The sequence below is a fragment of the Micropterus salmoides genome, unplaced genomic scaffold (genome assembly GCF_014851395.1).
Source record: "Micropterus salmoides isolate LMB-PRFRI ecotype aquatic unplaced genomic scaffold, ASM1485139v1 Ms_hic_scaffold_19, whole genome shotgun sequence".
Taxonomy (NCBI): Eukaryota; Metazoa; Chordata; class Actinopteri; order Centrarchiformes; family Centrarchidae; genus Micropterus; species Micropterus salmoides.
In genome coordinates, this window is record NW_024041039.1 from 24,608,117 (window position 1) to 24,752,295 (window position 144,179).

Below are 144,179 nucleotides of genomic sequence, written 5' to 3' on the forward strand. Positions count from 1 at the left end.
CCCTCAGCCTGGAGGTAGGACTCCGGGTCTTAAAATGCGAAGTTACTCTCAGTGAGACGGACATGGTGACATGGAGAAGTTGACCGTGGGATGGAAAGAAGATCAAATCGGAAGCAGAAAGGATTTCAGTCAGCGTGCTTGTTTTAGTAGTATTTCTCTTATGTCTTAGATTCATTTTGCAGCCCGTCCTGGTGTCTGCCGGGAGTGCTTTGTGCTGCATTTCCTTTAGATTAGTTGTCAGTCAAAGGCTGTCAATGGGACTGTGTTGTCTTTTTCTCTAAAGGAGTTGGAGTTGATGACATCCTTGTCTTTGTGTCACCCAGATAACAAGAAACACATCATTTTGTGTGCTTCTTCCTCCTGCCCCCCCCCAAGAAGATGCCTGCCAGATGACACAGCGATCTGTTGTTGCTAAACAGGGATATATTTATTGTTTGCTTTAGTTCAATAGTAACCCTGAGCCCTGCAGTTTGCACCGTTCACTCCGGTTTAGTTTCTTCATCACCTCTCTCTACTCAACTTACACACCTGAAGCACTGATGATGTTAGATTTGCAATAATAATAACTGATATTGCAGTTACAGATTAAACATCAGCATTCATTTGGAGTCGTGCTTGTGTCCACCTGATGAATGTGAGTCCAATATATTCTCTGTTTTAGCTCTGTTTTTGGTCTCCACCAACTCCTGAGGGAAATATCTGGCTGTTCAGTTGCTACGGGGCGGCTGTGTTTCGGGGGGAGAGAGTGGTCGTCCACTTATCAGAAGGTCGGTGGTTCGATCTCTGGCTCCCCCAGTCCGTATATCAACGTATCCTTGGGCAAGATACTGAACCCCAGATAGCTGAATGTGTATGAATGTGTATTTCTGGTTCTAATGGCAGATGGCTACACAGCCTATGCCTTAGTGTATGTGTGTGAATGTGTAGGTAGCGCTTTGAGTGGTTGGAAAGACTACAGAGGTGCTATTCAAGTACAGATCAATTACCATTTAAATGCTTGATTATGTTCACCAGCTAGTCGCTAACTATTTGGTGCTGAGCAGGTAGTGTTCAGTAGACTTTTAGAGCTTTTTCAGACAGCATTTTTCTCATGATTAGATGTCAGACTTACATCCACACACTATCAGGTGGGTTAGATCAGTTAGCAACCTCACATCTCATCCATTTAGTGAGTCTTTCCAACAGTTTCTCACATTCGTGTGATGGACCCATTGCTTTTTAAGGATATTTTTAGCCTTTATTTGGATTGCACAGAGAGAAAAGTTAGAAATGAGGTATAGAGAGACGAAGACATGTTTCCAAGGGCCCCAGGCTGGAATGGAACTCGGGGCCACAACTATAAAGACTGAGCCTTGCACTTGGGGCGGGCACTCCACCGACAATGCCACCTGCAATCCGTGATGGACCCACTGTTTTCCTCAGTTTCAGTTTGTTGCTTTGTTGCTTCTGCCACCCGGCTCACCCCCCACCCCTCATGGATCATGTGACTCTTGATGTGACAAAACTTTATTCATTAATTGTGCACCTAATTCAGAATGTGGCGGAGTCTTTATTAGTTGAAAGGCAGTGTAAATGTCACAGATTATTACTTTAAGCTTCTTCTACACATACAGTCACTGTACAAAAGCTGCTGCTAAATCCGCAAAATATAAAATGAGAAATGACAAAACTGAGAGATGGAGGGAGGTATGGGGGGAGGGAGGGCGAAAGAGGGAGGGGTTGAAAGGGGAGAAAACGAGGAAGGAGGATATAGAGCGGGATATTCTCCTCCAAAGCCTCTTACCATTAAGCATTTACAGCTTAAGAAAGACGTTGGAAGGTCAATCAAGGAGGTGTGAACCAGGATATTACTGACACACAGGACTGCGGATGTGTGAGCTCACTTCTGTGGCTGTGTAGGACAGCTGTACACCATAGGCAATGGGCTTTTTACACAAATTAAATGAGGAGAATTGTTTCCCCCCGTACAGTCTCGTGTGACTCTCTAGCGGCTTGGGTTCCTGTTTAAATATTCACCTGATGTCTGTTGGCATCATCAGCTATTGAAATTTAAAACCAGAGAGAGAGCCTGAATGCGATAGGAGTGCGGCAGTGGGGGTAATTTTGGTTTTAATCCCACAGGAGTTTGAGTTTGTATCTCACTCTCTTTAATTAACTAACTTTGCCTGGATAAAGCAAACTTCAAGTTTCATTGGCTTTATTACCACTAATTTTATTGAAGGTCTAACATGGAGGGCCAGGCACTGCTGAAAAACACAGAATAAACACTCAAATATGTTCACAAAGGTTCAGTAATGATTCACCATCAGTTCAGTCAATTCAATTTACTTCATTTAAACAGAAATGTCTGATAATTGAAGTCCACATCCACTTGCAAATGCCTGTCAGAACTGTTTCATGTCAAACAATTTTCAGTAATTTAATTGCTAAGTGAATCAATTTCCTGCATTGACGTTAACTGGTAGTGACTTCACCCATACTGCCTGTGGCCCCCGGGTCTCCTTATCACTGTAGGTGCTGGTCTAGGATAGTGCACTTTGTGGTGTTTATGATAAAGGGCGCATGTGTGTCAGGTGCTCCGTAACACATCCTTATTGCTGTGGCCACAGAAGGAGAAGATAAAGGCAGAGTTTTGAATTTGGGTTTGAGAGATATCGACACTTAAGTATTACATAGTTTATTACCTTGACTGGATGTGGTAAAATGTGAGCGTGCTTTCACATCTTACCCGTTTGATTTGAATCAAAATAACTCTTAACTGCTAATTTGGTTACGTTTGTTTGAGCTGATGCGTCAATCAAACTCATGAGAACTGCGATAATTTGGTAGCCATGGGAACACATATGCGTGTCAACAAGTGCTGAGATTAATAAACACATAAGGTACACTAAAGTGCTGCATGGCTTGCTGTTTTTCTCCACATGAATCCATGTAGTGATGATGCAGGATGACAGTGATCACTGAACTGTCCAATGCATGAGTAACCTGTCACACCATATATGTCATGTTTATGCCTCTCTTTTTCAGGTGCATCAGCGTGAACATGAAACAGAGCAGAACTAAAAGGCAACAATGTATATCTTGTTTTCTTTGATCCAGACCCACTGAACCAAATTACGGGTCGGTAAGTTAGCTTAAAATTAAAGCTTTTCGATTGTGCTACTGCAACTGAGTGGCAGTCCTGGATATTGTCATTTGATCCTGTCATTTTAAATGATACTGTTAAAGATGAACACTGGAGACTACTACTACTACTGATTTCCTGTATCTTGAAATAGTAACTTTTTTTCTGCATAAATTGGTCATATAATGTGATCTGATTTTCATCTAAGTCACAATAGACAAACACAGTCTGCTTAAACGAACTTCACACAAACAGTTCCATATCTTTCCATGTTTTTATTGAACACACCATGTAAACAGTCACGGTGCAGGGTGGAAAAAGTATGTGAACCCTTGGATTTAATAACTGATTGACCTTCCTTTGGCAGCAATAACCTCAGTCAAACATTTCCTGTAGTTGCAGATCAGACCTGAACAACGGTCAGGAGGAATTTTGGACCATTCCTCTTTACAAAACTGTTTAGTTCAGCAATATTCTTGAGATGTGTGGTGTGACTTGCTCTCTTGAGGTCATGCCACAGAATCTCAGTCGGGTTGAGGCCAGGACTCTGACTGTGCCACTCCAGAAGGTGTTCTTCTGCTGAAGCCATTCTGTTGTTGATTTACTTCTGTGCTTTGGGTCGTTGTTCTGTTGCATCACCCATCTCCTGTTGAGCTTCATCTGGCAGACAGATGGCCTTACCTTCTCCTGCAAAATGTCTTGATAAACTTTGGAATATTTTTTCCATCAATGATAGCAACCTTTCCAGGCCCTGAGGCATCAAAGCAGCCCCATATCATGATGCCCCCTCCACCATACCTCACAGGTGGGATGAGATTTCGATGTTGGTGTGCTGTGCCTTTTTTCCTCCACACATAGGGTTGTGTGTTCCTTCCAAACAACTCAATTTTGGTGTCATCTATCCACAGAACATTGTGCCAGTAGTGCTGTGGAACATCCAGGCACTCTTTTGCAAACGTCAAATGTGCAGCAGTATTTTTTGGACATCAGTGGCTTCCTTTTGCAGGACAGCCACTCCTAGGGAGAGTAGCAACAGTGCTGAACTTTTTCCATTTATAAACAGTTTGTCTTACAGGGGACTGATGGACATCAAGACTTTTAGAGATTCTTTAACCCTTTCCAGCTTCATACTATTCAACAATTCTTAATCTTAGGTCTTAGAGGTCTTTTGGTCGAGGCATGGTTCACATCAGGCAATGCTTTGCGGGAATAGCCAAAATAAAATTGATGTGTTTTTTTATAGGGCAGCTCTAACCAGCACCTCCAATCTCATCTCATTAATTGGACTCCAGCTTGGCTGACTTTTAACTCCAATTAGCTTTTGGAGAAGTCATTAGCTTAGGGTCTCTCATACTTTTTCCACCCTGCACTGTGACTGCTTACTCAGTGTGTTCAATAAAACATGAAAATGATAATTGTTTGTGTGGTAAAGCAGACTGTGTTTGTCTATTGTTGTCCCTTAGATGGAAATCAGATCACATTTTATGGCCAATTTATGCAGAAATGCAGGTAATTCCAAAGGCTTCACATACTTTTTCCTGCGACTGTATAGCTATATTTATTTGACCACAATACTAGTACGATTACTAGTTACTTTGCAGATTCAGATCAATATTGAATATGAATCAACTAATGAATTATGGATTATTATGGATTAAGCTACCCAGGAGTATTTAAAGTAGTTGAAATGACTTGTTACCAGCCGTAACATTACTGATGATGACACATTAAAGAGGTCATATTGTGCTTTTTGGCTTTTTCCCTTCTTCTTTATTGTGTTATAAATGGGTTTTTTTTTTTTTCACCCCAAAGGGAGTTACCATCTCCCACAGAAAACTCTGCTCATGAACTGCGTGAAAACAGCTCAATTGCAGTCCAGCCTTTACTTCTGTAACCTATCTGCATCACTATGGAACAGGCGTCATAATGCTCGCTTCCCGGCTTACGCGGCATGCCATATGCTTCCCTTATCCCCCCCACCCTCCCTACAAAACATTAGCTACCCTCCAGGCAGTCAATGGACATAAAGTTGTTACTGTGATATAGAGACAGTCCACTGTTAAAATGTTATATAAAAGATAAATTTGTTACAAAACTTACCACACTGAAATTAATAACTTACCACTCCAGACTAGGTTGCGAAGCCTCCTTCACTGAGTGAGTACCTCCTGCTTGTCAGGACCCGACCTGCTCTGCTTCTGATTGGGTAATATTCTTTAACTAGCTTCTGTGCATGTGCAACTCACAACTAAGATCAAATAGAAGTGAGATGCTTCCATTACAGAGCTCCCAGCTGAAACAGAGCATTCAATACACAGGGTGAACAGAGTTGCTGCAGCAATGTGGAGTATGACAGAAATACAGTGTGTTTTGAAAATTGTAAACCCATGTAAACCTATACGGGTACAACCCCTAAATAAAATTATGACCCTGAGCATAATAAAAAAATTCCTAATTATAATCCAGTTACTTACTATACCACCAGTTGTGGATGTAGTGTTTGTTAAATATCATGCTGTTTTCATTTTTTATGAGAATTATACATTCACATACTCACAAAAGCATGTTTCCTTTAAATGCAGCAAGTAGCAGCTCTTGTGTTACAGCGGGTGCCTGTTCAGGAGAGTGTTATATAGAGAGAGTGAAAGCATATAGAGAGCTGGAGTCCTGGCCCCTCTCATATCTAGCTACTGTTCCACTTGCATGGCTGTGTTATTCAACAGGTTTTCTCAAAGCATGTTTTTTTAATTTGTGTTTTAAAGTTAACGTTTTTGTGGTCCATTTTCTACTGCTGTTCTGTTCAACATATCCCATGAGTCTTAGTCATTGGCATTTTGGCAAGGCCTCGTGGGGGCACTTTCCTAGAATCACACTCTCATAAATGTGTTTTCAGTCAGGGAAAAGTGGGAGGTTTGGAAATGAGATTCGCTGCCCTAAATTAACAACCAGACAGCGTGCGTGTGTGTGTTTGTCTAGGTCTTGCATTTTTTAGCTAAACACTGATGTATCAAATCACAAAAATGAATGAAAATGTGAAACTTCACTTATTTTAATTAAAAACTGCCACACATCTGTTTTGATTTGCAGTGGGAAATTGTTTAGTCCCCCCCCCCCCAAAGAAAATGATACAATAATGGGAAGAACAATTGATGACACAAACATTGATGCCAGATGAAAAGTGATTGTGACCTCCCATAATTATTATATGTCCTGGTAAAAAACGACAATCTCAGTAGAAACTGATGCTGGAGACATCATTGCTGTAATTCTGTGTGAAGTGCATCCTCGCTGGAAATAAAGATCAAGTGAAGTACATTTCATTATTATGTACATTATTAAAACACACATTCCACATTTCCCGTTTTCCTTTTATCCCCTTTTTATTTTACACAACATAACAACACAGTACATGTTGTCTTTTTCTGTACAGAAGCTTTCCGGTAGCTTGTGACCAACACAGGCTGTAGTATACCAATGTCAGTGAAAAGCTAACAGGGTTTTTATGTTCTTTTTTTTTTTCTTCCCTTTAAAAAATATCAATTTCATAGGAGGTCCGTTAAAGTCTTCATGTGTTTGTTACTTTTTGTCTCAGTTTGTGTCTGTCTACATGTCAAGAAACGTCTGTACTCGGCAAGTAAGAAAGGCTATGTGTGAAATCTCTCCCTTCCTTTGTTTTGTCCTTTCTGTCCTAATCCCTCGTTCGTGGAGTGTGGTGGAGTCCTAAATCCGGTTATGTCATCTGTCGGAAGGTCTGTTAGTGCAAAAGAAGGCACCGACTGCTATTCTCTTGCCACGGTATGGACACACACACTTGTGAACGTAACAATTGTGTGCTTTCCAGTCCTTGTAATGTGTTTTTTCCTCTTTTTTTTTCCTGTAGTTATTCCCTTTTCGTGGTGTTTTCAGATAAGGTGAGTGTGAATCGGGAAATGACGTGGCGAGTCCGTTGACTTGTTTTCTTTTGTGCTATAAAGTGTAACCAACTCAAGGGCGCTAAGAGACGAGGCGAGATGTCCACTCACCGAATGAAAAACAGGAAACTGTCAAAGTGAAAAAAACTGTAAACTGAATACAAAGAGTTGTGGAGAAAATGTATGAAAATGATTTTAAAAAAAACAGGCTGAAAAAAAAAAAAAGCATGTTCACACCCAGAAACACACAACCGTCAAGTCACGCACGTATAAACAAAAGTTCCAACATGAACACACACACACACACACACACACACACACACACTGACAAACCACATTCTAAACGGCAACAACACAACCAGTTTCATATGTCACAAACACACCTTCACTCATACACCTATAAACAAATTCAAACAAACACACACACACAATCTCACACATACAAAACATAAACAATAATGACTAATCCAAAGTTTATTTTATGGTTGCTGTCTCGTTCTAGTTCAAACTGTGCTTTCTAGGATCCAGTCCAAATCGCACCGCCCTTTGTCCGAGTCTCCATCTCCGTCTTTCGGGAGTAGCCCGCTCATTGATTGGCTCCTTTTGTTTCGCATTATGCGCCCTAATTTGGGCGCTCCTCCTGCTCCCTGAGGGGACAAGTGAGTCTTTGGGCCTCCTTCGCTGAGTGAGTACCTCCTCCTCGCCCTGCTCCTTCCTCCCTCTTCCACAGGGAGAGTCTGGTACTTGGCGGAGGCAGAGGTGGAGGCGCGAGGAGCCCTGCGCAGGATGGGCGTCTCTCTGAATCGCGAGGAGGGGCTCGGGGTGCCACGAGGGCTGGAGAAAGTGGAAGGGGTGAAGGGAGGCGGGGTTTGATTGAGAGCGGTGGAATTGTTGCGGTTGGTGTTGAGGTTCTCCAGAGGGGTGGAGGAGGGGGGGAGAGCAGAGGAGGCAGTGGAGGAGGAGGAGGAAGGATGGTGAAGGGAGGAGGAGGGGAGATTTTCAGGAGCAGCTGAGGTGTTGGAGCAAGCCGAGCCTGGCTTAGTCGGAGCAGGCTTCCTCTTTAGCTTGGTTAGTGAACCGGTGGCGGCAGTGGGCGACGAGACGCCAGCTTGACCTCTCTCTCCCGCTTTCTCCCGTTCCTCGGCTGCAGCTGATGGACTTCTGGACGCCCAAGGCTGGCTGACAACTGATGTAGCCGTGGAGCAGTCAGGCAGGGAAGAGTCGGACGACTGAGTCATCGTATCCTTGCCCCCTCCCCCTCCTCCTCCTCCTCCTCCTCCTGCTGCGCCGCTCCTTTTCTTTGTGCCTGCTGAGAGGTCGTCTAATCCGATTGAGCCGTGTTTAGAGGCACTGGGAGTCACAGTGCATCCCTGTGACTGCTGCCCGTTGGTCTGTGAGTGAACATTGGTCATCGACATTGAAACGCCTTTACCACCCTCACCTTGGTTACACACCTGAGAAAAAAAAGGAGAAAAAGGTATTGCTTCAGGTTTTTCAATATCATGATTTCAATCAAGTCATTATTTATACTGAGCTTACATTCCCTTAAGCTTAAAGTTTCCCAGTAGAACTATGAAAAATGACCAAGAATTATGAGCTGCAAACACAGAATAAATGAATTATACAAAAATAAACATGCACTTCAGTCTTGTCAGTCTAGATACTTATAAACCCTGTAGTGTAAAATGTTTACAGCCTGGGACCTATGTATTGGGTGAGTATTATGATCGGTTAGAATTAGCTTTGTTTCTGTGTACTTGGGTGTTTAATACACTGTCAAGCATTGTACTTATAGACAGTGCTATATATGTTTAAATCAAGCCCATTCCCATGTTGAAATTGAAAGAAAGAGATTAAAAGTAAGGAATGATACAAATTACTCAAGGTAAGTCAAAATGGTATAGGAAGTCAAAACTATTAAATATTAAATTAAAATTGTTACCTATTAAGTCACTACTACAAAGGTAAAAGTCTGAATTACAGGGCACCCATCAATCTAATATAACTTCAACAACCGCACTTGTATTCCAGCCAGGCACTTTAGCACATGTCATACTCTTTCCTATTTTTGATTTACCTTGAGTGTTTTTTAATTTCAAACATCTTCACACACATCTTAACATCAAACCTTTTTTTCTTTTCTTGCTGCAAACAGGCTTCTATAGAAAATTCAGTGAGACATGCCAATGATGTAGAAATACACAGACTCGATGGGAGTGTTGTTGGATGCTGTGATACGCTGTCTCTTAAATGGTCAAGAAGGTCAAGTGAGTGTTTGCCAATCTGTCATGCTTATTCATGCACACAGGCCCCTGCTCACCCAAACAAATCTGCCCATGAAGAAGGAGGGAGCCATGTCAGCACACCAAGACTGCTTTAAGTGCACTGGCTGGGCCATGTTCAGGGAGGCTGCCACTGACAAGCAACATATCAACCTCAGGGAGAATGCTGAGTCTGTGTCCGGATACATATGTAAGTGCACAGACGATGTCTGTGTCACCATGAACATCACTACCTGTGTCATATAAAAACCCCGGCTGACCACTGAGGAGAGCGCCATGTTGATAGTACGAGATGCTGCCTTCAAATCCGGAGACATGGATGGAAGCAAAGAGCGTTAGTGGTCAGAAATCACTTTTTAATGACTCCAGGGACACTAGGCCCATGTGGCAGGGGACAGAAACAATCACGGACTATAAGACAGCTTCAGCACCCTGTGCTGACAACACTGACTTCCTCAACGGGCTCAATAACTATTCTGGACAGTTGGAGACATTCAACGACACCACGGTGAGGAAAGCCGACCCTCATCACCATTACCAGGTACTCAGTTTTGACCCAGCTGATGTCAGAAGGACTCTGAGGAGAGTCAACTCACGGAAGGCTGCAGATCCTGACAATATACCAGGCTGTGTGCGGACCAACTGGCACATGTCCTCACAGACATTTTTTAGCACCTCACTGAGCTAGACTGTCATCCCATCTTGCCGCCATCATACCAGTGCCAAAAAATCTACAATTTTATGTCTCAGTGACTACCGCCCCATAAAACTCACCCCCATCATGATGAAGTGCTTTGAGAGGCTGTCAAGGCCTGAGCACCCCTCTCTGTAACTGGGTTTATTTTAGACCACATCATAAAGTATGCAATCACACTGGTCATTGGCCTCATCCAGGACGACATGGAAATGGCTTACAGGGAGGAGGTGAAACAACTAGTGGATAGGTGCAGCACCAGCCTGTCTGTCCCTGCATGATGACAAAACGAAAGGGGATCATTGGTGACTTCAGGAGAAAGCGCCCTCATCAACCCCCTCTACATTGACGGCACCACTGTGGAGTCTGTCAAGAACACAAGTGAAGAACATTGCTCTGCTGCCCTCCAGCATACGGTGCAAATCTGCAAGGTACTGCAAAAGTGCACACGCATATGAATCCACTGACACACACACACTGGGACTGTGACAATCTAGTGACGGCTTTTAACCTCCGTGCAATTTCATTTATTTAGATGTTCAATTTCATTTAGAACGTGCAATTTCATTCTATTATTATGTTTGTTTCTAGTATATTTGTGAATATCAGAAATCCTCCCACATAATGAAAAGCTCCCTTCTCTAATTCTCTCTCCTTTCTGGCCAGAGTGGATTAAGACAGACAGAGACCCACCTTGTACCGTATCATCAGGATTATGATGAAAACTAGCACTGAGGCCACGATTATCCCTCCAATGATGATGATCATAGTCCCGCCAAGGAACTGAGACTGCATGAAATGACACCTCATGTACTCTGACTCGGTGCTAAACTGCACACAGCCGACCACACGCGTCGCTGTCAGAGAGGTGATGACATCATCGTAGATGGCCAGCACGCAGAGGTCGTACTGGGTCCCTGCTGCCAGGTTGTTGACCAGGAAGTTCTTGCTTGATGGCGGGATCATCCTGTGGCAAAGGAGAGGATCAGGGAGGGAGGGAGAGAAAGGAAATACAAATGTTTAATCTTTGAGAGCATCAGTGGACTGGCGAAACAGTTAGGCTTTTATTATGAAATCATCACAGGAAATGTGTTCATCAAAAAAGTGGCCGTTTTCTGCATTTTTGGACAGGGGTCATTCTGAAATACTGCAGGGAATAATGGAACAGTCAGAGGCAGCCACAGTGAGCTTGTTAGATAAAGAGCTGAGGAGGAGACCCGCTGCATACCTCCAACTTCTCAGCAAGGTAACCAACTCTTTCACCATGCCCTGCTGTTTGTAAACTCACTTGTATTTGCTGTTACCACCAGTAACAGGTGTCACATGCACAAATAACGGTGCAACTGCACAATAGCGCCAAAGCTGGTTAAAGTTGTTCAAATGTTCCCCACCAATCAGGACTATATTCTGGAATTACAGATTTTAACCATCACTCATCAGGGGACTGCCTCCTCGATGCAGGTCTGAGAGCATTATCTAGTTAAGCATCTATTGTTATAGATTTCCCATGTTTTTTTAGGAGTCTGGTCACGTTGACAAAGGCTAATAAAAATGTGTATACTTGCATGTCATGCAAGTATACATATTTTCATATGTATACTGTATATGTTACTATTTTCATTTATATTGTGACGAAAGCATTTAATTGGAATTCTTTCATGGCTTGACTGAAAAAAATCCCTTTTACAGCTAATGTGGTGTCCCTTAGCAGTTATACAGTAGAACAACTTTTATACTCTACCTTCTCATTAATTGTAATTTGTCATCCACAAAGAGTAAACCTGCAATAACCGACTAATGACACACTGATATAGCATGAGCTTTTTCATGTATATATGTAGCAAAATTAGCATTCATTTAGAGTCATGTTTGTGTCCTCTTGTTGCATGTAAGTAATCACCCTCCTTATTCTGTCCACTGCTTGTGTGGCTCTACACAAGGTGACAGATAGCTAAACAGATGTCTTAGACACTGAAAGGGTTAAATGATGAGGAGACGTGGAAGTAAATGTGAGGGCTGTTCTCACAAAGGTATTCTCGCCTCCATCTCTCCCAAAAGGCATTTGTCAAGTGCTGGACTCGTTTCCATTGTTGTCGATACAGATCTGCATTCTCAAAGGATCCTGGAGGAGAACAAGGGGTGCAGACCTTCTGTGTCAGTATCATTGCTGGAGTCAGAAGACAAGGTGAGTCTGGATCATTGAGATGGGTGTGAGGGGTCTTGCATTTATTATGGCGGTAACCTCAGCCATAAGGGTCGAAAGCACTTCATGAGTGAGATGTGAGGGGCTAATGTGACAAAGCATGGAGTCAAGGATCCGTCTTGAAACCCCAATCATTCTTTCCCACACTCCACCCATGTGGGAAGAGTGGGGAGGGTTGAACAGCCATGTGCATCCTTTCTCACTGAGGTACTTTGAAATGTTAGTCTCATCCTGTAGGACAATTTGCAGCTCTTTGCAGGCTCCTTTAAAATTTGTGCCACAGTCAGAACGGATGACTTTTACGGGACCACGCAGCCCAAAGAAGCGCCGTAGAACATGACAAAGCTTGATGTGTCCATTGACTCTATAAGCTCAATATGCACAGCACGTACACTTTTACTGTTTGCTGCACCTCCTCGGGTACAACGAGTAGATATGTTCCAGGGGCCGAACACATCCAGACCCACATTTGTACAAGGGGGGTCAGTGCTGAGACGATCATGTGGGAGATCAGCTATCTTTTGTTCCTCTGTCCTACCATGAAGTCTATTACATGTAACACACTTTCGCAGACTGTTGGAGATGCATTTCTTTGCCCCCACTATCCAGATACCATCTGTGCGGATAGCTCCCTCAGTGAAGACTCTACCTTGATGTTTAACCCTCTCATGGTAGTGCTTAATAAGTAGAGCAGCAAAATGGCTATGGCCAGGAATGATGACAGGGTGTTTCTCCTCTGTTTCAAGTGGAGAATGCCGGAGCCGACCACCTACTCTCAGGAGCTGATTGACATCAAGAATAGGATTGAGCTTCCGCAGGGGACTGCCTTTGGGAATGACTTTCCCTTTCTCCAAACAGGACACCTCTGTTTGGTATACTCCCCTTTGTACACATCTGAGGATTATAGCCTTTGCTTGTGACAGGTTTTCATCCGTGTGATACTTCGAACAATGATTCAAACCATTGCAATCTTGTTTGTTGCCATCTTTCTCAGATCTAATGGATTGGGCGATGTTAATGAGAGAAGCCATAGCGGTTGCCATGTGGAAAACCTTTCAAACCGGTGTGTACCAATACCATCATGGGAGTCCGTGGCTGTAGTAGTGTGGCATCGAACCTCCACATCAGACTGTGGATCTATAAGGTCATAAGAGGTTTCTTTGGTTGTGTCTGTCCCCCCAGACTGTGCCAGGAAATCTGGACCAGTAAGCCAGTTGGTGTCTGAGAGTTGAGCCGTAGGCACTGACCTGGTAGCAACATCTGCAGGGTTCTGGCTGGTGTGCACATAATGCCACTGTTCAGGATGGGTGGATTTTCTTATCCATTCCACCCTGTTGCTGACGTACACGTAAAACCTCCTAGTTTCATTATAGATGTACCCCAGCACAACCTTGCTGTCGGTATAGAACTTCAGGCTGTTGGGGTCGATGTTCAGCTCATTGACAACCAGCTCAGCAATCTCCACTGCCAGGATGGCAGCACCTAACTCAAGCCTGGGAACAGTATGGACTGAGATGGGAGCTAACTTGGCTTTTTCCCATGATGAAACCAACATGGCATTTTCCTTCAACGTCCAACACCTTGAGGTATGCCACAGCTGCTATAGCCTTTACAGAGGCATCTGAAAAGATGTGGACCTCTGTATGTTGAGCAGTGGAGAGGGAGGCTGTGATTTACGCTCGAGGTGTTTCGAACTGTTCTAGATGTTGGAGCGAATCTCTCCAAACAATCCATTCTTCCTCCCTTTCCACTGGGAGTGGGGCATCCCAGTCGCTTGTGACACTGATGAGCTGTCGCAGTAAGAGCTTCCTTTGGATGGTAATAGGAGCAACAAGACCGTGTGGGTCGAAGAGGCTATTGATAGTTGCAAGCACTCCTCTTCGAGTAAATGGCTTCTCAGTGCTGGCGACATGGAATGTGAAAGTGTCATTTGCAAGGTTCCACCGTAATCCAAGGCTGCGTTGCACAGGAGGTGCTTTGGTATCTAGGTCAAGGTCTTTCAAGTCCTTTGCATGATCTGTTGACGGAAATGCCTGCATGGCGACTGGGCAGTTTGATGCTATTTTGTGGAGTCTCAAGTTGGAGACTGCAAGCATACTTTGGGCTGCTTTCAGTAGACTGATGGCTTCAGTTGCAGAAGGCAGTGACTTGAGTCCATCATCAACGTAGAAGTCCCTGTGTATGAACTGCTTTGCATTTCCACCAAATTCGTCCTCCCCCGTGCTCACCATAGCCCATATATAGCAACCGCTGGAGAAGGGCGCTTGCCGAATACATGGACTTTCATTCTATATTCCACAACTTCCTTGGTGGTGTCGTTGTCTTTGAACCACAGGAATCTGAGAAAGTTCCTGTGGTCCTCTCTGACGATGAAACTGTGGAACATTTGTTCGATATCTGCTGTGATTGCTACCTGCTCACACCTAAACCGCATCAGTACTCCTAGCAAGCTGTTATTTAAGTCTGATCCTGTCAACAGCACATCGTTCAATGAGATGCCGAGATGTGAAGCGCCGGAGTTAAACACGACTCGGATTTGGCCAGGCTTGCGTGGGTGATACACGCCAAAACTGGGAAGGTACCAGCATTCGTGTAGTGGTGGGGCCATTTCAGCATGGTCTTGGTCAAAGATTTTCTGCATGAAAGCCAGAAAATGGCTCTTCATTTCAGGCTTTCTTTTGAGACCACGGCAGAGACTGGTGAAGCGTGTCAGAGCTTGTTCTCTGTTGTTGGGAAGACGTGGCCTTGGTGTGCGAAAGGGAAGGGGAGCTACTCAACTATTAGCATCGTCTATGAACATCTCTTTGTCCACCAACTGAATGAATCGTCTGTCCTCAATGGATGGGGCAACCTTGTTATCATCCCGTGTTCTTTCAAAGATGTTACTTCCCAGTGAATGCTCTCTAGCATTCTGAACTAGGTTGCCACAAAAATGAGAGTAGCATACGTTTTGAGAGCTGAGAGGCTTTGTGCCTCTCCCTATTGTGAGCTTCTCTTTCTTCTGACTCCCTTAGGCTTGTGAGCTACACCCAAACACACATCTCCAACTACAACCCAGCCAAGATCAAGTCTTTAGGCATAAGGTGCATTGTTTGGCCCATTATGCTGGTCCCTTACCTTGTGGACTTGTAAGACATCCCGGCCAAGGAGAAGAAGAATCTGTGCATGGGGGTCAAGTTCAGGGATGAGTTGAGCAATAGGCTTAAGATGAGAGTGTTGTTTGGCAGCATCAGGAGTAGGTATTTCTGACCTATCGTCCGGAATATAGTTGCACTCAATGAGCGTGGGAAGAAGAACGCTAAGACTTCCATCTAAGGGCTGAGCGATAAAGCCGATTCCTCTTCTCCCGGACATCTCTGTGACTCCAGCACATGTGCGCAGAGTGAAGGGAGAATCTGTGCCCTTGAGGTTGAATAAGTCGAAGAACTCAGGCCGAGCAAGAGACCTATTACTCTGGTCATCTAGTACAGCATAGACTTTAATTGATCTATCTGGTTGTTCTTTTGGATGCACCCTTATGAGGCAGATTTTATAGCAGGAGCGGGATGTGTTGGCTTCACTACACACTTCAGTACATTTGGAGATTATGTTAGGAGAAACGTCTTCCTTTTCCTCTCCACCATGCTCAGAATCAGGGTTTTTTACTGTTCATTTAGGCGGTCCCGGATGAAGGGCTGTGACATGTCTATTGCTGTCACACTCTTTACTCTGAATGGACATTTTGCAATCTTTAGCCACATGATCTGATGAGGAGCAGCATCTGAAACAAACCCCACTCTCCTTGAGAAATGCCTTGCGTTCTTCCAATGTCTTAGCTCGGAAGCCACTGCATCAATTGAGGGGATGAAGCTATTGATGAGCTATTGGAAGAACTAGCAACAGATCTGGTCACATGTGACTTTACAGAAGGACTTTTGGAGCGTGCCTTCTGTTGATCTTCTGTGTTTGCCTTGTTGTCCATCTTGTGTATGCCATACACCTTTATGAACAAGGTAGATGGAGAAGTACCTGTCTTTGTTTGTTTGGATTACTGTGTTGACCCAGCTGTGATGCTGATTTTTCACTATTCTGTCCACTGCTTGTGTGGCTCTACACAAGGTGACAGATAGCTAAACAGATGTCTTAGACACTGAAAGGGTTAAATGATGAGGAGACGTGGAAGTAAATGTGAGGGCTGTTTACTTGTTTGTCTTCATCAACTTGCTTTCTTACAGTGTTTTCAACAGCTCTGTGAAACTACGAGCAGACACACAAAAAGGCAATTAATGTAACTAAAAACAGTGTAGAAATGTATATGCTGGAATTAAACAGATGGCTGCACTACACCTGGCAAAAAGGTAATGTAATGATCTATACATCTCACCAAATATGATTTTATTTATACAACAACATCTGCATCGATACTCATCTATAAAGTCAAAACACGTAATATGACTCACAATAAAAGCTTCTCCAGGGTTCGATACAGGTGGATGCCGAAGATAAAACAAAGATGAATCACTCACTCACATCAGTTTTCCTAACTAATCCAAAATGGCTGGTCTGAACTATGACCCTACCCATGTGATCACAATTACCCAATACAGCAATGATATTCAGCTGACAGCAGTCTTAAAGGAACCACAAGGAGGTGCTAGTTGCCCTTAACATGTATGTAACATAACATTCCTTTTAGCTCTGTGTTGGTCTGCTGAGGGAAAAATCTGTCTCTTTAGCTGGTAAGTCCTGCACCAGCTAGTCACCACAACTTTTTTGCTGAAAAAAGCTGCCTGCTGCGCCCATATACAAAGCTCCTTCTCTGTGGGTTCGTCACTACAAGCGACATCTTTCACAAACAACAAGCCATGCAATCCATCCAACCTATACTACACATAAATTGTCACTGTACAACATTCCTATCTTACAGTATGCGTGACACATATGCTTTCTGTATCTGCAGAACATAATGTACCCTCTGCTTTGCAAGTCCTATTAACACCATCCTCCAGAGGAAAAGAGACTGCAGTATGTAATTTAAAGTTAATTAGTGCAATGCAGAAATAAATACAAAAATTTAAATAAAATAACCAACAGGGAAGTAAGAATTGAAATGATTAAGAATCAATGCACTCAGCTCCACTGTGCATAGCTCGGTGCTGAATCCTCAAAAACAAAAACCCAAAAGTCATCAGCCAGACAGGAGACCAATTAAATGATTTATTATTGCATGGGCGTTGCATGGGGGCAGATGACCTTCCTCAGCGCGCAAACCAGCAACAGAGTTCCACAGTAGCACAGGTGTACCTCAGAACTAAATCTTGGTTATTCTTCACTGGACACACGTCACTTTGACTAAAGGATGTGCACATTTGTCCTTCAGTTTTCCTTTATGGGCTTGTCAGCTTTCCTGGATTTCCTCATTAATATGCTAATGAAATTCCTCATTAAAACCTAAGAGGGCAGCTAGTTCACAGCTCGCGGTCTCGTGCGCGCTGAGAGGACTGTGGGGCTATTTTGGCCAGGTTAAGCATCTGGTTTAGAGTTCGAGTTAAGTGAAGGTTAGGGGACATGTTAAGGTTTAATGGTTAGTATTAAGAGCTGGGGGATGAATGTAGCCCTAGGTCATTAGTGTGCCCTCAAGGCTGTAAGAGTGTGTGTGTGTGTGTGTGTGTGTGTGTGTGTGTGTGTGGGCATCTATATGACCCCATGAATACTAATATGGCTATATGAGCGCTGGCTGACCATGAGTGTTCTCCCTTTGCTTCTCTTGATGTTTTCATCACTATTGTGGTAAACCTTGGCTCCCCCCAACACACACGCACATATACTGTCAATGCCATTAATTCTGTGTCTGTGGGACACATAAAGTGACAATGAAGTGTGCAGGTTAATGATTGGAGCGAGTGTCAGCGGCACCTACAAGCTCAGATACAAGCAGCTACATTTATATACACATACATACACAGACAGAGATTAATTTCCCTATTATTTCTGTGGCCTTGGGTTTCATTTGTGTCTATGAACGTGTGTGTGTGTGTGTGTGTGTGTGTGTGTGTGTGTGTGCGTCACATTAGCCGGCAATGCCTTAATATCTTTGTGGAAAATAATGTGTTTGTTTTATAACTCTGTGTGGCCTACACATTCTGGGATTCTCTTGCAGGATTAAACTCTGTCATGCTCTCAAACACAGACCCCTGTTTCCTAGCTCATTAATACTGCATGTCTCTGGGATATGCATTGTGTGTATAACAGGAACAACTGTTATAAATATGATTTGGTGGATTTCTTTACCATGAATGCCTGCACCTTTTGATTTAAGACAATCTTGGTATTGTGAGCGATATTCCGGGTTAATATGGAAAACGAGGGGCATTAGATTGCTGTCATCATGCAAAACTATGTGAAATTGTTGTTATCAAAACATGCAGCTGGGTGACAAATTGGCAGTATTGGCTGATAATGCCAAGGAGGTTTGTGTTCTGAGCTTTGTGCCGGTAATCCTGTTGTGGGTGTGTTTTATGACTTTGCACTTTAACAAACTGGCAGACACATCTCTCCCCATTATCTGGAGAGCTGCTCAGACTGACCTCCCTATAATATTATACTGATGTTGCATGATGAAAATATCATAATCTCACGGTTGAGTAGCCACGACAGAACGTATTATTTACTGCTTTTGAAAACAGAGGAGTATCATAATGTTGGTGTCCTATTGAAACCATGTATCTCAAAAAGATCTTGCTTTAAATGAGCTATGAAAAACAGCATTGTTTTCTGTTTTTTATGGATTTTATTGTATTGATCTTAACAATCTTAAGAAGTATGGGAATTGTAAACCCTAAAGGAACTCTTAACCTATGTAAATAATCCTTAAATTTCTAATATTTGCAAAAGGTTATATTAACGTTCATATTTCAAACAAGAATAATATGTATCTTAAGTTCACTTGCCTTAAATCCATCACATCTGCTCAAAATCATTATAGGAATACATGTTAAATTATATGTGTTTAAGTACTTGCTTTTGGTTTTACGCACCCCTACTGAATAATATAACATCTCTTATGGTAATGCCTTAAATATATTTGGCATAATGAAAAACACATTTCATTTCTAGGCTTGTGCTTTTTATGCATACATAATTGAAATTAGTTTTTTTTTAAAGCCACTTCATGATGTCGTACTCCACTGGAGGAATGGGACACCATTCTTCCAAAATATAATCCTTCAGTTAATGTTTTTTTTTTTATGATGGAAAGTGCTATGTTAAGTGTAATGATACAATGAACATGTTTGACAAGTCTTACTTACCTGGATATTGATTAGTATGTTTTGTTTACAGTGAAGGCAGACAGTTGGTGATTAGAAAACAGTAACGACGGCAAGTTCAAAACCAAAAGAAAACACTGTATGTGTTTTGGCTAAAAATCTGTGAATGGACAGTAATTATGTACTTTGCTTGAAGGCTTGTTTGCTGCTTAGCCAGTACCCACATGAATAAATGACATTCTCTCTTTTCTCCACCTCAGAAACATTAGCTTCTAAGAAACCATTAGCTACATGACTCCTCCTGGGCACAGCCCAAATTAGAAGGTTTCTAAACAGAATTCATCCAACCGGACGTACCGGCCAATGAAACTCACATTGCATAGCTACTTTTCATTGTCACTGTGCAAGCTAAGCTGTCACCAGTTATAATTGATAGAAACCAGGTTACAATAGAAATATTCATATTGATTTTGGTGTGTTTGGACTCGGTTCCACTGCATGCTGATTTCACAAAATGTGTATTTCATGCAAATCAGTGGATTCTATTTTTTTTTTTTTTGACTTGCATATGATTATTTCTTGACTGTGTGAGCCGTTAGCATTGTGAACTCATCCAAACTGACTCATTCACTGTGGCTAATTTCTTTGTGTCTGAGCTGGATCTTGCTGCCAGTATTTGAAGCCCTACAGTGGGCAGATGATTGCCTTGGCCGAGACTATTACACTAATCTATCTACTCTGCTCTGCCAAGCCCTCAGCCCAGGGCGCCTGTGTGTGTGTGTGTGTGTGTGTGTGTGTGTGTGTGTGTGTGCTTTTCTCGGTTTCATTTCACTTTCTTTACATGAGAGAAAGATGCCCTTCTATGAGTATGCATTTGGGTACTTACTGTATGTCTTTACAGTATGTGTCTGTGTATGTGTGTGTGTGTGTGTGTATACAGCACATGCATGTTATAGTAATCTTCTTCTCCCACAACAACGTCCTCTTCCCAGTGACTGTCACTCTGTCTGGCTTCCTGCCAACATTCACCACTGATGCAGCCCAACGTGGTGGTAAACGCTTTACTGTGTATGTGTGTGCACGGACGTGAGCGCGCCTGTGTTTGTGTGCGTGTGTTAATCAACTCTAGCTTTTCTCACTCCAGCTGGGACAAAGCCAGGAGGACAATGCGATCTTCATTAGCTGCTCTCATCTTTTTGACTGAAGACAAATGCTTGCCTTCATGCACAGAACAGTGAACTATGATACCAGATTCTTCTATTTCAGGCCATTTCACTTGATTAAATTTTGGACAAAACCTACAGGCCACGAACACGCATTATTCCAGGAGGAGAAAAAACGGCATTCATGGCAGTGATTCAGCACACAAGACCAGGGTTTCCAGGTCGAGCTGGAGTTGTGCGATAAGGGGCCATGGCTTCTAATAACTTAGCTGTAGTTCCCCAGGCAGCAGAGCCCAGTCAGACAGTGTGTGACAACATCTTTCTGTGTTTTTAAATGATATTCACTGCTCTGGGCTAGCTCATTAGTAGTTTCATGCAGCTGCAGGGAAATTTTATTTTTGCATTTCATAAGGAGCATGGAAGTTTTGGAAACATATTTGGTGATCTGACGTAAATTTACATGTACTGTGTGAAACTTCTGAGTTTTCTGAGGCCTACGTAACTAGCATTACATACTGAAATCTTAAGGTAATGTCATATTGAAGATATAATGTACATTCACACGTCCACTGTATGTTTTTGACTAACTTAAAGGAATAGCGAAATGTGTATTGGCTTTCTTGCAGAGAGTTAGATGAGAAGATGCTAAATGTGAATCCACCACCAGCAGCCGCCAGACAACGAGGTGAGACAGCTTGCCTGGCTGTGTGGAAAGGTAACAAAATCCACCTAACACCTCTAAAACTCAATAATTAACACAATATTTCAAGTTTGTTTAATCGGTACAAAAAACAAACTGGAAAAACAACATGTTTTATTGAGGGTTATGTCCTGTGATTTCCTGGAGTCTGGGTTTTTGGTTGTTTTAAGTAATGTCTGACAATTTAATTGCTGGTTTACATATTGAATGTTGTAACTATAGTCTTGTACAACAATATTTATACAAGAGTAAGCAGTATATGATAAGTAAAAATTATTTTAATATTGATACTTGATATTAGGGCATTTTTGGCAGCAAACTTCAATCACAACCTAAATAATCTACAATTCCAAGAGTCAAGTTCCAGAACAACTTCTAAATGGACCAATGGTGAGATAGTTTTGGCAACTGCCAAACCTTTTTCCAAGGTAAAAAAAGAGCTTTGAACCCTAGCTTTTAAGCAAAAAACAACTATTGGTATTACTGAAATCAGCAGAAAAAGCTACTAAATGGACATCACACACCAACCCCACTAATAATACACTGGTTTCAGATGGTAAATGTTCTTGGTAAAAGTTAAAGAAGAAAGTAAAATGGTACAAATATCAGTGGGCACCTGAAGTATTACTGCACTACCAACTCTTATAAGAAGTGATGGAACACAAAAACACAATTCCACAGCAGTGTTGCTGAAACAGGGATGAGACCAAAATGTGGGTCACAGATATCTAAAAGTAGGTTGTCCAATTATTTCAGAAAATGGTATTCAGTGCTTCTGGCTAAGACCTCACATGCTACCACAATGCAAGCTAGCTAAATTAAATAGCCTGAAACATGGAATACTTTGTCAGATAAGGCAACAAAATAGCATGCAAAAGCAGTTATGGGTTTTTAAAAAATCTTTCTTTGCACTGCACTTTTTAAACATGTGTTATCCTCATTTTCTCCCACACTTCTATTTGCTATTATATAATGCAAACACCAAATGGTAATGTGACTTTTTCATGATTCATTTCTTTCCTGTTTAACATAAGTTTTTCATGCTAATTTTCACAACAAATAAGCAAACAATCTCACACAACAACACACCACACTGTAAGCCACAATTCAATCAAATTGGTTTCTAAGCACAAAGAGAAAAGGATTAATGGTAGTTCAACTTCTGTCCCATTACTGTTGACCTCAAAGCTAATGTGGCTTACACAGCAGATGGCACAATGCCATGCTAATAGGTCTGAGTCTCTCAGGCAGACAGAAAACAATGCAGAAGCTAGCTTCTTATCTCTGTTTTACCATGCATAATGCCCCTGATGCCAGAGATAATGGTTAACATACACCCACTCAGCTTGTAGTCAGAGGTGGATCAGGGATTTTGAGCCCAGACTAGGTAGGCTTTGCACCTCCCCATCCATTTTTATTCATTAAAGCCTGTTCAAAGTCAGACTCAGGGAGCACAGTCGCTGAAAATGTCAAAATTAGCCACCTAGCTAGTGCTCTAGCAATGATTCCACAATTTTAATGTAGCAATGAAGTGGAACACTTTACACTGGTGGTAACAACTTATCCAGAACATTAGGATATTTTGCCCACAAACAAACAGTGTAAGAAATTCCCATTTTAATTACAGACATAATATTACAGTTCCAAATTAAACACATTGCCACCTCATTTAAATGTGTGTAAGGGCATTATCTAAAAACTATAATTATCCTCACCCTTTAACAACTCCTCTCTTATCAATGAAACACACCAAAAATCAGTGCTATTTGTTTCAGTTAATCAGTTAATAAGAATATATCAAGGTGAGACAGGGCATAGTTGCCATTTTGAGGGTTTTAATAAATTAAAGAGAGTAAAGTATGAATAAAAGATTTTGTGAAACAAATTTTGAAATGAGTTCAATGAACATCCAGTTCCTCTTAGGGGTAACGTACCTAGTGCTGCAGATCAAACTAAGCTTTAGCAACTGAAATCTGCAGTCAAACCACACTTCATTACACATACAAGTCAATGCTAAAGGTGTGTCTTGAAGTCTGGAACATACAGCAAATTTTAAAAAGATATTTTGGTTTGAAGGCCCACAACTTTACTGTTTTGGTTTCCCTCTCACCCGCTGTCATCAACCTAGTACCCGGGAAGGTAGCTGTTTTCATCAAAAAAGCTCTGATAAAACACACTGTGTGCCATGGACCAGCACCAAACAGCATATAGTGCTGATCTGGTGAACAGAGCAGACCAATTATCAGCTAAAGAGACCAACATTTCTTTCAGGAGATGAAGAGGAAGGAGGCTCCACACTTCTCATTATATTACAAGATCTCATTACTGCTGAGCTCAATGCAAACAGGCGCAGCAGAGTAGATGTCAAAGTGCCATGCAACGAAAGCTGTCCCAGATGTGGGTAAGACATTTCAGCACTATCTGTAGCTGGTTGTACACCTCCTCCATCTGCCCAGCTCAGCTCCATTCCTCCAGTTTAGCTGAGTCATCTACATTTCTCTTTAATGCAGGTTGACTCCTTCCAATCTTTCTCCCTTCATACTGTCCTTTCTTCCCTTATCCCTTCTTACTTGCTTTTAAGGCTGTTGTTTTTAATCTCCCTTACATTATGTTTTTTTTTTCTTTTCTCATCTAATTACTTTTTCATTTTCTGGCCTTCTTTCTATTCCTTCTTTTCTACCTCTCTCCCATCTTTCATCCTATCCATGCCTTTCTCTTACTCCTTCCCTTTCCTGTCATTCCTTCTTGATAATGTTCCTTCTTTTCTCGTTCTTATGATTATTCTTCTATCCCTGTCCAAGTTTAAAACCCCATAGACTACTTACAACAATAACACTGTTACGTTAAGCCAGGTTTATGTTTATGGTGCTATAAAATCAGAATTGGAACATTACGGGGAGATAAAGGCGGATGTTTTTTTACACCTTTACCACAGCTGAGCAAGGTGTTATACCTAGGCCGCAGGGACTATTGGCAAGGATAAACAGAGTGTAAGAGAGTGGGGGAGAGCATGCCTTTTAAAAGCCTGAGTTCCTCCCCCATCCCCTGTTGTGTAGCCTCATAAAAAAGCTCGCCACACAATTTGCTTGATGTGTAGTTTTTTGGAAAATGGCAACCAGCCCCTGTAGCTCGATGGATCTGCTGGAGTGGAAAACAACCGCTGAAAGAACACTGAGAGGAAAAAAAAACAAAAAAAAAACAACAACAGGCAGAGCAGATGAGGACTGAGAAAGAGGCAGAGAGGGATTTGTGTCTGTGTTCTTCAGTAACAGAATGTCAAAGTAGAGTTTGTGCCCTATGAAAGACAATACAACCTTAGATTTGGCAAATATTTTGAGGCCTTTATGTCCGCAGGCCTGTAGTAGCTGAACTATATTCTACCCAAGCCTTAAATGAACCTCTAGGGCTCCTTCTCTAGGGCTTGTGTTTATGGATATATGCACAGGAAAACAGATTTTTATTGATTCATTTAAAATCTCAGTGTGGTTTAGTTCTCATTCCTCATAAGCAGCCTGCTCCCTACGATCCTCATCTATTAGTTGTTCAGAGCTATGAGGAGGAACTCCAAAATGGGATTTTTCCATGCTCATATCTCTTAGCCAGGGCCAGAGCTCACATTATTTCTATTTCTTATTTTTGCTCTTAATGTAATTTTTGTTATTGCATACTAAAAGTATGGAAGCATAGGAGAAATTAAACCTCCAAAATTCTATACTGCTATCCAAAGAAGGTTAAGGTCGAGGGCAACTGGACTTGGTTAAAGATACTAGAAGACGTTTCATCTCTCATCCAAGAGACTTCTTCAGTTCTGAACTGAGGGGAAACCTCCGTGGGGTCATTTGCCCAGATCATGGATACCACTCGTTCGTTAGTGCTCCTGGCTGTTGTAACGACAGTCGTTATGGTTGTTAATAATGTCCTTTTTATTACCTTGGGGGAGTGTAGATTTCAGAATTAAAATTTTTTTATTTTATCCCAAGATTTTAGATGCAAAATGTTAAATTCCAATTCCAATTGTTGCATCTGGTTAACCCTTGTTTCTGGCTCTCCCAGAAGACTCCAACCGCCTCAGCAACCACCTGCCTGTTAGCCTCAGTTCTGCCCGCAGCCTGGACACTTCCCAGCTCACGGATTTCCCTACACCCCAGACCTGGAGAGAGCCCTAGCCCCGAGCTCTCAGACTTCCCTTGCTGATTCTCTTTGAATAAACTGTCTAACTTTGATCTGCATTTGGGTCTTCTCTGCCTGAAACCTGACAGGTTCCTTTTAATGGCTTACTATTGATCCAAAAGTATTGAATACATACCAATATTATGCAAAATGTTTATTATACCTTATTAGAAAACAGTATTTTATCCTTTCTCTGTTCAAGGCACACATATCTTCAACAGCTGTTTTACCATCATCATTGTTAAACCTATTTATCGACTAAACAATACATCTATTCAGCATGTAATTTGTGCAGTCTTTCTTTAATCCCAGAATGGCTTGCATTCATTCAAACTCTTAAAGGCAATCATTGGCTCTACATCTGAATAAGAGCTGTTTTATGGTTGTCGTTGTCCATGCCGGCGGTAAGTTTTACTATCATCGACACAGCTGTGAATTGTTCAATAAAACCAGTGAGGTGAGGCCAAAGAGTGCATGTGTTGCTGCTGTGATGGGCCATGTGTAAAAGGTCAGCACATTATTTCATCGACATAAGCCTACCCCCAACCTGACCCTGAAATAAGGGGTTAACAGCTGATGCTGAGATAAGGGCTGTGCGGATGACTCAATTTAGTTTCAGAAAACTAGACATCCAAGTTTGAAATTTTGCAGCAGATGGATATGCAGCATTAGCAAAAGACAAAACATGTTTCTTTTGGTAACCATGTAATACAAGCCATATATCTACAGCTTTTGCCAAAGCCTGTAGGTCCCTACAATTTAGGTACAATGAATACAAAATTGTAGTGCTCTGGATGAGTGTCTTGAAGATGCAACAGAATTACTAAATTGATCTCAATTTCCCCAGAAAAACCCCGCTGCAATTTCACTTTTCCTTCACCACAGTGGAAGTCTGAAGAGTGAGTTTTTTTACAGGTTCTGTTATTTCCCTTGTTAAGATATTCCCTAATTACATATTTATCAATTAAAATACAGGCTTTCTGTTTTTGACAAGGTTTGTAAAAGTCATTCATTTTGATTCAAAATTAATAGACTATAAAAATAAGAAATATGCAGTTGCATGCTGTTCAGGTCCTCCCAATTTAAAACTTGGATATTTTTCAATAGAGATTTTTTATACAGAGGATAGGACAAATAAGAAGGTATTTATATAGAGTAGGTCAGTTTTACATGGACAAAAAAGCTTACCTAATTTTAGAGGAGGTGGATAATGTATATCTAAGAAAGCATGTTTTTAATGGAGTATGAAGAATTGGTTTGAAAATATCTACTCAAAGCCAACATTAAGGCCATCTCTGCATTGGCCCTGAAGTTAACTCTTGTTTATCTAGAAGCCAAAATCTTCAATTCAAAAATATTTAGCGGAAAACTGATTGTGTGAGCTGTGGGATTTGTGTGATGTGGAAAGTGAGTCATGTTTTATTTTGTACTGTACAAATTATGATGATGTAAGCAAGTTAATGTTCCACGAAATGGCTTGAAAAAACCTGAAATATTCTGTTGTAACGATGAGCAAAGATTTTAATAGCTGATGATTTTTTTATGAGTGATTGATTATTTAATTATTTATTCAGTTTTTTTTTCCAGTGATCCATATTAAATGTGTTATGCATGTTACAGACAATGATGGTCTGAAGACTGGACAGTAAAAGACGCTTCGATTGTTTTGTTCCTCCTTCAATTTTTGGACTTTCTCTGTAGTTTGGAAATGTATGCGCTGTATTCTGGTCCTGGCTTTCACTGGTATGAATTTAAGGTGTGTTGTAAGCCCATTAGGGCCGGGCATATGTATATGCATGGCAACAATTTAATTAATAAATTCATTTATTTTATAACCAAAGTTAATTGTGACAAAGCATTGTATTTATACATAACAGCTGCATTGCTGTTACAATATAACAGCCTGCTGGTAAGTCATTTCTTACAGTGGTTTGAAATCTGACACCAAAGTATGACAGCAGTAAGTTAACTCTGCAGTTTACAGTTCTGCACTATAGCTGCTTGAGATATCTTTAGCTTCACACACTCACAGGAGGAGCTACTTCAAAGCTCCAAATATTGAAGGTCCACATACATCTTAAAAAGGTGATACGGTGTACTTAAAAGAAGCTTAATTAGAATACTCTGGCAGCTGTCTGTCATACACTCAGCAACTACTGAGCTAATACAATCGGATAGATCATTTATGTAGAAAAGACATGACACTATATTTACGAACAGTAAAAAACATAGCCCACACCTTATTTTTTCTTTAAAAATACTGGCATACAGAGAGCATACTAACCAGACTGCAGCCAAGATTTTATATTTAATGTTTCACTAACTCACACAGACTTGTAGACATTGTTCATATTGTAAGTTCTAATGTTAAATGTTATTTACATTTGTTGTTTGTGAGGGAGTTTCCTATTGTGACTGTCTGGGCAGTAGGCCGGCCTCCGGAATAGAAATACAATACTGAAGCAGGAGAACTTAAAACACCGGTACTGTATCAGTAAACATCTGCCTGTCTCAAGTGTCCTTAAGCAAGACACAGAATCCCTGTCAGCTCCAGGAGTGCAGCTGACCCTGACCTCCCGCTGGAAGACGGTGTAGGTGGGACTTCCCAGCAGGATTCAATACAGAATCAAGTTTAACAACTATTACATTACTTCAGATGTTGAGCATATTGTACGTCCAGGAGGTTAACATAACCAGGAGGATATTCCTGTTAAAGTTTAAACTATCGCTCACTGTCCATCTGTTTACCAAGAGCTGGATTCACAGTATGAAGGAAACATGGAGCAACCCTCCCTACAACCAAGAGCATTATGTTGAGCAGGGGGGGAGTAAAGCGCAGAAATGTCAATGTGCGGCAAATCAATAAGCTTTCATTGAACCTGAAAGTAAATGCCCTGTCTGTGCAAATATGTGACAATATATGACAATAACAACAGTGTTCCCTTGTCTGTCATTCCCTTGCCCTCCTACTCTCTCCCCTATGTCGCACCCCTGTGTTTTCCACTCCTCTTTTCTTTTTCACCCGCTCTGTCCCTCTTCATTCTTCTCTGTTTGGGTAATGAAAAAACAGAATCAATGAGTTGCTGCTTTTTGCCAGCAGAGGTGTTGAATTGAAATCAATCCGCTATCTAAAGACAAGAGAGCAGCAAAATAACACAGAGAGAAGCTCAAATGACTTCAGTGTTTATTATTGAGGAAAGATAGAGTGTGAGAGGAAGAGAAAGAAAGGGGAGGATGACAAGACAGGAAGAAAGAAAGGCTCTGAGTGATGTGACAGAGCGAGGAAGGACCAGGGTGGGTGATGAAAGGCTGTCTAATCATTCCTCCCCCGTGCCCGCACAGGAAGCTGTTTGTTTTTGTGGCCGCCGTGCTCTCCAACTTAATACTTTCCAACAAGTGTTTTAAAGTCTCGGGCTAAAAGTATAAACGTAGCCTTTTGTAGGATGACAATCCTACAAATGCACAAAGGCTCTGCTATGCTTTTGTGAATAAAAGAGAGATTGCAGCAGAGAAAAGAGGTGGATAAAGAGGAGAAGAAGCTATCTTGATGTGAAAAGCTATGACGTTATCTTTCAAAGACAGACAGCTATAAATCCCACTGGCGCCATCTCTCTCTCGATGATGCATTCTCTGAATGGGGTTAAGTGCTGATGAATTATGTACAGAGATTAGGAATATTAGGCAAGGCAGATAATACCAGCAGATTCTTCTATGAAGGATCTCTGTTTGTGATTGATTGATATTGGTGTAGTCATGGACAGATAAAGACTGTAAGAGATCAACAATCACAAATTCATGGCTCATAGTAAAAGAAAAAACCTGTCTTCAGAGATAAATTTCATAACAACCTAGAGCTTTGCCATCATCATGACCCAGACTGTCAATCTCAACGCTCCCCTAGCTCCTAATGATGATGAGAGCTGATGAAGTATGTGTGGGGATTAGAGATGATATGAAAGGCAGATAATAGTGGCAGATCTCCCCTCCAATGTGTTTGTTAATTCCCCTCTCGCCCATTTCACCGGAGTAAATATTTAGCTCAAATAGCAATCATTTCCTGCGAGATCGATCTGATCTGTGTAATCCTGAGCAAACGGCAGAAGTCAAGAAGGACCAGCGGAGCTCTCCCCGTGAAGGCCGTACTGGTGAGTCAGCAGGATAGAGTAAGCTGCGGATCGTGAACTTTCTCGCGTCACAGTTTGTCTGGCATCTTTGCTGTCCATCCCTGTTTCATCTCTGTGTTGGTCTAATTAGCCCTGTACTCTAGGTCTGTGCCGCAATGTAATAAACAAAGACAAAAAGTCTCAACATATGCTCTGTTAGCACTCTTGTAGCACCCTTGTAACGCCCTTGTAGCACCTTCGTAGTCACAGGATCCCAACAGGATCATTAAAGTTGCATTTAATCTACTGTAACCTAATCTAATCTAATCTATGCAGCTCAGACGTGGGTAATTCTCTCCCTCTCTCCACATTAGCCATACATAGTTCCATTTCCATTGTGTAAACTGTCTGACTCTGACTGTGGTAAACGTCATACTGCCGTAGTGATTCTGTCAGTCTTACCTGTAGACCAGCGAGTCATCCTGGCTCCCATTGTACTGTATCTGGAACATCCTAATGCCTGGAATATTCCTCTGGAAGTTGAACTTGATCAGTGCCGTTGATGACGTGGCCTCAGCCGTCACCACCCTCTTATCCACCCCGCCCTTCACGTCACCCGTCACGTTGCTCCCGTTGGCTCCCCCCCGGGTCGACGTGGAAATGTCTGACGATCCTGGGTCGGGCTCCTGGATGTTGTTGGTGTTGTTGGAGATGTGGGGGAGTTTTATAATGACCAGGTCTACAGTTTGGTGGGCTTCACCTGCAGGGTTGGAGGAGATGCAGGTGAAGGAGCCGGTGTCTTTCACAGTACTGATGAGGATGTCCAGAGTCCCGTTGGTGTAGACCAACGTTCTGGAGGAGTTGGATACCAGTTTGCCCTCAGGAGAGATCCAGTGGATGGCAGGCTCTGGGTCACCTCTAGCTTTACACCTTTAAGGAGAGAAACCCAGCAGATTGGAACATATTAGGAACAAGACAGAATGGGGTCAACTGTACAGTAGAGGCAGAGCATTGCTCGATGGTCGTTTCTGGATTCTCTCTACCTTCCCTCTGGGATTTAAGTGGGAGGTGAAAGAGTGTGAACATTATCTTCTGTGTCGACAGAGCACGTTCATTTAAGTTAGAATACTTCTTACATTACAGCCAATGAATTACAGAGGAATTTTGCTGTACATAGGCTACATATTGCATAACAAAAAGATTTTTACTGGTGGGGAAAGAAGTAGGTACAAGGGAAGAAGACAAGCGTTTAGAGAATAATGGGATAGCAGTTTGTAGAGAGAATTTACCCTTCTAAGTTTTTTTCCCCCCAGATTATCAGGCGTATCTATTAAGTAATGACAGCATACAGTTATATGTAGTTTTAGACTATTAAGCAGAGATGACAGACGGTTAGGCCTTATGACAACTAAGAAATGGATTTTGCAAAAAGCACGTGAGTCATATAAGATAAACATTGAAGAACTGAAGAAAAAATTACCTTCTATTCATACTCATGGACTTCTTACAATGACCTTTTGTCTAGGTGCATGAATTAATAATAATGGATGCAATAATAAAGGACTATTAAGTCATCAAAGTTATCAGCAAATCAAAAATATGGAGCACAGTGTCATTAGGGTCATTGTTACCCTTTTCATTTTCTGTAACTACAATGAAGTGCCATGAAAAATATTAGAATAGGAGCTAAGGGAAGTGTATTTACTTTATAGGGCACTTTGTTGCATGGTCACACTGTACACATTCTCCAAACATGGGTGACAATGAACTAAAGCAAGTTTTGCTTGTTGTGGAAGAGAAAGGGGACAAATGGAAGCAACACAAAGTCAAGCATTTCAGAGGTATTTTCCAGTGCCCAGTTATGAAACAGAAAAAAGAAAGAAAAGGCTGGGTAAACTGGATCATCAGTCATTACCAGATGATAATGAAATGTATGCATGTACCACTACAGTTTTCATTAAAGTGGATGCTGCAAAAGATGAGAAATGTTAGGTGTGCTGACCTTCTGATAATTTCTACTATCGTATGTATGGAGCTGAGGACAAGACACAACAAAGGAAAGAATAAAAGCATCTCATTGATTTCCTCTGCCCCCTTTGCATTTTCATCATAATTCCATATTTGAGAACATAACATCTTTCATGATTGGAAGCGTGTGACCAATATATATGCAAATGAAGTAATCATCATCTCTCAGACCTGTTGTTGTCTTGATTTAGTTTCTTCCTCCTTAAAAATGTATAGTGATGTCCCTGTCTTGTGCTTCATTGAACAACACAGTATTTCATGTCTTCCTCAGCAGCTTGTAAACATAATGCTACATAACTACAGGAATTAAGGGAGAGAGTGCATATCTGTGTGTTTATGTGTTAGTCAAGTGAGGAAGATTGCAGTGCTTATAGGATAATGAGGGACATTTAATGATGAGGAATTTTTACTGATTGCATGCGTTCGTATGTTTTTCAAAACGGATACCTCAGTGCAACTCTTTGCCCTTCAAGCACTCTCATCTCATGGGAGTATCTGGTGATGAGTGGAGGTTCGCATAGAAACTCCTCTTCAGGGATGGACCAGAAGTATCGGCCGGAGAGGTGTTGGGGTGAAGCGCACGTCTCCAGGTCGTCCTCTCTGTTCAGCCTTCGCAGCCACAGTAACTCACAGTTACAGTGAAGGGGGTTCCCACCGAAAGACAACGCAAAGGAAGTGGAGCTCAGGATCCCTGACGTGGCCAGGACCTGGTAGTGTGAAACAATGATTTAATCTTTAAAAAAAACTGTCTTAGTCATATATTTTTTTTTTTTTCCAGAAAAACCCTACTTCAAACTCCACTTAACATATTCACTGGAAGGTGTCTAATTCAACTTTCCGATTTGCCAGTTGAGTGTGTGGTATCTTGCCGTTTTTCCCATTAACAGATAAAGAGACGTTTAAAGTTTGCATTCCAGAATTGGATGAGTGATTGTATGAATTACCATGGCCAGAAAACATGAAATATGATTCAAAATGTATAAGAAATGAGAAGAAAAGTTTCAATTTTGCTTTAAACTGATTTATAATGATTTCATTGTAACTGAAGTTGCCCCATTTACTACCATTCATATAGTGGCCGAACAGGAAATGTGGTCTTTATCTTTATTATATTATACATCAGTTATTATATCTGAGTTGTCAGTTACACACAAAGGACAGCTACTGTATATTCAGAATATTTGACTGTTCCTTAAGGTGGGATTTAATGTGGTGAGAATAAAATCTCTGAAAATACCTGTGCCCGTTGAAAAAGTGGGTCTGGTGGCAGCTTTTGGAGTTTATTAGAGGTGACGTCCAGCCGGTTGAGTTTCTGTAGCAGGGAAAATGTTCCCTCTGGAATGAAGTCTAGCATGTTGTGGTCTAAACTCAAAGTATGGAGGCTAGTCATTTTCTGCAGAAATAACAGAGAAAAACAGAGTTTTATTATCCTTTTTCCTTTCATAAGGATTTTTTTCTGTTTTAAGCGAGCCAAGGAGAACATAGGGATACAGAGTATAAAACTGTTGAACTGAAAAGCCATGTTGGCTGGCTTGTCGGCTGGTAAAGAGCCCTGGTTAAAAAATAACTGTTGGCACTGAAAATGCTTAGAAATTTAAAAAAATCAATGACAACTGTATATGGGATCGATAAATAGTCCACATAATGGCCCCTGTTCAATGCAAAAGCCATTGACATCTTTTTATCTTAATTTCAAATAAATGGCCAAAAAGATTTTATGACCACACTTTATGACTACTGCGCTTGGGATTGGCTTTTTTAGGGGCCTCTAGCCAAACAGGTTTGAAAGGCTGCTGCAGTTTAAAGAGATCCTGACCTGGATGGCTTCCCATGGAATAGAGTCCAGGTTATTGTAACTGAGGTCCAATTCTTCCAGTGCCAGCAGGTCGTTGAATGCTCCCTGGTGGATCAGCACCAGCTGGTTGTTGTTCAGAATCAGGTGGTGAAGCTTCGACATCCCGCTGAATGTGTCATTGCCTATCCTCGTCAGTCGGTTACTGCAGACAAGACAGAGAGACAGCTTGATGAACCTGCAATCTTATTCTGTACTTTGTAGCTTCAGAAATACCACAAACACATATCAGTCTACAGCTGCATGCCTGTTGAGGTGTAGAGCTCTGAGGTTTTCCAGATCGGCAAAGGCATGAGGTGTGATGAAGGAGATGGTGTTTCTGGATAATGTAAGGTCCACTAGCCGTGTCATGTTTGCAAAATCTTTTCTCTTCACACTGTGGACACAGATAAGAACAGTTTAATTAGACAAGAGACATATCATCTATGACACATCCCCTTGCACTAGCTCTGCTACTGTTTTAAGCAACAGTTTTGAGGAGACAGTGCTCTGATTAAGTGAAGCTGGCAGAGTCAATCTACAGATAAAAATGAATTTCTAAGTATTCCTTCAAAAGGTAATGTTGCATATTTGTTAGTATTTCAGTGATGTTGAAGAAGATATTTTATGGGGAAACATTTTCAATATTTAAAAGCAAAATGAATAAAAAACAGAATTTGCATATGGTATTCCTTTTATCCTGCGCAGCTCCTTCAATATTGGTGAGCGTGAACAAGGCTACAAACCAGAGAACGGAGGCTAAACTGCTATGCTATCAGGAGACAGCCTTGAGCTGCTCCACTGACGATGAACCGGCTATGACTTACTCTGGGTCTCAAAGAATGTGCTTTTTTTGGGACATCTAAATGAGTTTTATTTTGTTCTAGTGCCAGCGGATAATGTGCTCATATCACCATAAAAATCACCCTGGGTAATGCCACTCTGTCCAAAAATTCAGCAACTTATTCATTTCTGCCGGAGAAGCCCTAGGCTTTGTTGCCTGATGACATCATAGATCAGTGTCTCTGTTTTCAGTTTTGAGGAAAAGTTGGTCATTCTCACACATTAAGACTGAACTTCAAGTATTAACAGAGTACTATGCATTGGTTGTTAAAAATGAAATGTCAGTGAAGTAGTAACCCTAAAACCCTAACCATAACACTAATATCACTATTGAATATCATGATGAATTTTCATCTTCCAGCTGAAATTGGAAATTGGAGTAGCCATTGCAGCCTGTTTCGCAGACGCCGGCTAAGTCACAGATCCAGCATATTTCGGTGAATTAAGGGTTGGACATTGTTGTAACAGAGGAAAGTCTAACAAAGATGGTTTTGGTGAGTTTTATCATACTTTTACGATGATCTACAAGGCAAAATTACTGTTTTTCTCAATGGGGTCTGGTGAGCCGTAGCACCCATTTCATTTGGGCTGACATGCTGGTGCTCTATTGCAACATTTAGTGGGAGTGAATGTTGCATACAACCCCTTTAAAGATTGGGATGTACAGTGAACTGTTGAAATATGCTTTTTATATTACACAATAGCCGTGCCATTTATCTGAAGAGCAAACGCAGGGTAGGGATTTGCCAGATGTATTGTGGCAAAAGCTGAGCCTGGTTCTACCATGTCAAAACATTGGTCTCACTGAAATTAATGTGGTTTTAGGCATACTGTCACAAAGTCTGTGGTGGAAGTTGTACTAATACAAACAACATAAACTGTGTCTGCAGTGTTAATATATTATTGATTTGACTGTTACCTTGTGACAAAGTTATCAGCCAGCCGTAGCTCCACTGTATGCCTATCAATGTTCGGTGGTACAAACAGTAGACCTTTCTTGGCACAAAGGGTTGCCAGGTTGGGTGACAAGATCTGACACACGCATCGCTTCGGGCAGATCTGTGCCCGCACTGCCATGGCAACTGCCAGCATCACACACAGCAACAGCCTCTCCATGGTTACCGCCCCACCTGGACAACACACCTGAAAAATGAGACAAAGCCAGAGAGAAATGGAGACGTTAATGACATTGGACTTTTTTTTTTCTCAACAGGAGTTCCCGGCTTTATATTGTTTATATATAAATTGGAAATAAAAAACTAGAAAATGTAAGAAATGGAAAGACACAATGGAAAGATGTCACAGGTGCTCAGTTGTTGTGCACCACTAATACCTTGATAATCATCATCATTTATTAACATGTTTACACAATATTTAATATTCTCCAAGTGTTTCTGCAAAGTCGTCTGTATGCAGTGAAAGGAAAACCCTGTGTGCTTCACACTGTGAGTATAACTTTCTCATGCTATGCTCGACTAATAGACTACTTATCACCCACTGCACTTGCTTCTATATCAACTAAACTGCATGCCACTCTGAATGCAGATAACTATATTGGAAGTTGAGTGTATATATATTAAAGGTTTGACAATAAGTGCAGCATGGAGAAGGATGACTTGCACTCTACAAGCGCCTGTTGTGAATGTGCTTTGTTAGTATGCATCGAGAATGTATTTGTTCACCAATGAATAACTGTCATGTTATTACCATTTGCAACTGGAGTGAATCTGATCCCAATGAAGTTAAAAATTGTAACGACCCAAAGTGCTCTGACTTGAATCATCGCCAACTTTTAGGCATCACTAATCAAACCAGAGTAGATGTTTATTAGAGTCATTTGTTACTCTGCAGTGTTGCTATGTGTGTCCATGTATGCATGCGCACACACACACGGACACATTCAGTCATCATTAGTAGGCAGCAATGCTTGTACTTAATTAGGAAAGGTTTAGAGAGAGAGGCAGAGCAGGGCGAGGTAGGGAGAGAGAAAATGCTCATTAATGACAACCTTGATTGGGGTATGAAGGACATGGGAGAGTCAGGATTAAAGGGATCACAGTGCAAACAGACACACACACACACATTTACAGGCATATACACACTAATACACAAACACAACACAGGCTGGGTGTGGGTGAAACAGTGCACCTTTCTCACGCTCATATGTGAGGTGTATAATATTTTCAAGCAGGACACTAGTCGAAATAAAAATAAATTCTCTTATGAGCCATTAGTGAGAACAACTGCCAAGTCATGAAAAATCCCATTTGCTAGTATTGATCCTCCTCCTGCATGACAGCTGCTTTGCCTTAGTTCATCAGTAAGATGTTATTTTGCAATAAAACAAAGCCTGTTAATGTCTTAGTGTAATTTATAACTGCGGATTTGGCGCCTTGAAAGCCGTAAGTTAGAACTTTTAAGGCGACAATATAAGAAAGTGGTACTCTGCTTGTCATTAGCCTCTGACTGATTTGTTCCAAACAATCAAATCGTTTGCAACAATGATCATACAAGCAGAGAAGCAAACAATCAGTGGGGGAGAAAATGTAGCAGTGCTCGGGGGCACTTGGAGGCAAAATGATGACTGATAGAGGAGAAAACCATATCAGAGAGCTGTAATTCCACCTCACTAGGAAGCACACAGTTGAAGTGTTAAAATCAAAACGCTTTTTTGTTGAAATCTTGCCACCATCTGTGGTGTGAATTCATACTGTGGCGTTTCTGCACCGCACTTCCTTGACACAGACTGTCAGTTTTCCGACTACAGGCGTAAATCTAAATAAAATTAGCTCACAAATTTATAGCTTCGTATAGTATGTATAGTATGACCACAGTTACAAATAAATGCATCCCATAAAAGCTATTTGATTGGAATGTTGTTTTGATTACTTTGTATTTTTGGTGATATATATGTCTGATGGCTATTCAATGAATCATATAAAGAGACCAGAAGCAACCTGAGATACCACCCTGATTAAGACAGACAAAACATTTGGGGTATAAAGCATGGTATGCTGTTTGACATGTTTTATTTTGATACAAATAACTCACACTCAAACATCTCAAAGAGGAGTATGGTGCTTTTGGTGTCGTTAGACATCTGGTATTACTGTGTGATCTGTATCTGCACACATTATCATAATGACATCTGTTCCACGCTCCTTTGCGTTTACACCTGGTATTAATAAGCATCTTTGTTAACTCTATCTCTGCCCACTTTGAGATTGGATCTCAATATACAAATTATTTATGCAGGGCTGGAGGATAGTCACCAAACAAGTGTGCCTCCCAAGTCAAAGAAAGCGTCATTAATTTTTTTTTATCACTTTTTGTGGAAAAGGTAGAGTCGGGCAATGTTTCAACCTGCTGGGTGCATTTATGCTGGGTTAGTCTAATGTACAGTTTACTGTGCATGCTTCTATGTCCGTGCACTGCACCTGTTAGATATAATTTCTGTATGCACTCTCACGGAACTGTTGGTTTGCATGTTGCATAGCTTTTAATAGTACTTGAAGTACATGAACCACATTATGTACGTGAAGATGCATTTCAGTCTGGATTTTCTTTTTTATAAATTTTATTATATGCTTTCAAATTGTATGACTTTAAATGGCTCTGTTAAATAAAAATTGTATTTGTTTTTAGGTTTTTCAGGTTGACTATGTTAAAACTCTCCAGGGGCTACAGATGAAAAATAGTCGTTTGGCGAACTGTAACGCATTTACTTCAATGTTTTATTAATGTGAATTGTCGCTGCCAAATTAAACTTAATAATGGTAAAGAAGAAACTGCATGGTTGTTGATAATGTGTGTGCTTTTAATCGATTTGGGACAAAATGGGAGATCTATGGCACAGAGAAATAAAATATATTAGGCAATTAGGGAACATATAATTAGAATAAATGTATTGTTATTTTAGGTCTTTTCATGGGATTAGTTTACAATGAGAGAAATAAATTATTATTATTATCCTATGAAGTTGGCCTCCGAAACTGCACACCAGAAAACCTGATCTGGGCAAATACAGGTGCTGTCAGGCTTTAATGTTGTGACGGGTGTCAGAAGACTCGTCTTTGCAATGTAGGCCAAGTGTTTGGAGACCAATTTAGTATCAGTTTCAGTAATTGACACTTCTCCTGTTGCTGCCTGAATGGAGTTGGTGTGATAAAACTCTACTGCAGGTTGATATACATATTCATATGCAATCTAATCACTACCCAGGACTAAGAAGCAATTCACCTTTCTCTAGTCTAGTGGTGCGGCCCTCTCTCTATGTATATCTCTTTCATTTCTCAGTGTAATTACTGAGCTGAAACCTGCTGCAATGTCGGAGGTCATACAATCCCTGTTTTTCTTTCCCTCTATTTGAGTGCAGAGAAAGAAGAACAGAACGGCAGCTAAATAGAGCGCCGGATGACTCATACGCACTGGCGCTGCACAGAGAGGTAGAAAGTGAGAGAGAGAGAAAGCTCATGACCCTTGTGCTTTGTGTGAAAGCAGATATCAGCTCATTAATTACACTGAGAAATGACTGTAATGAGAGCGAATGAGTGAGAGAGACGGAGAAATGGAAAGGAAACTAGGGAGAATTATCAGAGAGGGAGAGGAAGACAGAGAGATCAGAGAGCGAGCTAATTAAAATGAGTGCTGAGCTGTGAAAGGAAAAGGGGGAGAGGGACGAATTTCATTTAGCGGGAAGAGACGAGGTAGAATAGACGATGCCGGCGTCACGCTGTCACACGTATAGGTGACACTCAAACCATATACAACATTCACTATATGGGAAAGAACATATGTCACTTGACATGCATGGGAGGAAAAAAAGATCAGAATTTAGCTCAATTTCACACAAATTCTGCTCCATAAACACACACAGACACACAAGACACCAACTCGGTGTAGCTTGAGGTGACATTTAGGACTACTGGGATCAAATGCAATGCTGAATTAACCAAAGGGATTATGCTTAAGGAAGACAAATTAAGCTCTGTTTGTAGTGGTGTGTAAAATACGATTCCCTTTCACACATGTGAGCAGCCTGCTTCATCCACTTCTTTGAAAGCCTTCCACACTGACGCCCCAGGTCCCTGTAGGTCCTCCATAAAGCCAGTTTCACCCCTGGCTTGCTCACTGATGAACAACTGGCTTCCCAGACAGCTCCAATGGATTCTCCCCACGCTCCATATACTGAAACTGAAACTCAGGCTGTATTCAAATCTCACGGGGATAACCGGCGGAACGGCTTGGCAGTTAAAAGCAACGACTTGGAAGTATTCACACATTCAAACACTTTTGAAGCTGCCAAGAACCCATGATTGAAGATTTCTGCAGACTTTTGTTGCTCCTGATCAGCTTTTTTACACTTCCACTTAGCCAGCAATACATTTGAGGTCATAAGTTTTATAGCAAGCCATACGTTGCAGTAGCAAGAAATCCAGTAATTAATTTTTGTTTGTTTGTGTGTGTGTGTTCAAAAGAAAAGAAAAGAAATGAAAAGTCAACCGGAACGGGCAGGACAGGAATCACAGGCCAGTTTTAATATATAAATATGCAGTTCTAATATGAACAAAGGCTATTTTCAGATTTAAAAAAAAAATTGGGAATGGGATGGAATGGGAGTCATTCTTCTGGGATTGGGACAGGACAGGACTTTTCTTACTCTGTCATGGGATTGGGATGGGACAGGAGTGGTGTGAAAATCCACCCTCATGTCATCCTCTAATTCCCATGTTGTTAAATACCAACTTCTGTCAGTGCTTCTCTGGGTCTCATACAGACACACAAGGTACCTATCTACGGCAAGATTAGACACTCAGAGGAACTGCTGTGCCATCCATTCATTCCAGCACGTTCTCTCTTTGTCATGCCCCTCGGCGTCTCATCTAGGTGCACAAAGTAGCCCACCGTTAACACAAGCTTAACGCTTAACCAAAAACGTCCAGTTTGGTTAAGTTTAGGCAACAAAACTACATGGTCGGGTTTAGAAAAATATCATGGTTTAGGATCAAATATGTACGTCGCATGACGAAAGTGACGTGTAAATCACCTACCTAACGTTATGTAACTTTAAATAAGTAAACTGTTCAAACAGGACACAAACCCCAGTCTCTTGGGTAAAAGACCTTAGCTTAACCAGTAACAAACTGCAGCTAAGTTAATCAGATCAGAAGTGACACAGCAACTGCACCATGATACATTAGCAGTAGTTTTTTAAATAAGAACTGGTTAACAAGCAGCAGTCCACCGGTGGGTCAAGTCATAACAAACTCGTTCTGTGCCTCCAGACTTTGTTTGAACCCAGAAACATTCACTTAAACTTCCAGGGAAAAAACAGAGGTTTGTAAAGATACCAACTTTCTCAGGTTGAAGTTTGAGGAAATGTGTAAAAGTGATGTACAAACTATGCTGCATATTTCCATTTGATGGAATAGTACAGCCATAAAAACATATACTCTTGGGTTTGAATATTTCACTAAGAAACATCATATAGCTTCGATCAGTCTTCAAAAACTTCCAAAAAGTTGGGACATGTGGAGACAGAATAATATTCTGTCACAAAGTGTGAAATTAGATGTATTTTCAGCCTTAAAGCTACTGAAGAGGAAAAAATGGGGAAATGGATGTTGAGGCATCAACTAGGTGACAACAGAGGGGAAGTATTCCCTGGTAATATTTATAACTAAGAGCTGAGCTGTAACTTTTCTGTGGATATTTAGGCAAACTGTGTTTTTAAGGCAAAAACTCGTAGCCACTATCTTTACCAAATGACGTGGATGTAGCATTAGAAGTAGGAAACTACTCTGTCGTCCTAAAGTGTCATCCAGCCGCTTGCAGGGCTCTTTGTTGAGGGGTGTCAGGTAGTTTACTATGGTACTTGTGCTGTTAAAATAGATTAGTCATGTCTGAGTTAGGAAAACACTTCATATGTTCAAGTGTTCTCCAAGAGTCTGGCTGGGCCCTTGTTCAGAAGAGCGACATTGTTTACTGCAACATATTACTATTCAAACAGCTCCAACATCCACACGGACCACAACCTCCAACTGTTTAAGTGACATAGAAAATTAGATCATTACAGAGACTATACTGTATTTCATAACAGTCTCTCTCTGGCAGCATTTTTTAGATCGCTATGCAGATATGAGGATGGTGGTGCAAATTCAGAAGCGTATGCAGATTTCTCCTTCATTTGTGAGATTCCTGCTGGCTGCAGCCAATATGGTACTACGAGATTAATATGTGATTAATCTAGTTCAGTCATTTCATTTGACATGGAGCATTTGCTCTGTTGTATTTCAATCACCTATTATAGAAAATGAAATGCAAAGATTAACATAATGGATCAGACTGTGATGTTATAGTATATAGCAGGGGTTGGCAACCTTTTCTGTGATGAGTGTCAGTATACAAAGATGAAGACATCCAGTGTGCAAGCAACACTTGTACATATCATTTATTTTTTATTTAAGCACTGATAATTAGTCAGACTATTAATTGAAGTTTGACCTTGTTAATAATATTAATAGATATTTAATAAATAGGGCTGTCAAGCAATTAAAAATATGATCTAGTTCTTTATTTATTTAAATTTTGTAATTAATTAATGCAATTAATCGAAATAAATCATATATATTAATATCTGCAGTAATAAGCATTTCAAATATTTTAATTCAAATAGATTTTGTCCATCAATGATAATAAACAAACTTATTTAGCTAAACATCTTTATTTCTCATGCTTTCATAACATGTTCATATGCAATAACAATGCCACAACAAATTCTAATTTTTTTCGCCATATTTGCACTTGTCACACAAACGGGATGGAAAGTAAACTCCTTTGATCGGCGCCGTTGAGCCAATCAGATTACAGCAGAAACGAGGATCAGTTCAGGTTGGGAGGGGCCGCTCGTATCCCCCCTCAACACTGAATGTTTTAGTTTGGCCCAGTCTCACAGACACAGACTGCGTTTCACTGCAGCTGACCGGCCAGTCGGCCAGCCCGTTCGCAGATCATAAAGTTACCTACTACAATTAATCCTGCGTTAAAATTTTACGGCGTTATTTTTTCCGATAGCCTATATCTATTATTTTGACAGCCCTAGTAAATATTTCAACATTAATTTATTATGGTGGTTGATCATCTTAACTTCAACTTAATGGAATATTGCAGAAGCATATGTCAATATTGTAGGATTGAGTTTGCTTTCTCACGTGCCACTTAAAATGTGTATGTGTGCCCACGCTGGCACGCGCCAGTTGCCGACCCCTGATATATAGTATTATTGAGTGTATATGTATTATTGCAGATACATGTATGGCTAAATGTGCACGTGCCTCTCATTTTATTTATCAGACACATCTGCACATTGGGAAAACACATGGAAAAAAGTGCATGTACACAAAAGAATCCCCTGATCACATCCCACTGTATTCTTTGACAGATGGGGTTGTAGCTGTCATGGATTGTGCATGTTTTTTGTTTTTGAGTACACCAGCCTATGCAGATCTGCAGCTACATGTCAGCTAGGCTTATGCGATGGAAAGCTCCGGAACAGCTACTAAATGGACCCTGGGGTTCAACTGTTAACTTTGCACCTCTGATTTTAAGGTTGTTTACACACAAACTAACAACAGCTTAGTGAATGTGTTTCCTAACAGATGTTTTTTACATCTACAATATGTGTAATTTCCAAGGTCATAATAAAATCCCAAGAGCCTTTAAATTGGACACTGAGTTTGTTTGTGTGTGTTTCTTTATAAAATGGTAAAGCACAAAGCACCTCCTGTTGATTTCACTCATTATTGCACCTCAGTATTGACAGCAGATGCACTTGAAATACAGAACACATTAAGGAAAGGTTAGAGACAATCAAGATGAAGTTTGCGTGCAATAGGGGAAAACATTTAGTCCCTATGTTTTTCACCCTCGGTGCACTGATTTTAATTCAAAGCATGGAGGAGATATATTGCTGTTGCTGCTGGAAAACCTTTTAGGTCCTATTTTTCATTTTCTCGAGTGAATTAATAGTTTACATGGTCTGCTGTGCCTTCAAGCATGTACCTTGGTTGTTTCTACCAGCATCTAATGCATAACAACAAAGCACCAATGCCCAAGCCACTTAACTAACCCGCTGCCTTCCGGTTCTCTCGGTTCCACTCTCTGGCTATGTTTTTCTGCGTGTCCACTGGAGTAAACCTTATGCTTAAGCTAATGGCTTACCCACTTGGACAACAGGGGTCAGCAGCTGCCTAAATATATTACAATTACTCTTTATTCGATTAGTGCACTTTGAGACTGCTGCACTGAGCAGCACAGGCAAACACACACATATCACACACACAGGCAAGCTCTTGAAACCCTGAACGTGCCTACATCAGCACAAAAGCAACCAACCACCCATCCCCGCCACATAAAGCCCCGGCTCGCATCTACATGCGTGTTTTGCATTCAGAAACACAAGCCTGATACATTCTGCGTGTGCACAAATGTCGCAAAGACGAGCAGAAACTCTTGAAAATTATTCAAATTAAGAGAGTTCTACAACCTCAGTCACACAAACAGACCCCAGAAAAAAAAAAGCAAACAAACAAAAGAACACATCTGCAGTTTACAAAGAGAACAGTGGATTTGCCAATCAACATTTGAAACAATGAGTCCTCTGAGTTTAGACAAAAAGCAGGTTTCTCATTTCTAGCAAGCAACCACTGATCTTGCCGTCTGAAATGACTGTCGCTGGCAGATTTCATCAGTGGCAGCTAGCAAGCTAATAGCTAGCTCCATTAGTTGGATGAAAACACTGACTCTGGCTGACTTTTGAATGTTTCCCACTGACTCGTTTTTAAATAAAAATTGAAAATGGTTAGGAAATACTACACCCAACTTAACTTTTGAAGTTAAGTTAGTAACTCTTGTTAATACTGCAGATAGTATGCTACATAGCTGGGCGTGCTAACGACTGCAGCAGACAAACACATCTTTGGATCCATTCCTTAAACTTGTGCTCTCAGTTTTTGGTTTTTAAAAGGCTAGTATAAAAAGACATGTCCCTCTAAACTCTAAACGCAGAATATCACTACTACCGCTCCATCCACATTGCTTCAACATGTGGAGAAATCCAAAGCTTGACAGATCACATGTGCCTTTAACAGTTGCTAACAGATAATGATAAATCACTGTTCAGAGGAGGGGCTTGACAAACAGTCAACTCCAATCCGTCCACTTTGCTCATATCGACTTGTGAGTCCATGTTTTTAATCGCATCAATTCTAACAGTTCCTTCTTTAACCTCTCCGTCCACTTTATGACTAACGTGTACCTAACGGATGAAATCAAACCAATCAAAGGCAGACAAAGCCAGCTGGATGATGTATAGGAGTACATGAGCTGCTGGGAATATGAGACAATCACTGCCAAGGTCAGTCTGATAGTGGTGGAATTAGAGAACACACAGTCAGACACACACACACACACACGCTTTAAACCATACACACAAATGCGAATGCATGTTTGATGCATGCACGCACAGAATTGTACACCAGATGTATATCGAGATGCACATGCGACACTTGAGTATTGATTTTAGATCTAATACTCACACACACACACACACCAGCAGTGAAAGGAAAAAAGAGAGATGAAGATGTGTAACAGTAGATCTTGGCGGTGAGAGCCTAACAATGGTGCTTTAAGTGCCTGATTCATGGTGGTGCTGTGTAATATCTGGTCTACAACGCTATTTCTGCACCATTACATCCCATTGCTATTCTTCAAAACACGGCAGAGTCCATCCATCACTGGCTTTCAGATGATATCGTGTTCACGAGACATTTTCTATGCCATAACATTGCTATCACTATCCCTCAAAAGGCAGACGAGGGTGAAGAGTATCTTATGTGAAATGGTTTCTCAGCTCATTGTTTTATGAGGGATCAAGGATTGTTAGTGCCATTAAAATCATAACCTCATCGTTCAGAATGTAAAGCAGCCCATACATCACTGGCCGAGGATAAAATCTAGGGCATGAAGTTATTTCAGCTGCATTACACCATGTAAACTATACAAACAAGAGCCTTGCTTGTCTGTTAATTTGCTAATTTCTCATTGTGGACTTTGTGGATCAATACACAGTCAAATTCCTAGTTGCAATCCTCCACCTATGGTCACAGTACTTAAATGCACACAGCTGTAGCACGTTTGATGTACAGCTGGTAAGTAATATGCACGAGAACTTTAAGTTCAGTTCTAGGGCAGTGCGAGAGGATCCTCTTCAATGTCTGTCTTAAGATAAACAGGCTTTGTGTCTGCTGGGCATCTGTCTTTTGGTTTTTGGCACAAAACTGTTGCATAAAAGAAGCATTCGCCGCAGGTTTAGGCTTTGCTACAGTGTAGTATGAGACAACTCAATTCCTTTTGAATTGCAGCACTTTTGATAAAAAGCTGCTTTGGATTTTGGATTCCAGTATTTACTTGAAAAACACACTCTGTGCTCTCAGCAATACACAAACGAGATGCAACTGCGGACGAAAGGGCCCGAAGGTGCTTTCAGACAGAAGATGAAGCCAAACATAAGGGTGGTTTGAATGCACACAAGAGCAGATGGAAAGATGTGAATTATAGCAAAACCAGGTCCACTCCAATGTCATCCATTCAGTTTTTGATATCTGCTTTCCTGTTAAGGGGCTAGAGGGTCACCTCACACTGAAAAGGTTTTAACTTGAGCAACAGAATGTGAGGTTATCCTGCCTTGGCTCAAGCAAAGAGAAGAGGACCTGGAGAAGTAGTAACTGATAGAGCTTCTGCTACATTTTGACATCAGAAAGTCTGTTTTGTGAAAGCAGTCGCCTGTACTGTCAGCGGAACTTGTCCAGTGCTGTTTGTTGCCAAAAACAAAGGCTGCTTAAAAAACAGTCTAGTGGTAAAATTAACCAATAGCTCACAGCTTATTTAACCTTTAATAATCAGTGTTGTTGTTTTTTTTTTGCAGCTGCAGCGTATCACTCTCTCAGTCCAAACAAACCTTGAAGCTTTTTTGAATTGTGCTGACAAACCAGCCTCTCAGCAAGGTCTCAGTATGATTACAGGGCTCTCATACACCAAACAAACCACTCCAGGGTTAAAGTGACTACTGCAAACCCAATAGGTGTGAAAAGGCCTTAGGAGGTGTCAGTTGTACAGTACAGCAATGTCTTCCATAGCGCTGCACTGAACAAGGCAAAGCTTTCTTGTCATTTTCTCCCGCAGTTTGCAGCATCTCAAAATGTGAAACACAATGGCTTTCTTAGGGAGGGACTCACAAGTACTCATTTTCTTTGCTGTGGTACGTTTTCATCCTCCAAGAGGCATAGACGTGTTTGATGTTAATAAAATGAAACCATTTATTTTACCCTGTCTTAAAAACTGCCACTGCGCATGGATATATTCTTCTGCCAGGAGCATAAAGAAGAGGGCGAGATGTGTTTCATTTCTGTACAGCCCCCCGCCCCCCCTCCCATTAATTTACCCTGTTGTTACAGATATACTTTATTCTCCCAGACACTTACACTCGGGAAAGCAGATTTGGTGTTTTTAATATACACGTACATAAAGATAGAAACACATACATGCACATCTTGACTCAAACAATCAGGTCTGAGTCCCTACTGAGACAAATCTACAGAATATAGTCTGCTATCTCATTCACACCCTCACCAAATCTCAATTTAAAATAATAATAATTTTAATTCAGAACCTTGCAGGGTAATTGGTTTCCATTCATTTCAACATGCATTGAGACTTAAGTTGCATAAATCTGCTTTGGATTGGTAATTAATCAAAGTGAATATGGTATGAATTACATAAGGAAATGGTGTACACAATTTAAACTAATGAATATGGTCCTTACATTAACAGTTTGCTGACCTGTAAATGAGTTGAAACAGTGACAGCAGTTTCTTTAGTCTTCCCATTTATTCTGCATTTGCTAAAAAAAATACTGTGTAGGCTACTGAAAATGTATGCGTGTTAAAACGATCTAAATTTTAAGCTGTTTGAGGTCCATGTGGGAACAAAGTGAATGTACAATTACGAACAAAGCAAAACCATGAGGGATGATAGCCTTAATTTGTATGAATATTATATAATCAGAATGTACTGTAGCTCTCAAGCTAAAATATTGAAGATAAGAAAAAGTGAATTGTGAAATTCATGAACATGTGAAAACATTCAAGAAACAAGATGTAAAAAGAAGTTGTCCAAACTGGGATGACCAAAAAACAAAACAAAAGGGAAAAAAAAGAAACTCATTTATTGTCATAATGGGCTCTCTAGGGTAAAAAAAAGTATTAATCATGAATTGGGAAGGGGCAATAAATATTTCATTTAAACAGTCTAAATTAGGTCAGCTTGTTTTATATTAGAATATATGAGAGACAGACTGTGACAGTAATGCACTGAAAACAGTAGTAGGGAAAGTAATATCAGGGACAAGAGAAGACACCGTTTCCATCAAAGTGTCCAAAAAAGTTCAAGCAAACTTTTGAAATGTCATAAAATACAAATAATCTGCGCTGTATCTAATAAAGTGCCTGCACAAGACTACTTTAAAGCACCCACAATAACGCAAAGAGTTTAAGGATTAAGTTAGCCACACATTTGTCACTAGATCAATCAACAGCATTAGCTGCTTTAAATCTAAGACTTGATGATAACTTATAGTAAAACCTGAAACAACCCCAAAACTTCATCATGGGCTGAAGGAAAAAGAGGAGGCAGGTTTTATTCCAGTTCTCCAGCTAACTTAAATCCTGCTTTGGGATACATTTTCCAGGCAATCTACCACAATAAAGCCTGTGTTTGTGCTTTATTTTTGTTGTCATGTACCATCAACCACTTTAACTTGCACCTGCTCTTACGTGATTGGTCAAATTTGGAAAAGTGACAATCAAATGCTCTGAAGAAGGCACCTAATGGATACCCTTGGTTCAGAAAGGTCTAACTTTCACTGAGTGGCACTTTTTCCTTTTCCATAACTGTGACAGCTGAAACCGTCACAATATGAGAGACATCAACATTATTTTTGATTTTATCAAAAGTAGCCTATCTGAAAATAGTGTGAGAAACTGTTGATGGATGAAGATTGTACTTTTTGTACTTTTAGGAGGAGTAACATGTATTGACAGGCTGTTGTCCTGCTGTACTAATGCATGCAGACAACTCACACACTCATTCACTCACTCACAGGTGGCCTTTTACTCTCCGAGTGGCAGTTTGAAGGCACTGCAGTGTCAGACTGAAAGATCATTCCATCGCCTCCACGCTGCCGCCCTGCAGAACTGTGTGGGGAGCTTAACATCTGACATTGTGTGACACCTACAGCGTACGTCGCTTCTGACATGCGTTTGAAACTGGTAATTAATTATCTACTTGTATGTATCGGCACAGTTACGGTAGCCTGGAAATGCCTCTGTAATGCCAACAAGGCACAATTAGATTTGAATGGATGAGGAAAGAGAGCAGGAGAGAGGGAGAGGTGGGAGGATGACAAACAGTTTCCATCATCATCCTGGAGGCAAGAGGAGGCTGCATGCTTACATAAGAACACACACACACAACCCAGCACATAAACACATCTCCACACACACACACAGACCTTGTTTTTTGTTTGTTTACATGCAGATCAGTAAATGGAGTTGGCCTACGGAGCAAAGCATTGTAGGAGGGCATGGCAAACATATTATGGCATTAACTTGTAATGACACATTGTTGGTTTTACGTGTGTGTGTGTGTGTGTTTGTGTGTGGCGTCTGAGAATAGCACGTGAGGGAGAGGACGTGGGAGGGAGGGAGAGACGACAATTAAGCAGAAAACAGCAAAACTCTCTCTGGGAAACCAGAGCGTGGTGAATCTCACTGAAAGGATATTTCTTACAGGAGGAGCAGCTTCTACTTCTCAAAATGTCTCCTAATCCAACTGTTTGCCCCTCGCATGTCAATTCTTGACTTTTTTCTGTGTTGGTGCAGAAGCAGTGAAACAGCTACAGTCTCTATCAATACAATCCACAGCAGCCCATGAAGTTCACAGTGTCACCTTGTATGTGGATTACTTGAGCGTTTTATTTTTGTCTAACTAGATTTCCGCCCGAAAGAAAGATCCGACCAGATGTTAAATTCACACAGACGAGGGCAACAATCTGATTATTTGAGACTGTACCAATTCATGTTTAATTCTAAAATACCTTATTCAATGTAATTTTAAGTGTCATTTTAAGGTAGATTGCAAAGCATAATGATGAGTTACATTTCCCTCAAGCAGTGCAGTGAACACTTGCTATAGTCGCACCAGAGCCTAACTACATTATTTTCAAGATTGGCATCTATGCCTTTCAATCATATTCCTGGTCTGTATGTTGCTGGAAAGCACTGTTATGTCCTTGCTACTGACACTTCTTAAAGATCTCTGTTGGAGACGAAAGATGCAATAATAAATCAATACCCCTATTTTAGCCCATCAGAATATGGCTATTCCTCATTTGCTTTTGCAAAAGGCTTCTATGTTCCTTCTTTGTCAGTTTTGTTTGTTTTTCGTATTACAGTATATGGTTTGGTACTGGGAACCACACAATACATAGTTTGCTAGTTTCTCCAAATATGAATAATATATGAATAATGCACAAATACAGAGTCGGCTTTACATATGCAACATTTAAGTTAGCCTTGGGTGAAGACTGGGGGACGAAGAAGAAAGACCTTCAAAGCGAGCATAGTTTATAACCCTAACTGAAAAACCCTACCTTTTCCAGCAAGATATGTTAGTGTTTTCCCGTGAACAACAAATATAATATAGTACATATCTTAAGATTAGTAACACCATAACCTTTCCATTAGCAGTCATTATAATCCAATCACTGAAGATGACTTTGTGTCTTTACATATTGCCTCGTTTTCCCAAACGTAATAAGGTTCCTGATGAGGGTGCCTTCTTCTCATTTGCACATGATTCAATAATGACCGCCATTATTTCTTAATGTATAGTCATTACTTTGTACTTAAGGGGCAGTTTTTTTCCTTAAATCCCCAAAGGAAGTCAATCAGAACACAGTATTGGCAGCTCAATCGATAGTCAGAGCTCACCATTGACAGCCATCAAGAAGAAGGCTGACTGCAAATAATGGTTACTTCATCCTTTCCATTCAGATCTCTACTCTCTCTAGAATACCTGGCTTCTCTAAACAACCAAAAAAACCTTCCCTAGCTCGAGCGTTTAAATTTTAGCCCACATTTAATACTGAAGGCTGTAATGCCCTGACCTTTACACCTCTTAAAACTAGCTGCTTGTAATGTTGGGGACCTGGGGACCAAGTCTTTATCCCAAGAATTCTGGCTCCTTACTCATTCATTGCTCTGTGTTGGCACCAACAAAAACATTTAGTGACCACAGTGACCCCCAGAATACCATGAATCATCCAGGGCAGAGAGCGGAAAGCAGACTGTTGGCTGCACATTATGCAGTTCAATGTGTCTATCAACTTTAAAGTGCATTCAGTATTTTCATCAGCACCATGGAAAGCCAACATTAAGACACTACTCTAAAGCGCTGCTTTGGAAAATGTGTAAAAATGTGAGAACAACACCCGTAACTTCTAAGATCGATTGTTATCTGGAAACAGGGCCCAGCTCTCTGTGTTTCCCTGGGTAGGACAGCCAACTAAATGTCTACAATATTAATGAAAATGCACAGCCAAAATACAAAGAACAGACCCAGAGTCTGTGCTTCACAAAACCGTGGAGTCCTCCATGAGACCTGCACCTAATGTATCCTCCATCCTGTTATCAACTTATCAAAGTCACTAAATACCTCTTTCCAGCTGGAGGATGTGCTTCAGATGTGGTCAAGGCTGAAACAGACTGCGAAAATACTGGTCCCAAGCCAGCCCACTGAGATGTTTACTTCCTGAAAAAACTCTGTCTTGACCTTGTAATTTTCAACTGGGCTACTCAATAAGAAATGAGATACAGAGAGCGAGAGAGCAGAGGAAGAGACGGACAGACAGAGACAGGTAGGAGTGTGGCGTGCAAGCAGTATGTCGCAGAGTGTGTGTGTGTGTGTGTGTGGTGGGGGATGCAGGGGGTTGGTTAAATAATTTACATTGATCCAAACATGAGCACACGCTTTCATTATTTAACATCACACACAGACAAATGCCAAATTGAACCTATTTGGTACTGAAGAAAGTCAGTGGAAAAGAATCACCATACATTTTTTAAGGAATGGCGACATACACAGCAACACAGAGGAAAGGTCAAGAGAGAAAGAAGGGAGGAAAGATGAATCACAGCAATGGACATGGACAGTAAGAGAGGCTAGGCTATGTGGGGGAAATATTAAACTTGCATAAACCTCTTTCTCAGTGTTTACCTTGCTCCTCGGTGTCCCATCTTGTCATAGCAATAAAAATAGAGCTTCAAAGTGCACAGAGGGGGGTTGCAGTGCTGTTCAGGTCAACTGCTGTTTTCTAGAGTTTTTTTTTCTCCCACCCGTACACGGTCACCAGTGTTTTAAATATAAATTCAATAATTTATTTGGACCTGCAAGTGTACACACTCTTTTCTGTACATAGCCACAGCCAAGGTGCCCTTGAGCAAGACTCTTGGGCTGCCCTGCCTGCCCCGCTGAAGCTGCTCAGTAGCTAAAAGTAGCAGACTGTGGTTGTACAGTCCTAGGCAGCTCCCAGGTGTCAGTGTGTGCTGAACTGTATGAATGTGAAGCAGCATTGCTGCTGGAAAAGATGTATGAATACATGTATTTATAATGTGTCTGATAATAAATCTGCATTTATGTAGTGGTTGCTCAAACTCCAGTGCACTTACGAAAATAGTGCAAATAAGACAAAATCAACAGCAAGAGCAATGGAAAGCAAAGGTAAGAAATATGGTTATTATTCATATCATGCAGGTCATGCAAGTCAGTCAGTCAGTCTGAATGAACACAAACAGCTCTCTTGCCAAACTTGAAAGTGGAGAAAGGATTCAAATCTGCAGCTTCATCAATTATAAGCCAAAGACTCATGCTGCTAAATTGAGCCAGAATGATAGTGTAAACACAGGGAGTTCTGCTTGGAGTTTTTACATATAAATAGGAACATTTGCGTCCTACTAAAAATTATTTCTGCAAAACTGCATCCCCTTGGGCCACGTATGCATTCCGTCAATGGTAATGTCATCTTTCTCTGTCCAGTTTAGTTTGTTAGCATTGGTTTCTGTGTGACATTACATTTGGGTCCATTGACAGATTTCAGAAATTTAACTGAGTGCACTTTGATACCTGAAACTGATGCAGTGAACACGTGTGTTTGTGTGCACATTTGTGTGTGCGTGTGTATGCGTGCATGGTGCCTTTAGTGTGTCAGAGACTTATCAATAGCCACTGGCTAATCACCACAGTATCTAGGTTAAATACAGATCAGTAATGTATGTGAGTTTGTACAGTACACATGCAAACATACACAAATAACCAACACAATAACGAGGCTAAATACAGCTTGTGTCTCTCTGTGTGTATATATATGGTGTGAGCATGTGTGTGGGTGTATTAGCCCTCGCATAAAAATAAAAATACCTGCAGGCCACTGATGGAGGTCGCTTCATAATACCTGGGAGAGTAACTAATCTAAATGTATCCATCAAAAGCCACTTGTCACTTCACAGTCATAGAATCATTCACTGGCTACTGTGATAATCTTGCTAGGCTGTGTGTGTGTGTGTGTGTGTGTGTGTGTGTGTGCGTGTGTGTGTAACCTAAAAAGCTGGGGAATTAGAGTCTCCCTGTGATTTCTCTGAAACATACCGGTTTCATCTATAAATACTCCTGCAAAAACTTGTCACAGATACCATTATAATGTGAATAATCAGCAATTTTATCATCAGTGGACACACTATAATTAAGGGAGTTTTTAAACGCTATTGGCTCTGTGGAGCAAAGCTTTCTTCAAACAGTGTTTGTATACGGTGGATTTCATTTATAAAAGGCTCTCAGGTAAAGTAAATAACACAACAAAGGAAATAATAACAGCTCTCTCACCATGTGCTTCTTTTAAAATAGTCAAATATGTACCACACAGTTATTTGCTGGATAGTCATTTTGTTTGGGTTCAACGAGGCAACCGATTTTTAATGCTGCGAATCTTCCCCTACAACTCAATCTGTCGACCTCAGCTGCTAACTGGATTTACATGCTATATAAATGAGCTAAAACACTCTTTAGTGCTCAGTAAAATGAGTTGTTGTAAAGTTACAAAACAGTTTAACAGTCATGCTATGCAACGAGGCTGACTTTAAATTCTAAATCTTTGAGGCTTCTGCCTGAACAGCCACTTGACTGCCATAACTGAAACTGAACAGACTGCTACAATACTTATTCCATTCAAACAGATACAGAAGGAGACGTGTTCTCTGTCAGTGCCTCTCCATATGTGGAAGGAGTGTCCCCAGACAAACCACCTGTGAGGTTGTAGCATATAGCACATGGGAGGGTTTCTAGCACAGTAATTGCGATGTAACTAAGTTCACTAAGTACATTTGTGGTTGAATCTATTTGTGTTTAATTTTATTAACTTTGAGATTAGTTTTTGTTTGCCCATGTAAAGCACATGTATATTTATTTATTTATTTTGTGAACATAATGCCGTGGAAGATGTCCAGCATGCCCTGCATTTGGTTTACTGATTATTTATCTACTTTTATCTACTCCGAGAAAGATGGCCTACTTATCTATGGCCGTAATTTTGTTTGTCATAACAAATGTAAATGATGTGGATTTTCAAATTCTGATCTGAGAAGGGCACTGATTAGTTGATGAGTTAAACATTCCATATTCTGGCTTCTTGAACCTTTGTCTGGGTGCATGGTTGTGGTCCTGTCTCCCCCTGGAATAGAACAGAGTCAAGATTTTCAATGAGTTGGCTATGTTCACAGAGGTCTTTTGAACTAATGAAGCACTCAGCCTGCACCCTAGATGCACAGAGGCCAGCTGGTGACTCCTCAGAGGATAGGTGACGGAGTTCATGTGCGTCTGTCTCCTAGGCCTCATGGTATCATCAGCCCAAGCTGTTACATTGGATCTACTGGAAATGTGCCTGGTGCAAAGATATTTTAAATGCCTCTGGGATCTAAGACTGAGCTTGAGCAGTTCCCTACGGGATATGGTGGTTGCCTTCAGGCGGTTATGGTTAGCCCCGTGCTTGTGGGACAGCAAAGAGAAAAAAGTGCACTGGAGCCATTGATGCATCTCCAATTGGTGGTGGCAGATCAGTGCACAAAGGACAAGGCACGCCAGGCCCAGGAGTGGTAAGAATACTGCTAGCCTTCTGCTATTTACTTACCTTACTTGCATATCTTGATGGATGGATTGTATTGCTGCACATATTATTACATCAACAGAAAATTATTTAATAAAATAATAATTAAATTATATGAGTGTATTTACTTGATATTTAAGTTTGTGTTGATTCAACAGATGTAATGTGATTATTATATTTTAGATGAAAGAGTTTAATTAACATAAAATTTAGGAGCAAAGTGAAAAATGTTCAGTATGTTAACCAACAATGTATTACCTACACATTTATCCTACAGGTGTGTGTGTGTGTGTGTATATATATTTTTTATATATACCGTTTGTTTGATTTTAGGCTGGCACATATTGGCACTGGCTCTGGATTAATCTGTGCACTGCAGAGGCTCTATCATCAACCTGAATGAGTAACTAGTATATAGTCTATTATTAGAACATTAAATAAAAAGTTTAATGCTCATTTAAAATGATACTGTTAGTAAAATATCAATATATTAATTATATAATGTTACTATATTCATTATAATTTCACATAATAGTAATGTCTATAGCTTACCACTAGTATAATACTATAATACTAATTCCAGTTGGAGCAGTTTCATTTTTGTGGGTTGTTTTGATTAGAGCCTGACCGATATGGTTTTTTGGGGTCTGATGCTCATTTTATAGTGAAAAAGTGTCGATTTATAAGCCGATATTTTGATTTTGAAAATGATTTGGATAGTAGACCCCTTACCTGTAAAAACTACACTTAGAACAGGCCGATACTGAAACCTGTTATGTATGTGGGCTATAATACCTTTCCCTAAATGGATTATGTTAAAACATTGCCTCAGATTACAGTCTTGTGTGCAACTGTTTACATGTTCAACAACTGAACATGTAAACAATTGCACATCAATAAATATTTGCTGCTGGGACATGCAGTTTTTTAAGCCATCTGTAAAACAGAGAGAACGAGAGGTGAATAATTTCTCAACCACCCATCTGGCTCTTAAACATGCTGTTGAATGCATCTAATACTACATGACTGTTTACAAGGAGGACTTGCAACTTTGACATTTCACACTTGAACATTTGAAAAGACGAGCTAGATAAATTTGTTTGGCCAGGCTAGATACTTGTTCGGCTCAGCTTATTTACATGTCCCCTCTGGTTTCATCATTTCTGACGACTGTAATTACAGACATGTGGCTTACAGATATTTTTGGAATACATTAAACATAGTTTAACTGCTCATTAACGTTACCGCTCATCCACTAATAAACATGGTATTAGCTAACTTTGTGCCTAATCTAATTTAGCAATGTGCATGTAAGCTGCTGAAGTGATCAACTAGGGAGAAATGATCGGACCATTTGCTAGAACTGCCACACTTTTTCAGAAATAAATCTACAATCATGTTCGTCAACAGTGTAGCCTCCACCACTCAGCTACTGTAACATTAAACATACTTCTGTGACCCGGGAGGAAGCTGGGAGAGCGAATGAAAAAACGGGCGGGTTAGCAAGTATGGTCCTTAATGTTTTCAGGAGAGGAGAGATTTTTTTATTAGTAGTAGTAATTCAGCTTATTTAGGCATCATTTAATGTAAATAATGTTATATAATGTCATAAAAACATGACATGCATGTTTGCAAGCTCAAAAAGACCCCTGTCTTTTAGCAGATGACAATCACTCCACCACCTAGCACTAACAACCAGTTATGAAAAAGTATAATACAGTAAAGTTGACTTACTTTTGCAAGGCACCCGGTTTCCTAAAGTTTCCCTTGAGCTTCTCAGTGAAAAGTCGCAGCCTATGCAGGTGGACTCACAGATTCCTTAGAACAAACACTATGGCTCATCAGTGACCATAGGCCAATGCTACCGTTGATTTCAACCAGAACCTTAAATATTTGGTCCGACAAATTGTCTAGCAAACAGATCGCCTACACAACGCTGCACGGAGCTGCGCAGTTTCAAAAGAGAAAAGTGCTATTAACTCTAATTGCCGATGACAACTTGACATTGGGCTTCTCAGCACCTACAGCAAAGGTTTTGCTTGTTTACCAGATGAATTGGTCCAACTTTAAAGAGAACGTGAGAAAATGTAGTTGGGATTAATAGGGCAGTCAACACACATAGTAACAGATGTGATGCTTTGCAATATGTAAAGAAGAAGACATTCAGCCAACTGATGAAGATTATATTTTAGAGATGTTAACCTCTCAATTGGCAGTTCAGCTCTGCATCAATTTGTACTGCAAGTTTTAGATATAAGCAGCTCCGCATCAATACACTGTCCTGTATGTTTATCTGCTTTAACATTGAGCACTGCACCACTGTTGATAGTACGCTTCTGTAAACAATATATAAACTATAAAGTACAACATGCCCATTCACCCATTGTCTTTTATTAATCATATTCAGCCCTTCACAGACAAACACACACACACAAACAAGTAATTAAAAAAGCGTAGGCAGCACATTTCCTGTTGAGAGACTGTTGATTCTCCAATGTGTATAGTCATCTACGTCCATATTTGGACAACTGCAGTGCACTCGCTGTCTAAATGTTCCACATACATCAGCAGTTAACAAAGACATAATGGGACAGATGGATGAAGAGAAAAAGACAGAGGGAGAATGAGAACAAATCAGGTATGCAGTGGAGCATAAACCCACCTAATCTCATTTTTACATGTACATCTGTTTGTGTCTTTGATCATTTGTTTATATAAAGATATTTAAAAACCCCTCTCCCCCCAGGATCCACTAAAAGGCACACTGCTGCTTTGTACTGAGTAGCTGTGGGTCAGGTAGTCAGATATGTTTTTTTCAGACATTGTCTGTGTAGTTTGAACCAGTATCTGTGATTGCTAATACACGCTGAATGCGTATGGTCTAGGGATGGGGATCGAGACCCAGTTCTAAAAGGATCCGGTTCCAACATTTCTCAAAACCGGAAAATCAACAAGGCCCGAGCTTATTGATACTACTATCGAGACTAGCGGGTTTGTAACGTTATATCTCGAGTGTCAAATCTGATTTATCTTCAAACGCGATGGACAGGAAAAAGAATGTTTGTAATGATAGCACCGAAACGCAGTATCAAACGGGCACAGGACTGTTTATCATCAGGCTGCAGCCTCTGCTGATTTCTGTCGGCTCCTACACACACACACACACACACAGCGGCCAGCAGAGAGAGACGCCGCACTGTTGCGGTGGAGACTGGGAAGTTAAGTTAGCTCCAAACTACTCGAGTTGATGACAGCTACGCTCGTTACTGTAAGTACGTGCAATAAAACCTTTGCGAGTAAAAAGACAATACTTTATCAATACACCTGTCTGTAAGCTAAGCATGTAGAAAGGGTTAATTTAATCGTCTCTGTCCTCAGTCTGTCATCCTGTATGTTTTTTACAAGCACAGCTAACGTTAGCTTGGCATTAGCCAAATGTTAAAAACAAGCTAAATAGAAAGCTGTCTGGAGCATAAACTGGTCTGTAGTCTTAAAATGTGGCACATTGTTGTAAACTCAGCTGCTGGCTGAGACAAACCAGCCGCTCCTCCTTCGACCAGGTAACGTTACCTGCAGGCAGTGAATAACTGCAGAGGGGAGAAAGAGGAGGAAGAGGAGGAGGAAGATGCTGACTGATGTCTGAGTTCTTATTGTGATGTCAGATTTTGAGTTTATATATAGTGACTTTGCTGTTGTAAACATTAATGTTGCTGCTCTAGAAACAACATTTAGCTGTATTTAAAATATTAAAGTCTAATCCTATAATTACTTTAAAAACAACCAGGCAGCTAATATTCACACTTCAATATACACTTATTTATCACAAGTCATATGTCATCTCAATATATAACAATGTTATCGCACATTGAATATTTTCCTCATACCATGCAGGCTCACCTCATGCCTGTTGAGTCTGGTCCTACCAAATAACCATCACCAAATAATAGTAATGTATCGATGGTCATTAAGCAGTCTCAATAAGGGTATCAATATCAATAAAAATTAACGATCCCCATCCCTAGTCTCATCCTTGTTGGACAAAAGAAAATGCTGTCAGATAATAGCCCGAGACCAACCCAAAGAGCTGTGTCAGATTTGTAATAACAATAACCCTTTAGAATGACTCTCTCACACAGAAAAATGCCATCAGTGCAACAGGAACATGGTCGAGTCTGCGGCTCTGTTCCTCTATCTATAATGATCTATGATAATGAGCTGACTGTAAACACTGACACATAGAACATAAGACAAGTGCACACAGGCAAAATCTATATATGTCCATACTGTTAAACCCTGAGTATGCCGATCAGCACAGTATTGTAGTACAGTATTGCATATTGCATATACCCGGCCAAACAAGGTTAGACTTATGCTGACGCGGACAAGAGAAAAGGATATGAGGATGAGGACAGACTGAGTGGCGTACGTTACAGCAGACAAACACACTATTTGACACGACCCTCCAAACTCATTAAATGCAGAAAATGACTTTTTCTGCATTCCCATGCATACTGCTTTTACATGTGGAGAAGAAGCTTGACAGGTCTCCCGCAGCTACTTATGTTTGCAAAGTTATGATTGGACGGTCACTGTGTGGGGAGTTGTTTAGCGAAATGTCAATTATTTTACTCTTAACATTCTCCATGAACAACCAGACAAAATGAAGTAATTCGCTGTCTGACGGCTCTGTTGTGTGTATGTGTGCAGGGGCACTGTTCTTCTTCTGCTTTTTTTTATGTTTGTAGGAGACTGTGTGTGATCGTGCACTGAGGGACAGCCTCTGGACATGGATATGGATACAGACATGAGTATTATCTACTCAGCTCAGGCCGGCACATTTCAGCAGTGTAGAAAAGCCTCTGGAGTGGCTTTCCAACCATTACGGTGCACTGTGGCTCTAAAATAAATAACACTAGAAATAATAAGCACAACATTATGCAGTATGCAAGGTATAATGCAGCTTTAATTAGAGCAGAATGACCACAAAATGAACCCAGAAAACGGCAGGATTATGCTTTAATCAGCAAAAAAGAACACATCTCCAGCGAAGATATGAAAAATCCAGCACTACACACTCTTTCTGTTAGGAATTCAGGATGTGCTGGAGCATCTATTTTTACCACCGGTAAGACAGCGAGGTGAAGGCATACACAAAGGGGTAGAGACAGAGGGGAAGGTATACAGACTCTCGAGCAAGCCAAGACAGAAAATGCAGAGATACAAAAAGATGACGAAAGAAAGAAAGAGAATGAAACCATGTAATGCTGAACCAAGGTGCTCAATAAGAAATGAGGTAAGAAGAAAGAAGAGAGGGAGGTGCAGAGTGGAAAGAGGCTGAGAGACAATGCAACGAGAGATGAGCTACCTAGCAGGAACAAGGGTGGGGAGGGCTTTGTGCGTACAACAAAGGCCGAAGCTATGAAAAAGCGGCAGACATGTTGGTAGTGACACATTTAGCTTAAGGGAAGGAAGGATAGCATCTGCAAGCTGTCTGGCTGAACACATCAGTTTTTGGAAGGGAGAAGGGGGCATCTGAGGGAAAACAAATGCGGAGAGTTTGCATTAATGAAACAGCTAAATTAAAAAGCACAACAGGGAACCTATCCAACACATGTTAAACCCAATCCTCTTATGGCTCCATATCGACAATACAAATTCACCCAAAGCAATGAGTCTTTTTAGCAAAAAACACTGAATAATGTTGTACATATTACACTAACCCATGCGCTATGCAAACAGTGTGCTTTTGAGTACACTGATGAGTGACTAGTGCCCCGAAACAGAAAGCACAAGGGAAACAGAGGTGCCCCTAATATTTATGATGGTGAGACAGCTTTAAAAACATTTGATGATCCTAATGCCTAATGCTCTGTGAATACAGAATAGTGTGGGGGTCTACACTATTTCATTGTTCAGAATAACTACTAAATAAATCCTGTAGGATAAAGTATCCACAGAAGCATCTCACAAAAGGGGTCCTGTGTGTTCAGTAAATTGTAATACAAATCTGTAAGACTCACAACAGCATGCAAATACATTAGTGTGTACCAGCAGAACACGCAGACTCACTCAAGGTTGCAACCGTGATATGGATGGATATAGTACTCATGTCACCTGCAGCACATTGTCAGACAGAGGAAGACAACAGAGAAGACAAAGTGATGGATATGACGCTGAGAGAAGCAGAGGGGAAACAAAGTTGGAATGACAAGGACAGAATTAGAAAGACAGACAGAGGCGGAGGAGACGGGAAAAGAGGCAGGAGGGAAGAAAGGGGACTGGGGTGAGAAGCTGAACGTTGACAAAAAGTGCTAGAAAGCAGACAGTGAAGAGTTTAAAGGAGACCTATTATACTGCATTTCCAGTCCTATATTGTAGTTCTTTGACTCCTGTAAAAAAGCAGAGCATTCAAAGGGGGATATCTGAGGTTATGGCTCACAGATTTCTTTTAAATACTTTATTATTTGAAGCTTTGGTCATGTTTAACATGAACATCTGACACTTTAACATTATAGCCATTCCAGAAAATATGAAAAAGTATAATAGTTCCCCTTTAACATGTGATTTGTGTACCCCTCACTGAGTGTGTGGGGGAAATTTTGAGTTTTGTTTGCAAAAGACATACAAATACTGTGTGTACATAATGTCTCCTATAGAAACAAAGCCGTAAGGCCACATAGGCCAAAATTAGTGGAATTGTATTAGCAATGGAGTACTGAATTGCAAAATGTAATCACTACTGAAATTCAACTAGACACAATGTATAGAATTTAAATATTTCACTTGTCTGGATGTATGTGGATGGGAATTCCTATCACTCTAAGTGAAACAGTAGTGATCGAATTCACTATTCAACTGAATAAATATTTGCTTTTCTTTGCTTCCATATGTATGTATGCACATATTTGGAAAGGATGTCTTGATAGTTTGTCCCCACACAACATACTGTATTTCACCAGTAACATATACATTCAATATATATTCTCACTGCCCTACAAATGACCTCACTCAGACAGACAGAGAGCTGTTTTTCCTGCCATTCACCACATGGAAATCAGAGGGCAGCAGCCACATGGAGGGGAAAGTATCATTTGTGGAGGGATAAGTGTCATTATAATTAAAAGCAGAGTACTATATTTTTTAGAAGATATAAAAGAAAAAAAACAACAAAGTTGTAGGGTGTCAAAAGGCTAGTCAGTTACAGTGTCAGTTTCTGTACTTCTTCTCATAGTCGCACTTCCATACAACTGTCAAGAATATGTTAAAAAAACCTTTAAAAGAAATGTATTCTTGGTTGGAGACCATTAGCATCCCTGTGATATACAAACAGTTAACAAGATTTGACGACACAACGGATTTTCCATGATAGAGGGACAGTGGTGTGTGCAATGTCCGCTAGTAACGATTTGTTTTTTTTGGAGAATGACACTGGGGCAGTCAAAACACGCACCTGCCAAGAGTAACTGTCTTAATTTCATCTACATCTTGCTATGCCATAATGTAATAATGCTCCCTTTCAACTCTTTCTTAACCTTTTGCCTGAATTTTTGAGCAGCACTGGACATTTCTGTGAACCTTTTATAACTTTGAAATGTCGTCACAAGCATAAAAAAACCCTAGTGAAATCAAATCCCTAACCGCACTGTCCCTGTCCATTTTTGTCATCCATCAGTGGTTTCTAGCCAGGCTGTGGGCTTGCAGTGTACAATAAACAAACATGGCTACCCTCACATCCTGTTTCACACACTCCATTTCCTGCTGCTGCCTACGGTGAGAGAACAACAGAGAGATAGAGAGAAAAGCCAAGAGTTTTCGAGAGGAAGTCAGAAATAATATGACTGTGTGCAACGTGATGAAGCAGTAATAGAGGCAGAAACTCGCTTCCTATACAAAAGATAACAAAGACCCGAGGGTCATTCTTTGTGATTGTACTGCATTTCAGAATCTCATAAATAAGAAGTAATGGCCCTAATACCACAGAAACAACAGGGCAAATTAGCAGCTTTGTTTGAAATATAACATTTACTTTATCCAAGTATTCAGCAGGAAAAGCATGTGTTCCACTTTTACTGTAAATGTAAAAAAATTGCTGGCAATCTACCTGGTAAATCTTGGTCTAATCGTTAGAAACAAATGTGGATAAATTGTCGGGTAGGAGTACTCTCTTGTTACTTCATAAAAAGACACCATGTAACCATGTTTTTTTCTCTTTTATGTTACTAGGGGGAAATGTGCTCTCTTCAGCGTCTGGGGTTGGAAGAAAATGTAAATTCTATACATTTTCCCTGAAAGAACAGCACACTGTTCATGGTTTTCAAGTGCCATTTGCCCTGCAAAGTAAATATCAGCATAGTAGGTTCAAAAGCACATTTAAACTGTTATCTGAATCCTTATATTGTGTTAAACTTTATACAGGTGTGTGGGCAGACATGATACCCAAAAGGTGAAACAGCAGCAGTTCCTGTAAAGGCACGTGTAGATCAGGAAAGAAAAACTGAATTGGCCAATCAGCCCAACCCGAAAGGGATACTTACTACTACTTTTTTTCTTCTGATATTTTGTAGGTACTGTTATGTAAAACTAAACATGTTCACAATGTATTAGTGTGTTAGGATCAGTAAATCTAATTTTGTTTACAAGACACTGAAAAGTCTAAAAGATCGATACTTTTCTGTGTGGCTTTGATAATGTGTTTTCTTGCTGTACACTTCATCCCAAGTGCTTTTAATACTCATGGGAAGAGGACACCCCGTGCACGTAAGATACACACTTGTATAAACCTATCACAGTCACTTTGTAATAACATCCAGTCTGCGCTGAGGCTGCCTGGTGATACTGTACGGTAGGTATTGACACTGATGCTATGTTCTGTGTTTAAGGCCTACTTGCTATTGTGTTAATGTAGTAATGTTTGTCATTGTCATTGTCAATCCACACACTTTGGATATTACCTACTTATATCCAGATTCCCTACACAGAGTAATTCCTGGAGAAAGTGCTATATGTGGTAGAGCTGAAGAGGGTTATGAAATGTTTTAGAGACTATTTATGGCACTAGTTGTTTTAAGATAAATTCTAATCTGGTTTCTGTCAGAAGTACTCCACTGAAACAGCTTTTCTCAGGGTCTCCAATCACATAATGATGTCTTCTGATGCGGGTGAATGCTCTGTTCTGGTGCGGCTAGATCTTAGTGCAGCTTTTGATACTGTAGATCACAGCATTCTGACTGAAATGCTTAGGCAGTGGGTGGGTGTATGTGGGAGCGCCCTGGACTGGTTCTCCTCCTATCTTTCAGAGAGGAGTTTTTCTGTGTCACTGGGTCATTACATGTCTGAAACTGCTGCTTTTTCCTGTGGGTGGGCGATATGGCCTATAAATAATATTGCAATATTTTTAGGCTACATCACGATGCACTATATATATATCTCAATATACACGTTGTTTAAAATAACATAGGGTACATTCTCAAATAGTGCAAACATAATGACCTGAATACTTCTTCTACCTCTACACAAGACTCTGATCTGTTACTGCTTATGTTTTATTGACAATTTTTATGATGTTGTTGCTTGTGTTTTTACATGCCATGTTTTTCTTGTCATGTTTTTTTGTTTTGTTTCAACAAATCTTTCTACACCTCACTATTCTGTAACACCTGCTTGGTCAACCTGATAATGTCATTACACAATCTCACATTTACCTTGCACAAACCTTGAGTCAACTCAACTCAAATTATTTCCTTTATAACGCACATGCCAAATGCCATCTCAGATTCTTCTAAAGTGTTCTTTTGAGCATCATGTCAGGTATCTGTGTCGTGCTGGGAGCGTGACTAACAACCGCACAAAAGAGCAACAGAGTGAAAGAGGGAGTGAGAGGAAGAGTTTTAAGTATGACTAACTAAATACCTTAGGGTGTGTGTCTTATGTATTTGCATTTCCTCTCATGTATGAATTATCCTCCTCGCCTAGCTTTCTTCCCTTTCATCTCTTCTCTCCTCCACCTCCCTTCCACCTCTCACACCTATTATCCCATAGTGCCAGAGGCGAAGCAGGGGGGAGAGGTTAGCTTGGTGACCCAGGCCTGGCTGGGCCTCGGCAGGTCTCGGCTGCCAAACTCCCCCGAGGGATCCAGGCAGTCTTTCAACTCTCTGGGAGTGAGCGCGCGCACACACACAAACACAATGTGGCGAGATTATCACACACGCTCATGCATGGTCACAAGCCACCAGAGGAGGAGGTAACGAGGAGGTTAACGGAGGAAAGCAGGAGATGAGAGAAGAAAGATGGCATGTGATCAAGAAAATGGGAAAAGGGAAGGGAAAGGGGAAAACACAGTATGGGATGAAGATCAGACAGGAAAAAATGATAAGTAGGAAAGAGATGATAAATTTCAAAAAGGAGACAGCGAGCACAAAAAGAGGAGAAGAAAGTAAAAGGAAACGAGAGAAGAAAGAAGAGGACAAACTGGACAAGAAATAAGGGGGTTGGGGGGGTTAAAAGAGCATTAAAGAACAAAGAAGAAAGTGATGGTTATCTGGAAAATCTTAAAAAGAGAAGAAGGGGAAAAAAGAGAACAAATAAAGAAAGAAGGAGAGGACATGTGACTAAATCTGCACCTTATAGGGCCAGGTCTGAAGAGGGTGATGGAAAGGTCAAAGCCATCTGTCCACCCTTTCATCCATCTACTTCCACTTCACATACTCTCTCCACCCCTGATGTCCGTCAATCCATTCTGAACTCCTTGTACTTTCAGTCAGTCATTCCGTCTCATCCCTTTTCATCTGTCCTCCCTTCCATCCCCCAATCCATCCATCCATCCATGCCTCCATTCAGAGTAGGGGACAGAGGGAGACTTGACTTTGACTTTGATCTGTTTTGCTGAGCAGTTGAGGGCTTCACACACACACACACACACACACACACACACACACACACATACACATACACACAGGTTGACCCAGCTCTCAAGAGAGCGTTAGTTCAAGTTGCTCTCAGAAGATGGAGGGCTGCGGGTTGAATTCCCCCATCGGCGTATAGTCCTCTGAGTGAACTCCAAAGCATTGAAATGTGTGGCACTTTGTTCATTAAAAAGATAAAACAAACAGAGGCTGTTGTTTGATCTCACTTCTCTCTCTCTGTCTGTCTCTACGTCGCTCACTCCCTCTCTCCCTCAAGCACTGAGAAACATCTCTCGATGTTTCTAAGCCTCAGTGTGTCGGCATATTCACAGAAAAGGATGACTGACAGGTGCTGAAAAGAGAGATGAACTAGGTGAACCGAAACCCACGCATTCACACATGTGCAGTGTATATTATTCCAGTTTACTTACTGTACTCAATGTGGCCATGTGCATTATCCCTTTTAATTTCAACTACGCCACTCGTTCATTTTATTAAAGCGTGTTATGTCCCATGCCTCAAGATCTAACTAAAGGGTCCATGGTGCAGATTTGCCATTATCTATATGTATCTACAACAGTTCCTCATACCTAAACAACAGGTCGATTGTAAATTGTCCCATGCAATTGTCCCCAAGCGCATTACGTTAATTGCTTGGTTAACATTGTGAAATGGTCGTAGTATGGTTAGGTATTGGAAATAGTCGTTGTTTGGGTTCAAATAAGTACATTACTTAAGTCACATGACGTAAGTAATGTTATGCATGTGACTTAACTCAATATTATTTAACTTAAAACTTTAAATAAATCAACTCGGACTTTGTTTCACATTGGACTGGAGTAAAAGTTCTGATTTTACTTCCAGCCACCTCTTACACGGACTACCGTCACGCGACCACTAGAGGTCGGGACCTAACAATATCCGTAAATATGATTAATGATTAAAGCTTGATTATGCAATCCACAGAAAACAATACAACGTATGTATTTACATTTTAAGCATTTAGCTATAAATATGTGGCTAAATTAAGAGATCACTGTGTTGATGGGCCATGATTCCTGAAGGGACACAGCCATTATGTGAAAAACAAAACAGGATAAGAGTTAAGAGGTATAATTGTTTGGGTGATGAATAATAATGAAAGACAATAACAATCACACACACGCGAGCACACACACACACACACATTTGTCTGACCTATTATCACTAGATAATATGCTGTGGGAATCTCCCACCTCCAGCTATGATTATGTCCCAGCAAACACCCTTTATATCCATTTGTGTGAGATGTTTAGATTTAGATTGTTAGGGTCCAAGCAGATTTCACATTTGCCTGAGGCATTGTTAAAAAATGTATAGCGCCCACACAAACACATACACACCTTGTGCTTCTCATCCTCTGTTTCCCGCTTCAATTAATCCAGTTAGTTTTTGAGAATGTAGTGTCAAGGTTTAAAAGATAGAAAGATTACAGATTCAGCCATAATTAAAGTTTCACATAGATAGGTAGTTAGAAAGACACATTCTCTCTTCATTTGCACACCTTCTACCTTTCCCCCACTCTCTCTCCTTCCCCCACTTTCTCCCTCTTTCCTTTCCTCCTGCCTCTTACTAGCTGAGTTCAGCGGCCAGCCACATCCCAAAGGGATGCATCGAGGTTAGAGCTGTAGATCTAACAGCCTGCTGAAGAGAGGGAACGAGAAACCGGGCTAGGGAAAAGAGAGAGAGGGCACAGGGGAGAGGGAATCAGCAGCACAGTCTCGGGGGATAAAGAGGTTAGAGGTGGAGAAAGCCTATATGAAGATGACAAGCTACCATATCCCTGACGGAAAATATTAGCTGGAGATAAGAGATGATTGCAAAGGAATGGTGGGAGAAAAAAGTAAGCGAGAATGAGACATGTGAAGATTTATTAACTAGGCCTAAGGTGAAGAACAACCATACAACTGGCTAAGACCTCAAGCCTTGCTGATTCTTACTAAAATTGTCAAATTGTATGACAAGTTAGCCTGGTTTCCACTACAGGGCCAAAAGGACTAGTCCAGTTTCCATGGAGAACACACAGAGAACTAAATGACACTATTAGGGTTTCCACTAAAGGGGCAAACAAAGAAAGATGAAGCCAAAATGCTAACGTGGTTTCCACCAGTCTTAACCCGTGGACCAAACTAAGGCAGCCTTGCATGCAGATCACAAATACAAAGCCTCTTGCTTTGACCCAGATCTAGCCTGATTTCCTTTTGACTAGTCAGAGTTTTTGCTACCATGAAAAAGAAGCTAGCCTGCCCTCCAATAACTGCAAAATCTAAATTTGGAAAAGCTTAGTCCCAAGAGGAACAGTATTTTAGTACAAGCGTCCACAGCAGAATTTCTTGACCATGTGCAAAAACTTCCTGTAATACATTAAACAAACAAGACATAACATGTTAACACAGTGAGCTTTAGAGGTTTTGTTACCTTTGAGCAGAGCTGTTCGCCCCTGCTTCCAGTCTTTATGCTACACTAAGCTTACCTGTAGGCTGTACTCTTCATATTTAGCATACAGATATGAGAGGGGTGTAAATATTCTCATTTAACTTTCAGCAAGAAAGCAAATATGTGTATTTCTCAAAATGTCAAACTATTCCTTCAAGCAAACCCATAAGAAACGACCACCCAGAGTACCTTACCTTTAGAGATGTAAAAGCGGACACTCTGCTTCAGGATTCACATGTTACCGCAGCTATAACATCATGGATGAGGGTAAAATCTTCTTTCTGTTTTCACTCACTATAGAACAGGAAAAAAAGAAGAAGAAATGGGTATTCAGTATTGGACTCAGAAAGCAAATATTCAATAAAAAAACATCCGGCTAAGTGAAACACTTATTGTGTCTCACAGAACTAGATAGATAGATAGATAGATAGATAGATAGATAGATAGATCGACAGATCGATAGATAGCTTTATTGTCTGTCCAAAAAAACAGTGACAGAAATTCTCCTTCGATAAGGCTCATTTATAACATATATTTAAACACATACTTCAAACGCACAATTAAAACCTACATAACAACAGCAGCTGTATAATGTCTATATTTAGTTGTTGTTCAGAGTGGTTATTCCAGACAGTATGAAGGATTTCTTGTAAATGTTTTTCCTGGCCAGTGGAACTTTATATCGTCTGCCTGATGGCAGTAACTGGAAAGAGTGATGGAGAGGGTGAGAGGGGTCCCCTGTGATCAGGCTGGCCTTCCTGATCACAGAACGGTTGTACAGTTCAAATAAGGGGGTTTGTGGTGAGCCGATTATCTTGCTGCAGTGGTTCATTATGCAGGAGAGTTTGGTTTTATGTTTGGTAGTACCAGGATGTACCAGGATGAGATGTTGAAGGTGAGAATAGATTCAACCTGTTGTAGTTTTTATTGACTACCTCTTGGCCTACAGCACAGTAAAGGTGTGCAGGGTTCTCCAGAAATGACTGTGTTCAAAACCAGCGTAATTATCAATACACAGCTTGGCTGGTGTTTGACTGAGAACTAAAGTGCTGCAACTGTGCACCATTGAACCAAGTGGAAGTGTGCTAAGTTGAGAGCACATGTCCTACCCCCCCCCCCCCCCCCCCCCCCCCCATCACACACACACACACACACCCACACTCACACACCCAAACCCACACACACACAGGAAATCTGCTATCACATGCTGTTGCTACTGGATATCAATGACCTGAACAGCCCTGGCCATTGATCCAAAGATATCCCTCTTCCTTCCTTCATCCTTCTCCTCTTTTTTATGTCTTCCGTTACAACGAATCCTCCCAAACATCTCTTCTTTATATCCCATTTTGGTTTTTCTGCTCTCCTACCCTGTCCCCCCGCCCCCCTTTTCAGCTTTTCTCCTTCAAAAGATAGAGGACACAGCTGAAACAAAGACTGCTTCTATACCAGCTGAGCCAGCAGGGCGGAGGGATTGCTGGAGGGAGGTAGAGAGGGAAGGCTCAAAACGAGGCAAAGAGGAGAAGAATGAGAGCAAAAAGTGAGGTGAAAGAGAGGGTGAGCAGGTGAAAGGAAGGTGTGGGGATGGCAACAGTGAGAGAAGGTGGGTGGTGGGGGTGACCAGAAGACAGAAACAAAAGCGGAAAAGGAGGGTGAATGCAAACGTGAAAAAGAGAAAGATGGAAGGAGATAAAGATAGATGCAGAAGAGTTAGAGATTGCTCCCACATCTATAGCATGGTGGTGTCTGTTATCAGCAAGATCAAACACACACACACACACACAGAAACGAAGAGTTATCGCACTCAGCCAATAATCCTCCTTCAGCAGCACAACCGTTCCTAAATCTGCCCACTGGATTGCTAATATATGACTGTCTAAACACAATTTATTTACTTCTTATTGTGATCTCAACTGACATGAGTGCGTTACAGTATTGGTATAAAAAGTTACTTAAAGCCTTCCAATTATTGGACCTGTACAGCAGCATACTGCACTTTAAAACATGTGCTAGATAGATGCATACAGTAGATAGATGAATGCATGATACATGAACTGAATGATGAATAAGGTTTGTGATTTATTAATCTCCCCCCTCTTCGTGTGACCTTGGAAAAACAGAAAAGCACCTAACTAAATTATACGGTGGAAAAAGAGAGCCTCTTTGTCAGCAAATCTGCCAGGAGTAGCGAACGTGATTGACTGGTGTTAATATGCGGGACCACACCCTGTCCTGCGTGCAAGGACTCAAGCTTTACATCCACTGGGGACTGGGAAGAGAGACATGATTGTGTTGGATCGGTACATACAGGACAAACTGTATATTCAGCAACCCAACTTTGCTAATTTGTTGGTTTTTTTTTGTTGTTGTTAACATACATTGCAGCCAAATAACACAAATTACTGAATGATTGATTTAATGAATTAAATATTGTCTGTTTACTTCGTCAAACAGTTGTTTATTTATGAACTCCTTAAATGATGTTCTACCCTGAATATGACCTTGAAAGAAGCTCGACTGCAGCTAAAAAGTGGAAAGTGCTCTACCAATTTGCCTGCACAGCAGACACTAGTCCAAGGCTATTATGTAACTCCACACCATACTTTGTTGCGAAAGCTATTTACAGACACAAACAGACGAATAAAAGTCATCTAGCTAATCTCATCTACCTCACCTGTCTATGCTTGAAATGTACTATTCGTATGCCTAAAAGGCTTTAGATCCTTCTAAGATATTCGTCACAAGTCTTGTGTCAGTCACCGTCAAACTCATGTTTCAGTAATCTGACAATTGCAGCAGCTGCATTAAACTTTGATGAAATCCATAACAGCACAAAGCATTAAAGCTGCACCAGACAACAGCTACATTCCCAATGGGAAAAGACAACTGGTGCAGTCTAATGAGCCTGCATCCCCAGGGTCAGTCTACATTTACTCACTTTTGGTGTGGACATCGCAAGAGTGCGTAATCCTAATGAGCCTGGACACCCGCTGTGACATGCCACAGAAACATTACTCAACATGGGTTCCTTATGATGATGAAAGCTTTGACGAATCCCCACATGGAATTTTGCTGTCCATAGAAAAAGGTCTCCAAAAAAGAATTACTTTCAATTATTTAATATCTTATGTAAGTCCAAACAAGGGAAAGCTATAACTGGGCTGCACAGCCTCAGGGCATTTGTTTATTTCTTTATTTTAGAGTTCACAGCATGGGCAGTTTATGGACTCCACAGACATATTAGTTTCCTGCAGTCAAAGTGAGGACAATGTACCAACCAATTATCACAACATGATATCATTCCCTGGGTTAGAAAGAATTACATACATTCCAGTCAGTAAACTGTAAAACCTGTCATACTCAAACACACTGAAATAACGGTTGACCAAGTCCATAGATAGAGCCCAATGCCAGCCAGCCAGCCAGTCAGCCAGCCAGCCAGCCAGCCAGCAAGTTGCTCTTGTGAATTATTGAAACAGGTTAGTGAGCAGGAGAACAGCGTCTGTTTGTGGGTGTGTCTATCTGTGTAGAGCACTGCACTGCAGATTCACAGCTTAAGCTTTCCGGTCTATCCAGGACTGTATAGACGGAATTAATGGCTTTGCCTTCAATTCATTTCTAAGCTTAGAAATAGAAAACAGTCAAGTATATTTTGTTACAAATGTAAAATATTCCAAATAATGGATTAGGTGTGTTTCAAATAGCTGAATACCTGAATACAGAGTTCCATCAGAAAACTTGTGTGATCTATTGATGCACCGTGATATATACCATTACAGTGATATAGAATTACATAGATTGAAGATTTTGGTCCTATTCGACCCCCCTAAGGGAACCTGAAATGAAGTGATTCATTCTGGGCAATGTTAGTAATGGTGAAATTTAATAGTTCTTCAAAACCCTCTCAGAGTCAAGAAGCTTCAGAACAGCTACTCCTTCAACCAAACAGAGGCTAAAATAAATACTGCAGCAGAACAGTAACCAGTGTTCCTAGAAGAGATAAATATAAAGAAGGCAGGCAAAGCGTCTGATCTGTGCTGCTGTGATATTTAACGCACCACTGGAACAGATGCACAAACAAGTTGTGGAATTTTTAGAAGAATGTCGAGAATGTTCTTTTAATACAAGCTGTTGTTTTGGTCTGGATCCACTCAGCTATTACTTAAAACAACAAAAGAGATGTAGCACTAAGGTTTTAATGCAATGTTTGTTTGGAAAAATAAAAAGTATTTATTTTTATATGTTTCATAACAGTCACCAAGCACAACTGCAAACTAACAAATCAAACAATAATTAAGACATCAGGTGCATCTCAAATATGAACACACTATAAAATGAAGATGAGAAGCATTTAACTAATTGTCTGACATGTAGCAAAGAGGTTTGTGCCAAATTAGCCAGAGGTTGATTCTGACCCACGTGAAGTCAAAAATATGTCACATACCATCTGATCTTGGGGTCGTTCTTGCAGAGAAGAGAGGAGAAGAGAAGAGTTGCATAACGCACCAGAGGCCGTATGTCTTAATAGCTATCATCAAATTATGACAATTCCATCTGTTCCACAATATATATGTCCTAGATGTTCCTACACAGACACACACAAGTGCCATAATCACAGTGCAACAGTCATGCACAATGTTCCCACTCAGTCCTACCTTCAGACGAATGATTGCATTATTCCTATTCCTGTTTGCCATCCACCTAATCTAGTCTAATCTAAGAACATTTGAAGTTTATGGGGCAGATTCTGAAGTGTCTCTGTTTCACTACCTTTGGCCTGAACTGTGCTATTTTATTATTATCACTGTAAAGAGGCTAATTCTTGTGTTTGCATTTATGTTTTCCTGTCTTCTTTTTGTCTTTTTTCAGTCTCCAATTTACACCTGTATTCTCTGTCGCCCCCACACACCCTCACATCCCCTCAGTGACAATAAAGATCATACTGACTAGGCTTATCTCATAAATGTACCATGTTGTCTTTGCAGATCAAGTGGGAAAAAATGTGTTTACAATGAACTGGGAGATGAGTAAGTCTAATTAGTGCAGGGCATGTTAGAGTCAAACCCACTCAGTAGTAATAGAGCACAGTATGGATTCTCCCACACATTTACTCACATTAACTCATCCAGTCACTTGGAAGCACCATAGAGCTAGAACTACTGCGCGATTGTCAGACTACAGAAGTGTGTACTGTGGGTTTGGAAACCAGCAGGTTTGCACTGACATGGACTTGGCAACAGCTGCTGTTATCTCTGGCTTTGCAGTGTTTTGTAATTTGACTATTCACATTCCTTAAAATACACCAAAAAATGGCAAGGCCTCATTATTTTCCTTAAAATTTTAATCACACCACACAAACCCTGCGATTACTTCGTTTCAACACATTCACCAGCTGTGGTCATCATTATGTATGCTGAACAAAATTATAAACGCAACACTTTTGTTTTTGCCCCCATACATCATGACCTGAACCCAAAGATCTAAGACTTTCTCTATGTACACAAAAGGCCTATTTCTCTCAAACATTGTTTACTAATCTGTCAAAATCTGTGTTAGTGAGCACTTCTCCTTTGCCGAGATAATCCATCCACCTCACAGGTGTGGCATTTCAAGATGCTGATCAGACAGCTTGGGTATCGCACAGGTGTGCCTTAGGCTGGCCACAATAAAAGGCCACTTGAAAATGTGCAGTGTCTCTGTACTGGGTGGTCCAGAAACCAGTCAGTATCTGGTGTGACCACCATTTGCCTCATGCAGTGCAACACATCTCCTTGATCAGGTTGTTGATTGTGGCCTGTGAAATGTTGGTCCACTCCTCTTCAATGGCTGTGCAAAGATGATGACGACGAGCATGCAGATGAGTTTCCATGAGGCAGTTCCTGACAGTTTGTGCAAAAAGTCTTTGGTGGCTGGTCTCAGACAATCTTTGGGGTGAAGATGCTGGATATGGTGTGATTACATGTGGTCTGCGGCTGTGAGGCCGGTTGGATGTACTGCCAAATTCTCTGAAACGCCTTTGGAGACAGCTTATGGTGGACAGCTCTGGTGGACATTCCTGCAGTCAGCCAATTGCACGCTCCCTCAAAACTTGCGACATCTGTGGCATTGTGCTGTGTGATGGAACTGCAAATTTTCAAGTGGCCTTTTATTGTGGCCAGCCTAAGGCACACCTGTGCAATACCCATGCTGTCTGATCATCATCTGGATATGCCACACCTGTGAGGTGGATGGATTATCTCGGCAAAGGAGAAGTGCTCACTAACACAGATTTTGACAGATTTGTGAACAATGTTTGAGAGAAATGGGCCTTTTGTGTACATAGTCTTAGATCTTTGAGTTCAGCTCATGACGAATGGGGGCAAAAATAAAAGTGCTGCATTTATAATTTTGTTCAGTGTAGTTTAGAATGACCACAAATTCTGATGATAAACTGCCAGATCTTAAAGGCGTGTCTTTCGAATTGCTTATTTTGCTTCAACGTCAGTGAGGACTCAACCTTGCTAGCAGGTTTGTGAGGCTGTAGGCTAATGTTCGTTGTAAGGAAAGCCAAACTGTTAGAGAGCTAAACCAAAGACTTGAACATCGACCACTAATGTCTGCACCAAATTCCATGGCAACCCATCCTATAGTTGTTAAGGTATCTGTACCAAAGTGGTGTACTGAATGACCAACATTGCCATCTCTTGAGAAAACTAAGTATCCAACTTATAATATGAACAAGAGAGAAGCAGCAAATCTTGACACTTGAGCAGCTGTCACATACGGCCGTCAAACAGAAATAGTTTGAGTTTGTATTAACAGCGTAATGCAGAAACTTTAACTAGGCAAACGGGAGTGGATCAAAACAAGGCTTCATACTTACCTTTCAATCTACTGACTACTGACAAGCTACAACTGGCTACCTCTCTAACATCGCAAACAGATGTGGTTAACATTACTGACATGGCAGCTGTCTGGGAGTTGGTCACTGTTTATTAACTTTAGCAACTTGGTGCCACATCACCGTCTGCTCAGCTGTGATAGGTACTATTTATAGTATTGTAGCGACCAACCACATTTCCCATCATGCCTACTGGTGCTGGGACACATCAGCAAACAGTCACAGAAGTACTTTGATAAGTTTGCTGTTTTATGTTCCAAATAGCAAATGTTTTGGTTAATGATGAATTCATGTGTGTGAAATGTGTCTCTTTAGAAAATGGTGGCTTAGGTCGATAACTGTCTTCATCATGCTCGTTTATACATACATATACATTAGTGAGGTGGCTGTAACATTGAGCTTGTTAAATCTTGTCTCCTGTAATGAATGCCACTAAAGGGTGGATGTCACCGTGAGCTACTTCTTGTCTCTTTTTGTGTCACCACAATTACTTATGGGAATTACAGCTCTCTTCTTTTCTTTCCAAGAGCCAGCTCTTTTCGTCTCCCAAGTGGCTCGATGGTGACAACGATGATGATGTTGATGATGGTGATGGCTGTGACAATGCTTCACGTTGTTGCCGACTTTGGCTAACTATGTCAATTTTGTTGTTTATGATAGACATTGTCGGCTATGTATTTATGTTTTTACATATGGCTGTTGTATTGTAGACATGTTTATATATCCATGTTGTATTTAAGATCGTTTCCATGATGATCTGAAATTTAGCAGTTTTTTCCAGCAAGAACTTTAGCACTTTATTTCTTTATTCCACTGTTGTGCATCAAGAAACATTCTGTATTTTAGGTATTTTAGATATTTTAGAGTCTTGTATCTATGTCTTGCTGCAAAACTCATTACCAAATAAAGTAAGTAAAGTAAGTAATTTATGCATATAGAAAATATGCAAGATTCTTCATTTGCAATGCAAATATTCTGTCATCTTGATATGATATGTCAAGAATAATAATCCTACTTGGATGACAAAAACATCCTATTAATGAAAATGAAATATTATGGTAAATAAATAATTACACAACCCAGACAGAGTTGACACATGCTGTATATTTCAATATGTAAAAGTAGTTAGTGTAAGTGTAAGATGTTCATTGTCATGCTTTCTTTTCTGTGACACATCACTTACCAAAATGTCTCATGCGACTGCCCCTTCCGTCAGAGTAAAATCAATCTGATTTAAGCTTGTACACCAAACCTTATTGGCAAAACTGGAAACTGATCCCCACCACAGTAGCCATGCAATGTTTGGCACTTTCATTCGATAAATAACTCTCAACAACTCATTGATAATTGAGTGATAAAGAGTTATCTATCAAGCAACCAATACATTGACGAATCAGTTCTGCACTGATAACGACCTAAGTATAAATGAGATTTTGCTCTCCATGTGTATTGGGCAGAAAAAGAACATGCTGTGTCTCCGGTGAGGTGTGTTATAAAACCTTTAAAGCCTACCAGAAAAATAAGCCCCAGTCAGCCAAGGTGAAAAAGCCGTCCTAAAAGACTCTTTCAATCTCTCACAGTTTTTGAATATTAAAAAACCAGGCAGGATTTTCAATGACACCCATCTCCTACAATATAAATGAGGGGGAAAAGAAACCAACAGGCACAAGGCATCAATTAGAGTCATCTCCCATTATTCACAGCCTCACATCATGCTTTCATTTTATATCACATAGCACAGTGTAAAAATGTAAACACCACTTGACAACATACCGTGTGTGTTGTGGGTGGGGGTCTCGCCAGCTGGACCATCTTTCATCTCTGCATTTGTCATTATTTTCCACCTCATCCCTCTATCTCTGTGACTGCTGCCCTCCTCTCTCTGTTTCTCTCTCTCTCTCTCTCTCTCTCTACCTATCTATCTACCCATCCATCTCTGTCCACCCAGCTCCCTCTACCTTCCCATCATCCCTCAGTACATCTGGCATTATCCACCCCCTTATCTGTGCTGTCATGGTGGACACCCAAACTGTGCTGAAGGAAGCGAGATCAAACCCCTCTTTGTATTGTAAGTGTCAAAATACTACAGGCACTCCCTTATGAACTTTATTTTCATATTTATCCATAAAAGACCCAGATATTGTCAATATATTTTATCATTGTATGGTAAGTCACATTTGCACTTAGAGAACTGTAATAGATGTAAATGTCTTATAAAGTCAGTCAGCAAATGTATTTAACTTGTCATTTAGCTGCAACAGAGAGGAATAAATCAGGGATACAAATAAGATAAGGAGAGAGAGGTGTAAATGGAGGACGCAGGTAAAGAAACAGAGTGTGTGCATGCATGAAAAGAAAAACTGAGCCCATCTCTGCTGTCTGTCTGTCTGTCAAAGTGTCATAACACATATAAGACACAGATCCACAAAGGAAAGCACGGTGAAAGAATTAGATCATCAACTTTTCAGGCTGGCTGTCAAACAAGTAAGTAATATTGAAACTGTATGTATTCATTTTATACAATTTTCAGCAGACAAAATACCTGACAAGTGCAGATACTGCACCCTGCCTGTGGGTAATCTTAAGGGAGTGTGAGGTGGAAAAGCAGTATCCACAAACAAACAGCGCTCTTTTAGCTTCCTTGTCCAGCTGAAGTAGTTTGTTTAAGAAAATACATTTTATTTTGATTATATATACATGGATAGGTCATGGCTATTTGTGGTTTATGTATGTATGTCATCTGTTTTATCTGAATGAATATTTTTCAATTCCAAACGACAGCAAAAAGCACATAATTTTGGCTTTAGCTAAGACTGGCCATGGCAACGCCCCTAGCTAGCCTTAATTTGATAGCACTCTTGCATTAGCTGTTTAATTGACTCTCTCTATGTGAGATAGAGTTCAGTGAATGTAAGAGTCTATGGGTTACAAAGGGCAATACAACGCCAGAATCCAGCTACTACATTCAGCTTGGGCTGGTTTGGTTAATGGATACATGTTGTTTTCACCGAAATGACACATTTCCATCAAATATTAACTTGTGTCCAGTAAATTTAAACAGATGGCAAAATGCAGATTCAGGTCTTAACTCATTCTTAAAAAAATATGTGGGCTAGTAACTGCCTTTGCTATAGGTGATTATGAATGATAACTCTTCAAAACTTTAGCATCACTCCTACTGAGATGCACATTCAGCACCAACACACACGGTAAAGTTGCAAGCAGGGCTTCTAAAATCCCATTGCTAGCGACTTAGCTCAACTTAAGCTCTTTTCACACCAACAGAGGCAGCAATTGACAGCAAAAAAAAGACACACTGCAAAAGGCCACCTAGCTGGTTTTAGAGCCCTTCACAGAAAAAAGCACTGAACACAACAAAACGATGCTACACCTTTTGGTTGTAAACCTGGTATATTCGATTTGAAGTGTGGCTTTCAAAGTCAAAACCCCTCAGAAACACATTTTGATGTATTCACTTTGCTCGGATTGAATGCGTAAATGTTTGTGCACAGAGGAGGATTTGTGACACAAAGGGGCCTGTCAGTAAGGCGCTTTGTACAAAGTCAAGGATGCATGGTTCATACAGCTTGTTTTTCTCATTTCCATTCAATGTTGTAGCACATGATGGAGATTTGTGCCTCATACAGCAGATGACAATGTTCTTCACCAATAAGATGTGTAGCTTTTTCTTCACAAATAATAAATCAGATGCATGTCTCACTGAATTATAATGAAGTGTTGGATTTAGGATTCACAGAGAGGCTCGCCACTTTGCATGAACATGACTTTGGTATCCCCTCAGTACTACAGTTGCTGTTGTGCACCAGAATGGTCCTGGTTTTACTGGTGAGTACTATGGATCTGAGCAGAGTTCAGCCTTTAATATTTGGTGGCAGCATCTTATTAACATAATCCACATCTGTTGCTAAGTAACTGGCAAATCACCATTGGACAAGCTCTCTAGATCCAGATCACCTATATCATCTTCGAGGTCATTACTGCCTGTATACTGCACATTGAACCTTATGTAGTCATTATGTGTAATTCCGGTAATTTTAATCAAGTGAATGATTTATCTAATTTTATTTGAATCACTGTTGATGCTCGGATTTCTCGTTCTTTAATGTCTTTATTAGATAATGGCTAATTGCTAACAAAAAGACAAGAGCAATCTTGTCATGTTGGAGGTAAACATTATCAGTGGGATCCATCTTACGGATTCACCACATTGATGCTAATGCAAGAGAACAATGCAATCTCCTGTGTCAAATCACTCCATGAGAGCATTTTTGTATGTTTCATGTGTTCTGACTATCTGCTGACTGACAGAGATGCACATTACATTCAAATATGCAACAGAATGGCCACAATAATCTGTAGGAGGGAGGCAGATTGCTGATCAATACCAGTGACTCAGCAATTTCTTGGCCAAGTGCTGAGACATCGGCTTCTCAAAACTCATTCTCCAATACATATTCACTGTTTTAGAACAATAACCTCCGACTCAGCAGAATAACAAGACACTCCGAATCCCTGGGTCTCCGCTTTAATTACCCGCCACACCTAAAGTCTTTCCACCGCAGACGCAATCATCTCCGCGCATTGTTTGAACATATGTTGATTTCATAGTACCCATGCGTTTCCATATTCAGAAAGACGGGCTAAGGATGCACATCCAATCAAATGTGCAAACGATGTCTCGCTGTCTTGCTGTCAGTTACAGATCCAGCACGTCAGACGGCAGTGTGGCGCTGACACGAAAGGTGTGAGATTTGTTAATAAACCTATTTCCTCGATCATCAGGCTACAGCTGAAACACTTAGTTCATTAATTAATTGCTGATCGACAGAAAACTAATCTAATCAGCGGGTTACGGGTGAGTTTATTTATTTTATTTTTTTTTACATTTTAACGATTAATTGAAAGACATAATCAGCAGAATAATCAATAATGATGATCATAGGTAGTTGCTACAGTCCCAAACCAGACTATAATTTGGTGCTCTTTTTTCACACAAGACATGAATTTATTTATTTTTAATGCACCAGCACAATGCAAAACGGCAACATTCGCACAGAAGTGGAGCATATTTTCGCATAGCACATCATACCAGGGGCCTGTTTCACAAAAGTGATTTGCGAGCACTGCGTGTAAGCACACAAATAATTGTTGCTTGCAAATTGCAGATAAACTTGGGTGTCCTATGGGGCTCTTGCACGCTCATGCCCAGGTCGCAAGTATGACGTCTGTTCTGATTAGGGAAATGCATCAAAATGAGCCAGAGGAAAAGATCTTGTGTTGCAAATTGCAACTTGCATGTTGCAAATTTGGTGAGACGAGCCCCAGGGCCCCAAATTGCTGATGTGAAAAGGGATTTCATTTATCACTTATTTCAGTTACAAGCTGAGACAAACACAATTCCATGTTGTCGGAGTTTCTACTGATTGCATAAGTCCATTAAACCCAACATAAATTTAAGACTGAAGTGACTTATTAGTGAACTTGAATTGGTAATTTGCTACAAATGGTAGGTTAATCTTGGAGTCAAAGATATCTGCATTAGGTGATTATATTCACATACTCTTCCCCAATAAAACTAAAGCAGTTCAAATTGGACTTAAATTTAGCAAGATCCTTTTCCTACAAAACAACCTGGCCCCTCTCTTGCAGAGAGTGACTTATTGCTGGTCTTTTATTGCTGCAGACTCATTTGAAGCATGGATGAATGAGAGCAGCAACCACAGCCAGCAATTTTCGCCCGGTCACAAGCATAGTTCTTTTACCAGGTAGCCTGAGAATTAACTGGTAAATCAGACAGTGAAGAGGTTATCCTGACAGGAGCATCCCCTTCTTTGAAACAGCAATGCCAGACAGCCAACCTGACAGCTGTTTAGAACTCGCTAAGTCAACACAGGCTTAATCCCTTGCAGTGCAATAAAGTTTTTTCTTTTTTTTTCATTTGAACTTATTTATTTCATCGGGGATTTATGCCTTCTTGATTTCATGAAACAGGTGGTCCAGGCATGCGTAAGTGTAATCCACTCAGAATAAAACTGTTATTTGTTCCAGACTGTTAAGTCCATTGAGCTGCATTTTGGTGATATGTCAGGCTGAATAAATTTTCACAGGCCGGCCAAGCAGATGGTTTGTCCACAAAAAGAGGGAGAGACAAGAATAAGAAGCAGCTGCGTGTTGGTGTTACGTAGAACATTTCTTTAGGCAGTTTACAGATGTTTGCATACAGAAGGGGAGAGATTATGTTTTATATTGGGAGAAGCATTTTCTGGTTGAGAAAAAAAAAAGAGGAATAGCATAAATTATTCCGGACGCAGGTTTGTTTCTTCTGTAATTTAGGGTGAGGTTGCCATTACAGGAGATTGGTTTCCACACACTAGAATTTTTCATATTATGGATTACCTGAATATATACTGTGGCAACTGAAAATTCTTGATTCTGATTGCCTGGCAGGTGTGGATGAAAAGACGCCACCTACCATTAAAAGTCATGTTCATTAAATGTACACAACATCCAATAACATCCATAAATCACTCACCACATATGATGCTGACATTCCTCGTGAAAATCCAGCCGCCTGGACAGTATGGGTGATAGCAAATGAAATCAACAGGGGGCGTCCGCTGTCTGGATGACCAGTTTAGTGTCAGACCTAAATGTGCACTCCAACAGTAAAATGTGTAGGTAACAAATATACTGTATATATTGCTGGATATTAGGATTACATTCCCCTGTTGCTGATCCTCACAAAACTCCTGCACTCTCTTTTTACCAGTCTAGTATGTTTTATATCCATTTCTGCTGGAGTCTGCCATGTAACATCCTGTTCCTTTGCCACATGCCATAAGGTGTGCAAAAGTTGAAAAATTCACCTGTAATAGTCACCTGTCACCTTCTGTCAACACTAATTAGACTAATGAATGTCAAACATTTGACAATTTTTGTGGTGTGATGATACAGCGAAAAACCATTTTAAATCCTGATGTCTGAACTAGGATATAAAGATAATAAAATATTAGTTAGAAACAACATAGCAGGAGCATTTGAGGACATTTCTAAGAGGGGCAAAGAAGGGCTCAGGGCAAAGAAGCTCTCCAATTGGCCCTAATTTTGACATGCTATTTCACACCATCTTTAATATAAAGGTTGTTTAAGTCATTTTCAGCTCTAGGTGATCCCAGCTACTGAACACTGGATTTAGCCAAAATTATATCTGCAATCCTTCAAAAAAACAAACAAACCCACAAATAGTTGGAGAAGAAAGAGGGAGAAGACCACAGAGTCCACCAGAGACACCAATGCCTTTGATCTGCAACCCCATGCAACTGGCCAGCCTACACACACATGGTGTATGCATGTATGTGTGTGTGTGTGTGTGTGTGTGTGTGTGTGTGGGCGCGTGCATGAATGTGTGCATAATTATGTATCTCACTACAAAATGTCAGTGGACTTCAAAGGACATCAGACAAGTACACAGAAACACACTGCATCTCCCATTATTTTGAGAAATAGGCCAGAATATATTCTGCAGCAGTGTGTTTTGGCCTGTGTGTGTGTGTGTGTATCTGGGACAGAAGCTGTGTCTGTATTCCAGCCAAGTTCTTTGCATCTTTGACCAAAGAGCACAAGAAATTTTCAAGGATGGAGAGTGGGTGCAGCAACACTGATAGAGATGAAAAGATCAAGCTCAAAAATCAGTACACACACATACACACACACACGCAAACAGTAATGTAGCTAGTACATGGTCTTAAGTTATACATACTGGTGTCAATGTACAAATTGCATTGCAGCCAATTATTGAATCTTAATCTTTGGGCATCAATATTACACTGGACGAACCAAACAACTTGTTTTCTCCAGCTTCTATAGATTTGTTTGTCTTTGACTGTCAGTAAGGAACACATGCAGTGCTCTACAGCTGAGTAAATACAGTCAGATACTGTAGGTAGACTACAATGATTGATGGTGAACCTCCAAAATCTTGCGTGAACGGGGCAAACTCTCGTGTAAACGGTAATGTAGCCCACAGTAAGTGTTTTCAGTGCAACTGTCCACAGAGTCGCAGCGTTAAGGACGGAGAGATTTTATTCTGTGCTGAGGATAAATCCACGATGTGCGGTGAGATCTGTCCTTATATTGATGACAGATTGATCATAAAGCGGTCATGTTCAAGATCATGTTTGGGTAAAAAACTAATAGTCTATCTAACCGGGATTTTTTACCGAAAGTTTTTAAAGATGTAAATGCATTTACGTGCTTTGATATCGACAGAATGAATGAGGAAATGAAACAGTGTGTTAGACAGCCGCCTCATTCTCCGCAGGAGGGGAGGAGTCAGAGAGAAACTGACGCTTTTCCAGTTTATCCTGTTCACAGCATCAGTTGACGGAGTTACTGATCAAGGGATTATCTGATCTTGCTCTCTGAAACGGAAAACTCAGAGTTTCCCTAATCTCAGGCTTAACATACTCAGAATTTTCACTAATCCCGCTTTCTGAAACGGGGCTCTGGTCTATGTTTATAACTTTAAAAACGCTGATCCAAACTTGTGTGCATGTGGTGGCCGTGTGGACCCCCACATGGTGGTTGTTTGGTTATCTATTCTTATAGGCTATAAAAAGGTCAACCCCAGGGAGAAACACATGTGGCTCAGCTTTCACTCACAGCACATTGTACTGGTATGCAGTCCAAAATCTGTGTTCATTTTTGTTTTGTTGCTTATTTGTTTTTGCAAAAATACAATTTATTCATTCCGTAATATTCTTCCTGATGAGGTTATATTTGCAAAATAATAATTAGAAGACTGAAAAACCCAAAAGAAATCATACTTAATGTACTTTTGATTGCTTATGTGGTCCAACAGCTGAGCAGTCTACTTCTCACATATTGACATTATTTCTGTCTTAGCTCAATTCTGTGATTCACAAGTAGCCGACCAGATCAGTGAGTTATTGGGCGTTAGTTAGAAAATGTTTTTCCACACCCAGAGCACTAGAAAATACTATAAGGCCAAAATCCATTCCAAACATTTGAGATGTGTATCAATACTCACAAGTCTCATTAGCCGTTAAAGTGCTTCTAACTGCTTTTCCACACACATTTGCATCTCGCCTGATAAAGCAGCAGGCACATACATATTAAAATACTCGGAGGGGAATAAATACAACCTCGATACACCCAGACTTGTTAACATTTTGTGTAAGGAGGGCATCAATTTGTTTAGGTTTCCAAACTGAAGCTGGAGTTGTAGGAGCTGTGTGTGGAGGTTCCGCTTTTACGGTGGGATTTCTCATTTGTTTCCAGTCCTATATAGTGTGAAATCATTGGCCTGTTCAGCCTGAGTGGGTGGCATCTGAACTAATTAACATCCACATATGACTCACATGTTTAGTTATGCTTCATAAAGTGAAAGCCTATGGTGGAAAACACAACAATATGGCTAGTTAGTTCTAAGTCACTGCATCCCTGCAAAGACTTTGAGTTGAGCTAAATGAGTTATAACAGAATACAACACAAGCAAGTTAAGTGAAGGCTTTTTGTCCAAAGCCTCTAAGGTTCACTGGGTACTGTACATTTATTTGAATATGGCTCCGGTGGATCTGAACCCACTGAACAGGAAATGTTAGTGCTGCCCTGCCCCTGAGCTACATCCACATACATATAGTATGTTTATTTATGCATTATATATCCAGACACACACTGATAGACCAATTCGCACATGCCTCTACATGTGCAGTTCATCATTTCAATTCATGTATATAATTCATGTAACACATGTGTGGCCAAAAAAGCGCTAACACGCTCACTGTTAAAAACAACTTATGAGGCTCTTTTGAATATGACACAGGATATCGTGAAGAGATTCTTCTTCACAGCTTTTCAAATGCATCTCACGCTCTTCGCAAAGCTGAATGAAAATTGTGAGACACCAGCATTTGAGGCTTCCTACCTATTGTCTTGTCTCTGAGGTGGATGGATAATTCTCCAGCACTAAGCTGCTTTAAATGCTGATTGTGTGCATAAATAACAGCTGATACCAGTCCTCCGATCTGCTATTTGTTCATCTCCCCTATGACCCACCTTTAAGCCCCATCATGCCTTTTATAAAACTCAATACGACGAAGTTCTTTTTAATCCATCTCCTACTATTGCATAAGAATGCAGGCCTACGCTATATGTCCGTTACATAAGATCATGATGGAAACACACACCATCTGGTTACGGTGACGTTAGTGATCCACCGTATGAATACCAGCCGACATTTTTTTTCACATAACTATGTAGCCTATGTATTTGTCCACATTTACATTAGACATTACATTCTGCATATTCTGGCCACTGCTTGTGTGGCTCTACACCAAGTGACAGATAGCTCAACAGATGCCTCAGACACTAAAAGAATTAAATGATGAGTCAGACATAGAAGTAAAGTTCAGGGCTGTTTACTTGTTTGTCTTCATCAACGTGCTTTCTTACAGTGTTTTCCAACAGCTCTGTGAAACTAAGAGCAAACACACAAGAAACGTTAAGGTAATTTAGAACAGTGTAGAAATGTACATGCTGAAATTAAACAGATGGCTGCACTACTCATGGAAAAAAAGATGTAATTGTCTATAAATTTCACTAAATATGAAATAACACAACAAACAATAGTGTGTACAGACTAAAGCACGTCTTAAATCTGACAATGTAGAAAATACACCTCATCACATATTAACTGTATCACTAAAGCACAATATGAACTCAATTGCTAAAGGCCTCAAGTCAGGTCCTGAATTATTATTACTTTGTCTACCTGACGTGTGGGCCCTGTATCAGAATACACACGGTGCCTAAAATAAATATGTGTTTAATCAAATGACCACAAACAGGCGGTCGCCTGGGGCCCACAGCTCATTTTTGCCCTGACTTAACTAGTGGGTTAATATAGTGGCTATGCTTACATTAAAAAAAAACAACAAAATAGGAGCACATGAAGGTAACATCAGTTCTTCTAACTTCAGCCTTAAAGCAAGACTATGTATCTAAAAGGTAGATCAATTCATCATTTTAATGCACAGGGTTGCTCCATTTATGCTACCCACAAAAAGCAAACATTACATACACGAATTATATACACTAGATGGGTGGATAATAGAAAGTCATATATATAAAGCTATTTAACATGGTGCATCTCTGATGTCTGGTGGCAGATACTTGACGGCAGCAGGGTGACTGGGCTGTGGCTGGGTGGGTACTGTCCTTTAGTATGTCATATCAGACCAAGTAATTAAAAGAGGAAAAAGTCTACTGCATTTATTATGCTTATATTTAGACAAGTATGCACACAGTGAATCCTAAAATTACCACTAGGCAACGTCTTCCCTTAAAATATCAGTGCAACAATGATTAGGTCAACTTATCATGCATCAAGTAAGTGTCTACAATCAGGTGGTCAGAACATGATTGAAAGTGAAATGGTGTGAATATCTCTGCATTATATGAATGAAAACACAAAAAGGCATTTAAATTCAGCACTTAGGCCTACATGTTCACTTATTGCTTTAATCAGGATATGTATACATCACTTATAACTCGTGCTTCACTTGTGATTATCAGAGAGGTTACTGGTTAACACAATTTAAAAAAATCTACTACTGAGACCAAAATCATTTACACTTCTAGAGCCCAGCTTTTTTTTTTTAAATTGAAACAATATATCTCTGTGTATCTGTTTTGCTTTAGTTCTTATCCTGAACCAGGCCATACACTATAGAAAACTTATTTAGGATCCCATGACACAGGAAGACATCTTGTTCTGTGCTGCTTTAGGCAGTGCTGGGATTTCTGCTTGTGTCTTTTCAGTCTTTCTCTTGTAAGACTTTACTTTGACTGAGCCGGTTGTATTATATCAGGTTAGGCAGGGCTGGGCTGTCTGCCAGACAGTGATGTAATTACATTGTTAACAGTCATTTTGTCAGGCACTGTGAGCTATACGCAGGTCGTAGCCTTTCCCTCTCTCACTTTCGGGGATGACATTACACTTGCTCCACCTTGCTCTCTTCCTCGCTCTCTCAGTCTCGCTCTGTCATCGAGGCAGACAGTGAAGGCTTGCGAGGGCGACAGTGACTGTGCTTCTGTTTAAAAAGGCATTTGACTTGTAACTTTTACTGCGGTAATCCCTGTCAGCCTCACTGACATTAAATTTGCCTCCACATTTTGTCACTGGTGTCGGTTTGTTTTGTTTCTCTGTGATACAAAACTTCTCTAACCTTTCTCTTCATTGTTTTCTGCACAGTGATAATAAATGTCTTTCCCTGTCGAGCTGATGGTGGCCCATTTGGTAGTACATCTAATTACCTCATTATTCTAACCCTATGAGACCAGCTTTGTTTCTGGCACTAACATGCAAAAGTGAATAAACTCCAGTTCTAACCACAGCCAATATGCAATGAAGACTACTCAGAAATCTCTATGGGTGACTAGAGACACTACTGAGGCAATAATGTAAATGCAGTGTGCTTTCAAGTTAAAATATAGCAAACACACCAAAACACAGAAAAAAATTTGAGCATTTCAGCACGCACACTGTAATAGGTCAGACAAAGGAAGAAGAATGAATGATAAACAGATATTTTTGGATGACAGCAAGTGGGATGATGTGTTTTAAGTTAGTATTTTGTGTGCAGGAGTATGCAGTTTGGAAGAAATCCAACAGCAGCGATCAAAGAGAAACAAAACAGAAACGTTCATTGTAAAATCTGGAGATGCGTGAAGCTCAGGGTAAGTTCATCCAAGAAGACAGTCTTCATGCTTCATTCATTCACAACTCCTGGATATGTGCTAAATTGTCTATAATTTTCATCCACAGTCCCTTTCTTTATCCTTTCATTTTTATCTGGGGTCATTGTGGAGCTGGGGCCTATGCCTGAATATACTAGGCAGTATGTTAGGAACCAAAGCAGCACAGCAAGCTGAAAGCACCAGATTGTCATATCATCACCTTCCAAATTTTATTTAGTTTGCAATTAGCTCTGTTTCAGGCTCCAACAACTCCTGAGGAAATTGGTGCCTCTTTAACCACCTAGCTGGTAATTTGGTCTGCTTGTTGATGGGCAGGTAGGTTACAGCTGGAAACAGCTACCTGCTGTGGCTGCAAATGACACAACTGAGAGCAACACCTTCTACCTCCCAACAACACATACAGATGTTTGGTCAAAACCCCTAGGCGTCGCTTTTTAACAGCCCTTTAGCGTAATTTTAGGAGGTTTAGGGCTCCGCGATCAAGTTAGAATTAATAAATATGCAACGTCCAGTCTGGCTTTCAAAATAATAATACTAGTGGTTAACGTTGTGAATTTGGTTATATTTAAGTGACCAAAACTACTTGGTTAGGTTTAGGGAAACATCATGGTTTGGGTTGAAAAAACCACAATAGTTACATGACTTTTTTTACTCTCTCTCTCTCTCTCTGTTCTTATGCAGAGTTTTATGTGCATTCCGTGCTGCCGACAACTGCATGCACATCACGGTTCCTCGCAGGTCTATTTCAAGTAGCAGGCTATTTAAAAACGATATAATATTCTTTGTGTGGTTCATCAATGGTGATAAATTATCCGAAAGTCCCGCGAGGTGCAAACAACTCGGCACAACACCGGTAAAGCCGTCTATGTCTCTGGTCTCCTTCTCTTCAGCAAGTGTTCCTCTTCTGCCACTTCACACATACACGCTACGCCTACACATGCGCAGTGACGACCCAGGGTTAGGTTTACAATTTTGGATTAATTCACGCACTTTAAAAAATATTTATTGAACTTTTTCTTTTTTTTTTACGTGTTTATTCACAGCATAGAATGTTGAAATGTATATTGTAATAGGTAGTGTATTAATTTATTGAAAACTGATTGGACGTAGAGCACTCCCATGTCACCAAAATGGCATGATCCTTGTTTCACTGTGAAGCTTCGACTGTGAGATTGACAGTCGAATAAGGCTTGAATCTTCAACTATTCAGGGTCAGACCTAGTACAAAGTTAACATTTTCTTTTGCACTGAAACAGCAGAGCAATAAGTAATTGCTACTGGCCCATAAAAGGTTTTGGAAAGTATATAAAACATGTAGTCACATCTAGACACAAGATTGATACAAGATGGTCACTGAGAGGCCAATGATGCTGATTAAAATATTTATTGAAATTCTCTATTTCCTGATGTGTGACATTTTTGGTCATCTCTCCTCTGCTGAACCTCGCGTTCAGAGATGAAAATGTAAAATATGGACGGTATTCTCGGCGGAGTTATCTCGCAGTAACATTTGAAGGTTTAAGCCATTGCTACATCCTTCAGAGCAGAGGGTTTTCTGATCATTAGGATTTTGAAATCCCATTTTGGTGTCCTGTTATCATTGCCTTATCCACTTTACTGTGATTTGTCAAAGTAGCTGCAATAAAGGGAGCCGCCTCTATGTCTTTATAAAGGAGCAGAAATCATGGCCAAGTGACAGAATGATTTCTTTTTAAAATAGGTCATCTTGTCCATGTTTTATTTCTCTAAAGCCCTTTAGGATTCTTGTCACTAAAAAAGAAAATCACCCTTCTCTTATTCCTTTTCTGGTTCAAAATAGTGGTAGACAGATTTTCAATGGCCGATGCCAATATTAAGGAGCAGGTTGGCCGATGGCCAATATAGAATGCCGATATCAAAAGAAAGAAAAGTCTTGTGTAATTCCATTGTTCCATGCAGAGTACAATCTAATATACATGGCTATCTCAGCCACTAACGTGTTAATTAATGAAATAGAAAAATACACTGGTTACATGGGTTATGCTGTAAATTTCACAACGTGGCTGGTGTTTTAGGGAAAGTGGGGTATAGTTTGGTAGAAGTGACGTCCTTCAACTGCATTATTCTCAACTGTATAACAATATATATTTAACACCAGCCAGTAATGGTTTTAGATTAGTTATGCTGTCATTTAGGAGGGAGAAACGCTTAGAAAAGATGATGGTGAGCGAGGAAATGTAGGGCTCAAAACTAACCTTTTCACCACCTTCCTAAAACTCACAAGGGGGAGCGCTAACATCGTTCCACAGCACCACACTGACAAGGCTGCCTGCCGAGTGCAGCCATCAGCCCGATTAATCGGCCATTACACCAGCTCATGGGGCACGTACCACATAACAACTTTTGTAGTAAGGGGTCACCAACAAAGTATTCTAGAGCAAAACTGCCAGCAAGTCACGTTGACACAATCTAATTCACAAACTCTGAAGGGAAGAATGTAATGTGTATTTAACTAGCTAGATAGCTAGCTGCTTATGTTAACCTACAGCATTTCCAGTGGCTTACAGCACACACACACACACACACACACCACATCTTAACCCTGCTCATAGACACACATACACAAACACACACAAACCTCCCAAGCTGCAAACACTCCCCCAAAGCAATGTCACCTTCTGATGTACTCAGAGGTAAAGACAACTGGACCGTAACCTTGAATCACACTGTGTCTTTGTGTGTGTGTATGTGTGCGTCTGTGTAACTATTGTTTTGTTGTTTTGTTTTGTATGTGCGTCTGTGTGTGTAGGTGATTAATCAGAGCTGTATATTTGGTAATGTCAACCCAGAGATGATATATGAGATCTACAAATGCAGAAAAAAATTGAAAACACATGCAGAGGTTACACCAATATACTGTACACACACACACACACACACACACACACACACACACAGTTTGCTTGCACCTGCAGAAAGTTTATGGGAAGGATAAATTCAGTGAACTAGCCGTGCACCATCAAACCCAACACAAAATCACTGTTCAATCTCATTTGTGGTGTGAAAATGTTGCAGCATAATTGCATATTAAAAATAATCATTTCACAATTACTTCAGTAACTATGTGTGAACATACAAATATATGCTTGTACAAATACACACACAGGCATTCGCGCTTTATATGTCATAAATATTCTCCTTTTCTCAGAACCATACAACCAACAGAGCCCAGTCTACCTTTCAGTCAGCCTGCAGATTCATAACTTACCACTGTCTGCACATGAAACAGTGTTTCTGTGCTTTAGCCACAGAGGGCAGCTCTTTGTTGAATAACTGAGCGAACACAAGCAAACACACTGGGTTCCTCAGTCTGGCCCTCTTCTTTTTTCACACAGGCAAAAAGACAATCACTCATAGCTGACAAGCATTCTCCCACATAGAGAAATATTTACACACACACCCACACAATCTTGAAATAGCTCACTGACACACTCGTTCAGAGCAGCTAGTATTAATCTCAGTTTAAGTCTCCACTCTTAAAGAGTTTCTGCATCATAGCTTCCTAGATGGATGGATTGCATTGACATTGACCAAAACAGGTAACTGTGCTGAAGCTAAAAATAATCACTATGGAAATATGAGCAGGAGCAAAATCATAAACTAAACCATCCATCCACCCCAACCATCTCTATACTGCTCTAGCTGTAATTACAATTAACAATAAATGTCAATATGGGTTGTCATAAGCTGCTTGCACAGACAACCTGAGGACGGGCTGTATATGACAAAAAGATGATCAAAACATAATATACCAGTAACTGATAAAAACACGTAATACCAGTCAAAATGGGAGAAACACAATACACTTTTGCTTATCAAGTGTTACCCAGTGTTACTTCCGCAAACACCCAAAATAGCTGGTAAACCATTGTAGCACACCACAATTTTGCTGTTTCCAAATTTCAAATTTAATGAATCGGGTTCTCCTCACCTCAAGACAGGTGACATCCAGCTTTTCCCACTTTCCACCATTATAATGGAGCTTCAGCCACAGAGAATCAGTGTAGCAGAAAGCCCCTGTGCAGCATAGTAATTGCAGCTTGACACACCAGCCACTTTTAGAGTGTACTATAGCAAAATGCATGTCTTGTGTTGTGGAGCATCCTCATATACCTTGTATATATTTATGTTTTTTCTTTTAAGTAACAACAACAGTTCTAAAAACATTGTATCAATGATAATGTGAAAACAATGTGTAATTAGTATAAATGAGTGCATAAGTATAATATTAATTAGTATAGCGTTCATTTAATAGTGTGCTGTATACCCGTTATACCCACCGAACTTACAACATCGCAGCCCCCTCCCTCTGGAATTCCCAACCCATAAACATCCGTGGCTGTACTGACCTGCACACATTCAGATCACTTATCAAAACCAACCACTTTAGATTAACCTTCAAACTTCAATAATATTACATTATACATATCTGTAATTTATGTATTTTGTATTTATGTATTTTATTTTAATGTACTAAATGTGTTGGTTTTACAGTAAAGTGTCCTGAAAAGCGCTATAGAAATAAAATGTATTAATATTATTATTAGTAGTAGTATTATAATGTTAATATATTCATTATGAAATGTTACTATTTTGAATATAATTTCAAATAATAGTATATGTTATTGCTTAACACTAGCATAATATTACTTCCAGTTATAGCAATTTCACTTCTGTGGGTTGTTTTCAAATGCTCCACATGGGTCTGTAATTTTTTAATGCTAAGTAGGTCTACTAACTCGTCATTAATCACAACCATTTATGCATTACAATGAGTCCAAAATTTCCAAAGTTTGCTGCAGCACGTCAAACTTTTAATGTCCCGCCCACGCAGGCTGTGATTGGTCGGTTCACGGAAAGTGACATTTATTGTGCTCATCGGTGTCTTATGAAAAGTTGAACATGTTTGAACAAACGGCACCCGATGCAGCTGAGTGACCAGCTAACCAAACACAAACCAGCTGCAGACGATGCATCTGTCAATGTTGTGACATCTGTTCAACTGAATCTGCAGCTCACATTGACTATAAGGAGCTTTATAGTGAGTTTCAGCCTTCAAGTTTGGCCTGAAGAACACACTGCTATAACCTCCTTGTTAGAGGAAGGCTAGATAAAGTTGAGAAGCTCTATGCTGCAGCAAATGAAGTTTAAAAAAACATGAAAAGCCTCTCTATTCTAAAGAAAGAGTTATGTCCCAAATGCAGTCCAGAAACCATTTTGATCTGATGATAAGAACATTTTTAGACTGCAGATCCACTCCTATTCCCCAGAGCGTGTGTGTGTGTTTATGCAGGTTTGAGTGTTTTTGTGTGACGTGTCTGTTCACATTCTCAAGGAAGACTGCTTTGCTAAGAAGTGCTAAAAGCCTCTAATGCAACAGTGACAGGTTGTTCAGTGCACGTATGCGTGCGTGCACATATGCGTGCGTGCACGCGTGTGTTTGTTCTGTTTCCCTGCAACATGCTGTCACGCTGCCGCACACCAAGCATGCCACATGTCACAACCACTTTCCTCAGGACTAATCGCACGTGGACTTGAACGCACACTTTCACAGTCGCGACTGCCAAACAGTGTTTTGGACTAATCTAATTTTACACACAGTTTGCAATCAGTGAGGAATCTGCTGGACACTGATTGATTTCTGCAAGGTCAGATGGAGAGGTGAAGAGAGGTAGAGAGACACGCTGAAATAAAGGGGGGGGTTGTTCCCATCTCTCCCAGTGTGTCATTACTGGGTGATTATGGTGGTAATGACCCTGTAACTCTAACACCTGGCAACTCTACATACACACCCTGTTATTGCTCTCCTTTCTTTCCATTGTCTTCACATCCTTATCTGTGGGGAGTGGTGACTCAAAATAAGGGCCTGGTGGCAACCCAGGGGTCCTTTAAGAGGGCTCAGGGGGTCTATAAAATCATTTTATGCCAGTTCAACATTTGAATACCTAGCTTTACCAAATAACTTTATGGATCTAATGTGGGTCTATTTTGGTAACAAATACACTTTAAAATCCTCAGTCTGCAGGTTACAGAAGTGTTAATTGGTAGCAAAAATCTACTGTTAAGAAGCCCCAGCGCACAATATGTTCACACTGTGCTCCGATGCTGCTCAATTGGCAGATTAGCATAAAAGTCTGGTTGAACTGGGAAGCCCTCAGCAGTAGAAATCTACGAGGTGAGCGCAACTATGAATGAATGTGAGGCACGACTTTGCTGGAAAAGCAAAGTACTCAGCAAACACCTTTCTTGGACAAATGACAAATAAACTGACAAAAGCTGCAGTCCAGTGAGAAGTAAAGGCCGGGAAAAACATGTCAGACTTCAGTCGAGACACGACCCAGCTTGGCTCTCATAAGCAACTGACATGTGTGAAATCTGGCCTCTACTGATGATTGTATACTGTAGTGATCAGGTTGCAAATGTGCCTTTTGGATCACCAATGGAATGAAACCGACCTCTCTTAGAATAGGCACAATGGCTCAGAAATCTGTACTTCACGATTTACTGTACATCCGATGCCAGCATGTTACGTAGTTTGTCCGACTTTCATGCAGGATACCAGAACTCGCCTCCTGTCACAAAACTGCAAGTATTGACAGTAACTGTGACCTTTGCCTAACCTTAACAAACTTACTTACCACAACAATAATCTGAACCATAGTTCCCATTCACAGATATTGCAGACATTGAGCGTAATCTCCAAAATGATGGATCAAACAATTCCCATAATGCAACTACAAAGTATCTTCCCGCTGGTTAATGCTCACATTCTTCAGACTCTTGGGCTTGTAATCTACAAGACAAGACATTAAACAACTGTTTTCACAGGCTGTGAATTACTTCTCTCGACAATAAATTGATCTTCATGTGTTCGCAGTTCTAATATTTATTTTTTAGTAGGGTGCAAGGATGGAAAAGGACATTAGCTCTATTGAAAACTAAAAAAGTACCAGTCATATTCTAAATCTACGAGCATTTGCATTTGTTTAATACATGCTGAGAAATAGTACATTTTATAGCCAGTGCACCATAAAATGCACTGGATATTTTCCGGTGGTTATAATCACTAAAGGCCTAAGTAAATTAAGTTCCTACCTCTTCACTAATGGCCTAATATAGCTTTGTTTTGTGTCTGTGTGTGTGTGATGTGTTTGTTTGTCTGGATTTGTATATATGCCACCATGTGCTGTTTCCCTCTGTCTCATGTTGAAACATCCCAATTATGCCTCCACCACTTGTGTGTTTCCCCCTGTGTGTGTGTGTGTGTGTGTGTGTGTGTGTGTGTGTGTGTGTGTGTGTGTGTGTGTGTGCGCGTGTATGTGTCTGTGTGTGCTGTTGTTATGTGGGATCCATTATGCCTCTGGTTTGTCAAGGAACACAGAGGCAGGGCCCACTGCCAAGACTGAGACCTATCAAATGCATGAATGTGCATGCGTGTGTGTGTGTGTGTGTGTGCATGCACTCCATGAGAAATGTATCAGACTTAACCATGGGAATTGTGAGAAGGCAATTTGTTGTTTTCTATCAGATTTCCCCCCAAAATCATAATGACATTAACAGACAGGGGCACATTTAATAATTTATTCTAACAAGGGAGGACGCAAATTGCCTTGTGTGTGTTTACATGTTTGTGCACTTGTGTGTGTGTGTGTGTGTGTGTGTGTGTGTGTGTGTGTGTGTGTGTTGAAAGCATGAATGAAAGCAGAGCTACTTCACAGTCAGACCTCAGGCACTGCACTGGCATCACTCACTCTCTTTCTGCCTGTATTTCTGATGCTCTCACTCCCATCTGAATAAAAAGATCTATACTGAAAAGCGTCATGACAGCAATGCCATTACACTCTGATCTGATTCTCTGTTGGTGTTGTTATAAACCAAATGAAGAGGCTTTGCTGGCAAAGTTAACCCACCGCAGTATTCCAGCAGTCACATACACACATACACACACACACACATACACACAGTAGGGGTATTTGGAGAATTGGCTGTAAAGCCGCTCCCAGCTTGCCCACTGTGAACTGAAGTTAGCTGTACAAACAGCATTTAAACGGTCAGGCTAATGTACGTCTGTGTGTGTATGTGTGTGTGCGCGTGTGTATGTGCGTGCGCGTGTGCGTGCTTAAGGTCTTTGTAATTGAGACAAATATAACAATGTAGTTTTGAGTATTGAAGATCCAAGAGTAAAGGAGATGAGAGAGAGAAAATGAGAGAGATTTTCATAGAACACACAGTTGATGGTTGAGGGAAAAGAAAACGAGAGTGAGGAAATGGATTAAGACAGAAATGGGGAGTAACGACAGAGAATGAGGGAGAAGACATGGGGGGTTGGCAAAGACAAATGCAGCAATCAAACAGTGTGTTACTGGCGGCCAAAGTAAAAAAACATTTCTGACAATCAATGTGGTCCACCAACAGAACAAATTGTAACGGTAAAGTAAACTCTCTTGAGGGGTGCTTTCTTGCTGACAGTTTGATGAGAGGATGGAAATCAATCTCTCGCCTACAGTACAACGTAACTAAGGCCAAGAGGTGATTAGCTTAGCTTATCCTATAGCCTGGAAGCTCTAAGGTTTACTCTTTTTAAACAAGATGTTTGGATCTTATGAGGCGTTGCGTACTGTAACTATTTATGCTGCGCTACACTAAATACCTCTAGCCTGGTTCCAGACCACTGAATCGCCTGAATGACCAATCGGTGCTTAGTAAGCAGGGTTAAGGATGTGGAACATATTTTCCCACATAACTAGCTAGCTATCTGGGTACATTTATGAGAAATAGTGACAGACAAATGGCGACAAGGGTGGATGACAGTAAAAAACGGTGCAGCTATACAAGTCCACATACAGAAATATCAACTCTGTAATTCAAAGGAATCGCTAATGTGGCTTCTTTGTCAACTACAAATGATGTCGGCTGGACAGGTGCATCACTCGCGACTGAGTGCTTGGAGCAAAATGTAACAAAAATAGCTTCCCAACACGAGCCAGCTAACATGAACTCAATATCCAGGTGAATGAATGAGTCAAAACAAAGCGGCAATTTCATGTCAGGCTAAATCACCTACTGGTTGCTAGCTACAAACTGAGGGTAGAGACGTGACAGTGGTATCAATCTTTTTATCTAACTCTTGGCAAAAAAAGCAAATGAGCGTGTTTCCCAAAATGTCAAAGTATTCCTTAAGTGCAAATCATATTTTTTGTGCTCAGGTAAATTTAACAAATTTATCTTGCAGTGTTCTGCCAATAGACATTTTGTGTTCCTGTTCCTGTATCTTACTTCTTGCCTCTCATAGTCATTTGTCTTCTCTTCATTTGTTCTCTTTCCTACAGTCCCCACCTCTCTCTCCTCTCCTCCCTCTCCCTATTTGTCCTCTCCTCATCCTCCTCCTGCTCCTCCTCCTCAGTGATGTAGCGTTATGCATACTGTTACAGTTTTAATTCAACCTCTCCTGTGCTGTTCCTCCTCCGAAATCCATCTCTCCATCCGTCCAACCCATCCCATGTGACTACCGTCTCTCCTCTGTCACTCCATCCCTTTTTTATCCTTTCCTGTTCCCTCTCCTCTTCACATTCACATGTCTCTGCTCCTCCTCCCACCCGTGACTTAACAAGCTCTTTCACGCTCTCTTTTTTGTCTCGTTTCCCCTTGTCATTCTCTCTCCTTTTGTCTATACTTTCCTCCTCTCAATTACCTTGTCTGGACAGCATCTGGCAGCCTGGCCCTGTGTGTGTGTGTGTGTGTGTGTGTGTGTGTGTGTGTGTGTAGGTAACCAGGTGCTGTGCTGGGTTCTTGTCCTTCTGAATGGAACAGCTGCAAACAGATAACAAGTAGCTGGCTTCCCCGCAGGTATGGAGACAAATTAGAAACGCAGTCACATTCTTCAGTCAGGACCTTTCCTGTGTCACCCTGCGCTCCAAATGAAACAAATCGCTACATGCTGGGGCACGTAATCACCATCATATCCAATCAGCAACATCAGAAATCAGACATATAAATCACGAAACAACCATATTGTTCAAGATCTTTAAAATGTGGCATACCTGTCAGCCCAGATTGTGACCTGGTTCAATAATAGAGGGACTTGATAACGAAATGCTCTGGCTCCCACTCTAACCTTAGTTACATTAGGCACCACAAGCAGCCCTGCAGTTGTATTAAGATTCAGGATTGATATTGGGGAGATGTGTATTTCGCAATGACAAAACTGATGCTGCAGTCTGAAATTTGTGGTCCATATTCTGAACAGCAGAGATGATGCCCTCTCTGGCAGAGAAAGAGCTTCCGTCATAGTCCTTCTGAAAGGACATGAAGCGGCCATCATTTTTAGATGGCTTTGACCATGGACTGGGATGCTATAGTGCGGACCCTGAGCAGAAGAGCCTTCCTCCAGGAGGAACTTCAAAGCAGCATCCACCAGGGGCACGCTCCAAAATGCTTTCAATCCTTTCAGTACTTTCCCTTCAAATGATACTTCAGCTCCTTTCAGCACTTCTTTCAGTAATTGTCACTCTACATACAAACTACTCCAGTACTTATAAATACTTCAACTGCAAAGTCTCATCAGCGAGCACAAGTACATGTTCTTATAGATGTACCCTCATCTAGCTCTAATGATAAAATATGAGTTCTAACATAAATGTTGTGCTTTTTCCTAATTCTCACACAGTGATTAGGTGTGACAGGCAGATGTGAGTTCACTCCGACTGAGTTGACTGAATTTGTTTACGGATTAACAAAATTAAAAAGCAAATGTGGGTTTGTGTCCTCCTCCTGTGAAATCCCCCAATCCATCAATGACTGCAAAGTCTACTCACAGTTCATATAAACCTTTTTCTGTTACTTGAAGCCACACTTCCTTTTTGATTTGGCCGTTTTGTGCGCCCCCCCCTCCCCCCCCCCCAGCACAAATTACGTTTAATACAGTTTAAACAGCGTAAGTAAATGCAAATTACCTCATTGTAGTACTGTAGGGCCCGCCTTCCCAAGGGACTGGCTGCCAGCTGTGGAGCTGATGGTTGAGGGATGAAATGGAAAAAGAAGATTAGGAAACCTGATAATAAACTTCTTACTGGGTCCTTTAAAGCCTCTCAGGCCCTTTCACTCCTCTCTCACTCTCACTTTACCTCCCTGCCTTTCTCTGTCATTCTCCTGGACTAGTGAATAAATTATGAAATTCATTATGGCTCTGCAATCGCTCAAGTATTTTGTTTCCCTTCCTTTTTCAGGAGTTACTGTCTCTCATTCTTATCACTGCAACTGAACAAAGGGCAAGATTTCTACAGTTTTTCCTTCTGTCTCTTTTTTCTGTCTTCCTCCTGCTAATTCCTGCAAGAGCATCACAGGACTACATGACTAATATTTTACATTATTTTCTAAAACCTGTCATAGCCTGGGTAAAACACCCCATGTTTACTTGAATACAGGTGCACAGTACTTAAACCCTTAACACTGCCACTGTACAATGTATTTGTATAGGTGATTAATCATCATCAGCTACTTTGAATTAGGGATGGGTATCGCTACTTGATACCTTTATGGTTATCGACCGAAACAGCCCAGTATCGAGTAGTCGAACCAGTACTTCAATCAATACTGTTTTTAACCAGATCACAGCAAAAAAATACTATTTTATATGGTTTTGCTTGCAGCCAAACATACAAACAATACACTGAAAGAAAGAAGAGCATGCCTTTTTTTCCCCTACTGTGCCTGCACCGTAAACTGTAAAAAAAACGCCAGAGTCCATGTGTGATTTTAACAGCCGCTTACCTTCGGCTGTGGTCTTAGGCATGTTCGTCACTGTTGCATGTTTATCACCACAAGCTTGGCTTTCCTTTGGTCTCATCTATCATTTAACGCTTCTCTGTAAATTGTAATTGCTATTCACATAACTTGTCACTGTCACGGAGCCTCCGACTGCAGCTGCTTCAGGTGTAGTTGGTTTGATCGGCTGGACGTGCAGCCTCTCTTTTCCTCTGTGAGTCTTCAGTGTAGTTAAGTGACTTGTTTAAACAGACTCCTTTCTCGTTTTATACTTGTGACTGCCATTTTTGGAGGTTTGCGACTCACCAATAAAGGAAAAAGCATTCGCAGAGATTTTTCAATTCAGTTTATTGATCGCAAGTTAACAAAATAATTTTCTGTTGTTTACTTTCAACACACGTTTCAAAGTATTACCTTAAATTTGTTTCCCATGACTTATTTGGTCACAAAACTATTTCACTCCTCCTCTCTCATTCAAATATTAAAAAAATTTGCAAGCTGTAGTCTTTCCCCCGTATGATACTACCTGTGAGGATTAACTAATTAGGATGAGAAGCGATCTGATACAATTTCCCAAAACTTTTATGTAACAGTTGTTTAAAACAAGAAAAAAATAAAACCTTGCTTGTCCTTTACAATAAAAATAATAATAGGCTACCAATCAACTACTGAGGGCTTCAAAAGGTGGCATTTTATGCGAGGTATCGAATGAAATACTCTATTGGTATCAGTATCACTTTAAGGTTACTGGTTTTGGTACTGGTAAAGTTTTCATCGATACCTAATCCTATTTTGAATAGGCATTCAGATCATTTACTTATGTAAAAATAGCAATAACACTGCAGGTCTAACATACAGAATACCACTATTATTCGCAGCACCTGACATTACTAGTTACTAGTTTCCTGTTGGATACAGCATCTGGATTGTCTGCTGTTACTGAAGTACTACAGCGTCAGCAGCAGAATAAGAAAGATGTTCCATGCTTGGATCTGATAAAGCATATCTGGGTGGAAGCAGCACAGGTGCTGCAGCTAAGCTGCTGCAGACTTCAGGTGGATTTTCACAGGTAACGAAAACACCCCTCAAGTCAGAAAAAGACCCTGATATCCAAAGCACCTGGCTTTCTACAGATAAGTAATGCCATGTATTTTGAAGGTGAAGGAGTTGTTTTATTTATTTATTTGAGTCTATTTGATATTTTTTCACCCCGTGGATTTTTAGACATGGTTTAGTAGATGGCAAGCGGTGTTCTTTTATCGAAAATCTCTTGAGGCCCATCTCAATGTCTCTGTCATCGTTACTGCTAATGCAATATAATACACTGCTGTCCTTGTCAATCCATCTGTCTGTCTCTATCTCTGTATCACCCACACACCATCTCCATCTCTCTCCCTCTCTCCCTTTCGCACTCTATGTCTCTCCCTCATTCCCTCTCTGTCCTCTTATCTGATAGAGTGAATAATTCATGTCTATTCTTCAAGGAGGCTCTTTGTTCTCCCCCTAGTGTTTTCTTTTAAAGCACTTGGGATAGCGCGCGTGTATGTGTGGTTAAATGAAGTTGAACTCATTCCTCATTCCTCATTCCTCTACTTTCACGCACAAATGTGCACGCTCACACACACACACACACACACACACACACACATTCAAACAGAGACACAAGGCAACCGCCAGTCACGCCATGTTTCCGAAAACAACCTCTTGTTCCTGCATCCATTTTTTTGTTCTCTGTGTTTCGACATCTCTGTCAGATATGAGAGAAAAACCAAGAGTGTGAATTTTGCATGGTAGTAAGTGTGTGTGTGTGTCTTTTGTTTATGTGTCTTGGTGAATATGCTTAACCTGTGTGGTGTGCTTGCACAAACGGACACGTATCGTGTAGAATACAAAAGTGTAAATTTTACTATTTTAAGATTCCGTCCAGCATGTCAGTGATATATCTGAGTAAATGTGTGTACCTCTGTGCATGTGAGAGACCATCTCAAATTTCCATTTTTATCTGCATCCAATCACCACAACGCTTGAAAACAATTCTGTGCGTGTGCGAGTGTGTATTATTGGAGATGACAGATCATAATAGTTCACCACTTCCTAGACCTTCTGTCCTGAATACTGATACACTCCCTCCCTCTCTCTCTCTCACTTATTGGTATAAGTTATTGCCCTACAATGTGTGTATTGGATGTATAGTATAAATATATATACTTTTTTAGAGCAGCAGATCCGTTTTCTCTGCTGCGCGCACCATAACAGGACTACACTGGCTGCACACATTGAATACAGTCAGAGGAATTGGAGTAACTTAGTATTTAACTTTAATATAATGCACACAACGTGGCTTGCTATTATTCTGTATATTATGCTATATTATTCTGAATTTGTAAAGCGGTGGTCCTATGGGAGTGTGGGGCAGCCTGGAGTTACTATACATCAGGGCCCAGGTTCAGACTTCAAAGTGATATTTTTGAGGGATGATTGCCAAAAGCCAGGTACTTTTTATTTTATTGCCAATTAATGATACATCTGTGTGAGTGATTTACACATTTACCATCATAATCAACATGTTTGTCATTTCCTACTCCACCAAAGGCAAACACAAAGGCAACAGATCCGAAGCCGTGACAGAGAACAGAGTCAGCACATCAAAGACAGAAGACGCCACATTGTATTGGAAATCAAGCAAAATTAAACCACAACAAGAGGAATGAAACATTACAGCAACCGTGAATGTCCCTGTGCTCGTGTTAAATGTATTTCTTAACAGACTAGATCAATTTGGATAATTTATACAGCAGCCAGCAGCCACAGCTCTAACAGACCAGATGAGCTAATAGTAGCTTTAGCAAGCAAACTGTTAAACAAGCAATTAATGGTGTTAACAAAGAAATTAAAGATTCAGCCTAGTTGGTTTAACAGTGTCACAGTGAGTGACTCAATGCCATCGCTAATCCTGCTGCTGCGGCTTCTGAATTGGACTTTGGTGGATAGTTTGCCCTGCAGCTTCTCACTCATTTCAAAGATAGTGTCTTTAAATGTTTTTTGTCCCAAAACAACTTGAGTTTGTTTCTGTTTCCATCTGCCCCTCTGTCTTGCGGGCATCATTTTCCAAGTATGGTGTACATCAAAGATGGCGTCCTTATGACTAAAGGAAACGTAATAACCCAAATACATATGGAGCTGGCATACCAAGGGGCCCACGGCAATCAAGTGTTCTCGCCCGCCACACAAAAGGTTGAGTTAATTTCTGTTCTGCTGATTGGAATCACAGCCACTCCACCCGTCTATGGCCTGGAGGCAAAATGAATATTCATACCAGTTTAGACCCTGGCCATGAATATTTATAATGGTTAACACCAGATATGCAAATAAGTCAGCCAACCCAGATGGCTTCAGATCACGACATAATGATCACACACATACACACTCACGTGCACAGGCACAAACACACTGTGATGTCTTTCTTTCTAAAGGCAAAGACAACATGTCTCACATTTTAGAAAAACAAAGTAGAGACGGGCGAGAGATAAGAAATGGGTGCGAAATTCAGCTGCCAAAAAAACTCAAGTGGGTATATGATAATGACGCCAACAGTATCTGCCACTAAAAAGACAAGTTTGCTCAGCAAACACTCACGTGTTGATATGCCAGGAGAGGAACAAAATCAGGGTAAATGAATAGTTCTAAATGTCTAAATGTAATCCATGCATGTTTAACAAAGTCTGCTGTCAGTGGCTTATTGCAAGATTAAAGCAGGTCCTTGAGGACTGCTGGCAGTGTTACGTTGCCAAAATATTTCCTAGGTTGCTAAAGTACAAGGTTGGCTGACAAAAACAATTAGATTAAAGAAGATTACTGCCATCTAAACGAGGAAGATTAATGATAGTGATGCCTACAGAATACTGAAACGTTGTCTTGGAATTCAAACTGGGTCAGTATTGAAAGAGTTTGAGTTGGAACAATATACTTTGCTACTGTAATTCAAATTCACTTTATTGGCATGAATGTAAGCTGTATATAAAGTACTGTAATACTGAACACAGATCTGTAACAGAACGCTGTGACATTTTAAACCCAAAGATGCACTAACTCACATGCAGGGTAACCTTTCCTTAGATGTCTTTCTCTTCATGCCTGCTTACCTGTTTGGATAAGGCTAAGAGTCTACAGCCATGCTAACAACAGTGTGAGGCTGCACTTAGCACAACAGTGCCTTGAGCTAAATGCTAACAGCATGCTAACGCTGCTATGCAATGGCAATATAACACATATAACATTTACCATGTTAGCATATCAGGATGCTAAAATGAGTGTGTGTGTTAACTTGAACAAACTCTTTAAACTGAATTCAACTTATTATAAAGATGACACCAGACATATTTGGATATATAGGATTTTCCATTTGTTTCTATGTGATCCTTATGATCACACACGCGCGTGCGCAAACACACACACGGTAACAAACCCTGCTTAGATACTGTAAGCACAATCAGATATTTCCTTTGAGCCAAAGCCTTGCTAACAAGCTTATCTTACCACACACTGTGTGCGTGCATGCGTGTGGTCTTGTGCATGTTTGTTAACACGCTACATGTGACACATCTAATACACACACACACACACACACACACACACACGTACTTGTGTTCTGATGCAGGATTAAGGCCAACTAGCCTGTGGTCTGTAAACTCGACATCACCTGAGATCACACACAGGCAATAAAATTCTTTGCTGTGCCACTGTCAGTACACACGTCTCAGTCTAAGTATACTGTTGAATCTTGACAGAGAGCAGTCAGGTAGCTAATCGCGCTGCCTGAAATGACTGAATGCATTTATGATTATGATAAACACCCTTGAAGCAACATTTTTTTCTATAGAGCAGTGAAATCCAATGAAACACCACCTGGAATGCTCAAGAATGTTGACCGTGCTGTGCTTTCCTGACGAAAACAACTGCAGTAGCATCAAATTTGTTTTGCTGCGCAGTCAGAATGAGGTCATGCCAAGTGACAAAGCACAACTGGGTCACAGGCTGTGACTCACTGTATGTTGCAATGTACCTGGACTCAGTAATGCCCACACCTAGCAAAAAGGCCTCAGCACGGAGCTCTCCCTGACTCGGGCAGCTGCGCATTTATTACTGCCGAGCAATTTCTTTAAAACTGTGCCTGCTGATGTGTTGACTCGATGGTGGTTTCTACATAATGTACATGTGATGGCCTAGCCTCTTTTAGACTCCATTTCCTTCAAGGGATGATTTGATTTCCCGTTTTGAATATTACAAGAGCAGGCTACTGCCCATTTCTCTGGAATAACCTCCCTGCTGACATCAGACAATCTGGTTCCGTTTAAATTCAAACTCTGGCTTAACGTCCATTTGTTTGCTTATGCTTTGATCACTCCAGCCTTGACCTGTTGCTATCCTTTCGGTCTCAATGAGTCTATTAAGTGTAGTACTTTTAGCACACCTTTGTCCTTTCGCTGAGAATACTGCAAACCTTGATAGCCAATGCATCTAACCCTGTCTTTGTGTCCCACAAGTACCTGAGCATCTCAGCTCTGTGTCTATCTCTCTCGTCTCTGCCTCTCTCTCCATCTCAATCAATTCAGTGGGGTTTATTGGCTTAGCAAACAGACATGTACATTGTCAAAGCAAGTGTCAAATAAAAATGTACATAAACAGAAGAATTGAGGTATTAAACACACACACACACACACACATAAATATATATATTAAAAATAAAGTCAATTAAACAGCAAAAGTGAGTGTTGTGGGATGTTGTGTGTTTCAACCCGTAGGTCAGTGCAGCAATGCCTTTCCTCCATAAAATAGCTAGTGTAGAGTAACTTGTTAACAAAGCTCACATCTTTAGTACAAAATCCATAGCAGTCCTTGTCAGATGCACCACAATGTAAAAATAAAAAAATAACATTAAAGCAATAAAATGATGCATCATCAACCATATCCTGGTTAAGTATGTCCAAAGACATATGTTCAGGTACTGTAAAATAGATGTCTCATTAAGCCTAGTCCATCTCTTGCAAATTTGCTGACTCATTGTGTAGTGCCGGTAAATGGTTGAGTCATGCTTTCGCTTTAGTTCCCAGAGGGCAGCAGCGGCAATGTTGTACATCTTTTTATCGGCCCACTTGCTGAGTTTGTGTGTGTGTGTGTGTGTGTGTGTGTGTGTGTGTGTGTGCATGAAGAGATGTTTTGTGTGCATGCTGTACTTTGTATCTGCAGTCTGTGGGAGCTCACAGAGAAGCTCTCACAGTATGTTCAAGAGTGTTTGTGTTTTATGAATCCACACTCTACTACTCTCTGCATCCTATCCATTAAACAGAGTGCACCTGCCCCTTTCGGCACAGCGACATACAGTACACTACTGATACTGCTATATCTCATCAGATTGTATGTCAGGATATCAGGCTTAAAGGGGTACTCTGCCAATTTTCAACCTGAACCGTATTGTTGTAGGAAAAGATTTGAAAATCTGTATCTGAGACTTTTGCTTCCTTTCACAAAAGTTTCAATGTCTATATCATGTCTTGGCAGACTGGAGAGTAAGCTAAATATCCAACCGAAAGTCTTTAAGTGTGACCTGACATACTGGAATAGTGTTGTGTGGTGGGGTGCGGGCCACTTTCCCCCCCCCCCCCATTTACATAGCCAGGGCTGAGTACAAACACCAGATTCTTTTTTTCAGCGCACACACAGAGAAGACAGCTAGCGGACAGTGATAGGATGTTCGCTTAATTTGACAAAAATGTGTATTGGATTAGAACTGCTTACTCCAGCTTTAAGTTATGTTTTTATTATACCACGCCTGTGAGATTGTCTCGCCCACCCTGATTATTTCCACCTCGTTATCCACACCCCCTGTAGTGTATTTAGGTTGTTGTTGTTCCCTGCAATCATTAGTGCCAGTTTGTCTTAGTACCATTGTAGTCCAGCATCCCAGCATTTTTTTGATCTTGTGTGTTCCTGAACCTGCCTTTGCTTAGTGTCTGTCAGGTTTTTTGCCTTCCACCTGACTGCTAACTGTGCTTCAGAGTTGTGCATTTGAGTCCTTGTTCCTGTGGTTTCACCAGTCTGAACACACACGTGCGAGCCGCTGCAGTTTTGCAAGGCCGGTGATGTGGTCCAGGCGTTAGTGTGTCTGAGGGTGTTCTTATTATTAAAAAATAATTAACTAGGTCGAGCATCCTCTAAATTTCCTGATTTAACTGGCAACTGCCTCAGACCATGTCCTTCAGCCAAATATATTAAGCCATCAGATTTTGGAGTGGTTGTTGGTGAGTAACAGCTTGCTAAGCTCAGTTTAGTGCCAAGTAGAAAGAATAAAAGAAAATACTGCCAACAGCTAGGATTAGCTGGCTGCTTTTTATAGTATTTGGTGTAATGGCTAGCTAGGTGGGGTGCAGTGATTTGGAAGTGAGCCCTGCTCGTAAAGCAGATGTCTAATACCTAACTAGCCAGAGTAAACAGCCTACTGTAGGTTTGACATGAAAACAAATTTTGGGGATCAACGCAGGGGCTGGTTATGGTTATTAGCTAAATATCAAATATATTTCAGAAATGTTAATACAGTTATGAATATAAAAAATATTAATCATTATTAATGATTTTGGGGCACCACCCTGGAATCAGGGACCAATAATCAAACATGAAAATAGTTTCAAAAAGGTTTGTCCACCTATAAATGGCATTAACGAAACACTATTACATAAAATGACTGGTGAAGGAAAGTGAAGGATGAATCAGCAGACTAGCCGTCAGGGATGGAAATTAACACCCACCAAGCCTCGAATGCGGGTAGATTTTCTGTTTGACGGCTAAATGTTGGAAGGCTACCCTGTTTGCTACGTTCCCCTCCAGTAAAGTCGGTGGCAGTATGTAGAACAGCTCGGTAACAGTGAAGGGAAGTCAACGGCACCGCCAATAAAACAAGAAGAAGAAAAGCAGCCCGATGGGTTCAAGACGGATGATGCGTTGCTAAATAGATTATTTCACTCGCATTTGCCTCTAAAATAGACACGTGTGAACCAGAAAAACTGCAACCTAGAGTTATTTTTGTGCAGGAATGGTTATATTTGTTAGTACTTAGCATTAATAATTTTTTCTTGCACAAGGATTTAAACAACCCACAAATAATGTTGGGCCTATAGTAGTGATACACTTTATATGAAAGTTTAATGAATATTGTAGGGGGGGTTCCCTTATTCTTAAATCCCAATGTTAACAGGTAATGGTAACGCTGGTGACATTTACCAGGTTTAGTAACCAAACCAACAACACATAAACTGCTGACAAAAAGGAGGCTGAAGCAGAACACAAAAACATTGATGAGGAGGATTAAGTTGAATGATTATTAAGCATCTTATAAGTTTATAAAACAATTTACTGTTATGTCTTAAGAATATTTTATAGCAAAAAAATACTACTGCTTCAAATTTCAATCTGGCATCTTGTTTAAGTTTGTATTCAACAGAATACCTCATTATCTCAATTCAAAGTACTGAAACAAATGTATACGTCACACAAAAAGGCAAGTTATTATTTTGGCCGGTAAAAAATATGCTTGGCCACTGGATCTTTTCATCTACCAGTCCCACTGGCAGGTGAGTCAAAATTATCTCTTCTAAGCAAAATACAGCAAACAAAGAAAAAATCATAAAAGAATCGGCAAGAATGCGAGTGTGTGCTGATGTAGGTGTGTGTTGCGTGTAGGTGCGTGTGTGTTGAGACCATGGAGGAGGGGGAAGAGCAAGGAAAATGGCGGACCATGTGGGTAGTCGCCAATCCAAAATGGCGGTGAGGCACGTCCCCAAAATGGCGGCGCGAACAGTTGGCGCGCGTGTGTGTGTGTGGACTTCAGTCTTGATAAAGCATAATTAGTTAATCACATAGTAATAGGAACAAAGCGTGGTGCCGGTACAAAATCAATGTGCGAAGCACAGAAATCACAGCAATAAAACAGGATACAGTAGTCCATAAATCACCCACAGAAAATTCTCCACTACAAATTGCAATTACACATCGTCTTCTGCCCAGACATAAAAAAGCCTTCTACTTGAAACGCTTTTTGTAGTGATTTTAATGTGTCAGTCCATTTAGGATATCTGAATTCTTCTCGCGGCTCGGTTCTGGCGATTCGCAGGGGCCCTGCTCTTGTTGCAGATTCAACGACACAACTGATCCATGCAAACCAGGCAACAAAATTCATACTTAAGTGTGAATTAACAGACAGAGGATTTTTGCTGTTTTTTTCTTTGTTCCTCAAGCTTTTTCTTTCTATGCAGTCCACATGGTAGGCTTTTTCTTTTCCATGTAGGCCTCTCTCTTTGTTCTTCCAAAGTGAGATCAAACACAAAGACACATTAAAACTGTGCTATTGATGATGTGTAACTTTAAAAAAATAAAAATAAAAAAAAAAGGAAAGTTATAACAAAATAAAACCACACAAAAGTGCCAAATTCCTATGGATGTAAACAACTTAAATTTGAATTTAGATATGTAACTTACGTCATTTCAATAATTATAAACGTTGAATAAATCCTAACAGAAAATAACAACTGCCCCAAGTGTTCTTCACAGTGAAAATGCGTCGTGTGTTTACTGTGGACATTTCAGAGAAAGACAAAATTATCAGAAAGTACTAAAAGAAGACTTCTCCATCAGTTTGAGAATGAAAGGAAATGGTGAAAGTAAGGTTTTCATTTTGTAGGACCACCACCACTAAGGAGACAGAAAAATAATCCACCTCTAAAATCATTACTCCACTTAACAGTATAATGATTGGCAGTTGATCAATATGTTTATTAATTAACAGTGATAACATGAAAGCTGAAAACCACAAATCCAAGACCCCTGTCTGTCATGTCTTCAAACCACAGAAAAATGGAGGGCCATGGTGATCAATCTTTCTGTTTTAGCAGACACTGAGTTTAATAACAATTATTCTGTTCTAGGATACATCTTTTTTTAAACACATAATATCCTAGCTGTTAATTTAACAGACAGATAATTAGTGTTAACATATGGTGAGTGTAATGAGACAAAAAGTTTGTCTATGAAGATTCTCAGTCATCCAGTTCATAGTTATCCAACGAAGGTTAAAGTCAAGGGCAACTGGACTTGGTTGAAGATACTGGTATCTTCAACCAAGTCTTCGTTGGACACAAAAAGTGTGTCATTCATATGGAAGGTCGAAGCAGCGTACACTATATGAATTTGAATAATTGACAAAAGAAACCCAACACACCATCAGTGTAACATCCTCAGTTTGGATCAGTGGATTCAAAGACTTTCTGAGGAAATAAGGTCCACTGAATAGCAGCCTATACAGTCCTAAACCAGAAAATGTACCCATAGCTATTGCCTGCTGTGAAGCATTAATCTGTGTGTGAACAGATGGCATGTGCTAACAAGCTAGGCTAAATGTAGCTGCTGTTGGCATGGGCCAAGACTGATCTCTGACTTCTTGATCCCAAGCCTCTTAATTAAATGCACCATTTAATCTATTCAGTTTTCAGCCCGTCTGCTGCTCCAAAAAACAACACCGTTCATCAAGGATGACCTGCTCATGCTGGTGACTACTATTGATGCAATTAGAATGACAAAAGGGCTCCCACTTACAGGCAGTGTTTTCAATAAAAGATAATCATCATCACCAATGATTATGTTGTTGTTGATGATGGCTATCAACAATAAGTAATATCAAACTGTTAGTTCCTTACTAATGAAGATGGCAATAAATCCATAGTTGCTCTACAAGGACCTAAGTAACGTAGTGCTATCCATGGCGGTACTGATGTACCTATAACTGAGGATATACAGGCCAAGGACACATTTTATATTGATGGTTTTCACAACATTGTGTTGAAGATCCTTTATACATCCTGGAGATACAGCAGATGAAGTTTCAGAAGCAGGGCATGGCATTCACTGACTGACAACCATTAACATTTGAAATGTCTACAAGCTGTACCTGCATACTGAGCTGTCCATAGTTCTGAAATATCTAGTTCAAGCAGCGCCTGTATTCTGAGCTGTCCATGGTGCTGATTTACACTTCAACGCAAACAGAGGTTTTATAGAGCTCTCTGTGGTCCTGAAATGTTTACGTCAAGCTGTACCTCCGTAATGTAGCTGTCCATGGCGCTGATTTGCTCTTCATCACAGCGCTACCACACAGTACCATCCATTACTTCTTTAGTGGAATCTGTCGGCATGCTTTCTAAAACATAACCAATGATCTTACACTAAAGGTACAGTTGCACGTAACATATATGGAGAAAATGGCCGAGTGATCCAGTGCAGTCAGATAGTTTTGCAATAAGTGTTGTTTTGGTTGTGCATCATTTGAAATGGAACACTGCCTATGAGGTTGAAGTGCTGAGTGGCAGCTTCAATTTGAGGGTGTTTACATCCACATTAGATCAACAGTCTAGAAATAGTCATTTTTATACATACATAAGTCAGCTTTTTGCCCTTATAGTATTTATTTTCATTTAGCAGAAAACAAAAGTGCTATTTCAATGATATTTAGTCGAAATGGATGTTTTATCTCACTTTGCTGTAACATTTTAGTATCTTCTCTTGATATAGCTGTGGGTGTTATCTTCACTGTATTTCTGCTATTCTAATCTATAGGCTTTTCTCTGCTGCTGCAGCGACACATTTTCCCTAATGGGAGGATTTAAGTTCCCTCATTTACGGCATGTCATGTCTTGCACTACACTGTCAACGGAGTCCTATTTCTAGACTAATGTCAGCATGACAAATCTATACGTATCGTGTATAATGAATAAAGTGAATCTGAGTGATAACTTAAAAGATCCACCATGACATAGCACTCTTTATTCATCAACCTAATTATTCAACAATTACAACCACATCTGGTCTTTATTGTTTTAACCCTTATTAACCCTGACATGTTAAAAAATGCTAACGGCCTGGGGGAGTATACACACACATGGACAGCACATACAAATGCACAAGTAGATTTGGCACACCTTTATTTTACCAGGCAAGTTAATTAAGAACAGTCTTATTTACAGTAACAGCCTGGCAGGAGACAAAGACCTCCTGTGGCGACAGAAGAAGCAGGACTACAACAACCTTAAAACCTTGGAGTGTTGTTTCCCGAGTGTGTAATTTTGTCTCTATATAAAACAATACCTGATCATTTGAAGAGAGCTGGCTTTTAGGGGTCTACCTTGTTTGAAATGAACGAAACTGAAAGGAGACTGGACTTTAGAGTAATTAACCATTTTAAACTCTTCTTTCTGTTCTTTCACATTGCGCTCTCCAGCATTGTCTTTGGCAGTGGATTGAGGTGCTAATATTTCATGCCAAGTACTTTTGCAGGTAAGAGTTTCTTCAGCCCAATTAGAATAAAATGATGTTCAACACAACCTCTCTGTGTGCTACAAAAGCTTGTTATCAAAAGAAGAAACTATCTTAGAAAACATCTTATCACCCTGATCTGTGTTTACAATACATACTGTTTAGTGTAATCCAAGAGTCATAAAATAAGCACCTGGGAAGATAAAAAAAAAATATATACTAAGATTATTTGGGCAAGACACTAAACTGACACCATATCAAGCACATTGGACATGACATGTTATGTCTGGCAAAACATACAAATGCAGCTCGGCAGAAAACACAGACCACACACATTGGCAGCATGCTTTGCTAACAGAGTCTGAGGAACCACGGGCATCTAGAGTTACACAAATTCAGCAAAGTCTGTCAGCTGTTCTGTAGGCAGAGAAAGGTTAGGACACATACGGTTAATGCTAACTGGGTGGCCATGGAGTGCAGGTCATAATCTGGCTGCATTGGCTATAAAAAGGAACTTAACTATCATTTCAAATGGCAATACTACAAAGCATCCTAGTTTGTAAAGCGTCTCCCCGGCACTGATGTTCATGCTCACTCCTGGGATTTTTTTCAGAAGAGCTTCTCTCTTGGATTGTGTAATCTAAAGCAGTGTTTTATGGCATGTGGGCCAGTTTCATAGATTGAACACTATGTCTGATGGTGCAACTCTGTTGCAATATTTATAATTGACAGTGGAATAAGGTCCTGTATAGGCTATAAAGCCTGCATCACAAGAATTTCTCTCAATGTTATCTGTTACCTTGTACTAAGATGGCTCATGTAAAGTCTATTTATGTGCAAATCATTACTAAAACATTCACAATCAGAGAGAGTTTAATAGAGTTTACACAGAGTTTGTAGTGGCTGTTGTTAATGTTCCAGTGTACAGGCCTTGTACACAAACAGAACTGGAATTTATTCTGTATGAAGTTACAGTACGGACGAAACTTTAGAAATGTAAAAGCAATGCTGTCCTGCAACCTACAGCAGAATGTGAAATGGCCTAGGAAATGATGTAACAACCTTCGAAAATCATTCAGCCTGATTGGTGCAGAGATAGCTACTGGTCGTAGCTGCAAGCATACCTTTCTCTATACAGATAATATAATCCTTCATTCATTCATTAATAATTTGGAAGTGGTAGTTGTACAGACACATTTGTTCAATGATTTAAAGCATTGGTCCTCAACTTGGAGGTACGGGTCCACATAAAGGGTCACAAGATAACTCTTGATGAATCTAAGATGGTAAAGCACAAGCATAACATAATTTTGCATGACTTTTCTAATCTCTGTTTTTTTTTTTTGAAATTTGATCTCGTAGACCTCAAACAAATATACAAATAAAACAGTCTTAGAAAGAATAATCATTATAATCTATACAAATCTGCAACCTGTCAAATAGCTAGAGCTTTGTTTTAAGGGGTCACAAGCCAAAAATATTGGGATGCATCGATTTAAAATGCTTTACAATAGAGAGGTTCTTCCCTCCTTTGTTGTTTTTAACACAGAGGTTGGCATGGCTGTATATTTTAGCTCTGTGTATACTTAATTTATGATTGTTAATTAACATAATGTGGAGACAGACAGACAGACTGACTGAGGCAGTGGGATTGTAGGCAATGAGCCAGAAGCCTGTCTGCATTATGCCACGTTCACCCACAGTTATCTGTCCTGAACACAGCTCATTATCGCCCAACATGTCTCACATCTGTCATGTCACCCCACTCCTCATGCTCACACCACAGACACACACACACACGCACGCGTGCGTCCTCCCCGCTGGCTCCTAAAGCAGGATCTAGTGTCAGGCACGTCACGGGTGATTCTGAAGCAGCAGGTGTGTGCAGAGAGGGTGGGTACTGGGGGAGGGGGGGCAGTCATGTGGGAGAGAGAGTCATTTAAGAAAGAAAGAAGGATTTAGAGTGAAGACACTCTGGGAGACACATAACACATAACCTCTTTTACAAATATGAAGTGATGCTGCTGCAATTACACAGCAGATGGGCTGAATTTCCAAAAAAATGCCAAGCAAACATAGAAAAAAACAAAAAACAACATACAAATCTATTCTAATGCAATTAACAACTTTGTAATGGATTTTGAGCAGGAATTTAACAAGAGCTACCAGCCAGCCAAAGACTAATCCTGCCCTGGCAAAGACAGGCTGCTTATTTACAGTAGTTATTGAGTTACTGTGATTTATCAACGATGCCAACAAAGTATAGCAGTATATTACTCTTATGTATGTCTTTATGTTATTTCAGAGGTGAACACATCACAGTAATGTGGCACATGAATGTGAATTTATTAAAATGTATATATTCAGTGTTATTATTAATAATATATACAACACTGTCATTTATTGTCATATTTTTTAAGGTAACTTGTGTAACATCTGTTATGAGCAAGGTTAGAAATGAAGGCTGAGGCAAAGGCATTGTCTAAAGCCAATTTTGAATCCAAATGGGAACCAGTGTATGGAGTCTAAAATATAGGCAATATGGTCTATTTTCTGAGCCTGGCTCCTGTATTTTGTTTTATGAGAAACATTTTGATTCTGGATATGTTACAAAATGAAACAAAACACTGGGATAGCTGTAATCGTGCCATTTTCTTGACCACCAACAGCTAATTCCAAGTAAAAAAAGAATACAGTGACTGTGTAAGGCTTAACATCCTATGTCAGGCCCCTAAAGGTCTTTCTCCTTACTCTTGATTTTATTCAGCTGCAAAAAAACGTTTGGGTTATTCAGCTGTAAGGGAGCGTCAAACTGATAATCATGTGCACAACACAGACTTTTTTCCATTATTAAAGGGCTGAGTGTAAACACATACACAAAAAAGATGAGGGCCCGAGATTTAACCCTGAGGCGCACCGTAGCCGATGTCTGCAGACATGGATGTGGAATTTCCTATTATAACTGAGTAAGTTTGATTTGAGAGATGGGATCTAAACCAGTCAAGGGCATACACAGTGAAGCTGACAGAAGTCACATAGAAAAAGACAAATGAAATCCAGTTGTGAATGGTATGGGGTGAGCAATATAGATAAAGTTCTCTAGCAGGGTGTGTGATTTTATGTCATGAAGTTAAGATCTATATTGATGTAGCACATTTTCTAGAAATTCAATTGAGAAATTGATACAAACAAACAAGCAGTATTTTCTGTAAGGTCTGTCTCAGTATATGAATCCGTTAATGAGTTGGCTGATCAATTATCCTTTTTAATCACTAACAGTAATCCCCATGAATATAGATGACATAATCCAGATTATCTGATACTCGTTTTCATTTTAAGATTTGAGCCCGTCTCCAGTTGCAGCCATCTGAAAGGTTCAGTCTGAGCTGTCAATCACTTGTGTTTCAGCTGATAGCTTGGTGATTAATGAAGAAAGGAAACACGGGTTTGTCTTTGTGTGTCTCCCCCTTCAGACTCTGACAGCATTTTAAAGACGTATTGTTTCAGCTGATAATGAACACACGCTCACACACGCACATAATTTCCGTCACCCGCAGAATCAATCCAGATGTCACAGCGTCAGGCCAGCTTCCTATAAGACCTGCCTCGCCTCTCTGCTGCTAATAGAAAATTTTCCCTAACATCTGTGGTCTCCGTCACTCTCCCTATCTCTCTCTCTCTCTTTCTATGTCTGTCTCTGAGCAGTCGACTAAATTGAATTAGAGCTCCACCACCCACTCCGCAGGATCCTGCAGCCCTCTGTCAGATAGCTAAACAGAGAGGAAGAGAAAGTGAGAGAGGGTTGCAGAGAGATAAACAGAGGGCAAGAAGAAAGATGGGGATACTAAAAAAAACATGCCCGTGTAAAGAATAAAGAACAACCCTTACAGCCGCTTTACTGCACTGTACTTCAGCATGATAAGAGGTAAAAACAAAAAAATTATTTTTTAAAAGGTTGTGGGGTTGAAAGAGAGACCCAAAAATTATGAGAGAGAGGAAAAAATAGGATAAGAGAGATATTGCGTCTCCCTCACCTCAGCCTACATGCCATTATGGAATAAGAAATGCGCTTACATTATCAAGACAACAACACACAAAAACACACACAGACATACCATGGACCAGATATTTATCCTCCAGTTCTGTACACTTTCAGTGCTATTCATTTGGCACTGATGCCACTAAAGCAAATTAAGTCTGAAAACTAAGTAGGAGCCAGAAGTAGCTTTAAAATACAACCTCCTCCTTGCCCATCTTACATTTCCTGGTAAAAACTCAAAAGACAGTCAACAACACAAATGCAGTGCCATTCATCCTGAACCTAATGGCACGGCAAACCGCTCCTTTTAGAAGTAAATAGGAGGCTAAACACAACTAAAATGGACTGCAAATCACCAGTTTCTCTCCCTCGCTCAGTCACCCACACTTGTTTCTAGAGCCAGGGAAGCATTTGCATAATGCCTCCATATCCACGGGCCATTAGCACCAGCATGAGTGGCTCGTGTGCATAAATTTATTGCCTTGATCAATCAATGCGAGCTACTGTACCGGTACCGATGAAACTCCAATCCAGCAAAAGACAGAGCCACGGGAAAGAATTGTGACACATGTCACTAAATTTGAGACACATTCAACTTCACAGACCCTCAATGGAATCAGGTTTGATTACAAAGTTAATTTGAGACCACTTATAGTGATTTACTGCCAATTAAATAAATTCTCATTTGCTGAGGACCACAAAGAACCCTTTGCCTGTGTCAACAGAAGCCACTCATAAAAGCAGATGTCATTGTTTTCAGTGCAAGTGCTCAGGAAAAAAACACGTTAGTTTGGCTGTATGAGCATGATGCAAGTGCATATAGCCATTACTAAATACCTTCTCAAGTCACATACACACTCATGGGAGACGTTTTTATGAATGAAAATGTGCATTATATATATGGCTATACAAACTGTAACAGGCAGTCAAGTTGCTGTGAGGACAGCTAAGAATTCACTTTCACAAACACAAACAGAATACAACAGTACAACAGAAAAGACTATAGTTTGTCCTGAAAGGTGGCATTTTCACAATTTCCACATACCTTGTACTTGTTTGATTCAAATTTCAATATTTAAAATAAATAAGATAATTTGACATTTGAGATAAAGCCTCATAATAATGAACCCTAGACACATGTGTATATGCAAATTACTACATCAAATTTATTTTTCCAACTACACAAAACCATACTGGCTGACTAACAATAGCTGAAATACACTTGAAAGCACCATGTGTTTATTTTATTATAGTATCCAATTGAACTGCAATGTACTGGGCCATATTATTCAAGGGTGTCCAATACTGCATGTCAGGACGCGCGTGCACGCACACGCGCACCTGTCATCATTTTAAACCGACAAGTGCCGTGAAACTTACACACACACACGCATGCACACGACGGTGTGCAATGCGAAAGCTCCATCATCATCTGGCTTTGTGCCAACAAGGTATGGGGCTGGGGTTCACTTACACGCGCGCGCACAACTCACAAACTCAGAGGCGTCTTATATTTATGCTGTTTTTTTTGCTGATTCAAATTTTAGTTCAGAGTAGCAAAGGTTAGGTATATAACCCTGTCACATAGCCTTCACACCAACAGGAGCACACAAACACGCCGTCTCTCTCCGTTGAGGTAGGCACAGGTGCAGTGTGTTGCGCACAAAAAGGGCCGAGGCGCAGTGTTTTGTGCGTGTGTGCCTTAATAACAAGCTTTCCTTATAGGCTGCTAAAATGATCCTGTAGCCTCCATGACCGTTTGCGTGGGTTTACGGTTGTTGATGAGACACCGCGCGCGCGGACAAGTTCTCTTTCTCTCTGGCGGCGCTAACACGCGCTACTGCGTGCGCGCGCACACACACACACAGGCTACAAACACACGCTCACACTGACGTTCATTCACAGCACTCAGCCGGGTGCAGAGCTGCTGAAATTTAGCCTACTGAAACTAGCCTGCACTGGGTCCACCAACCACTAGCCTATCTCAGGCGCGAGGGCGCCCACAAAAACACACAGAGAGCTTCTGTAACTTCTACCGGGCTCAATTTTGACCTTGCAATGTTCTCAATACTGTTTTTTCAATGTGCAGTAGGGCTTTCTGTCTACCCTACACCCGCCCCGCTATCCAAATACACCCTTCCTCACCCCCCCGCCCCACTTCAGCATCCAGACATTGAGTCGGTCTATACAAGGACATCTAGAAATAGGCTAACTATACCTCTGCCCCTTTTTTTACCCCCCCCAGTAACCACCATTCCTCTGCTCCATCAGGCGCAGTCAGAAAGAAAGAATTGAACGAAACAGGGAGACATTACTAGACAGAGAAGAGGAGAAATCTGAGCCGTCCTTTTGCATAAAAAGAAATATAGAAGTTTAAACTTTACCTCTTTCCGGATGTTATAGGGTTCCTCCGTTCACCGAGTGTCAGGGCGCAATCAGCTGCCCAAATCCCATAATTAGAATGGTAATAGTGATAATAGTTGTAACTCCACACAAATAGGTTCCAGATAGGAGAATATGCCCCATACATGTATATATCGAGGTAAGTATGTGTAATATCCTTTGGGTGGCTGTAAAATTCCGTATGGGTTTATAGTTCAATCCTGTCTTCCAGAGGGGTGCGTCCGTTTTGCATTCTCACAGCGCCCGACGACTACATTCTCCTCTTCTCCCTCCTCTCTCTCTCTCTCTCCCCGTCTTTTTCCCCCGGTTTCATCCCTCCATCCGCGGGGTAAGGGAAGAATCCCATCCAAGAGAAACCGAAATGCCCCCCCTCCCCTTCAGCCGCTTCTTTTCTTCTCTTTTTCTACTCTTCTTCCCGGCAGTGCCTCCTCTCCCTCTTCCTTTCCCGCCGGTCGCCGTCCCCGTGCAGGTAAATTGGAAGAATTCCACTGAAAGAAACAATATCCCAGGCAAAAGGGCGGAAAAGTCTAATTATTCCAATAAAACATCCCCCGCGGTTTAGGCGGAGTTTGTTGGTCCTGTTAAAAATCCACAGTAGTACCTTTCCTGGTTTGTTGGAGACCGTTAAACCTTTTCAGTGAGGATTTCTGGATTTTCACTTCATAGTCGCGAGCTCCTAGCTCTCCCTTCTTCACTCTCTTTCTCTCTCTCTCTCTCTCTCTCTCTCTCTCTCTCTCTCTGTCTGTATCTCAGAGTCTCTGCTTACGTCGCTCACCCTCTGTCAATTCGACTCTGCGCGTCTCCTCTGCAGTCTAGAGAAGAATAGAAGAGAATACGAAAAATAATTCAATACAATTCAATAAAAATAAAGGCAAGGTAACGTCCCAGCAAATGTGTTCGGTCACTCACACCGGAATCTGAACGGTAAAGTCCCGCTGATCCTCTGTCCTCCTGCCGGTCGCTTCTCCTGTACAGTTAATCCAAATAGCGCAGCGGCCACTACAATTTTTAAGTTTGATCAAACAGAAGACTACCATTTCCGGGTGCAGTTTTCAAAATAAATCCCGCCTATTGGGCACAATATTACGAATCCTTAAACTGCAAATGAAATGGCCACCTCCATGCATTTTTTTTTTTGTACAAATATCACACTATAGGGTGACGTGTAGTGCCTGTCTGGGTTCACCCAACTGCCTTAGGGCCCCAGATAGGAGTCGCAAAAGCTCCAGGTTCACTGTATGTATGTATGCACAATATGTGCAAGGATATGCACCACTAAATTACTATATCAACTGACACTGAAATGACCAGGTGCTGCATTCTTACCTATATTTAGGACCACATCTCAAACAAGGGTGCTATGTCAAAAAAACTGCTTTGATCCCTTCATTATTCAAAATTTAAATTGTGCCGCCATGCTGTTCCTATACAAATATGTTCAGTTTCAATATTCTAAGGGGACAGTGGGCTATAAACTACATAGACAATGCACGGAAATATCACGTCCTAAAGAAATTTTATACCTGGTCATTCATAGCTTTAGATTAAAAAAAATCTCTGGTCAAACAATGATGCCAAGACATATTTCATGCATCTAGCAACCAAAATGACTCAAAACAAATTGCTTTCCTGATTAATCGAACTATCTACAACAGGGATTTGTTTTTTTTATATAGGTACTCCACTGATTTAAAGACATTTAGCTACAGGCCTATGTCATCAAGAACCAGAGTGAGAGAGAGAAACCCCAGAGACAGACCCTAGTTTGCTTTTTTGAAACAAAACTTATCATTACTGTGGTTCATAAACTCGGAAAATGCCCAGGCTTTTATTTTGTAGAAACAAATCACCTTATTTCCGGACTGCGCCTTAATAACCCTGTCTCCCTTGACGTAAGTGCTGCTGGAAGTTGTGAAAACCCTCTCTTCCCTGTATCGCGCATTGTAGCAGCCTACACCCTGGGGTTCTGTTGGACGGTCCATGGACACATTTTAAACTTATAAAAAACTGGGTTTTATTTTACTTCACCTGTCTTCTCCAGATTGAGAGCCAGATCCTGAGTCTCCCTCCTTTGATGTGGCAGCCGCACATCAAAGTGCCATCCTCTTCTGGCCCATTTGGAACAGTATAGCACCATAACACCTACCCCCGCCCGAGATTACATTTCCTCAACCATCTCTAAACTGGTTTCTGAGAAGGCGTTTCTCTACGTGAAAGAGTGAAGTCCTACAGAATGAGAGTGCCTCTCTCTCTGCTGTTATACAGAATATTGTGAAGGGTTTGAGGGTGGAAGAGGTGAACGAGGAGAGGAGGGGGAGTAGGGAATAAATCCGTACTTTGTGAATGGGCTTCATCATTCAGGCCAAAAAGAGCGGTAACACATTTCAGTTAAGAAGGTTTTGGAAGTGTTTTGGAAATTGATCAACATATCCATGTGCCTCCAACTATTTTTTCTTCATGACAATGACGGGCAATGTTGAAAGAAAAATGATGGTTTGATGATCTAAAACAATATTTTAAAACACAATGTATCCCAATATGTGGATGTTTTATAGTGGACTTTTGAAGTTAAGGTTGCAACTGATATCAGATTTAGGAGTTCACAGGGGTTTATTAAGCTGATGCTTCTGACGGCAACATCTTAGGGACTGTATCAGTTCTCACTGCCATGAAAGACAATATTGGAGATATGGAGTTTCTGCAGGGCACTGATAAGCCTGATGGTGGTCTGTTGAAGCAGAGACTGGAAGGTCCACTGTTTGGGTCACTGGACCAGGAGGAAATTTCTACGGATTCTAATTTCTAAGTGAACAAAATGTTTCCCAGCAAGGGAAATAAAACCCCCGGTGCTTTATGGACAATGGAGGATGTTTCTGGCAAAAAGCACGCATTTTTGAATGACTATCTCTGCGTTAAATATGATGAAATTATTTAAGTGAAATACATACGTGATTCGTCCTACAGCCTTTATTTTGATCTTTGATGCAATCCATTTTTGTGTTTGTCAACCTTTCTGTTGACAACTGCGGGGAAAACACTGACCAGTGAATTGCCTCGTCTTGTTACCGTTAACCTTGAAAGTACTGGTAAGGCCTCCTAATCACCAGTCAATCAATAATTGTAAAAGCAAAGGCTGAGCTCACATGATTGTTTTCCACAGAGCATGTACAGACCTGCTAGAATCCAGAAGTGTTGCTGGACTGTATGAATCATCAAAAGGTTTCTGGGTTATCTACATTAAAAGAGCTGAGGAAATGTTGAGAGGAAGTGGCGTGTGTGAACTGCATGCCATCCTTTAATAAAAGTCTAGATTTATTTTGGACAGCATAATGTAATAAATCAATTATTAAAGTTAAGTTAGAGTGTGTATCTCATGTGAGATTACATGCATTAATTCAAGTTTCTGAATCTATTATATATCTATCTATTCTATTTTTATTATTCTAAGCTAATGGCCCCTCATGTTTTTATTTGTTTTTACTCTCACCTCATTATTTCTATGCATTATTTGAGCTAAACGCAGTTGGGAATCCTGCAACATGTGACCAGAGTTGCCTCAGTGCCACAGAATGATTGGTCATGACAATAAAACTGCATAATCTAACCCTCAGGCTACTGCTGCTGCCAATCAGTTTATTGATTAACTCTTAACAGCTGTTACAGTCATTTAGACATTGTCAGGTGGCTGCTGGGATAGCTCCCTACTGAAATCACTATTCATTTGTTAGCTGAGCACTCATAAATGTGGGCAATCGACAATTTATTAACCATTTAAAGCTCAATCAGGCTTTTCTTTTTTTAAGTTGTGCCTCGATTCAATGATATACACTTTGTTTGTTGCAATAAATGTTATTTAAAGCACAGTAGACTGTCTATAGGGGCTTGATAGAATTGCCAGTCACTCAACAATTGCTCAACCATGTGCAGAGATTTCTGCCTTTCAGTGTTCATTTTACAGCTTTACATTTACAATTGGAGATGCCTAGTCAATCACAGTCTACCCATTTCTGCTACTAGCTACCTAAACTGTATGCACTTGCCCATTTGCACAATGTTGTCTGTCCTACCGTAACATCTGCCAGGATCAGTATTGTTTTATGGCTCAAAACAGTTCACCTATGGATTTTTCCTCTATTTGAGCTGTAGTAACCTCAACAGTACACTTCCATTGTTGGTGAAGTTACTGATTTGCTTTCAGAAGTGGTGGAGTACAATACAAGTACAATTGTTCATTTCAGTGAAATGAAATTGTGTCCAGATGTTTACAGTCGCTAAAGGATGTATCTTATTCCCCTAGCGCCACCATGAGGATATTTCTGGTTTTTAGTGAAATGTCTTGACAATTAAATTGGTTGCCAGGAAATTAGGTACAGATATCCATGGTGCCAAGAGGACAACTTTGGTGATCCCCTGAACTTTATCTAGTTCCACCAGATTAAATGGTCATTTATCCACTAAAATATGGAATATAAATGGTGGTTACTGGATGCTGTGGTGAGTTTAAAAAATAATCATCTGTTAAAGCTAATATATAAAAGAAAATGCATCCTAGGTCAGAATTCACTAATGGTATTCCTATGAGCATCAGCAAATCAGTTTAGATCTGTAATATATATCAGACATTTATTTACATTCCTTTCATATCTGTTATAGGGGATTTTATGGGACGGAAATTGGCTCACAAGATTCTTCTGCAGATAATGACTTAATTTTAAGTAGACTCAGCACTTACGTAATCCTTGAACCCAATTTTTCTTTCTAAAATATACCCCTATTTCAGTGGAAGGTGGTCATTAGAGTGGTGTCCAGGCACCACAATTACTGTACATCACTAGAGATCAGTCAAACAATGTGTCCTTTTTTATATACTTCTTATAAAATTGCTCTAACCTACAGTTTATAAAATACATAACAAGGGGCTTGTTCCCACTGTAACAAGCAGAGTGTCACAACCAGTCACTGACCAATGCTCTTGACACCCTAAGCCACTAAAACTGTAGGCTTCCAGTGGTGCTGTTCAGTGCATTGATCATCTGGAGATCATATTGGATACAGTGGTGAGGGTGAAATAATTGGATGGCTTGGTGGAAATCCTTTTAGTGGGACTTGGATCAGTGATCAAAAAAGTAGAAATTCAGTAACCAATTCAAGATAAGGTCTGATGGACTGTAAGGTTGTATAACGTACCTACAGTTTGGTGATAACATTCTTAACTAGTGCTGGGCATCAATTAAAATTTTGAATTATGATTAATCGCATTGTTATGTGTAAAATTGAATAATGAATTCTAAAGTAGTGTATTGGGCACTTTTAAATGTACTTCTATATACACAAAAGTGCAATAACATGTGGTTTGCAAACACTTAAGCACTTTTTTAACAGCAGTATTACCTTTACACAGTAGCAATAAAATATTTCTTGTAAATGTCAACTTAATAAAATTAAATATAAAACCAAAGCTATTTGCCACTGCCACATTACCTTTTATAGCTTGTTAATACAAGTTACCATCAGTCCAGAGCCACGATCATAACATCATAACAGGGACCTTCTGAGCAACAGGTTAACATATATAAATCTGTTTTCTTGTTTTTTTTCTGAACAGGTATCAGCAGAAACATTGATTGATTGATTGATTGAAACATGAATAGTCTATCCTTGTTAGAGTGAGGTGAAATGCTCGTCTCACGTACACGCCCGCCGCCGAAGTTGGATTGTCTTGAACTTTTTGTACATGACGCGCAGCACAAATCATTGGAAGGGAGACTGATCCTCGCTGTTTGAGAGTTTCTAGAATCCATTACCAACAGGAGGGAATTCACATGGCAGACAAAAGTAGATGAAGGCAGGTAAAGTTATGTAGCCTGTAATTTTAACATGGGTTTAATAAGCTACAGTTGCGTAGCGCACAGAAGCCGTTGCCATGGCTACTCTCCATAGAGTGCCTGCAGTTTTCTCGCGGAGCGCTCGTCTTCCTTTCTGTTCAATGTCCAAAGCAAAGAGCAACCCCGCGGGGCCAAGGAACTATGTTGTGATTTTAAGGACGTTCCTAAGACCGACTTCTTCCCCAATACTAATCAGCATGCAGTGTGTAGCTCTCCACTTCACTTGATCGCTTGTCTTGCTTTTGTTTATCTACTTCTCCCACACGCTGCATCCAGCGTAGTCTGCCGAAGCCTGCTATAACATGATGGATATTGCACAGCTTTACCAGTATTGACTGTACATGTTATGTAATTATTGCTAGCCTTTAGCATGTAGTTGTCAACTCTGACTTTTTAGAGTGACTCTTTAAATTCTCTTTCCTTGCTGGCATTTGATTGGGTCAGACATAGAACTGGCTGCCAAAGCTATTAAATCCCCAACCCTGGTAGTGTTTGTGTCATAACTCTATTCACTGAGGCAAAAGCTGAAGATGGGAGCACAAAGGTACTGTAGTATCAACTTTAAGCTGCTGAAGCTTTAGCCCTCTGTCACTGTGGATCAAGCTATTGATTAGCTGTTATGGTTATTGCAGACGGCAGCAGATGTTGGCTGGAATCCTTTTGCACACAGATGAGTGGTCAGGAAAATACATACTCAGCAATGATCTAAAGCCTATTTTCTCCATTGCATCTATTACCAATGCCTTCATTTCCCTTATTGAGGTGTAATGGCCTCAGAAATAACATTTAGAGCATGTACTTGTTCTAAAATGTTCAGGGGAACAATACTCGCCTCACTAGTTGTCCCTGTCCTGCTATTCACTGAGCAAAACTCTTGACCCAATAAACACCAATTTAGGCCAACTGTTTTATTGCTTTACATTCTCCTCACAGGCAATGCAGGTAACAAACTAAAAGTAATCTCAAATGGGTCACACAAATCTCTGGAGAATCATCTTATAGCTTACATAGGCCTTATTTGTTGTAATTACAGTATTTCCCAATCACTAAGACACAATTCCTGGAACCACTCACCATTTTCTCAAATCTTCAAACACTTAAGTTGCCTGAGAAACTACATTTCAATCTAATATAAGTCAAACAATTCTATCTGCAATAGTATAGATGCTAAACAAAAAATAGTCTTGGTCAAAAACTTTACTTACCTCAAAATATATATATATATATATATATATATATATATATATATATATATATATATATATATATATATATATATATATATATATATATATATATATATATATATATATATATATATATATATATATATATATGCCTGATCGGGAATGGTGAATTCTGAAATGATCACCTAACTCCTATCTTTTCTCCAATTGGTGGTATTGGTGTCACAACTCTCCCCATGTTACAACCATACCCAGTCTCCCCTACTGTAAATCACCAAAACAAAGGAGGCTAAGAAAGCAAGGAAAGAAATATACAGCATTTTAGAGGCTTTATAAATTATTTAAGGTTTTGAAAATAATGTCTTCATTTCTGACATGTGTGCAAGCATTTGTAAATAAGACAACATCCATAGTTTTGGTATTGGGCAAACTTGTATGTAAAGAAAAACTTTTACACTTTTAGAAATAGGAAAATGTGACTACAGATTGGACAAAATGATGTTTGTGATTCTAAAAAAATTATAAAGAAAGAGGTGTATTACAGTGTTTTGCAACTGCTTACACACGTTTTCAAAGTCTCCTTTTGCAATGTTGAAATAGAAAATATATACTTTATAAAACATTAGTTGTAATAGTAGCACAGTGTTGTATACAACATATATACGGCATACAAGAAAGCAAAACCATAAATGTGTGTGTATGTGTGTGTGTGTGTGTGTACCCCTTTTATTTATAAACAGTGTGAATGTGTGCAGTATAGTTACTGTAAAAACTTACAATATATTGTTGTAAAGCCTCACAACCAACCTCATGGCTTAGAGCTACAAATGTTTAGTAATTCATATTTTACAGTAATGATACTGTAATGCCGAAATAGTCATAAAATAGTTGCAACCTGTTCTCATTTCTGAATTTTCAAATTATGGAGGCCACTGTAAAGAGATTGGGCTGGACTAAGTCCATATTCTCTAATTCTGACTGGCGCATTAACAATTCTGAGGTGTGTTTCTGAAATGTTTGCACCTGGAGAAAAGTGTACTCATTGAGTTGATGATGTGATGACTTGAGCTATTTATTCTGAGAGCATGTGTTTGCTTAATGAATATATAGTGCAATGAATGATTTATTTGGCCACCAACAGTGTTTAAGGTTATGGGAAGTGTGTGTTTTTTGGGAATGAGGTAAGGGTATAGGTTTTGTGCTCGATTAATCAACTAATGTTACTGTAAGGCAGTTGCATTTTACATTTGTTACTCCCTCACTACGAGGCCCAGCTACCGCTCAACAAAATCACAGCTGTGTGCTTTCCTGGCTACACAATAGTGGAACAAGCTCTCAATTGACTTCAGCACAGCCAAAACTTCCTTTGCGGGACTCCTGTTCAGACTGCACCATGGCCCATTAAAAAATCGTCTCTGTTGCTTATTGTTTTTAAATCAAGCACTTCAAGCTGTTCAGTATATTTGATGAAGTTGATGTACTTGCATGATTCTTGCATTTTGGGGTTTAACATGGTTGAATGTACTTATTGTAAGCCGCTTTGGATAAAAGTGTTAGCTAAATATGTGCAATGTAAACTTTATCACATCCAATTCAATGCTTCATATGTTACTTCTAGGATGGTTTGGCATCATGATTATCCATTTAGCGCAACTCCGTTTTAGTTAGAGAAGGAACCAATAACTTAGCATGTGGATAGAGCAATGGTTCAGGCATTGTATGAATTTGACTCACATGTTCAAAAGATACTTTCAAAGTTCAAAATGAAAAGTGACACCCATACTAAGAAATGTATTAAACTTCAGACTTTAGCACTTGCCTTCAGATAAGAGGTGTCCCTATGAAGCAGTTTCAATCCTTTTTTTCCTGAAAAAAAAAAAAAGGGGAGCAAAACTTCACTTTCAGTGCTTGAGACTATGAGGACGCCCTCCAATTGTATAATGGATGTACAAAGATAACATTAAACACTAAATTTCTGAAATTTTGTTGGATTTGGAACTAAATACAGTCAGTAAACAGAAACACAACAGAAACTAAAACAAGCACAATGTGTTTAGTGGGATGTTGCTTGCTCTTGAAGTGCGGAACAACCATTACTTTTAAACTGTAGGGAAGAAATAACCATATAATGCATACACAAGAAAAAAAGTCAATGTTTAGTTTTCTGTCATGAAGTGATTGATTACCATATTACAGCTATAAGTAACATCGGTCAATGTTCCTGAGTGATAAAGGTAGTTGTTCAGTACAAACTTGAAGCAGCATAGACATGTGAAGGGAGAGTACTGGCACCTGTTAGGGCTGGATGATTTCACCTAAAAATCAAAGCCACGATTAATTGAACATTTTACCTCGATTATTGAACAATTATTTTGTTTTTGAATGTTTTTTGTCTTTTGCCCTCATATTTCACTAGGGTTTGTACTGTAAATATGCTCAACTATTAAAGCTGGGTTTACTTATTCACAGATTTCATAAATCTAAATGTTAATATGGTAAAGTTGACGTGCACATTACAGACATAGTTCCCCTATGTTCTGCTCTTTACCGCTGCTGAATTATGACCGCTGCTACTAAACTTTTACTCAGTTATTTAAAAACAAATTATTTGAGCTCACTGTGAGAGCACGGTAAATGATGCTTAGCTAGCTTCCTCTGCTCATTCATCAAAGGACATCTATGTGACCGGTGCTGTTATAAGAGCAGCGGAGTTAAAGTTAACATACATCTTAACTGCAGTGCAATGTGTTTGCGTAGCGAGTGAGTGCAGAAGCGAATGAAAGCGGCAGAAAGTGAGGCTGAAAGCAAGCGACTAATAAGTTGTCAGTCTGTCAGTAAATGTACAGTGTAGGTCACAGTGTGTTCGTTGTTTGAGCCCGTTCTCATCAATGAGAATGTGTTTGTTGTTTCCACAACTGCTCAAAACAGGACTAAATAACCTTAATATGGGGAAATTATGTCGGTTAGAGGCTCTGAATTACGATTACTTTTTAATTAACTGTCCAGACCTAGCACCAATTTTTTCCCCACTTCAAGCAGAGACTTCCAGTATCCTGTAGAATTATTACATTGATTATGCAACATGAATAAGTCAAGCTAGGTGTGTATTAAATACTAAAACACAGAGGTTAAAGTGCTTAGTGCAGAAAAAAACAGTCATCCCTCCTTCACCCAAAACCTAAAGCTACTGTAAGAATGTGAATGCACCCAAAATTTTAAATTTTTAAAGGGGTTACTCCTGTTAATTTATAATACCAAATGGAAAGGTTTGAAGCTGCCTGTTGTCATTCATGATTATCTATGTCAACATCAATAGTGATTATTATTTGTTTATCTTTTAGGATCCCTATTAGGGTAGCACTTTATAATAACTACACACTATAAAGCATTAGTAAAGCATTAGTAAATAAGGAATTCTATTAAATAAAAATTAACAACTGCTTCATAATGTGTAGATAATAAAGAATAAAACATTTATAACTGTTTATGAATGTGTATTAAGGTATGAACAATGCTTTATAATTGATGAATTCCATATTTACTAAAATTTATAGTGTGTAGTTATTATAAAGTGCTACCCCTATTAGCTGTGCCCCTAACAAGTACAGCTAATGGGGATCCTGGGGTTAAAGACATACATTAAACATTACATTCAACACAAATGGCAAATATAAGACATATATTACAGAATACCATTAATATGTTATGATGATGTCATAAATATGCATAAAGTGAGCGAAAATGGAAAAAATACATTAAAATTAAAGGATTGTGGCCTTTCTGACCACATTGTTTCATTCTAATCTGATGCTTTTGTGGAAGTACATAATAATAAAGCAAAGACACCAGTATGTTCAAACTGCAGGCATTAACAACAATAGAATAAAATTAAACTATTATCTGTTATGCAAGATAAAACCACATGAAAAACATATCTCCATTGGCGAAGCACTTAAACACTAAAGTTGGCCTTTTATGCTGTTGAGTCATTTATAGTGCATGAAGTGACTACAGATACAGTATGAGGTTCATTAGCAGCCAGAATTTTGACAGCTCTGACAAAGTCTACTCTGTTCTAGAATAATAAGCCTGAAAAACACTCTCTCTCACACACACACACACACACGCGTGCTCTAAAACTATAGATTTTCCATTTTATTTTCACCTTTATTTAGCTAATAAAAGCGTTTTTGGACAAGTTTATGGAAACAGTGTTGCTCTGCTAGCAGATGTCCTGAAAACATCCATGTTGGTTCAGTGACTGGAGAACATCATATTGTATATCATACAAATGTTAATATAAAGTGTCATTTTCCCTCAAGATGTTAGCAACTGTGATGGCCACAGCCAAGGCCACACAGCCATCTTCAAAGCTGCAACCGCATGCACTTACACTTTTCCTTAGTTTATGCTGTTGTTTTTCCTTAGGATTGGTTTATATACCTTTACATACATTTGTTGCAAACATTTATTTAGGTACAAATAACATACAGGACATTTGGTTTGTTTCTCACACATTACTTTATTTTGCTGACCATACAAAGTTATCTTTTTGCAGCGTGCACAATTAGTTACTTTTGGATTATCTTTCTGTGTTTATAGCTACCTTCTTTTTGAGCTTACCAGTGTTGGGGATTCCACACCCTGGAAAGATCCATCCAGTCTGCTGTCTCAAAGGGTGGCACCTGGAGCAGGAGCATCTTTATAGGGGAGGTGGCCTAATTGGACACTACCATCGCTTGTAATGTCTGGGGGGTAGCTTCATTCTCTGCTAGATATTTTTGAGTTTCAATTCAATTTAGTTTGGTTAATGTTAAGTAAGATTACATTTATTTTGTAATAAATGTGTAGTTGGTTTTGCTGTTGCTGTTGCTGTTAATGTTAGTCTCCCCCTGTGTGTCAAAGCTGTTCTGATCAGCCAGTATAAAATCCCCATTGTTTCTCTTGTAGTAGGTCAGTTTCTTTTTACTTATGTTCTGAGCTTAAGTTACAGTCTGTTTATTTGACCCATTTTTTTACGGGCCAAAATTTTATCTTTATTTTGTTGTAATGATTATTTCGGAAAATAAAAATACTTTCTTTTGAAATTTCCTCGTGACTCCTCTTTCCCAACTGTTCGGTCCCTTTCAAGCATACTGTGCATTTTATTTAACCTGTTTATCTTTTGTATTGATGACTCAACCAGGAAAGTTTCATGTTGTTCCAAACCATCGAAGCGTTCCAACTCTGAATTGCGTAACATTGTCTACTGGAAAAATGAATCAAACTTTTACTTCCGGGAACCCGGTTGCCTGAAATAGCTCGTCCTACTTCGCAACTCTATTGAAGTGATTACGAATTGCTTGAGTACCCGCCCACGTAGAAAATTGCACCAATCAAATTGATACTGTCCGGTGCTCTGGAGACAACTAATGAAGGGTGCACTGTCACTGTATAAAAGTGAATAAAACTTACATAACCACTGTTATGCAGTTACAATTTGACCAAATAAGTACACAAAACCAATGACATGCAGATTCCTTAGTAAAAATTAGTTTAACACATTTTCAAATGTAGCAATAGCAAAGCTAGATTAGATTCTCTTGTTATTATTTTTTTTGTATCCAAAGAAGGTTAAAATCAAGGGTGGACTTGGTTGAAGATACTAGAAGACGTTTCATCCCTCATCCAAGAGACTTTTTCAGTTCTGACTGACTAGTAGGGAAACTTAGCAATTTTTTTATAGTAACCAATTGCAGTTGACTGATTGAGCTGTAACTGCTGCCAGTGTTGTCAACAGATTGTTATCATTGGCGCGTGAAACATTTTTCCCCAAACATTCCTCTATTTTTCATAGATTTGCCATATGACTTTTTCATACGAGTATATGTCTCACCAGGCAAACTGCATGTTCGCCTTGTCATGCGACTGTGTTTCAGGTCATAATCTCTGCTTTGTAACCTAGGGAACTGTACAAGTGTGTGTGTGCGCGCGTGTGACAGAGAGAGAGAGTGTTTGACTGTGTGAGTAGCTTCCTAAGCCAGGTACATGTTCCATTCATGGTAAATTCTGCTCCTTACTCTCTGCCTTGCAATGTTATCTACCCTGACTCAGATAAGGCTTCTAAAAAGTGTGTAAATGTGTGTTGGAGTGTGTGTGTGTGAGAGAGAGAGAGCGAGAGAGAGAGAGCACACTGCCAAACAGATAAGCCTTCCCTGCAAGCCTCTTATTCATGCAGCACCTAACGAGACAAGGCCACAATCACTCTAAAACCATCTTTTGCTTGAGCATGACCAAAGCTTGTGTGTACGTAAGTTTATGAGTGTGCCTTCATTAATGAGTATAACGTGTGTGTCAAAGGGTGTGTTACTATCTGTGCTTACATGCATGCTCACATGGGCTTTGTGTGTGTAGCCATATTTGCCTTTTTGTATTGATGGTGTGTTTCTGTGTTGTGTTCATTGTCTGTTGTTGTGTGTGCACCCTGACAGATAAGCCTTCCCTGCAAGCCTCTTATTCGTTCAGCGCCGAACAACAACAAGGCTGGCATTACTAATAAACTAGCAGCGAATTTAGAGTTTCTCAAAGAGGCTCACATGGACAAGGCCGACGCAAGCCCCAAAACATTCAAATTTCCATAGAGAAACAAGGGGGAGAAAGACAAGGTAACACAAAGGGAGAGAGGGAAATGGGGGGGTGTCTTTACATGCACAGTGTGTGATGGACAGACTAATATTGTGCAAAGCATGGCCTAACAGAACATAAAGACTAATTGAAACACACCATTAAAGCATTCCTTCCACACAGAAACTCACACACAGAAAAAAAGCAAAGATACTATTTCCTATGAGTAATGGAGGTGTCCTTTGGGTCAAGATGTGTATTATTGTTTACATTATCATAATCTTATTATCCTAATATGAGTAATTTTATAGTAAAACAGCAAAAAGCCCCAAAATGAGACACACTTTTCATTTGCCAACAATGAGGCAGGTGATTAGGTGTGGGAAAAAAATAATCAATTCCAAACTGTGTGATTCCGGAGAGTTGATTGGCTCTAACAGTTCCTGTCAGTGATGCCTTTGCATTGCAAACAATGACTCAATGCCACAATGGGCACTCTCCGGGAAAAAAACAAACTGAATTGCAAGTGAATTGTAAAATGCTGTAAACTGAGTTGACTTACCAACACATTTAAAGGAAAAGGCTGACGACTGTTTTTGTTTTTTACAGTTTTTTCTAAATGCCAAAACACAAGCAGTCATTCTTGAAGCACTATTTCTGAAACCATTAACATGTGTAGCCAAATCATTTACCAAGTGTGCCAAACTGAATGCATTCTCTGCTTTACACTCAGGTTGCAATTGAACAACCACTATCAAAACTGTAAATTACTAATTTTTGCTGCACTATTGTGCCAATTGGCATTCCACATTGACACGTGTGAAAACACTTTTTGATTTTTAGTTCACCTACCAATTACAGCTTAAACACAACATGTAAATAGGCCACAGGTATACATTTGGTTTCACCAACAATGAAGGAGTAAAAAAATGGCCCTGGACTTTGATCCAGCCCAGCCCACCAGAACTGGCCCCCGTATACTCCACCATGGCCGCCCTGCTAATGTACGTACGTATAAACAGGACCAGCCTCTAATAAACCACCTAGCTGCATCACAGCCATTGATCACTAAGGCAGTAGTAGGCTGCAGAACACACATGTCATGATTGAAGTACCTCACATCACATGAAGCCTTGATATAAAGACATTAAAATATCCGCAATCCTCACTGAGACAGAGTACTCTTCTAACTTCTAACTGCTGCTCAGGGTCAGCTAGTTGGCTTTAAGTCATGGGAGTACACATAATAAAAAAGTGATTGAACACATCTCCAAACATAGAACGTAACCTAAGAGAGCAGCACCAATCATCAACCTTGATAAAATAATATAATATATAAATTAACAAATAAAGGCAAAATTTTGGAAATACTACAAAAACACAGCAGCAGCCACTATTTCGTATCAAGTGAATGAATGGCAACACAATAAATAATACTGAGTGGCTTTCCTCAACGTTTACACCAGACTGTTGATTTTCAAGTTTCAATGTATTGTCTAGTCAGAGGTGAAGTGGTAGGAACCTTGTCGATGGGCATCATATCAAGCAAATCACTAAAGACACATTCTCCCACACAAAATATGAATTTGAGAGGGAAATGATTAATTGGTTTTATATGTATAGGCTACTATTTGCAACCAATGGCAGACATTAAATAAAATTAGCTAATTAACATATGTAAATGTCTAAAACATTTGTACGTGTAGAATGACAAGAGGAAGGCAGCCCACCAACCCGGAGGTTGGCCAGAATTGTACCGGCACTCCAGACGGCAAGACTGCCACTGTGTGCACTCTATTCATGCAAAAACACAAGTTTAAGAATTTGAATAGTTCTGCAAGAATTGTTTGCTTTTGCAAGAGATGTGTAATGTTTTGCTTTTTGGTGCAAGGTTTTGTGGATAGTGCGTGAGTTTTGCCAAAAAAAGCCTATAGTTTCAAAAATTGTGCCGAAGCAATCAGAAAAATATTGTAATTATCAGTAATTCAAATAAAAAGACCAAAACCAACAAAGACATTATCATAACAAGTGTTTCCTGTCTGTCTGAAGCCCACTGTTTCTCTGAGAGAGCCACAGAGCTCCGTTTCTGTCCAAAACTATGACAAAAAACTCACCGAGCTACACTGTTGCACTGGCTGACGTGTTCCGTCATTTCCATGAACACACACTGTAGTTTATTTTGACTCAATCCCACAAACACTGTCCTGCTGCTATAAACACTCAAGAATAGACCAAATGTGTATTACTGTAATCCACAACTGAAAATAGCCCGCAACAAATGCACTATTTTCTCGTGTTTGAGTAATATTGGTGAAAAACCCACATTACCCAGTGGCATATACTTCAAACAGTGCTACCATAAACATTTATGAGCAGTGTATGCCAGTAAATTAGACAAATGTGGACTTGAGATTTGTCTTAACAATCTGCATCATTATGAATGTGTCTGATTTTTTGCCCAGTAGAGTGACATTTGTAAAGCCAGCATGTTTTTCAGTTCTTTCAAACCTGGTTTCTGGTTGTGGGTTAGGTTTCTTTAGATGTAGATGTAGCAGAATGTAGCAAATTGTGTCTAGTTTACATGAATTTTGGATTTTTAAATGTAAATTTAACCGTTGTAATGTGAAAGTACAAAATGGAGTATAAATGTACATGGAAAGATGTGGTCATTGGATGCATTATGTGTGAAATCAATGGAAAATGATCCACAATTTAGTCCACACTGACTTCTGCTGTGCTGATAGTGTGAAGAGTTTTGAAAAACTGAACTCAGTTTTGAGAACGCCAAACACCTGCCTGCCTAATAATGATCGCTAACTTTTACTATGTTCAGTTCAATTATATATACACTTACTCAAACTCAGTAAACAATTGTAGTGTGAAAAAAAAGGTGAGCTACCAAGCATGATGATCACGACTTTATAGAAAGCTTCCATCTTGACATAGGCCTGTTATGGCTTCGCTACACATCCCAGAACAAGAAAGTCAGAGGTATAGAGGAGGCAGTGAGTGGGAGAGGTAGAACAGGATAGAGTGAGTCAGCTCACTACGCTTCAGTTTCAGGTGGCGGACTGTTGTGGAGCAAAACGTACAGTATATAGAAAAGACATATTAAAGTACATTCATTGTCACAGTCTATATTGTTCTTTGGTATCATGCTCTATACTTTTACTCAGTATAGGCAAGAGTGTGCCACAGCTTATGTAATACAGACAATTGTTCATTTAAAGGACATCTTTTATTATTCCCAAATGAAGTTTAAAGCAGCTTAATTGTATGTTATTAATTATTCTGTAAAGAAAATCAGAATTATAATGTATTTATCTGACAAAATGATTTTCTTAATGTGACCAACTAGGAAACACTTGCATGACAGAGTTAAAGAAAACATTGACTGAGTTCAGCTTGAATTTATAGTGCATGCAGCAAGTCGACTACACACTACAGATCTCAGATTAAAATGCATTCATGTGACCCTATTATGAGCTTCCACAAAGATTTCTTCATAAAAATGTAACAAGACTACAGAGTCTACAGCCATGCTAATGGCTCTGTGAGGCTGCACTCAGCCACAGTGATCATTTGAGCTAAATGCTAGCAACATACTAACATGTTCACCATGACAAGGCTACCATGGTGATGTTTTGCAGGTAGTGTTTACCATGTTCACCATTGTTTAGTGTGTAAACAAGCTAATATTTGCCAATTTGCACTAAACACTAAGCAATGTGAATGAAATTGTGACCTGATCGAGGAACTACAATTCATCCTAATCCATCCAATAGTTGCAGAGACATTTTGCTTAAAACTACAAATGTCAACCTCATGTTGGCAAGAGACGGAATGTCAGAGGATGATCAAAGTCATCAGGATATATCGCCTCTGAACCATGAACATTGGAAGAAAACATTGTGCCAATCTATCTCGTAGATGAGATATTTCACATTTTGACCTGCTTGGGGTGCTAAATAAAAAGTCATGGGAGCGCCAAATTCAGTACGATTCAAGCTCTGGGTATCATGAATGTCTGTACAAAATATCATGGTAATCCATTCAGTAGTTGCAAAGATACTTCCATCTGAATCAAAGCAGTGGACAACAGACTAGAGCCAGTATCAAGGAAACTGCTATTCATTTTAGGAAATACGTATATTTACTTTGGCTTTTTGCATGATGAGTTGCTTTCTCTGTGCAGTTTCATCTGCAAGTGCCAGTGAAAATGCTGTGAGCAGCATTTTCTCTTTCCCACATTCTCTTTTTACTCGTCATTTTATCTGTGCTTGCTTTTGAACCACTACTTACACAGGTGATGCATTCCGCTCAAGGTCCCTCCCTTTCCCCACCAGGGGACATTCTGAGTTATGGCCAGTTTATTCTTCGACACACGCTTGTCACAGTGGCAGCAGAAATTTTGTTGTGTACTCTCCATAAAGCATTCTTTATTGAAACAAATGAAAAAGCGTAGTCACACGATTTCTGTTCTTTACTATGGTTTTGATGAAAAATTTCCTCAAGCTGTTGGTGGTAACGTGAAGGAAAAATGGGATATGAGATTAACACTCTGCACGCTATGAGTTTTTGCACTCATTGTACTAAACCTCGAAAAATCACGGTTTCAGACCAAACTTGTAAGAGCAGATGTATTGAGCAGAATGAAGAGCAGCACATAATCCTACAAAACCTAAGAAATTTTACTCAAGTCCCGTGAGATTAGAGTAGGTTTACACAACTCTGAATTCAGATATACAAGCTTTTTCCCACCATTCTTTCCTAGAGTAAAATGGCTGTTACCATAACTCCCGCCTCCTGTCAATGCTTGAATCCATGTAGACGAGTGTTGTGGAGTTCAATTTAGTTGAACTTTTGCAGAACATCATGACCAAAATCATCGTAGTGCGTGCTGCGTTAGCTCCCAAAGCTGCCCATTGGAAGTAATGGCCTTGGTTTGCACAGTGTCGAACATCCTTCCATCCAAATGGTGTGAAAGCCCTGTTACAGGCCATAGCACAACAGGTCACAGAGGACCACGCAAGCATGTGTTGCCAATCCATCAAACTTCTTAAACACAGACACACATAAACACTATCACACTTACATCTGAGATTTAAAACTTCCACTATGAGGTGACAGTGCTAATCACACCAAAACCACACAGTAAAGTGAAGGCATTTGCCCCTGCTCTGTTACTGTTAGCGCTGCACTGGGTGGATGAACATTATCTCTGCTGTTAAACCACAAGGCAGGGATTAAAGGTCCGTCTATATTCATAACTGAACTGACAGAGCTAAGAGAGGCAGTGGGGTCATTACAGGATAAGGGAGATGGTAAATTAAACCAATATAAATTCTCTTCTAATCTCTTTCCTCCTCACCTCTTCTTTTCTCAAGATTTATTCTGTCCTTTTCTACGACTGGGAAGTGGTAACCTCTCTCCCTCTATGTCCCTCTTCTTTCTCTGTCTTAACCTGCGCTGTTTGAGAGGTGATTACTCAGCGTGACTTTCTGGCACAATGTCAAAAAGCTGGCTGACTGAATGATAGTTCAGAACTCCTGTTGGTCAAACTCTTTTTCTTGGTGAGGCTTTGCTGCCGCCAAGGTGTAACAATTACTGTCATTTTCAGGGCGCAGTGTTGTTGTCACTCAAACAAAAAAGCTAGTATTAAGGGCTGGGCTGACAGGGATTCAGCCTTTATTAAAACTTTCTACTCCCAACTTATAATGCCCTTTTTCTGAGCTGCCAGCTCTCATGTATTAAGCGTAAGACTCAAACAATGGGGTCTCATCACAGGAAGTCATGCCACTACCCCAATCCTCAGTTTTGAAAGTAAGCGAGTTTTATAGTATTGGGGAAGCAGATACGGACACATGCTTCCAGCTGTTTGTTCTGTCAGGGTGTCATTTACAAAACTACAGCTGAGCCATGCAGACAGACAGGGCAAAGTAGCGACCAATGACACACAAAGCGTCCCTCTTGTCTTTCTTTTTAAACTTGTAATATTGTAGTGCTCTCGAGCTTATCGTTGTTTCCTTTTGTTTTGCACTGTGCCTGTAAGTAAAACTAGGATGAAGTGCGCCGTTGAGCCCACACATGAAGAGCAGCTTCAGTGATCCAGAAGGTCATCGACAATAACAACCAGATATAAAAGAGAATTCAAATGTATTTATGCAATTTATCACAATGTTATCTGAATAAATAATACTGGTAACGCATTGCAACAAGTCTGCTATGTTCAGAAAAAGGTCATTGTTAATGTGTCATGGCTGCAGGGTAAATATCTCATGTGCTTCAAGTTTTGACATTGTCATGTTTGGAAAGCTGCCAACACGCATTCCTAAAAACATAGACAAGATTTTTCATGCTTTGTGCTTTCTTTTTAAAACTTGAAGCACCCATCGCTTGTTGTTAGTCTGCCTTATTCTGTCCTTGACTGGTGCAGACAAACCCACACAGTGATGTTGGAAAAAAATATTTTGTTACAGACCAGCAGAAAATGTAAATTTCACTGAACTCCAGCTACTTCTTTTTTTTTTTTTTTTTGGAGCGTTAGGACAAAAAAAGAATGATTTCTTCTGTCAAGACTTTCTTAATATAGATAGTGAATGTATAGTAGTTCAGTTCAGCAGCAACCAGGTTAAGCCATCGCAGCAGCAGCCTAGCTAACCAGACATTGACTGATGCAGAAACTCCAGAACAGGGGTGAGTTGTGTACAAAAGGCGTTTCAATGTGTGTCGTCTTTCTAAAAGAAGGCAAAGGAAGCTATGACTGATAATTGTGTGTAGAAAACAATCCCTAAAAGTCTGCTTACAGTTACTATTCTTGTTTTACAATAAGGTGTGAGTGTGAGCTGATAATCAAGGCTGAAACACGAGAGCAGAGGGAGTTCATCAGTGGACACAGACAGAAGCCTGTTACATTCATAAATACAACAATATTATGAGCCACTGCTCATGTATTTGTGTACAGTACAGTGCAGAGAAAAACTGCTTTTTATGTCCTGTTTGGCATATTCTGGTTTCAGCTCATGAAAATGCATTTGATTAATTGAATCACAAATGTTGCTGGGGTTCTTCTATATGTTAATGTATGCAATCATGTAACTGTAATATTTAAATATCGATGAAATGATGGTCTCCGACTCCACAGGTTTCTGGGCTAAGCCCAACATATCCACTGATTCTAAAGCCACTTTTGATTTGCAGTGTTGAGTTTCCAGTCAACACTGAACCCAATCCCTATACCGTTAGATGAAAAAGTTTAAGGGACAGTTTTTTGGGGGGGGAAATGCACTGCTTTCCTGCGGAGAGTTGGATGAGAAGATTGACACCACTCCTGTGCCTGAATGGTAAATTTCAAGCTCGAGACAGGAGTAATCAACGTGTGGTATCTTGCTTTTTGTAAAAATTACATGTTGTGGTTGTATGGGGGATATGTGCTGGACTATTTCTTTGACAGGCACAGTGATTTTCTGCAGTATTAGTTGTTTACCTAGTAATCTCTCAATGTTGAAGTTTTAAGCATAGTGCTTTCTCCTTACTCAAACTTATTTGTGTGGCCCTTTACAGTAAGTTATTGTCTCAATGTATAAATATATATATATTTTCATAGACCTTTATGTAGACTATCTAAAAACATTACAGTCCTCACAAATGGTACTCTCTGGGAACAAATCATCTTGAGGGACCTTAGTGAGATTAATGGCAAGATCTGAGTGTGCAATTTGGACTGGGTAAATTTAGTAGAAAGTGGCTCCATCCATCACTGTATATGAGAGGGAATTTTGGCAAGGACAGTGACTGTGACAACACGTAGTTTTTTAAGAATCATTAGCAGCTGGCCTGAAAATGATGAAAGTACACAATTGGCAAGAAGGTGAAACCATAGTGTTGACAATATCAAACCTCCCCAAAGTTGGGAAGAACAGACCATAATAATGAAGCTCCCAGTGTGATCATGAGTACATATAAGTATAGACATGATGAACCTGAAGTGATTGTCATGGGTTCACTTCTGAACACCTTACACCCCCAGCCCCCATACAAATACTTATCATATAGTGCCTCTTCACAACAGGAGGAGCACTTATGGTTTAAAGGCCTTAAGTGCCGTTTGTGCAGGAAAGGGATGGACTCTTAGCTCACAGACTTTAGGGACAAATCCTTAACTGAGAGATGCAGCTTGGAGAGGTTATAAGAAGAATTTACCTTCATTGCCAGCACATTATGGAATCCCTTGTCTCAAGCATGTTGATGATTTAATGCATCTGCACACTGACGTCCTTTTTAATCTACGCACTCTTTCAATGGCTGCTAAAGAAGAATCTCCCTGTGCTCTTTTTCTCTCTGTCTACCATATTCATTCCAAGGTGCTTGATTAAACTGCAACCATTATACGACCACAATAAATATATTGGGTTTTTTTTTAATTCATACAACCTTGAATATAGTTTCATTTTCATTTTCTCTAAGGTAGAACATGGAGATACAATTTTGCTGAGTGACTCAAAAGTCTCTCCTGGCCCCAATTGTCTTTGTTAAACCATTGTTAAAGGTCAAATATGAAATGTTTTTAAAGGGCATACCTTGTTCAAAATGGTTTGCACTGGCATAATGTAACCAGTCAACTTTACTGTCTTTAATGTTGCTTTCAAACTGTGTTGTAGTGTGAGTTAAAGGACATTCTAGAAGTGTATTCAGTCTGAAAATGTGATCTAAATTATTTTATAATTATAGTATATGGTGGGCACTACAAAAATGAGTCCGATTTGCCTAGAAAGTGTAATCTTTCTCCATCTCTCTCTCTCTCAGAGGTACAATTAGCATCAGCATCTGCCATACAGCTCAAATAAATGATTCTTAATAGACTCTACTGCACAATGCTGCAATAGACTGCACAATGAGATACTCTGATGGGGCCAGCACTCCCCCATTCACACCTTGTACTCTTTGAATTTCAGTGTTAGCAATACAGCAATATCAGCTGGAAAAATATGAAGACAAGCATAATAGCAAGTGTGTTATTTTCAAAAATAACAATATCAATGCAGCTGACAGATATCAGCAAGCTGATACCATTGCAATTTCAAATTGAAAAACAGTTTGACGATCAGTGTCCACACAAGCACATGAAAACCTTGTGCGTGCAATAACTGGGCGACAGCCTGGGCCTACGTTTTGTGCAGTATTTACGCATTTATGCACAAAGTCCGGCAGAAGTGGGCTAAATCTAAGAAAAAATGTAGTTGGGTGGGGGTTGGCTGGTTGATTAATGCGTACATGTTTCATGCGTACATTCAGATATTGTCAGAGCCGACCCACACATCACAATAATGTAGCTCATGTAATTGTAACAGTGCAAACACCTGCTGACGTAAAATTATTAGGCAGTAATATTCACAGTATAGTCCTGTGATAACAGTTGTAGGCTACATTTGAGATAAATTTAGCTTAATACGTGTTGTGAAGATTAGTATACCAAAATTACCTGATCATAGTTTACACACACACACACACACACACACACACACACACACACACACACACACACATAAAAAAGACCAAAATTCATCTTTACTAAAAGTATTTTTTGCCAGCAGGTCCCTTTGTATGCATTTCCTTATCATTAGTTTGTGTGACTGTGTTTAGGTGTAATTTTAGTATGAATTACCATAACTAATCTTTTATTTTTTTTATCTGGACCTCACTAATTTCTAAACCCTGGTTACGGCCCTTGTACCAGTACATCAAGTGTGGAACACATCATGAAAATATTATTTAAATAGCATGATGTGTGTCCCACAGAGCTTTCTTCCTGTTACCATTAGGTGGTACTATGAGATGTAGATGTGTTCGGGGCGGGACCTTTATCAAACGTGTCAAATTTAGTACAGATCTGAACATGTACAGTCAAGTTACAACAACTTCCTCTGTCATGGCAAAGCGTTGAACTTTGCCGCCACGCCACAGACACTCTGTTAACCGAAAACTCCCAAGCTTCACCACACTGCATCATCGTTGTGTTAAGGCTTTTTTGGGACAGTTTTGAAGTTGATATGGCCAGTCTGCTTGGAGTAATTCATCACAGTATAAAACTTGTAATTTCCTGTTGCTAGTATGTGCTCAAGTGCAATTGAATATAATAATTCATTGGTTTATATCACTCAGGTTCTACATACCTTGTAATTAATTATTGACAGGGGCAGGGTCTCTGATACTTGTGCAATGTAATGTAAATGTATGGTGCGGACTGTATGATGTATGCGAATATAAAGTCTACATGTGTTACTGTTGCTTACTGCAGCCTGCGGCACTGATGCCCAAGACAAATTTCCCTTTGGGGACAATAAAGTTGATCTTATCTTATCTTATGATTGAGTGAATATTGGCAAATGGGTGTGTTCAGGACAGGACTGTTATCATACTTGTGAAATTTGTTACATATGTGAGCAGGCACTGAAACAACAACTCCCGTTTTGTGGCCAATCGTTGATTTTTGATGACACGCCACGAAAGCGCTTGTCGATGAAAACTCCCTGTTTGTATAACTTTGTATCGATAATGACACTGCACAGCAAAAATTTAAGTTGATCGGACTTATTCCCTAGGAGGAGTTCTGGAAAGTGTGTAAATCGCCAAAAGTGAGCATTAAATCCAAAATGTTCGTCTTCCTGTTGGCTGTCAGTGCTCCAAGAGGCATTTTTGTACATCTGGACATGCTACATGTGCTACAGAAATGTCGTACAGAAATGTCGTACAGACATGTTGGCCGGGAGCTGCTGGTGCAGTGGTGATGGCACAGTGGATAAGATGCATGCCTTGCATGCCTTGCAAATGCAATTCATTTGCAGAAAAGAAAATACACAGCAATAGTAAACACAACTTAAATGTAATATAATACATTTACATTAAAACAACAAATCAATCAAGAGAAAACTATGTTTATGTCAGATATATTCAAAATATATGCATTTCTTAATATCCTAACTATGATTCATGTGACATCCCATCTGTCAGGCTTCAGTAAAGTCCCAAATTATATCACTCCACAAAATATCAATTTATTGATGTTTCAAAATGTGGACATGTAGTTTATTAATCAGTTTAGAATGTTCTACTATATCCAAAGACTTCAATAAGTGACAACCTTATTTGACACTGACTTTTATTGATGGGTCAATACTGAAGCTCTGACATTGTGCATCAGGTGTTTTGTGAAAAGGTTTCAATTTAATCATGTTGTAACTGAAAATAGGCCAGACTAAGTGAAAAGAGAGAGGTACTGTACTCAACCTATAAATAGTATCATCTCTGGGAGTGTTTTTTTTTTTTGAGTGAGTGAGTCCTGGTCCTGATGAGGAAAATATGTTGAGAACTGAATTATTCTTCACTATCCTGTTATACCCAAAGCACAATTTCATGAATGCTAAGGAATTGCTGGTGTAAAGGGCTTGTGTTCTTGGCTGTTTTACCTTTACAGGTGGACAAAATAGGAAAATTAATGGTAAGAACACCTACACTGACAACATTCATCATTCAAACTTGTGGAAAGGGCACTGTGGACAACACATAGTACACACCTACGTGTTTCTCTTTACACCTTCTTCAGCCATGATTTATTTAGAGAAATCATGAGAGTAATTTAAAAGCTGAAGGACTGAAGGGGAATTACAAACAAGTGTGCTTTGTTTCACAGAAGAAAATATGACAAGAAATATGTAAGGACAATGTATAGAGTGGTGAAATATGGTAAAAAATACAATAAAAGGTAAACTTATTTTAAACAATGAACAGAACAGTGAATTGAGCCCAGTTCATCCCTCTCAGTTTCAGTCTAGCAGGTACAAGCCATAGCAAATAGTTTCAATCACATAGACCATAAAGTACATTCAATAGAGATGTAAGAGATAACCATTAATTCTTCATGTACCAATCCCCTGAAGCAATTCTGCTAAAATACAAGCACATTTCTTGCTTTACACTCAGATTGCAGCTCTAAGCCACACTTTGGCAAAACACTACACACAGTTCACTACATTTTACACAATCACATGAATAAAATAGATCATTTTCACACTGAATACACTGCCATTCAAGATTCTAAACTTAAATTGCATGCTATCAATACAGTACTCAATGATTATTATTGTACAGTATTGCATGTTGACCATTGTAGTGAACAACGATGTGGATTTGTGCATTTTTCATTGAATAAATGTGGAGCTACC

General features: G+C 40.1%; 1 protein-coding gene across 2 annotated transcripts; it reads right to left on the reverse strand.

Annotated features, from left to right (window-relative positions):
- Positions 1-6,483: 6,483 nt before the first annotated feature.
- Positions 6,484-119,208, reverse strand: lrfn5a (leucine rich repeat and fibronectin type III domain containing 5a). 2 transcript variants are annotated; one of them, XM_038729593.1, is made up of 11 exons: positions 118,265-119,208; positions 98,677-98,732; positions 68,199-68,298; positions 35,219-35,442; positions 33,725-33,853; positions 33,442-33,622; positions 32,863-33,018; positions 32,073-32,332; positions 30,060-30,527; positions 10,705-10,978; positions 6,484-8,489 (listed from the first exon to the last, which is right to left on the reverse strand). In XM_038729593.1, exons 4-11 carry the CDS (start codon positions 35,413-35,415, stop codon positions 7,539-7,541), a joined length of 2,616 nt encoding a protein of 871 aa, XP_038585521.1. In that variant the 5' UTR covers positions 35,416-35,442; positions 68,199-68,298; positions 98,677-98,732; positions 118,265-119,208; the 3' UTR covers positions 6,484-7,538. The 2 variants fall into 2 exon arrangements, with proteins under 2 accessions (XP_038585521.1, XP_038585522.1); XM_038729594.1 differs by lacking the exon at positions 98,677-98,732.
- Positions 119,209-144,179: the final 24,971 nt, after the last annotated feature.

Excerpts from the sequence above, each read along its gene's own strand:
- lrfn5a (XM_038729594.1), bottom strand. The coding sequence starts at position 35,415 with ATGGAGAGGCTGTTGCTGTGTGTGATGCTGGCAGTTGCCATGGCAGTG. Across the intron at positions 32,333-32,862 it reads CACTTTTTCAACGGGCACAG|GTCCTGGCCACGTCAGGGAT; the intron begins GTATTTTCAGAG and ends TCACACTACCAG. Across the intron at positions 8,490-10,704 it reads TCCTGATGATACGGTACAAG|GTGTGTAACCAAGGTGAGGG; the intron begins GTGGGTCTCTGT and ends TTTTTTTCTCAG.